At 34.0% G+C, this 121,896-nt stretch overlaps 6 protein-coding genes and 1 long non-coding RNA gene across 9 annotated transcripts; 3 read left to right on the top strand and 4 right to left on the bottom strand.

Annotated features, from left to right (window-relative positions):
* Positions 1 to 906: 906 nt before the first annotated feature.
* On the bottom strand, positions 907 to 14,078 carry bel (ATP-dependent RNA helicase bel). The gene is made up of 13 exons (XM_090119796.1): positions 13,856 to 14,078; positions 11,827 to 11,923; positions 11,327 to 11,500; positions 10,083 to 10,387; positions 8,547 to 8,690; positions 7,907 to 8,115; positions 7,431 to 7,556; positions 6,803 to 7,157; positions 6,321 to 6,447; positions 5,900 to 6,052; positions 4,921 to 5,116; positions 3,643 to 3,812; positions 907 to 2,488 (listed from the first exon to the last, which is right to left on the bottom strand). Exons 1-13 carry the CDS (start codon positions 13,898 to 13,900, stop codon positions 2,373 to 2,375), a joined length of 2,217 nt encoding a protein of 738 aa, XP_089975922.1. The 5' UTR covers positions 13,901 to 14,078; the 3' UTR covers positions 907 to 2,372.
* A 1,861-nt stretch (positions 14,079 to 15,939) lies between these two features.
* Positions 15,940 to 18,753, top strand: LOC149909726 (uncharacterized). Its single transcript, XM_090119819.1, has 6 exons — positions 15,940 to 16,328; positions 16,499 to 16,591; positions 16,928 to 16,993; positions 17,196 to 17,264; positions 18,020 to 18,094; positions 18,228 to 18,753. Exons 1-6 carry the CDS (start codon positions 16,235 to 16,237, stop codon positions 18,362 to 18,364), a joined length of 534 nt encoding a protein of 177 aa, XP_089975945.1. The 5' UTR covers positions 15,940 to 16,234; the 3' UTR covers positions 18,365 to 18,753.
* Positions 18,754 to 29,795: 11,042 nt separating this feature from the next.
* LOC149909725 (uncharacterized) lies at positions 29,796 to 32,436 on the top strand. The gene is made up of 2 exons (XR_016458598.1): positions 29,796 to 29,923; positions 30,265 to 32,436. It is a non-coding gene; the product is annotated as an uncharacterized LOC149909725 (long non-coding RNA).
* Positions 32,437 to 32,610: 174 nt separating this feature from the next.
* On the bottom strand, positions 32,611 to 35,817 carry LOC149909724 (uncharacterized). Of its 2 annotated transcripts, none has more exons than XM_090119813.1 (7): positions 35,730 to 35,817; positions 34,635 to 34,726; positions 34,040 to 34,217; positions 33,608 to 33,738; positions 33,367 to 33,430; positions 33,168 to 33,288; positions 32,611 to 32,859 (listed from the first exon to the last, which is right to left on the bottom strand). In XM_090119813.1, exons 2-7 carry the CDS (start codon positions 34,723 to 34,725, stop codon positions 32,656 to 32,658), a joined length of 789 nt encoding a protein of 262 aa, XP_089975939.1. In that variant the 5' UTR covers position 34,726; positions 35,730 to 35,817; the 3' UTR covers positions 32,611 to 32,655. The 2 variants fall into 2 exon arrangements, with proteins under 2 accessions (XP_089975939.1, XP_089975938.1); XM_090119812.1 differs by having other exon boundaries at positions 35,668 to 35,753.
* A 3,010-nt stretch (positions 35,818 to 38,827) lies between these two features.
* Positions 38,828 to 41,570, bottom strand: LOC149909723 (uncharacterized). 2 transcript variants are annotated; one of them, XM_090119816.1, is made up of 6 exons: positions 41,407 to 41,563; positions 41,082 to 41,253; positions 40,570 to 40,700; positions 40,178 to 40,241; positions 39,957 to 40,074; positions 38,828 to 39,063 (listed from the first exon to the last, which is right to left on the bottom strand). In XM_090119816.1, the coding sequence occupies exons 1-6, from the start codon at positions 41,453 to 41,455 to the stop codon at positions 38,881 to 38,883; spliced, it is 717 nt and encodes a 238-aa protein (XP_089975942.1). In that variant the 5' UTR covers positions 41,456 to 41,563; the 3' UTR covers positions 38,828 to 38,880. The 2 variants fall into 2 exon arrangements, with proteins under 2 accessions (XP_089975942.1, XP_089975943.1); XM_090119817.1 differs by lacking the exon at positions 39,957 to 40,074 and having other exon boundaries at positions 38,926 to 39,063; positions 41,407 to 41,570.
* A 1,777-nt stretch (positions 41,571 to 43,347) lies between these two features.
* On the top strand, positions 43,348 to 47,541 carry LOC149909722 (uncharacterized). The gene is made up of 3 exons (XM_090119821.1): positions 43,348 to 43,560; positions 45,289 to 45,474; positions 47,358 to 47,541. The coding sequence occupies exons 1-3, from the start codon at positions 43,479 to 43,481 to the stop codon at positions 47,513 to 47,515; spliced, it is 426 nt and encodes a 141-aa protein (XP_089975947.1). The 5' UTR covers positions 43,348 to 43,478; the 3' UTR covers positions 47,516 to 47,541.
* A 688-nt stretch (positions 47,542 to 48,229) lies between these two features.
* jbug (filamin-type immunoglobulin domains fbug) lies at positions 48,230 to 113,018 on the bottom strand. Its single transcript, XM_090119822.1, has 54 exons — positions 112,858 to 113,018; positions 102,382 to 102,683; positions 102,063 to 102,243; positions 101,889 to 101,988; positions 100,768 to 100,910; positions 99,809 to 100,032; positions 98,487 to 98,628; positions 97,745 to 97,908; positions 97,296 to 97,471; positions 96,577 to 96,689; positions 96,090 to 96,271; positions 95,095 to 95,337; positions 94,754 to 94,880; positions 94,112 to 94,520; positions 93,594 to 93,766; positions 93,277 to 93,376; positions 92,756 to 92,930; positions 92,086 to 92,255; positions 90,832 to 90,923; positions 89,946 to 90,122; positions 75,853 to 75,992; positions 74,090 to 74,215; positions 72,918 to 73,038; positions 72,554 to 72,627; positions 71,804 to 71,960; positions 70,855 to 71,063; positions 70,491 to 70,670; positions 70,020 to 70,094; positions 69,556 to 69,715; positions 68,457 to 68,605; positions 68,070 to 68,142; positions 66,952 to 67,119; positions 66,424 to 66,593; positions 66,131 to 66,223; positions 65,818 to 65,962; positions 65,614 to 65,699; positions 65,312 to 65,504; positions 64,424 to 64,645; positions 63,763 to 63,926; positions 63,154 to 63,304; positions 62,600 to 62,848; positions 62,028 to 62,248; positions 61,502 to 61,709; positions 61,119 to 61,247; positions 55,133 to 55,297; positions 54,743 to 54,900; positions 54,236 to 54,415; positions 53,831 to 53,975; positions 53,306 to 53,521; positions 52,801 to 52,974; positions 51,615 to 51,790; positions 51,036 to 51,197; positions 50,327 to 50,506; positions 48,230 to 49,137 (listed from the first exon to the last, which is right to left on the bottom strand). The coding sequence occupies exons 2-54, from the start codon at positions 102,595 to 102,597 to the stop codon at positions 49,000 to 49,002; spliced, it is 8,664 nt and encodes a 2,887-aa protein (XP_089975948.1). The 5' UTR covers positions 102,598 to 102,683; positions 112,858 to 113,018; the 3' UTR covers positions 48,230 to 48,999.
* Positions 113,019 to 121,896: the final 8,878 nt, after the last annotated feature.

The following is a 121,896-nucleotide window of genomic DNA, read 5'->3' as shown; positions in this document are numbered from 1 at the left end:
ATCGAAGAATCAAAATGGCTGCGCCTTTAATTTTTTACCTCAGCGTGGGCTTTATGCTAATGAAGCCCAAAAACAAACATTGTTACAAGCCGAATGTGTAACATACAATAAAAATAAATTAAATAATATAGGGAATCGTTAAAATGAAAGAAATGTCCGTAATTTATCCACGAGTCACCTTTTGAACATTCCGTGGATGCCTTCACGGCGGGGTCCCGCCCGCTCCAGACGCGATCTCCAAATAAAAAGGCGCCACAAAAAGATGTATTCAATAAGCCATTGGCCATTACGTATGTAATCGATGAGATAAATTAATAATAATGATATTTTAAAGACAAGCTTAGAAAAGCTTTTAGCGTTTTGTCCACCTACTTACCTACGGCTTACCAAATCTTCTTGATGGTAATCGTAAAAGTAGATGTTTTATATTTCTGTAGTATAATATAATACAATAAAGTCACGATGTGTACACATGAAACTCTTTCATTGTATTATTTTTTGTATGGTTATGTATGTACCCTAGATTGTTTATTATGTAGATACCTCATACCTATATTGATTATATTGGAAATAGTTTTTTTAGTACTCTGTATAGAATAGCTATATCGATATATGTACCTAGTTTTAAATTATTTTAGAAAATATCAATATTTTAATCAATCAACAAATAATACGCGAAACTGTTAAAAAATGTAGTTAATATTTGAACTTGTTAGCTATACTTATATTTATTTCCCTTAACATTTTATGCGTTATATTCTTGTATGTAAAATGCAGAATTATGGCCTACAAATCTAGCCTATTGGTAAACAGATATATAGAAATAACAGGTACAGAAATTGTCAATACATTCAAACGGTTTAACTATTTAAAGGGAAAAGGAAAGAAAAATAAAAAGGACTAATATTCAGTTTTATTTTTATTTGTAAATTCACATTCAAATTACAGACCACATTGGTGACAGATGTTACAATATGGAATCTCTACAGACAAAATTTAGATAACATTTACTATGATACTGTATCGGTACTCCAACTATCATCTACTGCATCGAATAGCTACATCGACTTAGGTGCGTAAATGCTTAAAATTGTCGAAAATCGTGAAGGAGACAGATCGGAAAAGACAAATCGAAATACAATATAGCATCAATACAATCCAGACGAATCCACGATACAGATGGAACATCAAAAAATCTATATTAATCGACTACTTCCACATAATTGTTACTGAAAAGAATAAATCGCGGATCGCGACCAGCACTGGTGCGATGGAAACTAAACGTAGCTTTTCCATTTGTCGCGCAATCAGTTGATCGCGATTCGCTTCCACGGGCTCGCGGGAAATGCCCGACACGACATCTATCTAAAATATTTTAAAAATATTGTTAAAACATTGTCCGCGATCGTTCGGCGCGCATGAGATTCAACGATCGCGACGCACGCACACGTACGCACCGCTCTGAATCACAATTACATTTAAAACTATACTTAAATAGTTCACGGGTAATTTAATCCGACGCGCGGAGGAAAATAATCGAATAATATTACAATAATGATTTATTTACTTAATTTTACGGTACACGAAAGTGCACGACGCCCAGTCGGATTGAATAGTTTTGAAACTTGTCGTTTGTATGAGCTATTTGTGAACTGGGATATTTTGCTTTGCCGTCTGAGTGTCGTGCTAGTTACACCGTCTATCTATAGGGAAAAATTCATATTGTGACGATCACATACAGATATGGTAAACTATAAAATGTTGATACATACATGGAGAACTTTGTACAAAATTAACTACATTGGGGCAGGATAAAACTAAACATAACTAAAGATTCAATTAATTTAAGATATATTTCACTTTTTAATTCGTTCCATAAAAGTTATTACAGAGTCTACTAGACACAATCTCCCAATACTGGGGCAAAATCGACTCCGTAACAACTCTATAGCAAAATTATAATGTTTACAATACTTTTTAATAAAATTTAAACTCACTATATTTCAGTGTACATTACCATTTTTATTTAAACTATTATTACACTCCTCGTTTTAACATAGACACAACATAATTGAAGATACAATTAATAAATAAATTTAACACAATGCGGCAAAACCGGTTTGATTAAATCATCTAATTAAGAAGTTATCCATGTATGTTAGTCAGGTAGTGAAGGGACGTCGTGTGTTGGGAGCGACGTCTACTGATGGTAGGGACGTCAAAGGATGGTATTGACGTCGACTGATGTTAAACGTCGTTTGATGGTAGCGACGTCGTTTGATGGTAGCGACGTCGTTTGATGGTAGCGACGTCGTTTGATGGTAGCGACGTCGTTTGATGGTAGCGACGTCGTTTGATGGTAGTGACGTCACCTAGGGTTCATTGCAGTTCTCCCACCAGTCGGTGCCACCGCCACCGCCACCGCCGCCACCGCCGCCGTACGAACCGCCGTAGTTGCCGCCGTACGAACCGCCGCCGTACCCGAAACCTGCGTAACCGACTGTTATAGGCAAAACCAAGAAGCTTATATCTAATACACTGGAGATTGCAGTATTACCATTAACTTGTAACAAGAAAATATGACGTGGAATGACGCCTGTATGTTTTTTTATCCCTTTCACACCTAACTTGGCAAGTTGGTGTGAAAGGCAAAACACGTGAATAGCGTTTGACTTTTTACAGTCCTACGGTATGCACTATGTTGCGGGTTAGAGAAATCATCACATTGCTAACATAATATACAGAGTGGAATGTTGTAATGTCATGCGTAGGTATAGTATTCAGTGGGATTTCACTCAAAGAAAATATACCATTATTTTGAAAAGAAATTAAATTTAAATTTTTCGGAAAATTTAGTCAAACCGACCAAAATCTGTTTAAATTACAGTCTGTAATTTTATAACATGGATCGTTCGAGTCAATTTTAAGTATTGAATCTATCTAAAGACGACAATTCAAATAAATTTAACCTTTAATAAGTTCAAAATTAAAATTTCCAAGTGTGGCAACATATATTACAACACGGTCGTTTTAAGCAAATTGAGATGCAAGGAATTTTACAATTCTGTATGTTTTAATATGAAACATAAATAGGATTGGCAATCGCCCAAATCACTAAAACCCAAAATATGTATCTTATTAACTAGTTTGATGAGTCACAGTATGTATGGATTCCATGTATAAAAATGGAATTAAATGTTAATGTTGGCCATTTAACCGAAATTTGCAAAAATAATTAGCTATTTTTATATTACATATACATTGTAACAATGAGAAAGGTCACAAAAATATTTATAAAAAATTACACTCAAAATTATGGCTTTGAAGGTATTTCTCTTTTATATTCTAAAGTTCGAAGTGGGTCGCATATCGAAATCACGAATTTTTTTCTTACAAACTTCTCTATTGAACCACGTAACAACAACGTATTTCCCAACCCCAGTCCCATCTATTAAATGCATATAAGTGTGACAACGTATCCTCTACAAACTCGTCCGCAACAACCGAAGGTAGCCACTCCATATAACTCATATAAGGCCCATTCAAACGGGAGAGTTATCCTCTACTGCCGTGGGTAGTGTATAACTCCGGTTTGAATAGGCCTTTACACGGGTGCAACCACCACATTATAATGTGCAGTACCATTGCCCATAGCGGAGGGTCCGGCGGAGCGCGGCTGCGTGCGCGACTGCGTACGGAAGTCGCGCGCCCCGAAGCCGCTGCCACCGAAGCGACTGCCGCCGCCCGAGCGACTGCCCGCGCGCCGCCCGCCGCCGCCCGCGCGACCGTCAGCCGCCGTGCTCGTCAACCAACTGCAATACACACGATTTAGTATTTAACTTTATCATAGGCAATACACACAATATAATACTGAACAAAATTATTCGATAAAGGGCGGTTTCACAACCACCTAATATTATGTTAACTTATCCGTCCAGTTACGGACAAACGATGAAAAATTTACAATATCATTATCGAAACGTGACAAACAGGCTATCAGGTACTTTATCAGTAAACTGGACTATATTTTATATACCTTGGCTACTTCTCTGTTCATTTCAATTTTGAATTTTCTATACACGTTTAGACAAAAATAATTAGAATTTCATTTTATCTTATTGATTTAAATAAATGCTGCTTCATTTATAACATTATGTTGTTCAGATTGATCAATCAACACATCAACACATTTTACTCAAAAAATTTGCAACATTGAAGGTTTATAAATTTGCTATAGATAATACAGATATTATAGTCGAACTATGCGACCCTACTATGCGTGCCAAATAAGAATAGGACTGTCAAGACGCCATATTGTTCAGTAATACGCGCTAACTTCATTACCAAAGCGTATGGTGTGCAAAAAAATCAATAAAGAAATTATATTCAGTTTAAATATTTAATGTACGCTTTGGTATTTCTGGTACTTCTAATGGTGGTATTTCTAATACATTTCACGCCAAATTTATTATGAATGAGTAGGATTTGAAAATAAAAGCACGTATATAAAAAAAACATATTATATAATATTATTTCAGTTTTTATCAATCGGATAATATTTCCTCTACACCACTTAACACAGCGTCATCGTCGTCGTATTCTGTATCTTCATTGCTATCGCTGTCACTGCTATCTCCGCATTAACTATGAAAATGTTAACTTTTTATGAATACTGTTTCCATACCTGTATAATTAATTTATCCATAATCCATCAGTGAAATTCAATAAATAGTATTTTTATTGAATTTCACTGATTTATAATCACGAACAATAAAAAATAATTATATGAAAATTCTTTTTCGCACATTTTCTTGCTGGCAGTACTAATTTGACAGTTTTCGTGTGAAGTTGGCAGCAAGCGCGTTCCTATTCTTAGTTGGCACGCATAGTACTACATTTCACTACTACATTACAACTCACTTTGGCACATCCTGCTTAGCCTCCACCAGCAGCTCGACCAGATCCCTCGCCAGGCCGCGGTTGGAGTCGTTGAAGAACGACGTGGCGACGCCGAGGTTGCCCATACGGCCGGTACGCCCGATACGATGCACGTACTCCTCCACGTCGGACGGCAGGTCGAAGTTGATCACGTGCCGCACGTGCGGGATGTCCAGACCTGGAGAGGGGAAGCGTAAAGTTGGCTGTTGGAACTTCTTTTGTGTACACATGTCATTTGTCTGTACTGTGATAGTAATATTCACAAGACTAGTGTAATTAACAAAAAATAGTGCGTGTGTAACTGTGTACACTGTACTTGACGTATATCAAATGAAGCATTACTAAATTTATTCCGAGGGGAAAAAATAAGATTGTGTGATGTCAGGTTATATTTGTATGTACATGTTTATTTTTTTACTTTATTTTTTTTTATTTGTGTTTATAATGTTATTTAAAAGCTGAATTAATTAGACTTCGAATAATTATTTAAGAAAACATAATCTCTGCCAATTCCTAAATTTACCTGCACTAGATCCCTTACCGAGTGCAACTCCCTGTGTGTGTATTGAAACTCTTACACTGAAATATAAACTTATTTTCTAAATTATTCTTGTTTATTTCCATATGCCTTTCTTTTAATCTTTGTATAGAATAAAATAAAGACGATTTTTTTTGTATGACCTAAATAATTTTCAGTAATTTTGATGTTTTGACATTTAATTTGTCTAATATAGCTTAATTTTGTGTTTTCAGATATTGTCGTATCTTTCCTTTTTATGTTTTGAAATTAGGAGTATTTATCTACCGGAATGGTTAATTTTAATCATAATATTGTTGTATTTAACAACAAATAAAAAAAAACAACAAGAATAATAAATACTTAGTCAGTTATTTTAAACTTGTGTTTGAAAATGGATTCTATCTAATCTATGTGTATATTGTGTGTGGAACAAGAAGCGACCTCTAGCGGCGACCGCAGTGGCCACCAATATCGGCGTCTGGCCAGATCTGAAGCGACGCAGGGCCTCCTCGCGTTCACGCTGCGACCGGTCTCCGTGGATAGATGTCACCGGGTACCCGTCGCGGTCCAGGAACTCTTCTAACTGGTCCGCACCTGGGTACAATTAAATTGGGTTAGTTTGGGTGACAGGTTGGTGCTTCGAGTATAGAAGTTCAGGTTCACCATGGCGCTAGACAACCTGTGGCTTTAAGACGGGATAACCCAATGGTTACTGTGTTTAAAATACGCATTTAAAACAATTTAATATTACACATAATATCATCAATCATGCATTTTTAAACAGTTTTGATAAAGATTTATTAATTCTGTATTATTTTTCTATGTAGGTTGTAAGTTTATAAGCATAAAAAATTTAATATACCTTTCTTTGTCTCGACGAAGACCAGAGTGAGTTGATCTTCCTCAGTGCGCGAACGTTGCAACAAATTGGAGGCATTCAATAAATCCAACAAAAATGATCGTTTGTCCTGTTCCTCTACCCATACAACCTATAAATAAAAGTAATAATATTTATTAGTTGTTTTGGATAATTTAAAAATATTTCATAATTGTATAATCCATACTAATATTATAAATGCGAAAGTAACTCTGTCTGTCTGTCTGTTACTCAATCACGCTTTAACTACTAAACCAATTTGCATGAAATTTGGTATAAAGATATTTTGATATCCGAGAAAGAACATAGGCTACTTTTTATCCCGGGAAATAGGATAGGTTTTATCCCGGAAATCCCACGGGAACGGGAACTATGCGGGTTTTTCTTTGACTGCGCGGGCGAAGCTGCGGTTGGAAAGCTAGTATATTATATATGCCTTGTAATTGAAAAAATTGCTAAAAGCTCACCTTCTGCGTAATATTCTCGGACGTGGAGCCAACCCGTCCGACAGCGAGGAACACGTAATTGTACAGAAAGTCCTGCGCGAGCACTTGAATCTGCTTGGGGAAGGTAGCGGAGAACATAAGCGTCTGCCGCTCGCCGGTCTTGGGCATAGTGTGGCACTCGACGATCTTGCGGATCTGCGGCTCGAAGCCCATGTCCAGCATGCGGTCCGCCTCGTCGAGCACGAGGTGGCGGCAGTGGTCGAGCGCCACGCGGCCGCGCGCCAGCATGTCCACCAGCCGCCCGGGCGTCGCCACCAGCAGGTGGCAGCCGCGCTCCAGCTCGCGGAACTGCTCGTGGATCGGGGACCCGCCGTATCTGTGCACGTCAATGTCAATTAGTATTGAAGATAGAATGAAAATGTTTTTGCAAAAAATTTAATTAAAATAGTCAATTAATATAATAATTAAAAAGCATTGATGATTTTGTAAATAATTAATGATATACAAAAAGTTACTCCAGCACAACAGCAAAGGGAGGGAAATCAATTGAAAACTCAAGATAATGAAAAAATATTTTTCCCTAGTATTTTTGACCGTTTGTAAATAAAAAGTCATGGCAAACTGTAAATGGAACAAGGAATATGCTTACACTACACAGGGTCGGACACGGGAGCGGTAGGCGAATTTTCTGGCTTCATCATAAATCTGTGTGGCGAGCTCGCGCGTCGGCGCCAACACGAGCCCCAGCGGGTATTGCTTGCGTCGCTGGAATGTCCTGGGATAACCAATATATATTTTAGCTATTTTGCAAAGAAATTTAGGTGTATTTTTTTCAATTTATTTTGTATAATATCATAGAAACCTGGCATGGTTTTCTAATCCTACTTTTATGTCGAATCGAATTAATAATAAAGTAACTTAGATAAGTTATAAATATATTTGCCTACCAACAATCAATCATTACAAAACAATTACCATAGATATGATGTAAAGTTTTATTCAGATAATACATAAGTGATAATGCATAAGTGTTAATTTATAAATAAAGAAGAAAAAAAAACAAAACTAAACTTAATCCATAAAAACGTATGTATCGACCAAAAAGAACACAATGAAAAGCCTCACCCCACGTTTTTGGGCCCAGCCTCATACATCTGGTTGAGTATGGGCACGAGGAAGGCGGCCGTCTTGCCGGAGCCGGTCTGCGCGCACGCCATCACGTCGCGGCGGCCGAGCACTATCGGGATCGCGTACTTCTGCACCGGCGTCGGCTTGTCATAGCGCGCGCTGGCGATGTTCGCCCGCATTATTTCTGTCAGGTTAACATCCTCAAACTGCAATAGAAAATGTAAGAGTTAATTATAATCCAAAATCACTTGAGCCATCATCAACAAACTTTAAATGGGGTTTTAAATAAATTTGTAAATATAAAATTTTAAACTACTACTTTTATCAGATAATTTTTTAGACCAAAATATAACAAAAATTATATTCTAACTAGCTTGCGCCCACGACTTTGTACGTGCATCCCCGTTTTTCCCCGTTCCCGCAAGAATTTCGGGAAATCCTTTCTTAGCGGATGCCTTCGTCCTAACATCTACCTGCATGCCAAATTTCAGCCCGATACGTCCAGTGGTTTGGGCTGTGCGTTGATAGATCACTATATCAGTCACCTTTGAGTTTTATATATATAGATAATAATGTAACAGCCAAAATCGTATTACATACATTCATTTACAAAAATAAATAAAAAGGATAAACTTACGCTTGTAATGAAGTCCGGTACGTTCTCGCCGCTGGCCTCAACCGGTATATCCTCGTATTTGGAGAAATTGATTCCTGTGTTGCCAGTGCCAAAGAGCTCCAACTCCTGCCGCTCGTCGCGAGGTAGCGGGACTGTCCAATCATTCTGTTGACAATTAAGTTAAAAATATTTATCTATTTAATAGTAATTTAACCTAAGACCCAAAACTCATTAGATGCAGCCTAGAATATAATGAAATTCTATATATTATATCATTACCTATCATGAAGGTTGATATTGAGATCTGTTATTAGATACTCCAATCATTAACTGCATTACAGTAAGTATAAACTAGATATGGAACTAATCTTTGTTACATAATATGTTTAAGTTCTATACATGTATCAGTTCTTAGTAATGAACTATCAGACTATCTATAACTGCCTATTACATATTAAATACCTGGGTTTATAATATGAAAGAGTAATTATTCACATATACTATAGAAGTATATACTGCAAATGTATAAGCACATTTTGCTATGAAACTTAAGGTTACATGACAAGTGTCAAGTGGTAACACTAAGTGACATATCACACTAGCGGATTGCGAGCGGTTTCAAAGCGGAGCGGGTGCGCAACGAATACGTTGCGGTTGCGCAGCGAATTCGTTGCGGACGCGTGGCAGATGCGCAACGTTTACGTCGCAGTCATGTACACTCATTAACAAAATGGAATCCGTGCTGGTTGTTACTTATAACTTGTGATAGTATAATAATTATGAGATCATTATTTTTTACGAGTTTCATAACATGTTAATGTTTAGGGTATTGTTTTATCTATTAAATCTTGGTCGAAATGCAATCAGATAACTTAATTGCTCATTAAGAAAGTTCATTAGTGAAATAAATGTTAAAGCTCCTTAACTAAAACAGGGCTATCTTATTATTAGATAAATAGCAGTGAATAGAAAATTTTATCAAGCAACCAGCAACTCACTATCACTTTGCTCATAATTAGGTTCACAAAATCTCTTTATAACATACGTTGCTATGGGAGAGATTATACTGGTCAGTCGTTACATACTTTTGGAATGTATGGTACATTCTAAAAGTCCTAGTAATTCAATTTTATAGCACCTTTTTTTAACAACTCCAGTTGTTATTACATCTTTAGTTAACTGTTAAGTAAGTGCATTTCCACAGTACGGTTAAAAAATTGAGTGCTACAGAAACGATGGAAATATTGAATGGAAGTTAGGCAAGGCGGAAGGGCTGGCTTTTGTGCGAGAGTATACAAAATGACGCGTCCGCAACGAATTCGCTGCGCAACCGCGGCGTGTTCGTTGCGCGCCCGCAACGTATTCGTTGCGCACCCGCTCCGCTTTGAAACCGCTCGCAATCCGCTAGTGTGATATGGCACTAATTCACCATACACATGACCATGCTACCCATATTGGCTCTTTTGACTTTTCCCCTCAGTGGCAAAGTAAAAAAAAATCAACCTGTTAAACCACAAGGTAAATCCTACGATATATTGTATGGAGGAGCAACATTACCTCGTCCCTACGCGATGAGGTGCGGCGCACGTCGTCCGACGGCCAGCGGGAGTTGGATCGCTCCTCCGCGCGGGGCTCCGGCTCCTTCCACCGGTCGTTCCGCGGCTGCGGCGGCTCGGTGTAGTCCTCGTCGCGGCGGATGTCGCGCGACTCTCCGCGCGGCTCGCGCACGTCGCGCGTCTCGCGAATGTCGCGCGACTCGCGTGCTCCGCCCCCCCCACCGCCGCCGCCGCCGCGCCCGCGGTCCGACCAGCGCTCTGACTCCCAGCGATCTGAATCGCCATTCTGACTTCCTGCTTCACGACCTGCGGCAGACACCTTCATTTAGAATCGTCATTTTGATAACGTAATGTCAGTGAGGCTCTCACATGAAGCAAAGACAACATACAGTATGTTCAATAAACTGATATCAGTAGATATGATCCAAACTGCATAGATATCTACTGATGTTGTAGCTAATAATACCTAAATCCAAAATTTTTTTGTACAACAATAAAACAAACCATCAAAAATATAAGATACGTAACACAAATACGTAAAACAAATATGCGTCATAATTATTCTTATAAAAAGTAGCGTCAATTTCCGCTATATTATAACGGTCAATTCGCAATGGTTCGCCAATGCTTGTAATGTAAAATGATGTCTGGAAATTTTTTCTTAACTACGTATTAAAATGACGTCATTCAACAATAAATCTCGGCGGTTTACGATCTTAATACAAGCAAAAACAAATTTTGGTATCACTATTCATAAGATCAAAATTAACTTTTACATTTGTACTATTTGTTACGGGTTTGACGCATTTGGTGCACTTCTCAACTTGTACACCATGCTCAAATGGTGAACTTAGCAACTGGTGCACTTCTCAAATGGTACACTTCGCAACTGGTGCACTTCTCAATTGGTGCACTTCGCAAAATGTGCACTTTTTATGATGAGTGGAGATTTGGAAAAATTGTTTAAAAATGAAAGAATCTTTTGTTTTGCGTAGGTTATTTTCTTTAAAAATATTATCATTTTTCCAAATCTCCACTCATCATAAAAAGTGCACATTTTGCGAAGTGCACCAATTGAGAAGTGCACCAGTTGCGAAGTGTACCATTTGAGAAGTGCACCAGTTGCTAAGTTCACCATTTGAGCATGGTGTACAAGTTGAGAAGTGCACCAAATGCGTCAAACCCTTTGTTACTTAAGACTACTGCAATACTTCGAGGTTAATTTAAGTTTGATGGTTTTCGTACCGCGGTTAGTGCGCGGGTATCGCTGATCGTAGCCGCGATCGTTTTCACGGTCGCGGTCACGGTCGCGGTCGTCGCGCCGACCACCACGGTCGTACGTTCTAGAGTTGCCTCCGTATGATGAACGGGTGTCCCGTCCCTCGTTGCTGTCTAAGCTTTGACGCTTAGACCCTTCGCCTGTGAAACAGTCTTTGTATTGATATCACTTCTTAGATGCTGCAATCACTTGGTTTGATTTTCTTTGTGTGTAATTAAAAAACATTGGACCAGTTCAGTAATAAAAAGAATGTGTCCAATTTTTTCATTGTTTTAATCCTAGTGATACCACCAAATGATAAAGCAGTGTACAATTATTTTATCTTTCATCCTGTATAACTAAATTCCTAAAAATGATGACACATTGTAAATTTTGTTTCTCAAATTCTTTATCACCTAAACTCACTTAGAACATTTTGAAGAGTCAGCGTAGTAATTTGATTAATGGTCTTAGTAAACAAACTTACCTTCAGCAGGTTTAGCCTCCAATTGCCTACGCAGATGCGGAGGGATGTAGCGGCCAGCACTTTTAGTAGCCTGAGGCTGCAAGTCCAGACCAGCAAGCTGTATAAAAAAAAATTATTACACATCTTTAGTAATAGCTATCATGAGACAAATAAAGAAAGAATTTAAGTATTTTATTTTAAGTCACTATACCACTTTCTAATATTAAAAAGTATATTATGCTAATTAGATCAGAAAGGAAAAATTTTGACATTCATAGTGATTCAAAGATTGTTTTTAATTATTACACACATAACATTAAAAAGAAATGTACTTTTTTAATTTAACAAGGGTTTTTCCTTGTTATGAAGACAGAAACACATTTCATTAGTGAAGTCAATAAAGATTTTATTTTATGACAGGCTAGTAGCTGTTCGCCTATGGCTCCGTCAGTCAATATTTTTGTTTAATTACTTTTGCAATTTTTAACTAGTTATTATACCTCATCCAAATAAAACATATACAACAAACCATAAATGATTTAAATCTATTCCTTCGTTATTGATTTATAAGCAGTGTTACAAACTGTAGGTATACAGATAATAAAATCAAATATTAAAAATAAGGTTCTAGAACTAAGAATTAGTTATCATTGAATTGGGAATGTCATTAAGTTAAGAAATCAAGAAAATGCATTTATTGAACACTTTCTACAAATAGATATTGCAGAACAAGGTCATTTTCGGCAAAGTTACAAGCCACCTTGTTGTGAATCACAACCACTAATTAATTATATAAAAAGGGTATACAAATATAAAGGACAAGAGTATGTTCTTCAAGATACTTGTGACTAATATTTTGTGAGTCAGATTCTTATTTTTTTTTTCTTAGATAATATAGTTACATCTATAACAAAATTTCACACAAACTTAAAATTTAAAATTGAATGGTACTCATTCATTTGTGATATTTAATGACCAGACGCAAAAGTGTGTCAAAGAACTGTAAATTACAAACAACAAGAGATAATGATTTATCTTTTTACTATTTCCTCAATTAATCACTGAATCTGATTCAATTTATATATAATAAACTTTAAAGTTTCTGTAATCACAAGTACATAATGTGATAACAATGTGAATATTTTTTGATTTAATGTGAATAAATTTTTAACAACTGCACACATTGATAATGTGAATGTATGTCACAGTGTAAAAGGAAAAAGAAAGAGAATATTCACATTGGTGGTCATTGAGTTTAATTAAAATGTATATAAAATCTTCTCAATACAATTAGATTAACAAAAAATTATATACAAGTTGCTTAATTATTTGTGAGAAGACTTAACTTGGATGAAAGTTAATGTACTAATCTTAACAGCTAAAAATTGTTAATAACAGAAAACATCTAATTGAGTTTATACCTGACCTTTTGCACAACATTTTGTAATCAAATCTCAGTAAACATTAGTGATTCATAAATTTATTAGTAGATGGAAATGCATGCAGTGTATTCTAGTGATATATGAAAAATTGATTTTGAAATAGATAGCAAAAACTGATCCATACTTTCTTTCTTTGTGCATCTGACCATAAGAAATTAATGGTGAACGAACATGATGTATTTATTTTATTCTTGCCCAATTGATTTTTTACTTTCTACCCTTGTGAAGCATTTAAGTAGTCTATTTGCAATTCTCGGGAATAATTATTATTGTCAGTATAACAGTATATTGTATGCTAATAACAACACACTAGTAATCGTAGATGATCGTAATAAATTGACATTATTGCTATTCCTAACCTAACAAAGTAGCTAATGGGCGAGTGAGGCTGTAACCCACCCCAATACTCGAGATACCTTAGAATTTAGACGCCATGTTGGTTATACTAAGACACGTAAAACTATTTCTACTGATGAATAGAGGATTTTGCTTTCCATACAAATTATTCATTTGATAAAAACGCATACAATTTATTATGAAATGATACATTTTTTATAGATTTTCATTCAATTTAAGAAAAATCAATACAAAGGACATGAGGTACCGACCTGCTGCTCTAGACCTGTTCCATTTTGGTTGGTAACATTACTCATATTACTACCAAGCGGTACGTTTTTTTGGGAACGTTGCTCCAAAAATATTTATTAAAACAAACACAGTCTACAATGAATTTTGCACAATCACAAATTCAGAAAATCACATGAAAAGGCTAAAATTTCTTTCCCACAAACACTTTTCATTCGCAGTTTTTGTTCTTTTTTACAGACTCAGTGTTGCCACTTGCCATTTAGTAAAATTATAAATTTCATTCGTTCACTTATTTCTTGTCTTACTCATATTATTTTGATCACAATAAAAATAGTGTTTAATTTATAAAAAAGGCAATGAATCGATTGTGTCTCTTCATTATTCATATCAGTAAAACTTTTTATGTTTAAATACAGGGTGAAACCTGCAGAAGAAAGATGTTCAAAATTAGGAAAAATATATAATAAAAATATATATTTTGTTAATTCTATATCTTCCTTCTAGCTTCCCTTGTAAACCTCGACCAGACCACCACCACACCACCACTAATACAAAACCTCAATTAATTATTAGTAGTTTATTCGACTGGCAACAATAATTAAGAAGTCGGTCATTCTTATTTGACAATTACTATCAAATTGACTTTAAGATTGCGACTGAAGGACTTGTATCCATGGTTATGAATAAATTATTTAAAAAAGTCGGTCATTCAAAATATGTCAAAACAATTCAAAGTGAATACCACAAAGCTCAAAGCAAGTCACAGAGCAAGTACAATAGGGCGTATTCAGAAAGAAAGCTTGAAAGATAAGCACTGATCGGCGCCGACAAGTTTGTTGAAACTTGTTGGAACTTGTCGGCGCCGATCAGCGCTTATCGGCGCATGTTCATATATTTTCCTGCGCGGGTTACCAGCGCTGATAAGCGCCGATAAGCGCTTATAAGTTTCAAGCTTTCTATCTGAATACGCCCATATAGTAGTGACTAGTGAATACGAATTACCAAGTTACGAATTGGTCTATGCACGGTCTATGAAATATGAATTCGCAATAGAGTAAGGCCGCGTTTCCACCTGCAAGTAGACTTGCAAATTACTGTCAGACAGACTGTAAATTTTCAGTAAATTTACCCCGGCAATTGTCGGAAAATAGAAATAATTCCGACTTTGTGGACCACCAATACTGCTTTTAATCCATTATTCCGCAACACCGTACAAAAATCATGCAGACAAGGGAAAAAAATCTCTACCTGTACTTTCGAATATTCTCATCTGCACTCAATTGGACAGCTTACAAGTGACGGCATAGTGCTGAATCTTATTATTTTATGCTCATAAATCGTTCTTGATAGGTCACCTGGTGGTTAAAATGACCCATAATTTTTTCAACATGGGCCTGTAGTCAATACTGGCCGTGAAATTTCATCCCGACGCGACGCCGCTAGTCCATGCAAAAACCTTTTGTAATAAAAAAAAGACGGGTTGCACTCCGGGAGTGCCGGCAGAAGTGAAAACTTGATTATTAACGTTGAGCATGTTTGATATCCATCCGTCTTACGCTTTTTTGATCAGGTCACGTGTCCTGACGCGAGTTTAAGATTTTATACCCATTTACAGATGCTCAACGCCGCTAAAGAAGTTTTCACTTCAATAACTTCATTCATTCATTTAAATCATTCATTGAATTAGGCTGTATACAGTAAAATCATTGCCGTTTAATATTATGGCAGTTTCAAACTTTCAACCTCTGTGGTTTCAACTTGTCATTTAGACGTTTACATGAACATGATTCATAATTTACGCTTTGATTTCGGAAATTAAGTCGTGTGATAATCTAATAAGACCGAAATTTCAATGTATCATTTTATTTAAATTCTGATGAGTCAATTGTCAAACTCAAACGATTCAATTCAAACTTGAAACTGTGATTCAAACCAGGGCCCTGACAGCCTAGTTTCAAAATGGCTAGTTGTGGCGCTGCATTACTTCCTGTACTTTTTTTTTTGTTTCTACTTGTTTCCGGCTACGGCGCCATTTTGAGAAGCCATTACTATATTACTTGCTCTGTGGAAGCCATGTTATGACAATTGACATCTAATTGAATGAAACGACCATTGTGTCTATAATTTAATTATTTTTTTCTCGATTTTCACAATATAATAGACTAGTGTTCTACTGTAAAGAAGTGCTAAATTTGCTATGGGACTATTAAAGTGCTGTGTCGGTGGTGGCACCGCAACCAATGCGACGAATCGGCTTTTTTGTTTTCCGCAGAATGATTATTTGAGGAACCTGTGGATGTCCTTTCTGGTGCCCACTAATTCCTCCCTCATCGGATTGTCGAAAGATCAACTTCGACACAAACGCGTTTGTGAGAAACACTTCGATAGATATCAGTTCGATGAAGAAGGCAAGAGGCTTAGGCATTCATACCCATGCCTATTTACGGATGACGAAATACGCGCACGGCGTGCCCCTGTCTTCCAGTGAAACTGGTGAGTTCTACCTGGAGCTATAAATAACATGATTAAAAATTATGTAAATAGCTGATATTTGGTAAGACAGGTTTCATGGCTCCAAACAAATACTTTGACATACTTTACATTCCTTCTATTTGTGTTTGAATTATATTTTTAAATGTTACATATGTATTTACTTGTTACAGTACAAAATGCTCTGAGTGATCACAATTATCACAAAATGGAATCAGATGAGAATGAAAATATTACAGATAATATGTTGGTCATTGGAAGGGCAGGTATGTATTATGCACTCAAATTTTTATTTAAGCTATCCTATAATATGGTATTATATTTAACATAAATTATAATATAGTAATCAGGATAGGATTTTATAAGTTACGAGCTGTGCTCCACGGTTTCACCTGCGTGGCTCCGCTCCTTTTGGTCTTAGCATGGTGATATATAGCCTATATCTTCCTCGATGAATGGGCTATCTAACACCGAAAGAATTTTTCAAATTGGACCAGTAGTTCCTGAGATTAGCGTGTTCAAACAAACAAACAAACTCTTTAGCTTTATAATATTAGTATAATAATATATAGTATAGATTTATATAAGTTCTTTGGTTTTAGGTGATGATTATCATGAACATCCATCATGCATTCCAGCTATTCCAGTTGTTACGAAAAGACCTACAGGTATGTGATTTATGATAGTTTATAGGTTGATAAATCCATGTTTGTAAATTTTAGTAAGTTTTTTATTCATGTTCTCAGATTTTACTTTAAAGCTGTTTTTAAGAGAATTCCATTAGCTGTTATTAGATTCAAAGTTTCATATGTATGTAATGTTTGTAGGTACTTTATATTTAAAAGTAATTGTTTTGTTACCGATTTACAGATATGGCAGACCAAACTTCATGTTCCTTAAGCAAAGAAATAGAATTTCATACTCTTTGTGAAGATGCAGGTTAGTATTTGGTTTTATTTACTGGTTAACTTTGATTTTATTAGTGCAGATTGCAAGAGACATGGGATTTAGAAAAAGGTTTTTTTTTAAGGTTGACAGATGCTAAAAAATGTGGTGTTCATAAATTATATACTAACACATGTAGGATCACACAATATGTATAGTGTGCACTTGCACTATCTTTAAGTTTGTGGTTATAGATTGTCTAATCTAAAAATGAACGCCCCTCCACTAAACTTAATTGTTTCAATGTGTGAGGACAAATAATTATTGAACCACTTTATATGTGTGCGCGCGTCGATTCTACTGCAAACTTTGACACTCGCGCACTGATTTGTCAATTAATCGGGCGATCAGTTCAGGTGCCTAGCATTGTATGGCGGGGAGAGCGCGCTATGTACGGAATGACACGTCCGTTCTGTCGTGCATCGCGTCATTTATGCACTAGTTGGCCAACTGGTCCTGTCGTTCGGGACGGGACGGGACTGGAGGACTGAACGACCAATGAGGCAGACCAATTTGTGTGTATTGCGTCTATACACGTACTTTGAATGTGAGCGTAAACACAGTGGAGGGGCGTTCATTTTTAGATTAGACAATCTTTACTTAGATATGTTTATTGTATGTGACTTATCAATCTCACAGTTAAACTGCCATTGTTTAAATCTGGGGCTTACAACATTTGAATAGTAACTGTGGAATTGTCTTTGTATGGATGAGCTCACTACAAATACTAAAATAACTTTTATTTTCAGGAAATATATTAACTGAACCCACAGTAGAAGAAAAAACTACTCATGAAAATAAGAGTATCATACAAAAGCGTAAAGGTAATTTATTATTAGTAATATAATGTACATTACAAGTGCTTTTCACATCTCTTTCAGTGATAAAATTATTATTATTAACCACACCACCACAATGAATCATCAAAATAAATTGTAACATAAATTTTGTTTTCAGATTTTATGAAAAAAAATTGCCCAAAGAAAAGAAAATTTATGAAGCAAATAACCAAAATAACTGCTGATAGTTTGGGTAAAACAACCACACAAAATCTTAAACAGGCTGCTGCCTATGGAAATAATGAAGTATTGTAACTAAATTACTATTTTAAAAAATAGTAATTTAGTTTATCCAAGTTCCAAACTTCTAGTGTTGTACAGGGAAGCAAGTTGTATAATACATAATTATTTAAACGATAACTGTATCCAAAACAAAATTGGGGCAAATATAAGAGAAAAAATTCAAGATTTGGAGTTTTCCTGGTTAGGGTGTCAGAAAACACACAATATGTGTTTAAAAAAAATGTTTTTAACATATATTGCTAGGGTTCATGTCCATAACTGGAGCAATATTATAAATAAAATTTTAAATAGAGGAGAGATATGTGCAAAAAATGGCAGGAATCCATAGAATTGCTTTAATGAAATATAAAACAAATAAATTAAGAAAAAGAGCATTAAATAAATAAACATTGAAAACGAAATCTGTTTTATTTTTAATACCTATTCGCAATAATAACGCTTGGAGCTTACTTAATATCTAGTACTTAATCTGTGCTAGTACGTAGTATTTTTATCGATACAATGGGCACCTCACTAAAGTATCGATAGTCAGATATAGATATCGAACTGGTAGGCAACACTACTTATTACTGTCAAAATTGATAAGGCTACAGCAGCGCCACAACTGGCCAACTGAAACTATGGAAAACATCACTGTCGCATCTGTTACGTAGTAACTAATACCATGTCTGGTGCACTACATACAAAAGTCGATTAATGCCATCCGTCTACCAATAGATGCCGCTAAGTGTATCATTTTAACCAGCAAAAAATAAAATTAGATTTAATTGCAATTTCATTGCTTTTTATAATTTTTTACATACTTTTGTAAATGGAACCTACCTATTTAATTTAATTTTCACTCGATTTTAACTAATTTTACAGAAAAGTTTATATTCAAAACAACGCCATCTCATGAAACTACTATAAACAAGTTATTCTCCTCCGATTTGGCGATGCTAAACGAATACTAGAGGGCACTACAGACGTTTTTACGTTACTTTTCACGTTTTTAACACAGACTAATAATAATATCACAGACCACAGACTAATAATAATATACTACGTTTTTAATACATAACCTCATTGCCTTTGCAGTACCTATAAAAAATATTGTAAATGGGTTAAAGCCGTTATTAATTATTACTAACTGCGTTCCTGTAGCGGCTTATATTTGGTAGGTACCTAGTGTATTGATCGTTTTCATACGAAAAATGAATTGTCGGAAAACTTGCGAGATTGTGTGAATATTTGATTGCAAGATCTCATTACAAAATAATATACATAATACAACCTATACTTAAACCGTAGTAAGTATATTATTTCTAGTCACATTTAATTATAAGTATATAAATTATAAATAAATATTAAAGGACAATATTACACAAATCGACCTAGTCCCACAGTAATCTCAATTAAGGCTTATGTTGTGGGTACTAGACGACGATAAATATAATTTAATATTTTATAAATACATATATAGATAACACCCAGACCCAAAAACAAATAATCAAGTTCATCACACAAATATTTGCCCTGACCGGGGATCGAACCCGGGACCGTCAGCTCAGTAGGCAGTTACTTTACCTCTGCGCCAACCGCGTCGTTAAGAATATCAAGAATTCATAATGAAAACATCATAATGATAATAAATCGAAACTAAAGTTAAATACCTACCTACGTCATCTTGTTTTATTTTCTAAATAATCCTATCAGATTACCTTTATAATTTATTTTTTCTTTATGCGCCTAAAATGAAATATTTCGACATCGATTCCCATAAGAATGAAGTAAGTATTTTCCCGTTATAAAAAGTAGCCTATGTTCATCAGGTAGGTATAATTTTTGCTTCGAATGGTGAAATAATTTTTCAAATCAATCCAGTAGTTTCGGATCCTATCCAATACAAACAAACAAACAATCAAATCATTTCTGTTTTGTAGATAAATACGAAAGTTACTCCGTCATAGTAGGACAAAATAGAAAATAGTGGGACCACAAGAAAATAGGTATTCCCGCACGCGTCTGAACCGATTTTGACGGAAATTTCGATATACATACACGGTACATACCTACGTTGAAAAAGGACATCTCAATTTTGTTGCATAAATAGGATTCAAGGTGTAGGAACAGGGATTGAATAAGGCACACGGTTGAAGCCGTAGAATGAAAGTTGGTAATTTATAAGATTAATTTATTGTAAAATAAACTACTTCATTTTACTTAAACATATTCTATTTATCATTCATTGACTTATCATAAACTTTTGAGTCTAGTTAGGTACTAGTACCTATTATGTGAAAATTTTGAAAAAAATGTTTTCTTTAGGAAATTATTAGCATTAATTACCTTGTCTTGTCATTAATTTATTTACCTACTTGGTAATAATCGGTCGAACACTTGTTTAAAGTTTATTTTCCTTGTCTTTTCCAGGTAATCTAAATTATTTAATTTTTGCAGTAGGTAATTAATTCATTTCGGCTTGAACAGACAAGGCCATTAGGTGAAGCGAGATTGCCAAATATGGGTGATCTGTAGATTGCCGTCCTGCTGTCGAGCGTTCGCGGTACGGACGCCGCGCTGTTGCCGCACTGTGCATTTTGTATGAAAACAAACGACCGGCCGTGCGCCGTACGACAAACGCACAGCTTCGGCACTGTAGCGACTAGCGGTCCGATACGAAACGCATAAATTGAAAGAGCCATAAGTGTTGGAACAACATTCCACCACCATTTAACCAGTTTGACAAATATTAATAATTTTCGTTTCCAATACCGGAGACATATTTTAAAATCCTGTTCTAACCCTGCATTTGTATCGAATTACAGTTTACACATAAACTTTAATTAAATATTTATTTTATTTACTGGTTATAATATAACATAACATTATATAGACCCTTATTTTCTGCCTATTTATCATTATAATTATAAACATTGTAAGTATATGTTAACGGAAATGTATGTAATCCGTCATTGTATAAAATTCCCAGGAAATGTATGTAATTCCTAAAATCGCATGGAAATGTGTGAAATAAATTATTTTATAGTACACATTTCCTAGGAAATCCATATATTACCTAACTAACAGTCGGAAATGTAAAACATCTAAGATATTGGAAGGTACGCGGGACGAGGGGTATGTATGTCGCAATCGGATTGTATAATCCGCCGAATTACAAACGGCCGGCATTTTGTAATATGCCGAAAATTCGTAATCAGAAATTTTTGGTTTGGATAAGGGGGTGGGTTAGGTTAGGTTCGTGTTTTTTAGAACTATACAGAAATAGGAGCCCCACGAAGTGGGGCTCCGTCGGCTCGCGACCGTCTTTTTGTAGAATGTTTGAAAAAGACGAATTTCGGCATATTACAAAATGCCGGCCGTTTGTAATACGGCGGATTATACAATCCAACTGCGACATGTACACGGGGACAGCAGGACGAGGGGACTGATTACCTTAAGGACGCTGTCACAAATCTGCGTTATAGTCCGGGATACATCGTCCATTTTTGCAAGTGATTACTATCAAGCTAATTTTTCGTGAGTAGCTTTATTTTGATGAGATGCCCAATAATTTCATGTACGAAACTCTTGTTTGTGGTAGCTACCAGAGGAAACAAGGATAAAATATTTTGATTTGATGGTTCTCAAATATTAATTACCAACTGAATGTTTTTTTTTGTTAAATCTCAAGATTATTATCTAAATTATTCGAAAAAATATTTGTCCTACAAAATCTATGGTTTGATCAAAGAGTCCCCCTTTCCAATGTGTATCGATAACGAAGTCATCATAAATGATTACTAACCAGCTGATTTTTTTATTTTCACTTATTTAATACTTGTATAATTCAACAGACATATTGTCCTACAAATTGCGTAATAAATATTTGGGTACCGTCAAATCAAAAATTTTTATCCTTGTTACCTCTGTAAGCTACCACAATCGAGAGTTTCGTACATGAAATTATTGGGCATCTCATCAAAATAAAGCTACTCACGAAAAATTAGCTTGATAGTAATCACTTGCAAAAATGGACGATGTATCCCGGACTATTACTCAAATTTAGGTATATTTAACGTCGCAACGTGGTTCGCGGGACATCACGCTCACGTAAACATAGCGCAATCCATTTTATAGACCATCTTCATACGTGATATTTTTTTTTTTTATATTTTTATTGAAATTGATTCCAGAAGATTACTGGGAACTTTAAAAAATTCATTTTGTTACTTTTATTAGTAGGTACGATCCTTATAAGTATTTTAGTGTATTCAACCAACTTAAAAAAGTGGGACTATTTTACAACAATTTGAATATGAATTGTATTATTGTATACAATATCGAAGCTTTTTAAGAAATGTATAAAATACTTTTTTAAGGACGCTGTCACAAATCTGCGCTACTCAAATTTAGGTATTTAACGTCGCAACGTGGTTCGCGGGACATCACGCTCACGTAAACATAGCGCATTCCATTTTATAAACCATATTCATACTTGATATTATTTTTTTTATATTTTTATTGAAATTGATTCCAGAAGATTACTGGGAACTTTAAAAATTCATTTTGTTACTTTTATTAGTAGGTACGATCCTTATGTGTATTTTAGTGAATTCAACCAACTTAAAAAAGTGTGACTATTTTACAACAATTTGAATATGAATTGTATTATTGTATATTGTGTACATATTATTCATAATATATCGAAGCTTTTTAAGAAATGTATCTATAAAATACTTTAAGAATTATTATCATACATAATATTATGTTACCGGCAATATATTAAACCCGGCATTGTATTTGTATGCAATTCTTAGTAAATGTATGTTATTCCGAGAAACAGTCGGAATGCAATAAATTAAATTCGTCACATTACCTATATCTTTAAATCTGAACTTTTCCTAAGTAGCAAACACATTTGCAAATTTGGGTGGTTTTTGGGGTAGCTATTAACCAATATGAGGTCAAAACTAAAATCCAAGATGGCGCCGACGAAAATTTGAAATCTTTTCGTCATGGGTGTCATTTTCAAGGAGTTGGAGTAGCTATTAATCAATATGAGGTCAAATTTAAAATCCAAAATGGCGCCGACGAAAATTTGACATCATTTCGTCATGGGTGTCATTTTCAAAGTTTTTGGGGTAGCTATTAACGAATATGAGGTCAAAACTGAAATCCAAGATGGCGCTGACGAAAATTGTACATCTTTTCGTCATGGGTGTCATTTTCACGGTTATTAGGGTATCTATTAACCAATATGAGGTCAAAACTAAAATCTAAGATGGCGCTGACGAAAATTTTACATCTTTTCGTCATGGGTGTCATTTTCATGGTAATTGGGGTATCTATTAACCAATATGAGGTCAAAACTAAAATCCAAGATGGCGCCGACGAAAATTTTACATCTTTTCGACACGGGTGTCATTTTCATGGTAGCTATTAACCAATATGAGGTCAAAACTAAAATCCAAGATGGCGTGGACGAAAATTTTACATATTTTCGTCATGGGTGTCATTTTCATGGTTTTTGGGGTAGCTATTAACGAATATGAGGTCAAAACTAAAATCCAAGATGGCGCCGACGAAAAATTTGACATATTTTCGTCATGGGTGTCATTTTCATGGTTTTTGGGGTAGCTATTAACAAATATGAGGTCAAAACTATAATCCAAGATGGCGCTGACGAAAATTTGACTTTTTTTCGTGATGGGTGTCATTTTCATGGTTTTTGGGGTAGCTATTAACGAATATGAGGTCAAAATTATAATCCAAGACGGCGCCGACGAAAATTTTACATATTTTCGTCATGGGTGTCATTTTCACGGTTATTAGGGTATCTATTAACCAATGTGAGGTCAAAACTAAAATCCAAGATGGCGCGGACGAAAATTTTACATATTTTCATCATGGGTGTCATTTTCACGGTTATTAGGGTATCTATTAACCAATATGAGGTCAAAACTAAAATCTAAGATGGCGCCGACGAAAATTTTACATCTTTTCGTCATGGGTGTCATTTTCATGGTAATTGGGGTATCTATTAATCAATATGAGGTCAAATTTAAAATCCAAAATGGCGCCGACGAAAATTTGACATCATTTCGTCATGAGTGTCATTTTCATGGTTTTTGGGGTAGCTATTAACGAATATGAGGTCAAAACTATAATCCAAGATGGCGCCGACAAAACTTTTACATCTTTTCGTCATGGGTGTCATTTTCATGGTTTTTGGGGTAGGTATTAACCAATGTGAGGTCAAAACAAAAATCCAATATGGTGCCGACGAAAATTTTACATCTTTTCGTTATGGGTGTCATTTTCATGGTTTTTGGGGTAGCTATTAACGAATGTGAGGTCAAAACTAAAATCCAAGATGGCGCCGACGAAAATTTTACATCTTTTAGACACGGGTGTCATTTTCATGGTTTTTGGGGTAGCTATGTAGGTATTATCAAATCCCCAATGTAACCGTCGATAAATAGGTATATTTTTCTTACTCCTTTAAAGTAAACTTAAATAAAATAACAAAAACGTAAACAACTACAGTTTTGTAGAAAGTCTTAAAAAAACAATTTTAAAGAACATTGAAATGCATATTTAGAATTTAGAAATGTAATATAAAACGCAACTCTGTGGCAATCATCATCTGTGTTTATATTCTGACAGATATTATTAACTTTAAATATATTCGCTAAACTATATTTAAAATATAGTTTATCTAAAACATTTAAACGAAGAGAATAAAATAAAAAAGAACGTGTGTGCCGAAAAAAGTGGCAGGAGTGAATTTTCTTTGGCGAGATTCATAGATACCAAAATCGCCGCCTTGCTCCATAACGCGACAGTATTACCATGACGCGATCTTGAAATTCGATGACCATCTTGGATTTTAGGTTTGGCCTCATATTCGTTAATAGCTACCCCAAAAACCATGAAAATGACACCCGTCACGAAAAAAGTCTAATTTTCGTCAGCGCCATCTTGGATTATAGTTTTGACCTTATATTCGTTAATAGCTTCTCCAAAAACCATGAAAATATGACACCCATGATGAAAAGATGTCAAACTTTTCGTCGGTGCCTTCTTGGATTTTAGTTTTGACCTCAAACGGGTTAATAGCTACCCCAAAAACCATGAAAATGACACCCATAACGAAAAGATATACAATTTTTTCAGTTTTGACCTCATATTGGTTAATAGCTAGTAGCTACCCCAAAAACCATGAAAATGACACCCATGACGAAAAGATGTAAAAGTTTTGTCGGCGCCATCTTGGATTATAGTTTTGACCTCATATTCGTTAATAGCTACCCCAAAAACCATGAAAATGACACCCATAACGAAAAGATGTAAAATTTTCGTCGGCACCATATTGGATTTTTGTTTTGACCTCACATTGGTTAATACCTACCCCAAAAACCATGAAAATGACACCCATGACGAAAAGATGTAAAAGTTTTGTCGGCGCCATCTTGGATTATAGTTTTGACCTCATATTCGTTAATAGCTACCCCAAAAACCATGAAAATGACACCCATAACGAAAAGATGTAAAATTTTCGTCGGCACCATATTGGTTTTTTGTTTTGACCTCACATTGGTTAATACCTACCCCAAAAACCATGAAAATGACACCCATGACGAAAAGATGTAAAATTTTCGTCGGCGCCGTCTTGGATTATAATTTTGACCTCATATTCGTTAATAGCTACCCCAAAAACCATGGAAATGACACCCATCACGAAAAAAAGTCAAATTTTCGTCAGCGCCATCTTGGATTATAGTTTTGACCTCATATTTGTTAATAGCTACCCCAAAAACCATGAAAATGACACCCATGACGAAAATATGTCAAATTTTTCGTCGGCGCCATCTTGGATTTTAGTTTTGACCTCATATTCGTTAATAGCTACCCCAAAAACCATGAAAATGACACCCATGACGAAAATATGTAAAAGTTTTCGTCGGCGCCATCTTGGATTTTAGTTTTGACCTCATGTTGGTTAATAGCTACCCCAAAAACCATGAAAATGACACCCATGACGAAAAGATGTACAATTTTCGTCGGCGCCATCTTGGATTTTAGTTTTGACCTCATATTCGTTAATAGCTACCCCAAAAACCATGAAAATGACACCCATGACGAAAAGATGTACAATTTTCGTCGGCGCCATCTTGGATTTTAGTTTTGACCTCATATTGGTTAATAGCTACCCCAAAAACCATTAAAATGACATGACACCCATGACGAAAAGATGTACAATTTTCGTCAGCGCCATCTTGGATTTCAGTTTTGACCTCATATTCGTTAATAGCTACCCCAAAAACTTTGAAAATGACACCCATCACGAAAAAAAAGTCAAATTTTCGTCGACGCCATCTTGAATTGTTTCACCCCACCAATCTATTCAACAACCCATAAAAAAGAGCATCTCAGGCAAGGTCATTTTTAAAACATAATTTAAAATTACAAATAATTGGAATATGAAAGATAAACAGTTTACTCTTATAAAGTATCAAATATTTCAAATCGCGAAAACGACAGTGCACGCACAGTAATCTTTTTCTAATTCGTTTTATTTTTGGGACGAGGAGCGATACACCCGTCCTTCCAAGAGCGCTTCTGAGCGCGGTCTGACGACCCGCGAGAGCAAAATGAATGAAGAAATCGACAAGTATTTTTAATTTAGCTAATAATTGAAATAAAATTTTGATTTAGATACAAAAAAATTATCAGAATCTATAAAGGACTATATGTATATCCCTCAATAATTTATAGGTAAGAAGATAGATTAGGCTTTTAATTTTCTTAAAATTGTACCGTTTTAGACCCCATTTTTTTGCATTTTATGCGATCATTGTGCTGGGAAAATCGTATTTCAGCGACAATTTTGTAAGACGTCGTACAATTTTTATAAGATGATCGTAGATCTGAATATATTATCTTTAAATTAAGATATTACTTTGTTCTCACGTGTAATTGCTTTGAGTTAAAATGGTACCGTAAAATAGCGTTTTTTGTTAAAAATCGGTAATAGCACCCTTAAATACTTAAATGAAAATTTGATTTGATTGAATATAAGTTGATTTAAGAAATGTTAATTAGTAAGATAATATGAACATATTATTATTATTTTACGGTAAGACTGTTACCCGATTGTCTCAATAAGTGCTATAATAAAAAAAATAACAACGTGTTTTATTACAGAAATCATTTACTTTATATACATTTCCTAATACGATATTGGGATTATATATAATTATATATAATTCCAAGGAAGATTATACATTTACTAGGATATGTATGCATTAAATAGTTTATTAAACAATATTTTATACATTTCCTAAGTGGCATTGACATTGTACACATTTCCTATTAGTTTGAGACCCATTCGTTAAAAAGTCTTCAAATAACGTTTGTTTTATTATCTCGAAACTGCAATTAATAAAAAATGAAAATATTTTTTTTTTAATAATTAATAAAAAATATCCTGTCCAGGATTTTTCCAGTCAAACCATTTTTAATACACTTAATTTATTATAAAATTGGTCTCATTCTATTATCACGCCGTTGCATTTCGACTTATATTCGGATCTTAGACCACTAGGATTTGTATACAATTCCTTGATTTCATACATTTCCGGTAACATATACATAATTTAATTTTATTTATTTACATTAAGTATATACATAATTACATACTGATATTATATCTACCTATACATAATATATATATGTATATATATGTATATCATGTTTTAACTGATGTATTTATTTATTAGTATTTATCATATTAATAGAAATATATCTTTCACATAATATACTCATGTTAAATTATCATTATATACAATTCTAGACTGAAACTCCAATAGTCACTTGGGGTCACTGAAAATCAGTGGTGGTGAGGTATTAATCACCTTGCCATCATATACTGAGTTGGCTCCATTTGTCAGGTCACTCACTGCCACATTACAGTTCTTAGGAATAAGATTATTTTTATTTAATTATTTTTCTTTTTATTTCTTTTTGTTTTTCCTTCGTTTATAAATGTATCTCGTGTTGTGATCTTGACAATATATGTGTTTTATTTATTTATTTAATGTCCCTTACTGCATGCTTTTCATGCAGTTGTCCGCACCATATGTATTGTGGTCTTTGTCCATACACACTTTCTCCAAAGCCCTGCTTTGGTCTTGTTTGATGTATAAGCTCCTGTATATTAGTAAAAGTTAATCAAATATTTAATTCTTATTTCTTGAAATTTGGTATAGTATTCTTTGTGTGATACAAATCAAAACCAACAGTCAGGTTAGGTAGACTACAATTTACAAAACTGGCAGGGTTGCCATGCAATGGTTGGTGGTTAATGAAACACTTGACTCGACTGTAAGCTTGTATTGAACTGCTTAAACTGTAGAACAACAGGACTATATATTCTAGACGCACACATACAATAGATTACACACTACACTGTAAACTGTAGAATTAATATTAAAGACATAGTTCACTATATATTTTGTAGTCTTTGATTATTTATACAACAGACTAGAAATAAATACTATGTATGCGATTATACCAGCTATTCTAGCCATCCATTTTAGTGTTCCTTAAAATTAAGTACATCTAAGTCAAAGGACAACTTATTGTGCCCTTGCCCGTAATGCACTCATAATAATTTTAAGTTGAATGTTTGTCATTCTTTATGTACCAAACACAGTCACGGCCACGGCGCTCATTCCATTTTACTGGTATTAAAACAGATGAAATCCTTCATGATCCCATATCCTTCTTAGTAGCAAATGTAGAAATCCCTTTCTTGTGTCTACAATGTTTTTGTGGAGAATCGTATTTACATTTAAAAATCCGAGTAGGTACAAAATATTATGTTGACAGTTGACGTTGACACTTGACGCCAAAGACTTGAAAATAAAAGGTACGTGTACATATATTTACATTAGTGCCATCTAGTGGCTCTGGAAGGAAAAGAACATCAAGTCTGTGTTTAACGTGCCATCTAGTGTGTTAAAAGCAAAAGACTAAGAGATATAATCGAACACGTAGTACGTTATTTCCCCACTGGCGCTTTAATTGCGTAAATTCATAGTGCAACTTTTTTTGTATGGAGTGCACCGTCTGTTGTATACGTAGTATATTATTATTAGTCTGTGCTAATACTTAATCTGTGATTCAAACGATCACAGGCTGGTTCACACTTTGATTAGTGCGAGTGCAGGTGATGAGTGCGAGTGCAGGTGTGTAGTGCGAGTAGTGTCCAATTGACTGCGAGTGCAGGTGATTAGTGCGAGTGCAGGTGTGTAGTGCGAGTAGTGTCCAATTGACTGCGAGTGCAGGTGATTAGTGCGAGTGCAGGTGAGTAGTGCGAGTAGTGTCCAATTGTTGTTTAGTGCTCTGTTTAGTTGGCCGTCGACCAGCAATACGTAGTAACTAATACTTAATCTGTGGATCACAGACACAGGTCACAGGCGACAGGCACAAAGTTGTATTGAAAAAAAGAACAATCAACACTACTGATTTCAATTAAAACTAAACCTATTATTTAAATTGATGTGAATATTTTTGAAATAAAAGGTAATTTTCCTAGGTAATATGTAAATACACGCCCATAACTAACGTTGAGATAACTTCAAATCAATAAAAGCCTCGTTTCTATGTAAACAAACATTTATCATTAGAAAACATTGCAGCAACATTTAATATTTTATACGTTACAATATATAGGTACTACTGTAATATTTAACTTCCTTAAATTATAGTGTTGGTTTTCTTTCTTATTGCAAACTCGCAATGATTTAATTTATACTTACCATTGTAAATTTCTGTATTAAAATATAACATATATTACAGAACTAAAGATTCTTCTCCCTATAACTGGAAAAACTGTAGAGTAAAGAAGCAGTGTTATTTTCCAGCATGAGTTCAAACATACAGCAACCGCCAGCGCCTCGTGAGCGTCACCCGCCACCGGAGCCCCGGCCGCGCCAGTCACCTCCCCAACCGCGGAAAACGAACGCCCAACTGCCTCCGCAGCCAAGGGAGAGGCAGCCTCCACCGCAACCCAGGGAACGCCAACAACCCCCCAAACCCAAGGAAAGGCAAATACCTAACTAAATATTATTGTCATATAATCATATTCATCATAAGTCGGAATTATTTTTATCTTTTCCTATTTCGTATATTGTGATATGAAAAATAAGATTAAATTATGAGTTTTAACTCAATTCTTATAAAGATTTACATATATTTGTGGCTATCTTTATTTAACATGATGCAAAAATTGCTACTTAAATATAACCATTAAGAAAAGTGGTCAAGTATACTATATACTTATTAAATTATAATAATTATACATATTAATTTTGAATTATGGACAGTTTCTATGGTAGGTACTTATTATAAATAAATAAAAAATTGTGAATGGATTGAGCGGATGGTTAAAAAAAGAAAAAAATATTCTGAAAATTTGGACAGTAGTATGTAGTGGTTTTAAAAGTGAGATCTTTTGGAAATTAATAATCTGAAGGGGAATTGTATGGCGGCTAATATTTATTTAATATAAATTAAATTTAAACAAAGTCTGTATGTATGTAGGATGTAGGTACATAATAGGCATTGGGAAATAAATGCATTACAGCACATTAAAGGTAAACAAGAAATAACTACCTACTTAATAATAATTTCTGGGATTTTTGTATTAGTAACTGTAAATTATTCTTTTAAATTTGAAAATATATTATGTTAATTTTATTTCAAAGTTTTATTAATGTTGGGTAGTCTTTAAAATATTAATGTACCTTTAGATATGTAGTTACCTATAATTGTGTCGAAGAAACATAATTGTTAAAAAATAGTTTATAAAAGTAACTTCTGCATTGATTATTAAACAGGCAACAACTGCCAAAACTGTGATAAAGATATTTTTTTTAAAACTGTTGCATCTTTTATAATATTTTATTAGAAAATGTTGGAGTAAATCACGTATACATAATTTCACAAAAATAATTATAAAAATTGAAATACGAAAATCATAGTATGTATTTTCTACTAATATATTAATTTATTTGTATGATATTCAATAATATTAATCTGCAAAACAATGTTACAAAATTTTAAGAATTTTTGCATTTAAACTGACTATTATTCTTACTCCAATGTGTTCTAATTCAACTTTACTACATTTTCAACTCTATACATGTTGATGTTGCATTGTATTTACCATAGCTGTAAGTTTTCTATTCCTTCTTTTTGTAATGCTGTAGTAGTTGAGTTTTTATTGACTTGGTAATAAACTATACCTAACTAAATTGAAAGATTATTAATTACTTCGAAACCCAAGGAAAATATACCTAACTTATGCAGAAGAATCAAAAAGAATCTGATAGAACTTCTATATTTTGTATGCACACTGTAGCATGAGTTTAATAGGAATGCGGGCTTTCCACCAGAGATGTGCTATGCAGCTATGCTGCGTGGATGAGAACTTAGGACAAAGGTCGAGTAAATGATAAATTTATTACAACTTAGACTTTGTTCTGTCTCGCAACAATGTTACTTGAATGCTTTATGAAGTCAGTGTTCAAAAATAAAATTACGTTGAAATCATACGTTACATTTTATTCGACAATGAACAATTGAAATAAAGGACTGATATCTGGATAAGTTAACGCGAATAAACACATGCGTGGGCTGAACGGATGTATATGCTTAACCTCGATAATGATGTGGCGATTTCTGCTTCCAAACATATGAGCAGTCACCGAGGATCTCTCGACCCCTTCATACTGTTGTGAGTCTCACCAAAATGTGGTCAAGAATATTATTAGCTGCAATAACATTGATCGTATTATGCAGTCCTGCACTATCTGCACTTATTCGAGGAGAACTCTATCAATATCCAGAAGTTGTACAGGAATATGATGTTATCATAAAGAATATCGATTTCGATGACTCGCCGGTTTACACCAATGATTGTCCACCAGGATCCCAATTGGACATATCTGGGATGTGCCGCGAAGTTTGGTGAAGTGTGATAAAAGTTCATTGTAAGTGTTTATTAAAGGCTTATTAAATCGGTGTTGAGCTTGTTCTGTGTTTTACTCATTTTAATGGTATTTGGTAGAATTGTTAAAAAAATCTAAAACACGGATTAAAAAATTGCATACGTTTTGCTTTTTATTTTCAAATTGTATGTTATAAATATAGAGCGAAGAAGGTTAAAATATATTATTTTACCTTTATTCAACTAACAAAAAAAAAACAAAGCATTAAATAATCAATTTATATTTAACAGCAAGATGTTCAAATTAGGGTCTTGGTAAAATGGCGGCGATCCATGGCCAAGAGTTGAGTTGGTTCAGGACCGGATTTAGAACGGAAAGTACGATGTTGCTGGCGAGCTTGGAGATGGCGCCCTGGAAGCGGTTCACGTAGTCGATGATCACCTCTTCGACGACGGAATTAACTATGCCGTCAATGTCTCCACCTCCGATGACTCCGGACAGCTTGGACTGGAAGACATAATGATTAAGAATTAAGATAGTGAAGTTTAAATAGTATCTAGGTAGGCAATGTTTAATGTTACATTTTTTAGTAATTCAATACAGTGTAAGATTTTAAGCATTTTAGGTAAATGTTTTTGTGCTTAATGGAGTAGATATCGTGCATTTTTCTCTAATAGATAGTCTTATCGGACAATACCACAAAAGTTTAGTTAGTGTCGTATTAAAAGTTTGTCGCCATATTGATTTGATTTCAATCGCGGTGTTTTGTTAGATAATTTTCATTATTTCTCAATATTGATACAGCAAGTACATACCTCGAAATGTGGCAGTTGGAAAGATAAATTTTCAATTCTGTCAATAACGGTAGCTTGGTCGTTGTCTGTAGACTGTTTCAAAAACAGCTTAGCTTGGAATCTGAATCCTTCAACGATGAACCTAAAAATAGTATTAAATTAAATAAAAGAAGCATAAAGCACCAAAAAGACTAAAGTAAAAATAAAAGTAATAACTTACTCAGCTTTTCCGTCTCCATATAAAGGAATAGCTGTTAGAAGATCACCGGTGAGATCATAGTGTCCTGTAAGTTAATTTATTCAATGGATAATATTGTTCCGAGTGTATTAAAAGTATCACAATATTCAATCAACCCTTTGTTAGCTTCATAGAAAAAAAAATACGAATGAAAATACGTAGACGTTACCACTTGACTTTTTTTAATACTAGAAACGATTAATTTATATGTAAAATAGCTTACCAGCTGAAATAGTTAGACGGGGAACTGAGATATCAATATCGAAAGAAAGGTCTGATAGTTTGAGATCAGACTTGTGAACAATGAAGCCTCCAAGACCAGTCACTAATACATCGGCTAATTGCAGGTCTAAGCTGCGAATAAACAATAATAATATATTAATTAGACTATACATTAAATATTATGTTATAAGAAGATACTGCAGAGTTCAGTAGGTAGTTAGTTACTAGTTTTAATATGTTACTAAATACACTAAACACCCAATAAATATTTCAAATCTGCAACTTATCCCAGGCCAATAATTACTTAAACTAAACTAAAACTATATAATATGTATTGTCTTCTTTTCCACTAACATATATTCACGATATTATATAGGTTTATTTAGTAAAAGTGCATAGTTATCATTCAAAAGTAGGTACATTTAATGCTTACTTTATAAGGCCAGCTGGCACATCTAAGTGAAGATTGTCTACAACGAGAGGGTCCAGGGGAGGAAGGCCGAGGAGGGCCGATCCATCTCTGATGAAAATACGGATGATGTTGATTATTTGGCGAATCAACTGGTTTATGAGGAAGTTGCGATTTTCTGGAGATGCGTTTGCAAACGCAGCTGTAAATAATAATAATATTCTATGAAAATAGTGGTAGTAATTATTTTCTATAAAAATTAGATCTAGGTAGATATATCTATTCTGACTGAGGCATAGTACCTACGGCCTACCATAAGCTATATATTATTAAGTACACATGTCTTTTACTTACTTAGCTCTTTCTCTTCTATTAGCTCTACGGTTTAAAAATAATTTTGGTAGTTAAAATAACATTGGTTAACATTTAACGTTTCTGACACACGCAGGTACATAGGTTCTACATAGGTCATAGGTATCTGCTATGCCTAAACTGTAGCAGTTTGTGAACTTATCAAATGCATCGTACCCATTACCAATGAAAATCTTGAAGTAATCAATGAAGGAAGAAAATGAGTTACTAAAAAAATAATATTTTAAGTATGTAGGTAACTACCCACCTACGTCAATATCGAAAACATCTTGCTTCACTTCCGTATTAGGCGCGGCCGTCGCTACAGCAGCTACCAACAATATAATTGCTATCTTCATCCTGAAAGTAATAACATTATATTAATTACATAACATAGGTATTTAATGTTTATTCATACATTTATCAAGTAGTCTTAAACGCAAACATACAAAAATATATACCATTTCCTATGACTATATTTTGTTTAACTATTGTAAAAAGCAATGTTATGTCAGATATCAAAACCTCGTTATTATATCGTCATTAACATAATACGGAAATAATGGGTGTACTGGAAATATAATGACCTACGTATACTCTTTGCATTCGCCTTTGCTCATCACTACATAGTATAAAACAAAGTCGTTTTCTCTGTCCCTATGTTCCTATGTATGCTAAATCTTTAAAACTACGCAACTGACTTTGATGCGATTTTTTTAATAAATAGAGTGATTCTTGAATTTCTTGAAAAGGACGGTTTTAGTACTTATCATTTATTAGGTTTTAGATAAAGCGGGCGAAGCCGCGGGCGGAAAACTAGTAGGTATTATATAAACTAGTGAGTAAACAGTAAAATAATAAATTTAAAAGTATCAGTTTGTTAAAAATTTAAAATGTAACACTAGGTATAATCTTAATATATATAAATCTCGTGTCACAATGTTTGTCCTCAATGGACTCCTAAACCACTTAACCGATTATAATAAAATTCGCACACCATGTGCATTTCGATCCAACTTGAGAGATAGGATAGTTTAAACATGTAGGTACCACGGGCGAAGCCGGGGCGGACCGCTAGTATTATATAGGTCATAATATTATATATACGTAAAGGGTGGGTAATATTTTTATAAAAAAATGATTGGCAATGAATATATTGACCCGGCCTGTACACGTATTTAACCACGGCGATGTAAAAGTAGGTAGAATAAGAAAATTTCGCGTTGAATTTTATAAAACACATATTTTATTAGGTACTTATTAATATTAGTATTTTTATATTGTAATTGAATCCTACTTACGTGTCACCAATTGGATGCTTATGAAAATGTATTAGGTGTTACAGAACTTGAGGAAAACCCACCTGTGTTTTGCTTGAGCCAAAAATCTACTGGTCGCTCATAAAAACAATTAATTAAAAAATCAGCGATCACCTGCGACAAATAAATCAGAGATAGGACAATAATCAACCTAATTACTTGATTAATCAATATTATCTAAAACAATAAAACTATTCATTGTTCAATCCTGTAAATTAAACTATTGTTATGGATAAACTGATTTTATCTTTACGCATTATTTAGGTAGGTATTGTAGGTACATATGGAAGAGACAAAGTAGGTATAGTATATTATTATAACTAGTTTTTATTGTTTAAAGATCATAAATACTCAATACATGTACATAATAATGTGGTTTTTAATTTTAATTATTACTTACTATTTTTACTAAAATTATGAACTACTCTATTTTTACTGCAGTATCTTACGTAAATTTTATTTATTTTCTTGCTAGACTCTACTTAAATATTTTAACTTAATAGTAACCTATACCCTTAGATTACTTAATGATCTGAGCCTATACCTGAGTTATAAGACCACCCTTAAAAAGGATAATGATATTATGTGACAGTTACTTTGAGAATTCCTACGATATACATTTCATATCTACTTTTGAATACTTGGTCCTATTACCTACAAGTACAAGTATGTAGGCAATTTAAATTATTTTTACCAATCAAACTTAAAATTATTAATTCTTGACCTGTGACTAGTTAATTATTGTCGTAGACCGTATGTTGAGTACATTTCTAGAGAGTATGTAGAGTTACTTCTTATTCTATGGTAGAGTTTTTCGTCTATATAGGTAGCAAAATTAAACCAAGCATTGATTGTATTTGTATCATCTTTATTCTATATCAAAGTTTCCTCCTTGGTACAGTGGTTGAACCGAGGTGTCCTGGGTTCGATTCCCGGTGGAGACGAAGAAATAAAATATGACGGTCTGGCAGGACACAGAAGGCTGATCACCGACTTATCCCATGAAACACATGTATGCAAAATGCATCTGCCCCGTACCCCACTAGGGAACACGGAACTTCGCACATCCTATTCATTGTCTGATCTATACATATATAATAAATCTGTAGAAGGTTCAATTCTGTACATTGAAAATATTAAAAAATAAATAGCAGAATAATAGTGTTACTGGATCGATACCAAACCCAAATATGTGATTAAAAATTTTTTTGTCTGTCTGTCTGTCTGTATGAAGACATCACGTGAAAACTAACGGTTCGATTTCGATGAAACTTGGTATAATTATACCTTATTATCCTGGGCGTAAAATAGGATACTTTTTATTCTGATAATAGGGTAATTCCGGGGTAGATGGCCATAAGGTAGAGATGGCCTATCGAAATATTTCAGTGACTCGCTCACTAACTGTTACTGTTTAGCGCTTAGTTCGCTGCTCGTCGTGCGTGAGGACAAAAGTACGGCAAAATATTAAGCGAAAAACAAAGAAAATATAAGTAAATCCTTTGTTTTTTGATTCAAATAGCTTGAATATTTTTTAGATGTCAACTATTTTACGGAATTGTGGTGTTGGTTTCTTAAAATAATGGTGATATTTGTCTTTGTTGTAAAGTATACGAGCAGTGCTACGTTATAACCTCAAAATAATTTGCTTCTAGTCATTACTTGTTTTAGTTTTTGTTGTGGCCATCTCTTCTGGAATATAAGGACAGATGGCCAATTCTAGTCGGTATATGATGGCCATAGTGTAATAGTATAAAAATCACGTTTTGTATTATAATTGATTTATTTTTAGATTTGTTTTAAATGCCTAATAGAAACAGGAGAAAGCCAGCGGCTGTAATAGGTCGGAAAAATCGCTAAAAGCAGCTGTTAATGCATAAACGTACCTACGCGTGGCAGGATTCTAGTACCAAATACCTAAACTTTTTTAGGCATTCATTAAAAAGAAGAATAAAGAAAAATAATTCCTTTAACGATGGATCACGTGAGCGAATAGCCAACGAATAAGCCGAACAGTTTAAATTATAGCATAAATTTAACCAACAAAATCAAAGCGGGATATGACTGGTAACAGATGTTCTAAAGCAGAAATAGTGATTACCCTTAGGAAGTCAAAAGGAGTTTTTTTGGCTAGAGCCTAGAGCCAACACTATGAACAGATCAGAAGTTAATGCATACTTTCAACTACTTGAATGCGTTCTTTATTCAAGACAATGAGATGTTACCCCCTAACTACTTATTTAACATGGATGAAGCTGAACTACAGCTTAACAGATGTCCGGGACACGTGATTGCTTAAAAATATTCTAAACCAGTCTCCAAAGTGACGTCAACTGAAAAGGTGGATACATTAACCAAAAAAAAAAACGTGGCGAAGAAGAGAAAAGAAGACTTCAAACTAAAAATTAGACTAAAAAGTAAGCCTTAGTTAGAATTGAGTTATGGCCATCTTACCTCTAGTGCCATGGCCATCACGCCCGGACACCTCGGGAGAGATTGCCAATTGTGATTTTTAAAAAACTTAAATTATTTAGGTGATATTATTAGAAATTGTTACTTTCATGTTTAGAATATCATAGTTGAATCTTCAAAGTTTAATAAAAAATAAATACAATCACAAAAACAAAAGTATTTCATTTCTAATAGAGCTTAGAAAAAACTATGGCCAACTACCCCGGACTTACCCTATTTAGAAAAAAAAATTAATCTTAATTTTTCAGTTTTATCCATAGACGTTGTTCTGTAGAACCGCGAACACACGTTGCGTATTATTATAGGTCTAGCCGTATTTGGGTCCAATAGATATTTATAAGATGTCATTGTCAGAGTTACTCAAAATGGAGACCATCCACGCGAAGACCGACATCCGCGCAGACGGAGTCGCGGGCGGAAGCTAGTGTAAACATAAATGATCAGTGTGCAATATACATACTACTATAAGTTTTCTCTTTTATTCGACATGCAATTACATAATAAGTATCGGCATGTATTACCACAGACTAATAATAATATACTACGTATACAAATTACTTAATTCACCATATTTTAAGAGCATTTAAGAGTGTATCAATAAGCACCATAGTCTAAGGAATAGAGATGAAATAAAAGCAGTGGATAGTAATATTCATTTATTAAAGCTTTGAAGTACATAATACATAACACATAATGTAGGTAGGTAAGTAGGCGGTATAATTATTACAAACTAGATATTATTCTCCATGAATCAAATTTATCTAAAAACGGGTTTAAAATCTTCTTTATCTGAGGACTGTATACTTTGGCTATGTATTTGTTGAATCTTGTAAAATAGGAAGCCAGAACATCTTTTAATATTTTATTAATTATGCAGTCCACGTTGTCCCCAAACTCCGTGTGAGACTGAAATAAGAAACACATTTGTACATATTATTATATAAACTCATTCGATCTAGGTTAATTTATATATTTTTATATAGTTACCTACTAGTTGCTCTAATTATATTGGAGATAAAAATACATAACAAAATACGCAATTTATATTTACACAAAGAAACAGAGCTATTCATGTATGGTAGAGTTGCATAATAATCAATTCATCAAAGAGACTCTACCTATATTTTCGGTCACTTGCAAAAAACATCTCCAGTTTTGAATTTTAGAATAAATAGGTTCATTCGTTTTTGTTGTGACAATTTATTTTCATAGCACTTTATTGCAATGCCTATAAAAGTTTACAATGAGGTCGTAAATAAGAGAGATTAAATATGATGCCTTCCTTTTTATATCAATAGTCAAATAGATCACATCGACCGTGAAGTAGGTAGGCAACAGTTCAGTGCATTTTATATTATATTCGTCATACAATTAATGAAACCAAATGAAAAATTTGTATCCTTCTGTATCTACTAAGAGCAAGTCTATAAGAAGGGCAAGTCTGGCATTTTGATTTTTTATCTGGTTGTAAATTTAGGATACACAATAATGTATATTTCAAAATACCTAAACAAAAGCCGAATCTAATAATAAATACTAGATAGTAAATTCCTCGCGGATCTTGATATAGGATACGAACAGTACCTACCTACTTGGTTAATGTCCTTTTATTCTTATTATTTTTGATAAACACAATTTATCAATTATTATTGATTCAATAAATAGATAATATAATTACCTTATCAGTATGCCCTTGATAATAATTTATAGATTATATCATCTGAATGGGCTATGTGCGAGTAATATAATCGAAATTAATAATGAGTTATTTTTCTGGAAACTATTAGGTACCTACTTACCGCAATTTCCTTCATGTCGAATCTGAAGTTTTCAAAATTATCAATTAAAGTCGATTTACTATTTTCAGACGGTCTTAAAAAAGCTTTGCATGATATTTCTAAATTTTTTATTTCGAACCTGAAAAAATGTTTTTCAAAGTTTCTTATGCATTCAAATTTTAAGGTCGACCTACTTAAAAATATACTATGTAATTAGATACATAAAAACATTAGTTACCAACCTTAGTTCCCCTTTGCCGAATAACGGCAACTTGTCAAATAAGAAACCATCCATTTCGTAATAATCTAAAACATATTTTAAATTGATTAGGTAAAGTTAAATAAGTTCCTATCTATCTACTTGTGTTATTATATCATTATGTTTATAAGTCAAGGTTGGATTTAGAGAATGATGCTGCTTTGAGTGGTGAAGATAAATAACGTCACCAATATTAGAATGAATAAAAAGAGAGCCGCTCTACAAATAGATTAACCTTTTACCTGCAACCTAGTCGTCGAAAAATGCCAATATTTCTAGCTCTAAAAACTAATAAAAAAAGTACCTATGCATGTACAACCCATAAGCTTCTTATTTCTTATAAGTATTTATTTTTTAACTGCGTGAATTTCTTACCTGATTCAATAGTTAACTTTGAAATGGTAAGTCCCATGACAATTGCGAGTTCATCACGATTAAATTCTATATGATTTAATTGATAATCTCCTAGGCCTCTTATAACACCATTTGTAAGATTTGCTCCCATACTGTTTATAAATAATTAGTAGGTAAGTCTTAATTATAAAGCATTCGTACATTACATAACAGTCATTCTTAATTATCATATTATGTAGAGTCGATATTATGTTTTTTCTTACTTTACTCTATCACCAGAATTAAATAGTTAAATCGACTCCCGATAAATTTTATCATAGAGATTGTTGAGGACCAGATTCGTACAAGATCGAATAAAAAAAATAATAATCCCATAATTGACAACATATTATTATTATCACGCTGTAAGGTATTCGAAATACGAAATCGGGGCGGGAAGTAGGTGCCTAGATTATATACTTAGATATTAATTATTTTTGTCAATAAACGCAAACATTCGATTACTATAATAGCCTGCAGGATATTTGCTTTACCTGATAAGTCTCGTCTGGATCGTTACTTCTTCTCTAAGAAATATCATTGGATCAAGGACGGGCACATTGTTTTCAGGGCTACCTTGTTTAATAGTTTGCCTCATTATTTCAAACAATTGACGTAGCATCGCATTTGGATTTAAGAATTTCTGCTCTGTTAACGGGATTAAGGCTAAAACAAAAAACCGTTCTCGACCTTTATCAATTGTTTTTAACTGTACGGTTTACGATTAATACCATGTAGGTATTACGGATGGTTTTAAATGGTGTAATGCTCAGACAAAATTCAATTAAGAAATCATATAAAAACGCAATTATCACATACCACTTGTGTTTATGGTTGCTGTGAGTACCGTCAGCAGAAGAATATTCATTGTAACAATTTTTTAAGTAACTATCTACTTATTTTTAAACAGTGGCCTGTTCTGGAAAGGCTTATGGATTATATATCGCGTAACACTGGCCATGAAATTTTGTTTAATTGATTAACTGGCTTCCATTATCATCTAGTTTCGAAACTAGGATTTCTTATCTGCACGTAGTTAAAATCTATTTAAGAATCTCACCGCTAAAGTGACAGCAATTCATATTTCGCTCGAAGAAAACTGAGTCTAATATAGGCTTTTATGTAAATATGTTTGGTCAATGTATATAGACGCCATTTAACCTTTGTATATTGTCAGAAACACAAATAAACTAAAATTCATGATACCTGATTTTCAGCTATTGAAATGTAGTCATAAATGCACATCTATCTAATTGAATTAATTTCCCATGATTATAAAGGACTACCAACAATATACCATTGGCCATGTATATTGTATCCTTGACACAATTTTTGATGCGGTGGATTAATTCTAACAGCATATCACCACTCCCATCTCACACTTCTGATAATAAAATTTACTTTGAATGGAAAAATGTTGGACGTATAAGAACATGCAGGCTTATTGTTTAAGTTTTGAAATAGTGGTAAAAGGCAAGATTTTCTATGATGTCCAAAGAGGCACTTTTTATTATGTATAAGATTCAGGTTACAGATTATTAAGTAAGGTGTAGGTACGAGTATTGTAATTTCTCCCGTCTTTATATTTCTTTAATACATAGGTACATATTTGCCTTTTCCATATCTTCTCTAGAAATACCTGACCTTTTGCCATATAATGTTTCCCGAGACCTATAAAAAACTTTCAAACCATGCCTCTCATTTCCTCAAAAGGTTAAGTGTTCGTTAACAAGTCTATCTTCGTCTGAAAAAACAAATACGTAAATGAATGAGTAGATTGGTTTTATGGTTTAATATAGGTCAATAGCTGATCACACAAATGGAGCGTGACGAAAGGAAACACCGGAATAATTAAGTGACGTCTGTATCGTAAGACATCAGTTTAAACTTTAAGCCAATGATTATTCGAACACATAATTCTTTGATCAGCCTTTTTTACGGATATCATTGTTAAAAAGTAGAAGTTAGAGCCTATAACAAGATATTAGTAGATATTTGTAGCGGATTCTTATATTCACTTGAATAGTTTAAACCGCTAAATAGTTTTTAAATTTGCTTTTTGCCACTCTGCTATTTAAAGATAAAGAAAAAGGTATATCACACAAAGCGATAAAAGATTTACATAGTTATTAATGCTACATAAAATATAACCTGTGTAATATTCAAAGAAGAGCAAAATAAATTCACAGGTATTTATTTGTAAATGTTTTCAATGTTTATTTAGTAATCGAAGTTCTAGTTAGCAATTGACATGAAAGGTTCATAAATTTATCCTCGCGCTACATCTGCTTTCGACCCGCCCTGCAAAATTCTTCAGCGGGTTATTGCCCTGATTAAGACGACGATAGTTTTTTCCTTGACTGGCTCTTGCTCTTTATTTCGCATTTAATTGCACACACATAAGAAATCTTTTTATGTTTAGGTATATGGGGTCAAGAAACAACTTAAGTCAACACTTAAGTCATATACCTTGTATTCTAAAATACTTGACGAAAAACTCTATACATAGAATTAAGTATTGATAGAAATTAAAGCGACTATACCTTATAATATTATAAGTACATAGGTACTTATCTAACATAGTTCAAAGATGAGATGTAAAGTAGCTTTAAATTTGATGTCAAATATGACTTCATCATTGAAGCACAGGTAGCGCATATAACATAATATTACCTACTATACTTAGCTATACTATACACGATTTCCGTAGTTCATCCAGCCGTTGCTATTTATTCCCCCAGATTTCATCTAGTTCAGTGATCACTTCGACGCGTCTTTAGCGGCAGGCACTTGTACATTCAAATATAATTCTAAAATTACGAAAATATAATATTTACAATGGTTTTGATTAAATAACTAAATATAATAAAGAGTTTTCTTAGATTTTGGAGATGTGGCATTTTGTTATGTTTTTGGTGTTTTTCACTTTCACTGTATTGACTCACGTGCTTCCCGGGCCTGCAAATCCTTATCGTAAGTACCCACTGAGGCTTAGATTTAAGATATGTGAATTCCTCTTATTAAAAACAAATTAAATGAAAATTATTTTCAAACGTTGAATTTTTCCATTTTCTAAAATATTTTCACTAGATGGCCATAGTCATGATATTTCTTTGTATAGGTATTTCATTCAAAGGTTTTTATTTATGGGTTTACATTAAATATGATGTAGTAGGTAATTCAGGTTAAGTTAGTATTTGTTTTTGTTCTTTTTTTCTAAATTATTTAATCCCATCTAGTTTTGTAGGTAAAACTATAAATAAGTAGATCTGTATCTCTAAATATAAAAATGAATATATAACTATTTCCCTTGGTCACGGCATCACGCGTGAACGGGTGGACCGATTTTGATAATTCTTTTTTTATAATATTCCTTGAAGTACAAGGATGGTTCTTATGGACAGAAAACGTAAACATGTACCACGGGCGAAGCCGGGACGGGCTGCTAGTAGGTACAGAATATGATACCTCAGTGTCAACCTGTGGTTCAGATTATTTTTTCATTAATACAAAGCACACGTAGTTTTGAACATGTACATTATAAATTATTTTTTTGTTATTCCTAATCATAAATAAATATTTGGTAGTCCGTATGACATTTCTTCCGGTAGTGATTTCACTGATAGGTATGTTTTGTGTACTTGCGTGAAGTACATAATATTAAAGTTTTTCATGGTTTATTCATATATAATGGACATTAGTTAGATACGAATAAAAAATCCTCAATTATTTGAGTGTTTTAAAATAAGACCAAGTCTTGCAAAAATTAATATTGATTGATCCAAGTGGTGTGGGTCTGCCAAATTTTAAATGGGGAAATGAGATATGTTCAATTGGGAAACAATAACGAAATAGAACTCGAGGTTATCTACACTTGCGTCTGCCGTCTGGATTTCAATAGACCCCCAGGCTTGTAACTGCCTGATAGCCTATTATCGAGTTTTTCCGATGAAAAATCGAATTTTCGTAAAAATAAGTTGTCACCTATACTTCAAAGAGGGCATTCTGATACCTACATATTTTCAACTTTATGTTTATGTTTGTTATACCTATCTTTGATAAATCAATAGCCCGGTTTACACGCACGCTCTATCGCGCGCGATTCGGCTTTCACGCGGGAAAGAGCGAGCATTTAAACGATGACAGAGAGAACGAGATTGCGCGTCCACTCCGCACACACTCCAACGCGCCACGCTTTCGTTCGTTCAATCGCGCGCGATTATCGTTTACACGCACAATCTTTCCTCTTTTCTCAAAGACGCACGAATAATCGCGCGCGAAAGAATAAGTGCATAAAAAAACGTGACAAAACAATCCCTCGCGATTGCGCGCGCGTGCTTTCCCGCGTTCAATCCCGCGCACTCAATCACGCGGTAAAGAGTGTGCGTGTAAACCGGGCTAATGATGATACATATTTCTTTTTTATTTGAAAGATTCATAATAATAGCTAGTTAGTTACCTGTAATATATTTCAAGAAATTAAATTTTGGTCCAATTCAAACGAGTAGTTTTTGAGTTAACTATCCTTTATTCGTATTATTATTTAATACCTAAGCTTCTACTGCAGTCTGCATGATGCATCCGAACTCACGAGGTACCTACCTACCTAAAGATTTTTCTTTTATCATTATTCGAGTATGCAGCACATTTTTGGTACCTAGTATTGCTAACGCCAGACTTAAGGTTATTATTTTATTTCAGAGCACGGCCCTCATTACACTATAAGTAACGACAATAAACAGCCCTACATAGAGGTGCGGAACGCTACATATCATGGTAGTGGACCTCGGGAAGAGGCGCGAGCCATGTGTTCTGTCAAAACACAAGAAGTTAACGCCACTGCAAATGCCACGATAACGAGAAGGCTACATGGCGTTGTTACATCAAGTGAGTTGTTCCCACATAAACATGAGGTATCTACTATCTAATAAGTAAGTATAAATAGTACCTAGGGCAAATCGAAGAATCGCATAGGATCTTACAGTACGGTCCGAAAGTCATGGTTTTGAAGATTTGAAATTGTAGGTACGTTTATACCTACAGAATATCAATAATCTATACATATAATAAATCTGTAGAAGGGTCAATTCTGTACATTGAAAATATTGAAAAAATAAATAGCAGGGGGTGTTACTGGATTGATACCAAACCCAAATATGTGATTTAAAAAATTTTTGTCTGTCTGTCTGTCTGTCTGTATGTGAAGACATCACGTGAAAACTAACGGTTCGATTTCGATGAAACTTGGTATAATTATACCTTATTATCCTGGGCGTAAAATAGGATACTTTTTATCCTGAAAAAATACGAAGAAAAAAAATAATCTTAATTTTTCAGTTTTATAGACGTTGTTGATATTTATAAGATGTTACTGTCAGAGTTACTCAAAATGGAGAAATAAACCATCCACGCGAAGACCGACATCCGCGCGGACGGAGTCGCGGGCGGAAGCTAGTTTTAAATAAGCATAGTAAGCTGTAGCAACTATTTAGTACCTAATCTGTGACCTATCGTAAATTTAAATGCTTTCGTTGTACAGGATATAACTTCTACACATATAAATTTGCAAATGCATATGCAGTTAAAAATATAATTAGATAAACTAACGCGTTATGCATCTTTCTCGTGATCTATTGCTTTATCCGTTTCCTGCTAGATAGCTTTCTAGTCTTAAATTAAGCTTTTCAGTAATAATAATTTATTTTTGATTTAACGGTTCATGTGAAAGGTATGTGAACCATAGTGTTCACCAGGCGACATATCTATACTAATATTATAAAGAGGAAAAGTTTGTAAGTATGTATGTATGTATGTATGTATGGTTTTCACGCAAAAACTACTGGACCGATTTCAAAAATTCTTTCACCATTAGAAAGCTGCATCTTTACTGAGCAACATAGGCTATATTGCATTTTCAAAAAAATTAGAGATCCTTACCAAAAATGCAATAATGTAACCCAAGGTGTAAAAAAATCCTCAATAAAAAATCTGTCATCGCGTGCGCTGCGGAATCTATTGAAGATAGAACAAAAAAATGTTCTACGGTATTATAGAATGGATCAATATCTACAAGAAAGTCCGCGATACCATATGTCCATCTTCAGTAGTTATGTTACTACAACAACTTTTTTACGTTTTCAAAGTAGATAGAAGTGCCGACAGTAATCAAACCATGTTATCGATACACATATATTAATCCTTATCCCATTAAATGATGTTTTATTATAGACTGTTTCAATACCAGCAAAATACTTTTTAAATGAAAAGAATTGGATATTCCATTCAAAAGATATAACGAATTTTTAAAAGTGTCAATCTACAGAAAATAGTAGGTATACTGTTCGAGCAAGCCGTAGTGCGGGGGTCATGGAGGAATTCTACCAATATGCGTCTTGACGGAACACAGTGGGGTTTTGGTCGGTAGGAATCCGACATAACCCACGGCCCCTCCCCCGGAGGCCGTGGGTATCTATGAAAGATTTCCCCACTAAAACAAAAAAAAAAGGCCGTAGTGCGGGACGGGGTAAAGGTGATTATCATGTGATTAAAAATTAAACCTATAGTCCGACCTATAGTAGACTTTTCACTGTAACGTTATCGCTATCTATGCGGATGAAACCGCAGGGCATTGCTAGTACTTAATATGCGAACTAACTATACCGCGCGGTTTTACCCGCCTTACCTACTCTGCTCCTATTGCTGTTAGCGAGATGATTATATACAGAAAGTATTATTATAGAACACTTGTAAAACGTAATCTTAATTTCCAGGAGAGCTACACAACGCAGTGCAGCGGCTAGAAGTAATTATTTTCGGTCAAATGCAACAGCTGTGGCAAAGTTTGGACGCGCTGCGTGCGCAGGTCGCTGGCGAATCTCGAGTTTCATATCCTGACCGTCGAAGCATCGCATTTAGATATAAACCATAGTTCTTAGTCCATAACCAAAGACATTTTTTTCTGATGGAAGTTAACGTAATAATGAATAGAGTTCAGGAAATTTCATTGTATGTTCGTGTTATAAATTAAATTTGTAGTTAACTAGTTACCTTTTTTTTATTCATTAAATTAAAATATTTTTAAAACATTGTTTATTTTAAGATCTTTTTGAGTTAGCTTATATGAATATTTCTGATAGGAATAATTATTATTAGGTACATTAACGATATTCTCTTTGAATATGCAATTATTACGGAAATATGACTATCATACGTGTGATGGCTTGAACTATTTTCGAAAATCTGCGACCACTGTTTATCAATTCGTAAATGTATAGGGAAGCCATTGTGTATGTGACGCAAGTCTGGCGTCAGTGACCTAGTTATTGATGGACAAATGCGATGTAATTAATTAGCGAGACGTGATTTTTATGTGTAAATGAGTGGTCAATGCAATTAAGATGTCTTTTTTACGAACAGTGTATCACGTTCATATTTCATACTAATTACTATGTTTGCTGTAAGAAGAAATATGTTAGGTACCTATATGTTTCTGTGAAATTGTAACATTAAAAATATTATTCCCTTTGTGAAATAGGGAATGAATGAACATTCATTTCAGTAAATGGATTTTTAAAGTAGATTTTTAATGTAGTTTAATTGGTAGCGGACTACTTAGCGGGATAAAATAATAAATAAAACCAGATAAATAATAAATTTTCAATTTATTAACAATTAGTAACCGCGGAAAAATTACATACTTACAAAGATATAAAGCTCGGACATACATGAGATTCGATAATTTAAATCAATTGATAGTGCAGTCCATTCCTTATAACTCAACAAGCAGGTAACAATAACAAAAAACAATTACAGAAGTTAGTTATGAAGTTAAACCTATATTCTGTATTAATAAATATTAACAAATAAAGAATTTTATTATGCCTTCTACTTTAATGTACTTTTAGAAGTAAGCTCATTTTATATTTATCCTAAAAACATCACCTATGTTACGATGGACGGATACAATCAGATTATCATAAGCTATATAATATATTATTATATAATACTAAATATTACTTGGAATGTAATGGCGATTCGAATAAGATTTATCCATTCAGTGCTTTATTTTATAATAACATAAAAATATGGCATATTGGCTGTTTCATGTAATGACTTGTAGGTACTCAATATTTTCGATTCAACACAAACCTAATTCTCTAGTAAAATTTATTACATTTTTATAATTGCATTCAATTTATTATTCTATCTTCAAAATTACAATCATGCTAAAAAATTCAACTTTCTTTAATAATCATCATAAAACCTTTATAAATCATTAGATAAAAACAAAGTAGAGTATCTTCATAAAACAATTTCCAAACTTGATCAATGAACTATTAAACAAGGTCACTTTATAACAACGAAATTAGGCATTTTAATACAAAGCATGGATTAAATTAAGTGATAAAAGTATCAAGCAGCAGTGGCTTGTAAATAACGGCGTAATTCTTCCTGCGTATCGAATATCATGACCGGGAACGGCGAGCCGGGAACATGGCGCCCGGCCCATCGCACCTCCACGCGGTAATCGCCTGGCTCGGTGGGCGAGAACTGGGGACAAAAACAATTAATTCAGTTTTTTAAATAAAAAAAAGTGTGCGTGTACTAGTATACACACGTAAGAAGTGAAACTTCTTTATAACCTTATTTTTCAAAAAATAATTTACTATATGCAACTTGACAGAAATAGGTCGAATCACGCGTGGTAGGGATAAGAACAAGATGGCGCGTAACGGAAAAATGTCACTCGTAACGAAAAAATGTTACACTATATTTTTTTCCAACCCCGATAAAGAAGTTTCACTTCAATAACAAAATCTAATTTAAGAGGTGTCAAGAGACTAGTTCTATTAGGAGAGAGAGACAGAGACAGACATAGAAACACGCGCACGCCGCACAACTATAGCAAAAGTTGTCATTACAACTTTTCGTCTTAATTTTTTCCGTCTAGCCCCCTTACGCAACGCGCGATAAGGAACTTTGTTCCAAAAATAATGTTAAATACTAAAAATTTAAAGCAAAAATGTTGTTTAATACAATATAAAGCAAAAAATGTTGTTATATACGATTTAAAACCAAATCTGGTCGGTCGATTTTAAAAACTTCGATAGAAAGCTACATTTTCAACAAGTAACAACATCGTTTTTAATGTCATGCGCCATTAAAAACGATGTTGTACCACCAAACTGAAATCAAGGTTTTAATTTATACAATTTGTGAACGTAATTGCTGTTGCTCGATACTATTTTGTTTGTAATTTATCAATTTCAAGGATCTGAAAGATGTTAATCGTCTTGATATGTTATTAGTTATTACGTAGCCTATCTATATCGCTACAAACAAATACATTTATTTATCTTTAATTTTTCCATCAATAATAATAGTTCAAGTAATATGATTGGTATAAATAAAAAAGAGCGTATGTGCCGAGCATACGTATCAGAAGTGTATGATAAAATCCATGATTTGATCTTGATTTTTTTGACGTGATAACGTTTTTAAAATCGTTTTAGTCGGGTGACATGATCAGAAACTTGTGTCACACCAAAACCTCACGAGCGCGATCGCAGGTATAACGAGAGAGAGACGGACCGATCTCCCGTCTCATCTCGAGCGCTGCCACCAATAAGACGTTATGACGTAAACATCTCGATCGTAAACCTACTTTACAAACAACCAATTTTTTTTCTCTCAACGTATCTTTTTTATTTCCCAGTCCGTGTACGTGTTCGCCACTCACCTTGCACAATATAGTCCTATCCTTCTGGCTTTCCCTCTGCATTTCCACTCGGAATGCGCCTTTTGGTCCTCTAACTCTTACAGTTAGTTGACCCGCGCCAGCTCCTCGTGTGTCACACACGAATCGAGATTGGAATGTCGCTAGTACACCCGCTTCTATACCCGGCCCGTATACTCGGACCTGTGAACAAATTTATTTATCAATATTAAATCTTAAATATATTTCTTTGGCATTTGAACACATTATTTTACGAAAACATTGGAAAAACGATGATCCTCCAGGAATATTTTACTAGTATTGGAATTATCTTTATATTTATGTATAATAGTCACATGCAATATGCAGCCTTTAAATTAGGTTCGTCGAATAGAAGATTTAATTTACATGGTAAATAACAAAGTGATTCATAAATATTTAAAATAACGAAAGACTACGTTTACTTTTGTACTATACCGAACAATATATATATTTACATCTACTATATAAAAATAAGTCGGGTTTTCCTTCCTGACGCTATAACTCCAGAACGCACGAACCGATTTCCACGGTTTTGCATTCGTTGGAAAGGTCTCGGGCTCCGTGAGGTTTATAGAAAAGAAAAGGTGTCTCTGGTGGCGAAACGGAGTTCCCCCGGTTTGCTAGTCATTTATATATTTCATCCGATAAGTTATTACATGAGACATGAATAAATTAACTAAAAATGAGATACCTTAGAAGGATCTGGAGCACCAGCTACTTTGAGTATGAACGGCGATCCAGGCACGTGTTCGCCCGCAAACTGCACGCTGAGCACGTGCCGACCCGCTTCAGCAGGTTTCACGTTCAGTGTGAACGTGCCGTCACCGTGCTCGTATAGTTCGCAGTATGCGACCTAGTGGGAGAATATTTTATTTAATGTCGTTTATGGATGTTCCTTATTAATAAACTATTGGAAAATTAATTAATGAAACGAATACATCAAAACACTCAATAAAGTTGATTCATTAAATTGATATGAGATTAAAACTATGTATGAACTACAACCTTACGTTGATTTATTTATTTATTCTTCATTGTATACAGAAGTAAATTAAGAATTATTCACTTATGTGATGGTCTTATTTTACTCAAATACTCATGGAAGATGACTTGAAACCTAAAGAAACATAATTATATTCGTCAATATCATCCAACAAGCAATCCATTTCAGCATAACTACACTTCCACACACATGCAACACATTGCTTCACACATACAACTTATTAACATACTTAATAACATTATAAAATACACATCCACATCTCCAGACCTTATTAGGTCCAGTACAATGCGCAGTGAGTTCCCCAGGGCCAGCTCTGCGCGTGTCTATCCAGGAGCGTATATCCCTCCCCACCACACCGCCCGCGAGCCCCGCCCCGGAGCACACTACTTTGGATGCGTCACCGCTTTCTGAGCCTGCACTCACTTTCACTGTGAGCGGGCAACCTGTGGAACGAGGATTATGAATAAATCGATTTATTATACACTATTATAAATGGGGAATAAAAATTGCATTTGGCAAGGGCAAATGGCGTATTGCCCATACATTTGTATAGGTTATTGAGTTTTATAAGAGAACAAAGCCAGGCGATGTAGGAGCTCAAAATCGTTTTTAAAAATTTGAATCTTACTGGTATTATAAAGTTTAATGGACCTTCAAGCGCTGTGAACAAACACACCTAAATCTATGCATCCACATGTCATTGCAATGAAACGCGCAATTTACGACAAATTATAACAGGCATATAAAATGTGATTTTTATAAAATTGATAAGGTTTTATTGTATGTATTTTACTAATAACATAACATTTAAATTATTATCAACTAGCGGTCCGCCCCGGCTTCGCCCGTGGTACATATTTACGTTTTCTCTACATAAGAACCATCCTCGTACTTCAAGGAATATAATAGAAAAGAATTATCGAAATCGGTTCAGCCGTTCACACGTGATGCCGTGACAACGCGAAACGGGTGCGGACCCGCCGCCTTTTTATAGCTCCCGCCGCGAAGCGCGTCGAACGCGGCAACTGATACACAAAAATAATCCTTATGGCATGTATTTCACGCGCGATGACTTATAGCGTATTTCATGTATAACTTTGGTGTTTCTACACCGATTTACATGATTCTTTTACTATAACCTGCCCAGGAGTATGAAGGATAATTGTGCCAAATTTCGTTAAAATCCGTCGTGTAGTTTTTGTTTCTATAACGAATATACAGACAGACAGACAGACAGACAGACAGACAGACAAAAATTTTACTGATTGCATTTTTGGCATCAGTAGCGATCCCTTATCACCCCTTCATAGTTTTTTTTAAATATATTTCATGTACAGAATTGGCCTCTCTACAGATTTATTATAAGTATAGATATCGTAGAGGCAACAATCCCAAAAACTTATGAACGTATGAGATGATGATGAAGATGATATTACTGTAAACAACGACTCACCTTTAACAAGTCGTCCAGCCCACAGCACCCTTAGATGATGGTCTCCCGCCCGTCGAGGTGTATAAGTAGCCCGCCATAGTCCAGGTCCAGCAGCTGTAAGCGCTACGGGTATTGTTTCACCGTCTGGCGACGATAGCGATGCTTCTGGAGCACCTGGTCCTGCTGCGCTACCATCTGATGAAAAAATGCACAATATTTAAAAAACGGAGCACGAATAATGCAATACAAATTGAGTGGATTTAGCAGCATATGTTTGTAAATCAATTTATTATTTGAAACCACATTAGTTTATTTTATAGCATAAAATAAAAATCCATGAACATGCGAAACTTATTATGTTTGTAAACATTTTAAGTAAATTTTTTAACCTCTGTGTGAGAGATTAATAAATGTTTTTTTTCTATCATTATTTCGAGTAATATATATATACTCAACACAACTACATCTATTTATTTAACAAAAAAAAGTAAACAATTTTAATCCAATAATTCTATTTATCACTCACCAACAGTAAAAACAGCCGGTGTGTGCGGTGCGGCATGCGCCAGGCCCCTGCCAGCTAACGTCACTCGATCAGCAGTGTTACCAGAGGCCACGAGGGCCCTCCGCGGGGCCCCGGCGACGAGGGCCCCGTTGTAAGTCAGCTCTAGTTCCTGTTCGCCGCTCACGCCCTCTGGCGCCGCTAGCGTTACTACCGCTCGACCTGATACTGTTTCTACACCTGTGGAAATGATACCTATTAAGTTGACACTCTCCAATGTAGCGTGAACTTTAACTTTTGAATGCAAAAATATTCTACACGATAACACTATTGTTTCTGGATGCATTTTATTGTGGGACGGGGCAAAATTTCTGTTCAAATGGTCAAAATACAAACTTGACTGTGAAAAAAATAGAACGAATATGAAATTAGTATATTTTCCAATTATGATTTAAGATATAAATGATCTTTACTGAACTATTTAACTAGATTTTAAGGGAGATGTTTTATAATATTGCTATTACTACAATAGAATAATTTAAAACTAACGTTGATGCCTTCCAGCGAGTAAACACTCCAATGTCCCGGGTCCTGCATTACTGGTGTCCAACACGAGTTTTGAAGGCGCTCGAACTCGCCCCGAATTGTCCGTACCCCATCCACCTACTGCTACTATGGCTGATGTGTCTATTACCTAAAAAATTAAAGGTTTTAATAAACACATTTTTTGACGGAAGGTAAAAATTTTACCAAATTAATCCGAACGATTAATTAAAAATAATATAAAAGAAAGTTTACTATCACATCTCAGTATTCACGCTCGGTTACTGTTCTTGACAAGTTTTAGAAGCTATTTTAAAATAGCATCTAAAACACCGATTGTACAGAAGGTATCATTACTAGAAGTTCTATTACGCATTCGTTTATCAGCGCTGTGTTATATTTATAACTTACTTTAACCGAAAACGGGCTTCCAGGCAGAGGTCCAGACGGCACAAATATCCTCACTTCATATTGTCCCACTACTAGCGGTATGTAGGCACACAACCATTCCTTTGGCGCGCCCGCTACCACGCGACATTCGAGTAGACCGTTATCAGAATCCTCTTCTTTACCATCGTTCAATCTTTCCACCTAAAAAAAGTTATTTTATATGTATGGTGCAAATCACTATTAAATATGACTATGCTTTTTATAAACGAAACATTGAATATTCAGACCATAACCAAAAGGAAACATATTCAGTTGATATATTATGTTTGTTCTTTCTTATATGTTTTTAAACAAAAAATAAAAATAAAAAATAATTTAAAAATATTAAACAGATAGATGGTAGATTTATTTTCTCTCTCAAAAATATACCAAACGTAATGGCCGAGTTACTTCTCGTAATACATTTTTCCTAAAAAGGAAAGTAATTTATTTTTCAACGGCGTCTCTCTAACGATTAGAATATCTTACCTGCACTGTGGGCGGCGTGTTATCCACACAGTGTATAGTGAAAGCGGCCTCTTTGCCGACGTGCGCATGCGCAAGTCCTGTACCCGCACAACGCGCTGCTATACTAGCCCGTGCGCTTAGTACACCCAGAGAAATAGGACTACCGGGAATGCTGGCTCCTGGTAAATATATCGAAAAAATTAGATATAAGACACATGTTGTGTTTTTTGGTAATAATGTTTGACGGGTAAAAGTTAATACAAGCAACTCAGAAAATGTGATGTTGGTGTGAAACTATTATAAAGACCAAAGAAAAAGTACTTCTTATGTTATTAATATTAATCTAATATTAATAAGTTGAAAATGTAAATTATATCATCAATCGATGTTATTAATATATTATAGTATTACCTCCATAAGTAACGTATATCCGGTAATGTGCGGGCATGGTGGGTCGCAAGCGCACTTTGTACAAGTGTCCGTCTTCTCGAATATCAACGGGTAAGCGCACACGCCGTTCGCCCATCGCTTCACAGAGTACGTCCAATTCACCCACACCGGCGTCTTTTGTGTCCACTGTGAAATATAAAAGATGTATATGTATAAGCTTACAGTAAACACGATAAAAATATATTTGGCTTAGGTTTTTTATTATCTGTATGAAACTAGAAAAATATCGTTTTTATTAAAAAACTTTACATGTTTTTTCTACGAGGTCCTAAACTAGATGTACAGCTCAGAACCCATACATAGGTAGGTATTTAAAAATTTACTATATTTTCTTATAACTAACTACATTTATGCAATGGAACAGATATGAAAAGTATCTGATTTAAGGGGATTACTATGGTCAAAACCGAAAAACACCTTATACATATTGAATTTTGTTGAGGAAACTGTTGGTACGATTGTCTTAAAAAAAATATATGTGATACTCAAGGATATAATTAACAAAGTGTATTGTTTACTTTTCAGTTTAGAACGGCCTAAACATAAAAAAAATACATACAAATCAACCCCTTTTTGAACATAAAACGCATTTTGTTAGGAAAACGGCTACATATTTATACATGAAATTTATACCAAAAAATATGTTATGATATTTGTAACAATTTGTATTGATTGTTTTTTCAATTTTCATTATTATCGTTAAATTATCAAGAAAAAACTCGAATTTATAATAAAACCCACATAAAACCTCACCTCTATTGCATATTTTCGACGAAATTTGACGGTGTCAGTTCGACTCGGACGGGGGACTGTACGTGCGGTTTTTTTTGCAAAATAACGCTAAAATTTACCAAATTGAATGTTTTGTTAAATTAAACCAGATTGTAATAGGTATTTACATGAGCAGTTCATGAAATGAAAGTTAAAAATAGGTATGTAAAGATATAAAAATCTGTTTGTAAATTAGTTTTGTTTTTGAAAGGCGTCATTGAATAATATCCAGTGTTGATAATTTTTGACAGTAAAATATTATCAGAAAACACATACCTATAAAACAGTAACCAGATTTTCCCTGTGCCTTGAATATTTTTTAAAAAAGATTAATTGCTGTTCTATCGTATATTTTAAGGGTCCAAAACAATCCAAAGCCGGGAGATACTGACACAAAATTTTGGGTCATTTGTGACCGGATGGCGGTTCTACAGTGGTCTTAGTACGCAATGACAAAAAGAAAAATCATGGTCAGAACAGTGGTACCGGCAGACTAGTCGCGTGGGCGTTAGTCGAACTCGTCGGATAAATAACGGAAGGCAAACGATTTGTAACACAAAAATTTTAGGATTTACCGATAGCCCATAAAAAAGAAGTAGGCGGTAGTGTCATGCCATACTTTTCCGGTGTAATTTACAGCCCACAATACCGACGTGAATGCGTTGATTTAAAAAAAAATTCAACCATTTGTACCAGGCTAATTTTTGCACAGGTAATCATAGTCCAGTAGCCATGTACGAAAATCGCCATGCCATACTTTTCAGACAGTTCCAAATGGTCGCCATACCGCCGAAAATCAGCAATTTTTTTTAATATTGTATAAAATCATTTAATTTTATATTATTGTATAAAATCGTAGGAAAGTCAAAACTGACATAAACGTATAGCAACATTTTTAGCCGACGCCATTATAGGACGAAATTCTCAATTCAACTGAATTTTTTGTTGGTTCCGTTACCTCCGCACTTTTAACTGGGTGAACCGATGATTTCTTCTACACTAATATTATAATATGGGATGTAAGGGAGCAAAATAACATCTTTGTGCTCCAAATGTCAACCTCACCTTCACGTGGTATATCCTGTTGAACAACGGACGAGGCTCTGACGACCGGATGATGGCGGTATAACCATCCAAAAAACGGCATAGCTAAATACAATAAGCCGGTAATGGGCAGCAGCATCACCGGTTGGAAAAAACTATGCTCTGCGGTCGCCAACCCGCATGCCCAGCGTGGCGACTATGGGCATTCACCTCTAATGGCAAGTCACATTCAACCACGGCCCCCAGTTCCCGGTAGTTCTACTATTCCCGGCTACGGCGGCGGTCGTGGTAACGGTAGAACAGGGGGTGCGAAGAATCCCCGGGCTACGGTAGGCCGCCAAACCCAAATGACCATTGCAACGTACAACGGACGCACGCTACGGCTTGACGAACATCTGGTTCAGCTTGAGGAAGAGTTAAGACACATTAAGTGGCATATTCTAGGGTTATGTGAAGTCCGAAGAGAGGGAGAGGATACCATAACTCTTGAATCGGGCCACATGATGTACTACAGGGAAGGAGAACGTCGTTCCGAGGGTGGAGTTGGGTTTTTGGTTAATAAAGTACTGCTTGACAATATTATAGAAATATCCAGTGTGTCACCTAGGGTGGCGTACCTGATACTTCGACTCACTAAGCGATATAGCCTTAAAGTTATACAGGTTTACGCACCGACATCGACATACCTGGACGAAGATGTTGAAATTTTCTACGAAGACATCGCAAAGGCCTTACATAACACCAAGAAGGCCCATTTTAATGTTGTGATGGGGGACTTTAACGCGAAAGTAGGAGTACAGAATTGCAACGAATCTGCGATTGGGCCGCATGGTTTTGGATCTAGGAACCAAAGGGGTCATATGCTGGTCAACTTTCTCGAAAAGGAGGGCCTATTCTTGATGAATTCTTTCTTCAAGAAAAAGACTCATAGGAAGTGGACATGGCGGAGCCCTGATGGTCAGACAAAAAATGAAATCGACTTCATCATAACAGACAAAAAGCGGATATTTAGGGATGTCTCCGTGATCACAAGGATTAAAACCGGTAGTGATCATAGGTATCTAAGAGGCTCTCTAAATATAAATTGCAACCTTGAACGCTCTCGTTTGATGAAGTCGACACTACGACCAAACAAAATTCAAACTGACGCGGAGCCCGAGTTCCAGTTAACATTGGAAAATCGCTTTGCAGCACTGGAAACCACAGACGACATTGACAAAAAACTTGAACAAATTCTTGATGTTCTTAGGCGTGAAGGAGCATCCTTCTACAAAAGAAAACGCACTGGCAGGAAATCAAAGCTCTCGGAGGGGACTTTGGAGTTGATGAAACAACGACGCGAAAACCCAGAGTTAACTTTGTCAGAACAACGGGCCCTTAATAAGAAAGTTAGCAAAATGGTACGATACGACCTCAGATGCTCCAATACCATTGCTATTAAAAAAGCAATCGAGGAAAATCGAGGTTCCAAAGTATTCGCTCGAAAACTAAATAGAAGCCACTTGACAAAGTTAACTACAACCATGGGGAGCGTCGTAACATCGAAGCCAGAGATTCTCTCTGAAGTTGAAAATTTCTATAGCCGATTATACGCGTCGCATGCACCTAAGCCTAGGTCCACCAGCCGAGATCCAAGAGCCACCTTGATACGGCACTACACGGAAGAGCTGCCTGATATAAGTCTTCACGAGATCGAGTTGGCCCTCAAACAACTAAAAAACGGAAAGGCCTCAGGAGAGGATGGGATAACAACAGAGCTTCTTAAAGCAGGTGGAGCTCCGATCCTTAAAGAGCTAATGGATCTTTTCAATTCCGTTCTCTTCACTGGGAGAACTCCGCAGGCGTGGAGCAAAAGTGTTGTCATACTGTTTTTCAAGAAGGGCAATAAAACGCTTTTGAAAAACTATAGACCCATATCGCTTTTGAGCCACGTCTATAAGTTGTTCTCTAGGGTAATCACCAACCGCCTTGCACGCCGCCTCGATGAATTTCAGCCCCCAGAACAGGCCGGGTTCCGAAGCGGTTATAGCACCATAGACCACATCCACACAGTGCGGCAGATTGTGCAGAAGACAGAGGAGTACAATCAGCCCCTGTGCATTGCTTTTGTGGACTATGAGAAGGCTTTTGACTGCATCGAGACCTGGTCTGTTTTGGAATCCTTGCAGCGATGTCAAGTCGACTGGCGATATATCCAAGTGTTGAGATCCCTCTATGATGCCGCTACGCTAACTGTCCAAATCCAAAATCAGCAAACTAACCATATCCCTCTACGGCGAGGAGTGAGGCAGGGTGATGTTATCTCACCGAAACTGTTCACTACCGCGTTAGAGGATATGTTTAAGACGCTAAACTGGACAGAACGGGGCATAAACATCAATGGCAATAAAATCTCACACTTGCGATTTGCTGATGATATCGTCATCATGGCTGAGTCGCTGCAAGAATTACAACTTATGCTGAATGACCTTGCTGAATCCTCCCAACGAATCGGTCTCCGCATGAACACCGATAAGACGAAGATTATGATCAACGATCACATTATACCGGAACCGATCACTACTCAGGGTGTCACTCTTGAAGTTGTTCCAGAATACGTATACCTAGGGCAAACGCTGCAACTAGGTAGGAACAACTTTGAGAAAGAAATCAGCAAGAGAATACAATTAGGGTGGGCAGCGTTTGGCAAACTACGTGAAGTCTTACTATCGTCAATTCCGCAATGCTTAAAGACAAAAGTCTTCAATCAGTGCGTCCTACCTGTCATGACCTACGGAGCCGAGACGTGGACACTCACAGTGCGGCTAGTCCACCAACTTAAAGTCGCTCAGCGTGCTATGGAGAGAGCTATGCTCGGTATTTCTCTGCGGGATCAAATCCGAAACGAAGTCATTCGCCAGAGAACGAAGGTTACCGACATAGCTCAGAGAATTAGTACGCTGAAGTGGCAGTGGGCTGGCCACATTTGTCGCCGAACGGATAACCGTTGGGGCAAACGCGTTGTAGAGTGGAGACCGCGACTCGGCAAACGTAGTGGCGCCCTGTAGCAAGGTGGAGCGACGATATACGCAGGGTTGCTGGTTCTCAATGGCGGCGAAAAGCTGAAGACCGAGCTCTATGGCGTGCCTTAGGAGAGGCCTATGTCCAGCAGTGGACGGAAAAAGGCTGAAGAGAGAGAGAGAGAGAATATTATAAAGAGAAAAACTTTGTTTGTTTGTTTGATTGTAATGAATAGGCTCATAAACTACTGGACCGATTTTAAAAATTCCGTTCACCATTCAAAAGCTACATTATCCACGAGTAATATAGGATAGGTTTTATCCCGGAAATTCCACGGGAACGGGAACTATGCGAGTTTTTCAAAAATTAACCCCGAACTGACTACAAAATACATAACAAGTCGAAATAACGTGATTTCTTGTCCGTTCCCCTATTTTTTTCGGTGTGTGTAGGTTGCATGCATATATTCCTACTAGGTATGAAGAGATATACAGAGAACGCTAAATACATTTGCCTGGTCACCATTACCATTCGATACACCATGACATGGTAGAGGCCGTTCTATAGAATTACGTCAAATAATGTACTCCATCTTTTATATCTCTGTAGGTGAGATGTTCTCCACCCTAGCCATCATCAGGTCTCCAGAATATAGTAGAGTCCGTGTTGAATAAAATTAATTTCTTAATCGGTGTTTTCTTAACTGTTCCCCACTCTAGAACTTATAATTACTTGCTTAGTCATCTTAAGGTCTCCAGAATGGGTCATGTAGTTGAGACTTTGCTTATAACGGTTAATGTTGAAAGATGAGTCTTCCTACATTTTACATTTACAACATACATAGTACACAATATTTACTATTCATAAATGTAATATGTTACTGCCTCTCAGAGAAAACATAAATTAGGTAGAAACCAACTAACACATTACGATACAATACGATACAGTATACAATTCCATAATCTTTGGTCACTTTTACTTCAATAATGATGTATATTATAGAGGGCGGTTAAAAAAACAAATTCAAATATAGTGACAGAATCAATAAGGTCGTTGAACCATGTAATTGCCTTAATGCAAACTAACACGAATTTAAATTCGACATTTTAATCACAAAACAATATTAACTTACCGGTAAAGTTGATAGGAGTATGAGCGATGAGATTTCCAGTTGGTAGACCAGAGAGTATTACTTTGTTCGGATCGAATGATTCACAAGTGTACGGGCTGCCTGTTATCGGTTTGGAAAGATGAAGTACCTCTGTAAATAAAAATAAATAATCAATAAAAATTACATTGATCACTGTATTATATTAGTGCTAAGTTGTTTATCTTATCTATGAGTTAAATGACAAAATATAATGTATGAAAATTAATAACAAAAAATGACAATAAGTCTATAAATTATTATAATTATCTGTAATGTGGGTTTTTTGTATCTATTCTTCTATACAATAACTTTGTCATTTCTAATAATTTTGTCATTTCCTCTACCAAAAGAAATTAAAACCTTACCAATAGTACTCTGTCCAACGTCAGTGATAGTGAACTCGGCTTGCAACAGCCCCGACTTGGTCTGATAGCAGCGTACTGGCAGTGCTCTAGCTCCAGGCCCCGATACCACGACATCAAACTCGCGCGCCGCTCGACCAAGCGTGTCGATACTGAACGAGGATACGCGGCTCACTTGCGCTTGGTACAGGCCAAGGCCTGATGCTGATACCTGAAGGAATAATATATTGTATAAGCGTAAAGTGTATAAAGCGAAAAAGATATTATGATACAAAATATATATAGTTACACGGTTAAAAGCCATACTGTTTACGATATCTGATCATTGTGCAAAGGTGCACTAATACATTAACTCAAGATAGGGGAGAGAATTTGGTCAAGGTCAATTTAAAGCGGTTGCAGTGTTTTAACTATAGTAAATCTCTTTGTATTATTTATTACGCTGCTTAGACACACACTTATTATACATAGACCTTCGATTAAACACCACAATAAAGCGTTTTTTAATTGCCCTATATCTTACAAGTACCTCTTGTCCATGATGAGCTGGCAGCACATCCACAACTAACGGCTCCCGTGCCACCGGAGTGCCGCTCCACAGTAGTGCAATCCTGTGAGGAGCAGCTCTCGCGGGATGCCACACGAGGTCCGTACGAGAACCACCCCGGCGCCGCACTGAATGCGGTACCGTGCGTCCTCCGCTTGATACTCGTGCTGAGAGACGACCGCCGCCAGCGCCGCTTGTGCTCACTGGATATAAGGTAGTATTTTACACAATTATAAGCTTAAATGAATAGTGTGTACAAAAATCAATATATCTGATGTATATTCATACATGTATGTGAACTAATCCTAAAAAAGCATGAACAAATTTCTTGCTGTTATAGTTATGTATACCCACCAATGCTAGTAAAATAATATGTAATTAAAATGTTGCTTCGTTTAATAAGTTATAGGGTTCTGGTTAATAAATTATTTTAACTTTTCTAAGTACTGTTCAAATTCCTTTAAAATTGCTTATTTTACAAAAAAACATGCACGTATAACCTTAATTCCATATTTTAGGTTATAAACAGGTCAAATGAACATCACATTCCATACCTGTGATTATAGCAGGTCTATGTGCAACTGCTTCCCCAATAGATAATACTTTAACTGCCGACGGATCTAGAGCCTCCACCTCAGCGACGGGTCCTCTGGCACTCCGTACCACATATCTGCCCACTCTGGTCACGGGGAAGGTTAATAGACCCATATCTTCCAAGTTAGCATCTGATACTCTTGTACCAGTTGGTGATAGCACTTCCACGTCTGATAGGTTCTCGTCAATTTCGATTGTGGCTGTAGTTCCTGCAGTAAAAAAAAAAGATGTAGAAAAAAAGTAATATTTATATGAGTTAATCTATCTTCGTATAAAATAATTTCACTTTGATAAACAGTGCTCTGCCTTTTCCAGTTTCAAGTTATTTTGAAAAAGTAACAATCATAATTATTTTTAACATTGATTAAAGTAAGAGATATTCTTATAAAACGTAGAACCGTAAACAACAATTTTCCTTTGTCATCAGCATACTGAAATTTTCCACCACTCCTTTGAAAAACAAAAAAAGCGATTATTTTAACTTTATGAGATTTATAAACACAAAGGAATATACCAATTTGCACATAAGTATGTGGTTCGTTAACTCTGCACACAAACGGGCTTCCAGGCACGGGCTGTTCGTTGAATGTGACTGAAACGCGATGAGCCTCCCGCGACACGGGTATAAATGTGACGTCATATAAACCGCGGGCTACTGCTACTACCTGAAATAATTAAAACTTCACTATAATACGAACTTTAATTAAAAAAAAAATTTTCTTTCTTTTTGAAGTGAAAACTTCTTTAGCGGCGTTGGGTATAAAATCTTAAACTCGCGTCAGGACACGTGACCTGATCGAAAAAGCGTAAGACGGATGGATATCAAACATGCTCAACGTTAATAATCAAGTTTTCACTTCTGCCGGCACTCCCGGAGTGCAACCCGTCTTTTTTTTCTATAGCGACTACAACCTACTGTGACTTCTCATTATACAGTTGTGGTAAAATTTATTTTCAATTCACATCGACATTCTTTAAGTTTAGTTAGTTAGTAAGAGTAATATTTCAAGGTCGCATCTTGGCAATACCGTCACGTCATGGAGTAAGGCGACGATTATGGTATCTTTGAATAACGTCTTACAATTATGCTCATCACACAGGATTTTTTTTTAATGTCACTTACCTCAGCTTTAACAGTGGTGGATGGAGTAGAAACCACTAGTTCAAGTGTTCCTTCACCAGCGCCAGCCGCATCAACACTGAAAGTGACCGGCTTCCCCACTTCCACTCCGCGTTCTTCGTCTGCGCTTTCATCTAGATTCAAACCTTCGAGCGTGCCTTCTAATTCTGTAAGATGTTAAGAATATTGTGAAATATTTCAAGCTTATATTTAACGTTTAGATTAGCTGGATTATTCTTTGTTTACATATATTTTAACTAATAATTAAAAAAATATGAGCTGAGAAGATTAACCCATTGAGCCCCGAACGGCCCGATCGGTCCACGACACAATAGATTTTCTATTGTGTCTGTGATTCCGGGGCCTGAGTTATTAATTAAAAATATCAACATAAAATGCATGTCTGATGCAATATTATAAAACCTATTTTACTTCTATTTTAATTCTTTCAATATTAGAAAGTTACAAAAATCTTGTTTGGCAGGCTATATTTTTTTAGCTAATTAAGTTAAGCAATTGTGCAGTTCTAACAAAACGAAATAATATATATTATTTTATGCCTGTAGTAACAAGGTTACGTTATTTAATTTTGTTAAACTGACAAATGTTGCCTATTAATATAACTCTACTATAATTTTCCGTCTACATGTTCGTTACAACTCACCTCCCGCACCCAGTCCGGTAACACGCACGCATCTCACATCATACACGTTGCACACAAACGGCGAGCCGGGCACGTGCCGGCCCGCGCACTGCACGTGCACGCTGTGCCGCCCCACCGCCTCGGGCGTGTACGTGCACGTGTAGCGACCCTCGCCTAGCGGCCGCGTGTTCGTACGCACACTGGTACCGCCCGGACCGGTCACGGATATTGTTGGCTCGCATGCTGTACATAAATGATTATAAACTTAAGAAAAAAACTTTTATAACATGAATTAAAAAAAATAATACGAAAAGACGTATACTCAAATACAACGCCAAATATAAAAGGAATTCATCTGTTTTTTAAGAACATTTCGTTAAAATTAAGTAAAGACTAAAGTATCATTTGAAAACATTGTTTAAAATAGCTTCTATGGTGCGTTAAAATTTATACTTGATACCTTCTGAAATACGCAGTTTAAAACTATTAACAGATTTAAATCCACTAATTATTTTGTGAATTCTCTCAGCCATAATACCAACTCAACTGCGGTATTCAACGAAATAAACTATTTGTAAACATAATCTGCTACAAACACCAATGAATTATTGTTTGTTGATTTAGTTTCTGGTAAATAAACGTAATATCTCGTTTGTAACCACATGGCACATACAACAGTATTACTGCAGCTACTGCAGAATGCTGTTAGCTTTATTTCTTTTAACTTTCGTTCAACATTAAAATTAAGTTTATAGAAACACTAAAATATTATGTTTCACATTTCATTCAATCATGATAAGAATTAAGAACTTTGATTGAATTTAATACAAATTTTAAATAATAATTTGATAAAAAAATTAGAAGTATCAGAATAATTTTAGCACACTTAAAGAACTGATCAGCACTTACAATGGAATCCCGTAAGGTTTATTTCCGCGGATTCTCCTCTAGCCGCAGAAGACAATCCTGGTCCAGTGGCTCGAGCATCAGGAGCGGCTGCTGGGGCTGATACCATGCAAGTGAAGGGTGAACCGGGTACTGCGTGTCCATTGAAACGAACTGATAATGTATGAGGAGCCGCTTCCGTTGGTTTGAAGTTTACCTGTAATTATTAGAACCTGATAGTGGGATAATTTGGACAAAAAAATAAAATAAAGATATGTTTGAGGAAATGAAAACTAGCATGTTCTGTAAGTAAATGTGTATCTTACTTTGAATCGAGCGTTTCCTTCACTCTGAACGTAATTGGGCACATTTCTGCCATTTACGGCTACAATGATTTCCAAATTTCCGGCCCCTGTAAAGAATAATATCATTACAAAAAATGCACAAATACTATAATCATTTTACATCATAAATAGTATAACCTCGCGCTTAGTTAAAGTATTTATATTGTATTTTTTCTATTTTCTTACCAGCATGAGATGCGTTTATCGTGAAGGAAACAGGTCGACCGACTACGCCAGGGGATATATCCGTAACGGATACTCGAGCTGCGCTGTATGCTTTCACCAAGAATGGACTGCCTTCAACGTGACCTCCCATGGCTCCTGCGCGAACCTAGAACAATATTTTCAGTCAATCCTTACTAAAATTTAAAAATTACTAATTTTTAAACTTTTGTTTGTTAGTAAGTTGGCAATGGATGTTACTAATTTTGTATTTCCAAAATTAGTAACATCACCATTTTTCTTGACTGAAATTGGTAAAAAATAAAAATTGAATTACCTCTATACTGTGATCCCCTACGTCAACTGGAATAAACGATATTGTATACCGTTTGCTTGCTTCGTTTTCGCCCACCGTTTCATCGGCAGATACCTGGAAAATATTAAAAAAATGCATTTTTATACAGGAATCTCTTTAGAAATAATGCTGTTTGTATGATTTTTAATTAACTTTATTTCTACCTTCGACTTCGTTCGATAGTTTTAAAAATGTCGGAGTTTCGTATACTCCTTTTTATTTCTACTTGAAAAAGATTTTTTTTTGTGTATAGGCTAGCTGTGAAGACCTTTTACCTGTACTGGTACTGGTCGTCTAGCCGGACCCAGCACTTCAACATGCGGTGATGTCGGCGAGTCTACACTGAAGGTATACGCGTCACCCACTGACACTTTATCTGGGGACTCCCCTGAACCTGCGCCGATTACACGCGCTGGCGCTGATACGTGGCAAACGAATGGACTTCCTGTGGGGATCGCAACAATATATTCATAAGTACATGATGATGATGATTTTATGCAATAGAGGAAATCGTTAAATGGTTTGAACAAGGATTTCATAGGGATAATATTGTCGATCAATAAATGGTCCAATCAATTAAGAATCATATCGACTTTTTTGATATGTTTCGTTTTAATTTCGTAACTATCACTATAAAAATACTTTCACGACACTACCCAAAGTAAAATCAAACCAATACCACTCATAATTACTACAATCTAAAAATTCCAAAAAATAATTTGACGCACATTGTCTCACTCTGTATTACAGTACATTACTTCAGTAAAAATTAACTTATAAATATAATATAAAACAAGTATTACCCGGCACATGGTCCCCATTAAACCTCAGCTCCACGGTATGCGGTCGCGGGTCCCGCGGCGTGAAGCTGATCGCGTACGTGTGCGCGCCCTGCGCCGCCGCTGCGGTGGGCACGCGGCCCCCGTTCACTGTCACTTCGAGGTTACCCGGCCCCGCGGCCATTGTTTCCACTGAAAATACGATTTTTTTGACGTGACAACGTCTTATAATTCGATAGAGCCGGCTGCACGCACGAAAAAACATGACTCATGCGGCGTTACCTCGCTCTGAGGCGTTCCATGTAAGGCTTGAAGTGCGAGCGAGAGCGCGGAACGAGCGACAAAGAAGCATAATCGGACGTTGTCACGTTCAACTATCGTCAGTAAACCGACTTTACAGACAATCAATTTTTTTTTATATAGGAGAATTGACAGAGAATATGGATCGCCTGGTGGTAAACAATTCCACACATGATAGGCATCTACAGATGTGTCCGAAGATGTGTCTGATTTTTTAAGGTGAAGATTTGGTATCGGTATATAGCTCATTAATTGACTGGATGGTATTTTTAATTCAAGAGGAGGCAACTAAACTCGAGTTACCTCACTGTTAAAAAGTCATTTGTTAGTGTTGAGTAGAACAGTTTGATTTCGAAATATTGAAAGACTGCTTGTTCATTTTGAATTGAACGCGCTAATGAGAAAGCAACCAAATATGGACAACTAAAAGCAATTGTAAAGTTAATTAAATCTTATTCGGAATTTTGAAATCCGTTTCAAAATAATTTATAGAAATATTTCATTTCATTTACGACACTAATCATAAACGGTACTATTAAATAACACTATGTTCTTATATGTATTTAACATTTGCGAGATTTACAGCTTAACAGATCCAGTTCGCTTCACCGGGGCGATCGTCCGATGATGTAAGCTATAAGGATTCTTGCACTTCCAGCCGTAATCGCATAAGCGCATTAAAGTATTGTACTATGCAAGTTGAAATGGGAAATACAAGTAATACTTTATATTTCACACTTTTAATTTTATTTACAGGTAGTAAAAAAAGTAACACATTGCAATTTCAAAAATTTTACGCATACAAATATATTTGAAAAATGTTAAATTTTTGTAAAACTTACCCAAAAACGTAACGGGCTTTCCAACTGTTCCGTGGGCAACATCTTTAACTCTTATAGCCGTCACATCGTACACCTATAAACAAAAAAAAAATATTATGTATATTAATTATTGTCTTAAATGCTTAAAAAAACGGATTGAAATGATGCTATGACAACTTTCCGGGCGTTTAATTTGCAACAAATAATGAGAGCGATTCTACCCAGGAATATTTAAATCTCAACATTTATTTATTCGCAATTAATTGTTTTTACTGTAATAAAAGAGTCTACATGACCTTGAGATTTAAAAATTGAAAAAAGAGTACACACAAGAATATTCACTTATTCACAATTAATTACATTTAAACAATTTAATTAAAAAACACCACATCACAAAAAGCACCGTACCTTCAAATGAAACGGGCTAGCGGGTATAGGCTGCGAATCGACTAGCACGTTCAAGCGGTGCTCCCCCACCGCCCGCGGCACGAACTCCGCGCGGAACGTGCCCGCGCCCGCCGCCGACACCGCGGCCGGGACCGACGCGCCGTTCGGACCTACGCGCCAACATCGCTCAGCTCACCGCTACGCCCTAACTCGCCCTAACCCTAACCCTACTCTAATATATACCCTATTCTTACATGCGATACCTAACTCTATGCGCTGTCATGCGTTAGAATGATACAAGCATGACTCACTGATAGCTACCATATTCCCAATAACTTCCTAATGATGTTATATATACTTTTTTTTTTTAAATAATTCATATGATTGTTAGAAGTTAGGGCGAAGCGGATGAGCTTTTGTAACGTGAATGTTATACATATTGTTATGTCGTATCACGAACGTAACTTAAATCTTGGATATAATTTTTATAGTACCATTAAAACGCTATAAGTTTTATAATAAACCAATTACCTTAGTCTATGTTAGTATAGGATAGCTTATATACTAATAATATATGAAAATATCATTATAATTGTAGGAAAATTCAGAAGATTCGTGAGACTTGTTAGTAGCAAAGCTGCTATTTTTACACCTATATCAAAACGTTCTAGCTTTCTACTTTCGTCCCCTTTAGACCACATTCTTTTCATCGGATTTGATTCATTCAATGCATTCAACAACTTTCATTCATTTTTTCCACCCTGCAAGGAAATATTGTTTGTTTTATGTTATAATACTTTACTCTTCATAAATACCTATTACATAGCTTTACTTTGAATGAAGAATAAGTGTAGATCATGTTATCTATTAATTCTATTAATTATGTCCTCTATTAATTTAAGTTCAATATTTTTTATAACTCACATCTATGTAGAGCCAAAATTGCATGTTAAACAAAAATCCATTGATTTAACAGGCCATCCCTTTATATCAATTATTTGGAACATTCAAATATTTAACCTTTTAGTACAATTCAGAAAAATATATGATAATCTAGATCTTTAATTCATTGTATCAACATTGATATTTTTTCTTAAGAGAGTATCACAAATCTACTCACCCTCAACATTGACTTCAATTTGTTCCAACGTAGCGGTAGAGTGATGTAGCGTGAGGAAAGTTGGTTGGTGCAGTGGAACAGGACCAGGCAGGGTCACTCTCGCACCACTCACACCGCCCTCTGATACATCTATGACTAGAGGACAGCCTGGCACTCTCATCTAGGAAAATATATTGAAGATGTTTATAATTATATCAATGATATATAGAACTTACAAATAATTATATTATATAATAGAAAGGAAATAGGCATATTTTCGCAAAAACACGTCAAACACCTATTTTGTGTGAAAACAGGGTTAATCATGTAGTTGGTCTAGGTACGTCATTAAAGATTTTTTATAACCGAATTGAATAAACTGGCATTTCTATACAGAGCTTACATAAAATAAGAAATAAAAAAATCTCTATATTATGTCAGATTGGATTTAAAAAAGTATTAATCAGAGTAATAGTATTACTTACTTTGTTAAATGATACATTGACAACATGTTCACAGGCTTCAGTTGGTGTAAATGATACTGTGAACCTTGCATTGCCCTGAAATAAAATAAAAGAGATTTAATTCAATGTCACTGTATAAACCTATAATCTATATAAATGAGATGTATGTAGTAATCTTTATATTATGTATAGAATTTGTGTTTATGAAAAGTAAATATTATGTTATATTTTGTACATGTGTTTGCAGAGCCAGATAAATGGGCTTACAAAGTATTTTTTTATATGCTTTTATTGTTTAGGCAAGTTTGTGAAATCTTGCCCCCAAGATCATTGTAATTAACAATTATTGCAGTACCTTCATAGAAAACACACAGGAACATATGTGTTCTAAACATGCAATTGATTGACTACCATCTACCCTACCATATACCAAAACATTCTTTATTTGCAAATTTAATTTATATTATGCACAAAATCATAATATAACATTACCTGTGGATGTACTTGAGTAGGAATATTCAGTCCTCTCGCTGCTACTGTGATTTCCAAATTCCCTTCTCCTGCCTGAGCTGCGTCCACTGCAAGTTGTACTGGTACTCCCACTTGAGCCAATGAACCTCCCGTTACACTCACTAGTTTACTGTCATATGCTTTACATATGAAAGGTGTTCCCTGCAAATTGTTAATCTCTTTAATTTATTTAGAATGTTAAAAGAGTAATGGCAAAAAAATTATGCTGCACAACGAATAATATTAATAAATAAAAATTTGATTGAATTATTTAGATTAGTTAAAAATGAGCATAAACTTCAATATTAAATGCAACCAAATTTATCAACTATGTTATAAGACTCACCGGTACAGGCTGATTGTTATAATGAGCCGTGAGTGTGTGTGGTCCAACATTTTTAGCTGTGAAGCTAGCTACTAGTCCAGACACTACATCTCCAGTAAGACGAACTGGCACCTCGCCTCGTGGTCCTCGCACGGTAACTGTTAGTTCACCACCGCCAGATCCTTCCACGCGAACTGAGCATGATACTAACTCGCCAACCGGTATCAGCTCTGTAAAATGTTAAATTATTTAAATCTTCCTCAGTCAGTACAGTACAGTTCAATCAGTAAAGTTCATCTTTTATAATTTTTGTCAAGCAAGACTAGCTGCTAGTCATAATTAAGGAACATAAACTTTATTTTCTAATTTAATTTCTTTGTTTACAAAATATAAATCCACTGACATTTGACAAGGGTCAAGGAGTCAATTATTGACATTTGACATAACTAAATATTAAATAATATATTTTATCGATGGCAACTTCAAAAACTTTTTTTTATTATTAATAAATGGATGCACATTATTGTGAATTTAAATTCTTGACAATGACGATTAATTATTAATTTAGATTATTATCATCAAATTTAAAAGTTCTTATTAGATTTGTTACTTGAAAATTTAGTGCGCCATCTGTGATATTTCATATGTACTATGTAGTACAGGTAAAATGTACTAGATGGTACTTACATATAAAATTCAAATAACCAGTATTTTGGTTATTAATTGTATTATGTACTCAATTTGTACCTGTCCTTTATAATTATGATTAATTATAATAATATAATATTTCAATGTTCAAATTAAAATAAATATTAAATTTTATTTAATTCATATTAGCTTAGAGTATATTATATGTATTACAGTAGCATATTAAATAGAAGAGGGGCCTGAAAATTTGACGAGACATAAACATTATTTATCTACTTACCTATATCTGCCTACATCATAATATTTCAAAGATATACCTTACCTATTTGTGACGTATCAATAGAGACTCTTTGCGCAGGTGCTACGTGAAAAACAAAAGGCGACGAAGGCACTGGTTCTCCATTAAACTTTATGTCAACACGGTGTGGCGTTGGGGTTTCAGGCCTCCAAAAAACAAGGCAACGTCCACCGCCCACAACCTGTATCAAAATAATAATTTACTTTCACGAAATGTATTTTCCAAATAGTACTAATGGAAACGTCCATTTGTTAAACTTCGTGGAATTATTTAGATTCTTTATTTTAGAACCAGGGAATATACATATAACCAATTCATTGAATAACGGATCAATAATCATCATAGTTTAGTAATCCAATAAACAAAGTTTATTGGATTAAGTATTGATGATGATTTTGATTTTTTTTTTTGTTTACATCGCAAAGCTAATAATAATTAATTCTAATATGATAAATCTGGAACTAACGCTTTGTCAGTAAAATTGTACCTACAGACCTTTGATTAGTATATAATCAAAGCTAGACTTAGGTGCGGGGGCGGAATGTTAGCGTTCTGTATTTGGCCTCGAAGCCTTTATTCAACACTGTGTTCAACACCTACATTTTTTATGTGATCTTCAATGATTTAAATTATTTTAAATTCAAAATTAGCATAAGTATTTTTATATGCACATAACTATCAACTACATATTGTTTAGTTTAGCATATAGTTTTAAACTAATAGGTATGTTTTAAAAATATTAGATACAGTTGTGATAAATTTTAAATTCCTTACCTGTACATGATTAGGAACTTCACCTTCGTTGATTGAAATTTCTAACTGTCCTTCACCAGCAGCGCTCGCATCCACTACAAAAATTGAACACTTCAATAAGAGATAGGTATTATCATGGTATTATTTTAAAACATTTCTTAAAAATACTAGGTATTCGTAGGCACCTTAATATAATATGATTAGGTACCTACAGATAATTGATAATAATAATTGTAACATTGAATTAGCGGAAACAATAATGGAACATGGCAGAGAAACCAACAAAGTTTATAACAATAGAAAACGTTATGTTATCTCAGATAAATTTTACTTTTGAGTTGACATTAGTACGATAATTATCTTTAAAATCATTGTGGGAACACACCTCTAAATTGGCTTTGTTGTCCAACTATAGCATTACCCACGTCAGTCACTTTGATGAGACTTGCGTCATATACTTTAGCGACGAGCGGTCCAGCGGCTAATTTTTCTTCTCCAATCGACACCTATAGTTCAATAAAAAAATATTTATTATACATAGGTATATCCTACTTATTTTATAAAATATAATCGAACATGGAAATAAGAAAGTTTATCCCTATGGTTTATCCGAATATATGGAATATATAGATATTTAGGCAAATTATTACCTACAGTATGAAATTTGGTACAGAGATAGATTATTTCTGGATAAAATGTAGTTCCTCTAAGGCTTTAATACCTATTATTTATAGGTTAATGTACCTACCTAAATGTTGTTATATACCTTTAAATATTTAATTTTGTGATTGACGGCTGTTTAAAATATAGAAATTGGCAGGTAAATTAGAAAATCATCGAATGGATCAAACCGGTATGTATAGGTAGATACCCGTATTAAACTGAATAATAATTCAGCTACGTTATCATTACGCGAACTCATGGTGAAATCCTACAGTAAAAGATTTCGTGCCATATACTGATTTAGCTATAGCAATTTACCTGAAAGCTTTTCGTTTTTGTGTTACAACTAGGTACGTCACAAAATTACTTTTACGATCCGGGTGTAAAATGAATCTGTACGGTTGCCCTTTAGGTTTTCCGATATTTTCGATGGTGAAGGTCACGAAACTCCCCCAGTTTGACATTTATGAATACATACCTATATTTGATACGGTTCTCGTACAGGTAGGTACTTAGGGTAGGTAATAAATAGACAAAATTATCATTAGGTAATTTCAATGCGTATCTATGCAAATGGCAGCCGTGTCTCGACTTTATGATTCCCTTTTGGGTAATAGGAACCTTTTATAATTAGTAATTATATTTATCACTTGAAAAGTCGCGTAAGTGTAGATAATCCTATATGTATTTTCTACACCCACAATCCACATGTTGGTTTAAGGTAATAACAGAATATCTTTTAAACTCAGTCATTTTAATTTATTCATTATAATATGTATTCCTCCTTATTTCCTAGACAAACTTGTAGATAAAACCACAAGATAAAAATAGAGCAAATTTATTAAGAAAGCGATAAAAATATTATAACGTTATGTTTCAGTTCACAAAACTTACATCGATGAGATGTGTGCCAACTTCTTCAGGTGTGAATTCGATTCGGTAGACGCCAGGTCTCTCTGCCACATCCAACACTCGAGCTGTAACCTGTCTTCGTGACGGGGCTGTGACGGTCACACCAACCTGAATTATTCATAACTATTTTTATAGCACCTAGGTATGTATTTAAACTGGTTAAATCAAATATCAACGTTCACGTCTCTTAAACTATAGCCTTTATTAACTAAATGATGTATCTGTCGTGGCCATATCGTAGATTTGCTCATTTCATGATATGATCGATCATTTCACGAAATGGTCGCATTTCATGAAATGGCCAACATAGTTTGATCAGTTTGATCAGTGGGCGTACTGACTCTATTAGAAAATAATAATTATTGAAAAAACAAAGAACCGGGCCGTATGACTGGGTATTAAAAAAATTACAAAGTCCTCCGCCGCGTCTGTATGTCCATTTACGACTAATGGATAGCGAGGCTCTCAAGGAAGGTTCTGAAGGCAATATATGTATAAATAATATAATAACGCAGACGAAACCACAAGAGAAATTTGTTTGTATACCCATAATCTATTTTATTATATTACCTATATATTTTAATATACCTATGTATATCAGTAAAATTAGCCAACCTAATTTTACATAATATTATTTGCACTATTTTACATAATATTATTATTGTGTTGAAAATTCTATTTTTGCACTGAAGAAAAAAAAAGAAAAACCCTTTATAAATATTTTCAAAGGAACATAACAAACGTAATACCTACACTTGTACTCTATTGGTCAAGACAAAATGTTAAAAGAAAATAGAAATCCTACTTCTTTTACTTTCTTTGTTTAACGATGTAAAACTAAGTATACAATCTAGTTTGCTTTGAAAATATTATGTGAAAAATATATAAAAGCCTTTGTTTGCCCTTTACACTTCACTTCCTCCACTTTTTCAGAAAATATGTATTATGTTGTTACTTTCACGAAGTTTATTTAATCTTTATTTGTAAAAATATTTTAACAGATAGACTATATATAAAAATGAATCGCAAAATGTGTTGGTAAGCGCATAACTCGAGAACGGCTGAACCGATTTCGATAATTCTTTTTTTATTATATTCCTTGAAGTACGAGGATGGTTATTATGTAGAGAAAACGTAAATATGTACCACGGGCGAAGCCGGGGCGGACCGCTAGTACTATATAAAATTAAATGTCATCCATACAGACTTGTACCTACGTGGTACCTATTTCACAATATTAATAATATGTTTGTTTATCAGGCTTCTAAAAATTAAATCCACTAATGGAATTTCCATGTGTGTAAAATATGTACCTGCCTTCTAGGATATACTTTAAGTTTTTTTTCTAATATTCAGTAATTCGGCTGATTATTTTTATTTCGTTCTACACATAAGTTACACATTAGATTTATTATTATAAATGATGGTATAAAACCGACCTTTTTACACAATGCCGTTATTACGCTTTTATAGCCAGTATGTTAAACGATGTCATATTTTACCGATCATAAGTTAAAGAATATGATATGAGAACCTAAAACCACGTATAACCGTCGAACCGTCAACATACTTTTTAATAGTAGGTATAAAAAGTATCGAATTTATTAGGTAAGTGAAATTTTAAATGTAATATTAACCCTGGGTTCTTTTTATTCATTGCTATTCGTTGACATTTAAGCTATAACGTTAGATTCCTATCTACACATTTGAGACTTCGTAACATGCCGTTCGTAAAAACCTTTTACCTCGTTTTTGCTAAAACTGGATGCGCCAGGTGATGTGGAGATCTCAAAGACGGCAGGCACCCGTGCGGGGATCAGCCTGGTCGGCTCCCCTCCGCCGCCGCCCGCCGGCCCTGCCATAACCTCGACTTGCCACGGAGATCCTGCAAACGTAACGATATCAAATTAAATAAATGTATTATGTGGACATATCGGATGTAACAATATACCCATTCAATTTAGGGTGTGTACCAATAAGAATTAGTAATATACCTAAAAATTTAATAATTCTCAATAGAGTCACAATAATAAAAAAAGGCAACCCGCAACGGTACTATAATACATATGTGGTCGAGTCCAAATGTATTTCAAAGGAAATTGTTCGTTTCTTATTACTTGTAAGTTATTTTAGAAATGGTTCAAAAGAGGATTCCACGATTTATTTAACACTAGCGGTCCGCCCCGGCTTCGCCCGTGGTACATATTTACGTTTTCTCTACATAAAAACCATCCTCGTACTTCAAGGAATAGAATAGAAAAGAATTATCGAAATCGGTTCAGCCGTTCACACGTGATGCCATGACAACGAACGCGAAACGGGTGCAGACCCGCCGCCTTTTTATAGCTCCCGCCGCGAAGCGCGTCGAACGCGGCAACTGACACACAAAAATAATCCTTATGGCATGATTCTGTATTCACGCGCGATGACTTATAGCGTATTTCATGTATAACTTTGGTGTTTCTACACCGATTTACATGATTCTTTTACTATAACCTGCCCAGGAGTATGAAGAATAATTGTGCCAAATTTGGTTAAAATCCGTCGTGTAGTTTTTGTTTCTATAACGAATATACAGACAGACAGACAGACAGACAGACAGACAGACAAAAATTTTACTGATTGCATTTTTGGCATCAGTAGCGATCCCTTATCACCCCTTCATAGTTTTTTTTTAAATATATTTCATGTACAGAATTGGCCTCTCTACAGATTTATTATAAGTATAGATTGTGAATATTTAATAAATCTCATGTTGTTAATTAAATTCCTTCAAATCACGTTTGAATTGCTACGTGGGGAGATTTAATATTACGAATGATATAAATACAGAAAAAACAATATTGTACCTCTATAATAGCGTAACAATCGCTATGAAGCAAACAAAAGGGCGATCAATCATTTTGTCAAATTATTTGTAGCGGCTGAAGTAGGTAGTAGGTAAGTGAGGAAACGAGGAATTTATGCAAATAGAACGCTCAAATATTACCTTACTTTGACGGAAGAATAGGTACTTCAAATTTTGAATATTAATGGATGCTAGTATGAAAATTTGTAGAGCGCTATTTGACTATGTATTGCATATTTATACGTCAATAATACGTAATTATAACTTAGGTCATGATTTAATGCTCTAAGAATTATAATGGTAAATCCTACAATATTATAATAAATGCAAAAGTGTATGTTTGTTTGTTACTCCTTCACGCAAAAACTGCTGAATCGATTTTCATGAAATTTGGCACACAGAAAGAGAGTAACTTAGATAAACACAGGATAGTAATTATTATCTCGAAAATCCCGAACATAACAACCGAACGTGTTATTGTCATTTGTTTTGATTTTGTTGCTATTCGTCTTTTTAATCATAGCTGTCACGTTTCGTTGTAAAGCCCTCAGTATTAAAACAAGACGCGAAGCAAAAGTAATTAACATTAGAAACATTTAGGAATGGAATCTAATTATAAATTGCGATGAGAATACTGCTCGTATAATCTCTTTGAACATTTGATTTATTTTAGACTGCAGTATTATTCCCCAATACATATAGACGTTCCTATTTATTTATTTGTATCACTAGATTTAGGTACCTTGTATTTAAAACAAAATCATTTTCTCTCTCGTCTGTCCCTATGTATGCTTTAAAACTACGAAACTGATTTTGATGCGAGTTTTTTAATAGATAGCTATTCAAGAGAAAGTCTTTTTTGGATATACAACATGCATAATTGCACCCGTGCCAAATCAGGGTAGGTCGTTAGTTTAATTTTGCAGATTAATTTGTGCCTTTTCAACTTTAAATAAAATGTATTTTGAAACTCATCTTATAACATTGCTACCATATTTCACAAATTTTAATTAATGGTAAGTTAAGCTTTGTATTCGCATGAGTTGAACATGTAATAATTTCATATTTAGATTATTTAACTAGATTGTCATCAACACGGTAATTGAATACGTTTTAACATATCTGATTTTGCATAATATTATGTTAACTTGATTTTACCCGTTACTGTCCTAGAATTTTCGCTACACCAAACTTAACGGTTCACAGGTTTGCATGCCCTTGCTAATTAGTAGGGTAACACGTAGCCTGGCTACATAAATAATAATTACAAATTAGTGTATTTTAACATATTTGTAACTAGCTTTCCACCCGCGGCTTCGCCCGCGCAGTCAAAGAAAAACCCGCATAATTCCCGTTCCCGTGGGATTTCCGGGATAAAACCTATCCTATGCCCCGGGGTAAAAAGTAGCCTATGTCCTTTCTCGGGTATCAAAATATCTCTATACCAAATTTCATGCAAATTGGTTCAGTAGTTAAGGCGTGATTGAGTAACAGACAGACAGACAGAGTTACTTTCGCATTTATAATATTAGTATGGATTGCAAAGCAATGCAGCAGATAAGTTTGTTTTACTACTGGTAAGAGACGCATTTCGAAAAGTAATTAGGTAGGTTAGTATTTAAGAAAAACGCAATTAGTATACAATTTTAACACATTAGATTCGAAAAGGAATACGAAAGATTTTATTTCTGACGTTTCAAAAACTATTTCAATTCGAAGTTTTATTCCACAACATGTTTAGAAAGGGCCATAATAGTGGATTTCCTTTTTTCTCAGAAGATCCACGTTAACTTTCTATATGATCAACGTTAATTTCACAGCCATACATACTATAGAAGTTAATCAAGCTTGATAACCAAGTTATTAGATATGTTTACTTGAAAATGAGTTGAAAACAAACTCAGATGTAATTTGTAAACGAGAAGAGAGTATTGAGCAAAATAAAAAAAAGTTCGTGAAAAAGCTTCTGAATATACAGTTTCGTATCGTACCTACGTATTAAATCAGGATATATTTTTTCCGTATTTCGTATGTAATAAAAGGCACATAGATACTTTTTTAGCAGGATTCGGTTTGTGCCTCTTTTGGTGCAAACAATTTGGAGCGAAACCCGGCGTCCATTTGTTGATGGAATATGGATTAATGGTCAAAAGCAAAACCTAAGAGGCTTATCAAATACAAACGACTGCAAATTGGGCTATGAGCCTCGTGCTATCTTTGACGATGTTTTTGAATCTGTACCAGTCTAATTTTGACGAGCTAAAACATGTATACAGCAATCGTGTGGTAATGAAGATAAATATAGTAGATATTTTTATACATATTATAATGACATTGTAACTGCGCAATTAGAACATTCTCACGTTGGTGTGTCCACACCTACATACATAGCTTACATACAAAAGCTATTACGTACCAAGATAAACAGGAAAACCAGACATGGGTTTAGAAATCAAACGCGTGTTTAATATTAAGCTACGTATACATCTGACCATTTACATAAATAGAGTGAATAATTCAGCATCCCGTGAACAGCCATTAGTGGCAAGACAGCGTGAATGATCATTTATTGCCTTTTGTGAGAAACATTGGTAAATGTTATTTCATAATGAATGACTAATGATCTCTTTCCGATATTTTACCGGAGATTATTTGAGTAATCGAAGTGATTGGATCCGCTGTGATATAATTATAAACACACACAGTTGACTGATTTCGTAACGGCTTTGGTCACTAGTTAAGTAAACAAATCGACAATGTTATGAAGTTAGGAAGCACGTGTAGATAAACACATTTTAAAGAAATTCGAGGCGGAAAATTTACATTCGTATCCAATAATACACAAATATAGGTTTTGGGTCGAATTAAAGTAGGAAATTTATTTTTGAAATCACTGTTTCCGTATTTATATACAAAAACAATTTTAATAACTGTCCAACCGTTTAAGTTTTCGCTATGCAAGCATAAAGCAATTCTTTGTATAAAAAGTCGCTGCAAGCGGCAGTCATTTACCTCTGATAAATGTTTTTTCTTTTCAGTAAAATTCTATTTCCGCATCATCGGTTTTTTCTAGAAAAGGATTAAAAGATCGTACTCGGTACACTTTTATTATAACAATATTTATGAGGATAGAAATAATGTAAATGCATATTATCCGCTAAACGACTACTTCTTATAATAATGAAAATTGCGACGATGTACCTGAGCTCAGCTCTCTAGCTCGCTATGACTCTAGCAGAAATCTATTATGTTTTAGTATTGAATATTTATGAAACCAATTGCTGGGATAATCGAGTAATTACTACCTAATCAGCAAAATGTTAAAGAAACGAGAAACCGGATGGCTACTAAGGCTTCTCCGTTTGCATTACAAGGTGATTACGACACACGATTATTCCATATTACGTTAGTGAGAAGCAATATATCACCTAATCGTTGTGAGCTAATGTAAATATAATGAGCGATTTCCTTCCAAAGTGAATATTATTGAAATACTGTTATATAAGCCGACGCATGATCTGCAAACGTAGGCTGTAAACAGACTGATGAATTTAATAGTAGAGGATTTAATCAGTATTAAATACATATATTATGCAACACAAATACGGTTATATAAATTAATTAAATATAAAGTAAATGTTAATTAAATTCGCCACTAGAAACTACATTCTGAAAACGTTATTGGCTACGAAGAATACGATTCAAAGGATATTTTTGTCGTGTAACTAAAATTTTAATAGCTTTCATAAATTGAACGGGTCTGTAGTTGACGGACTAGAGTAATTGACTTTTATTATAATCAAACTTTATGTTTTCCAACGCAAAGTTTAAAATGACTATTATTATTTATGATTTATCAGATTACCAACGACCCTGGTTTAAATGAAGATGAGTCTTCTGCTAAGCGCATAGCAAAATTACATAAATGAATGAATGAATGAAAAATACTTTATTGCACACTCAATACAGGATTATAAACTAAGAACCATACAACTAACAACATGTACAGAGGGCGGTCTTATCGCTATAAGCGATTTCTGCCAGACAACCCGAAAATTTAAAAGGATTATATTTATGGTGGTGGTGCATTACAAACTTAAAATTTTGATTTGAACTAAAATAGAATTATAATAAATAAATGTAAAATATAATTATAACCTAAATAATAAATATACATAAATAATAAATCTATAAATAAATACATCATAATATTAATATATTATAATATATAAATATATACATACAAATATATACATACATACATACATGTGAAACTATAAAAATTATGGGCAAGGAATAAATTGAATTAATTAAAATAGGTAGTTATAATATATAAGATTACAATTCAGATAAATATTGCTTTAATGCATTTTTGAATGCAGTTAATGACTGAGCACGTCTTATCGATTCTGGAATAGAGTTCCAAAGGTTGATTGCAGACACAGTGAAGGAAGAATGGAAGAAATTGGATCTGTGGGTAGGGATGCTTAAGGTAAGTAGATTAGAGGAACGAAGGGTAAGGCTATTTTCACCGAGGAATTTAAAATTTTCTTTAAGGTAACATGGGGTTTTAGGATCAAATAAAACTTTGTACAACAAATGCAGGATATGAGCATTCCGGCGGATGCGGATAGGAGGCCACTTGAGCTTGGCTCGGAATTCGGACACATGATCATATTTGCGTAGTCCAAATATGTAGCGTATGCATACGTTTTGGAGTCGCTCAAGGGAGTCAAGTTGCTGTTCGGAAAGGTCAGGATAGGAAATGTCAGCATAATCTAGGATAGGAAGGAGTAAAGTCTCAGCAAGCGATACTCTTGTAGGAATGGGCAGAAAATTGCGCAATCGACGAATGGAACCTACAGCGCCATACATTTTTTTCCGTAGCGTCTCTATTTGCACATTCCAAGACAAGTTCATATCAAGATGGAGCCCAAGATTTTTAACAGACTCACTAAAAGGAATATGTGATCCACCAAGAATTAGCTTTGGTAAGCTGTTCCAATCTAGCTTGGCTGTCATTTTGCGGCTACCAATTATGATGGCTTGAGTCTTAGCCGGGTTAACAGTCAGACCGTAATTGTGTGACCAGGTAGCTATAGTATTTAAATCAGCATTTGTACGTTGTATAGCTTCTGAAATTTCGGAAATGGCTGTATGCGAGTAAATTTGCAAATCATCTGCATACATATGGTAGGGAGAAGTTAAATTATAGGAAATTGAGTCAATAAATATTGAGAAAAGGATTGGTGACAACACGCTACCTTGAGGGACACCGACACTTAAGTCACACCACGACGATAGAACGTCATCAACTTTAATACGTTGCCGGCGCCCCTGAAAAAAGCTACGGAACCATTCAATGGCTGCCGATGAAATATTAAGAGAAGCAAGCAGACCCAGCATAATATCATGATCGACTGAGTTAAATGCGTTACTAAAATCTAATAACGTGAGAATTGTGAGCTGCTTGTTGTCCATTGCTTGGCGAATATCGTCGGTGACTTTAACGAGTGCAGTGGTCGTGCTATGGCCTGGACGGAATCCGGATTGGAAGGGATTGTATAAGTTCTGTTTATTTAAAAATGAACACAACTGTTGTTGAACAAGTCGTTCCAGGACCATTACATAATACGTATCCTAAATCTAAATGTCTAATAATATCGCAATATAAATAATATATTCATTGTAATTATTTAAATTACTGAAAGAAAATTATTTGAAAAAATTGTCAGCTGGTAGCTGGATGGCTGTGGTTTCAGGACAATCGGGAATAAGTTCAGGAATATTGATATAATTCCAATGAGTAATATTTCATTTTTTGATTTATTCCATTCTAATACCAAAAACTAATACCACTGGTATTTGTTTCAACTCATATTTTTTTCTATTCCGAACGGATACCACTTTTTAAATACATAATTTAATTTAATGTACGAACGAATACCAACAACTTGAATTTGGTACAGTCAGCGCAGTCAAACCTAATCAAAGTAAATTTGTTTTTCAATATTTTTATGTAATCGTAATATAATGCTTAAAACTTTCCAAATTCACTTCACTCCAATATTTTTACAAAGGTTAGCATAGGTAAGAGTAGTTTTAGTGAATCATCTTGCTATTTTTTTTACCTGCGAGAAAGGGTGAGTTTGCTCTATTGTTCCAAAATTCGCAACAACCAATCAGAGTCAAGTGTGACTGGAATGTTGTGCTTTGACTCGGAGAGAAATTGATATTTTATAATTGTTAGATTTAAAGTGAATTTTTCATATTAGATATTATTGCAAAAAAAATGCTGATTCATTGCTATGTAGGTGATGAATGACTGATTAGATTATACAAAAATTTGATTTTCTGTGATATTTTACAATTGTTAGATAAAAAGTGATTTATTTTTGTTAAAAATTTACCTGACATAGTTGTTATGAGATAGGTAGACGTGAATAATTACGTACCTGTCTAATAATAACTATGTCAGATAAATTTCAATATAAATTAAGAGTTAATTTTTTGAGATATTTTGTAATTTTTAGATTGTAAGTAAATTCTTCCTGTTTGATGTTTTTACTTTTTGCAAAAAAAATATTATACAGGTATAGAGAGGAACTAAAATTATATTAAAGTTGATTATTTAAGTGATATTTTATCATTGAACAAGACGTTTGCTAACAAAATTTGATTTTTTTGGAGTTATCTGTTTTTTTTTTCAATTAAAGGTCTTATATTTACATACAAAGCATTTTTACTGACTGTACCTTACATCTTTGAACTTGTTTTGGTATTAGTTTAAACAATGGTATCGGTTCGGAATAGAAAAAAAAATATGAGTTGAAACAAATACCAGTGGTATTAGAATGGAATAAATCTATTTTTTTAAATAGGTCAATATAAACATCAATGTATTCAAGCTTGATTTTATATCAATGAAATACAATTTTAAAAATGTTATTTCTATGGTCCCTCAAAACTATTTAGATTTACGTTTAAATTAGCATTAGTTAAGTAATTCTGTTTTAATTAAACAAATACAAGCATTCGTTTAATTAAAACCGAATTACCCGTCAAAATCTGCTTCTGTTTGGTGAATAATGTGTTTTTCTGATAAGAAAAGGAAAAGTTTAATAACCATCAGCATAACAGTGTTCTCAAGTGCATGACCGCTGGCCTCGTTTAGCACGCCACGGTGCGCTCCTTATCAGTTGCGAAGCGTGCAAGTAGATTAGCCGCGGAACCACAAAACGTTGTAGTTTCACTATTGTTTCACTTCAGTCGACGGAAACGCTCGCGGGACACAATTCTGACAGATTGTTTGCATGTCGCATTCGTTTCACAATGGATACTGGGGCGGAATGCGAGAGAGAAAAAAATTAAAACGTCTACACACTTGAATATAAGTGTACGCCTAATGAAAACTATTCAACGTCGGGTTTAATAAATTGAACGTTTTAATATGAAAATGAAATTGATGCATTTGCATTTATATTAGAAATTATTGTTTTTAATATCGTGCCGCTATATAGTAGTTTTTGGACAGTTATCACGTCAAGCCCCGTTGTCAACGGAACGTGACTGGACCGGGCGTCCTCCATTACCTTGGACAAGACTTGTTTGTAGGTATTTTAAGCGCCAAGAAGTGCCTTTGGAAGCAACCTTTAAGCCTATTTATACATAGTCTATTATCTGGTAGCTACCTAGTATATTGAATTATGCATATTAGTCTACTACCACAGATTAGAGAATAGTTACTTCGTAACTACTACTTCTATCAGTTACATAATCAATATGATTTGTGTTATGAAAAAATAAGAGATTAAAAATGTTCGGTGTGCACAAAAATTAATTTCCTTTCCATTATTGATTGAAAATATTTCGCAAAAATATAAAAAGGTCAAATTTACCTTTTAAAATTATTTCATAATATAGGTACCTATTTAAACAACTTTTTAATTCATTTTAAAGAATACATATTTAAGAGATAAAGTGAAAAATGTGAGTTCCGAAACTTGTTCAACTACGTTTTTACTTTTTTACATTAACTGACGCAATGCAGCTTACTTGTTCCAGGCAGGCTTTTACTTTACACTTTTGTTTCCTAGTTGTGCAAAAACACTAATAAAAGTGATGCATTTTGCATTATTTTGGTCTATTGACGCATATTTTTATATTTCACAACAAAATAATATTGTCATGTATGCAAATTCATTCAAATGAGACATTAAAATGTTAATTAAATAGATTTTTAGCAAATGTCGTATGAACACGCATTATTGTAGTGTTAAGTTATTTGATAACTTTGCGGTTGCAACGTGATATCATCTGTAATTCAAGACTCGCGAGATTTACATTTTTTAACATTGCCTAACACGCAGTTTATCATTGAAGTGTTGGCTTGTATTGTTGTCTACAATCATTTATCACAATAGTTTTGTACCTATGTGTTAAACTCTAAAATATTGTTTTAACAGTAGTATAATTCTAATAATTTAAAATGTATTTATGTGCTGTCTTTGCTATAAAGAAGCGTCGCACCTTTATGGCTCGTTAGTCTTTACTCGTGTTTAAACACCATCAACTTACGTAAAAAGAAAGTGCCAGTTTTCACATGGCGTGGTTAAATATTTCACTTTTTTACGTCCCACGTCTTTACTCGTTATGCATTCAAGTTTATTTGCTATCCATTAATTGCTTTAGGTACTCTAATTAAAACTAGCCAAACTATTAAATTCCGCTTGCATCAAACTTTGGGCGTATGTATGATATAATCAATTTCTTATTTCTTTTAATATAAATAAATAACATTGATTTATAATATACGAAAATTAAAGCATTAGTATGTTTTATAATGGGTACATAAATGATTCAATTAGTTATAGGTTGTATAATAAGTCTAATTAATACCATATAAATAATTAATGCAAATTAATTTGTTATAGGTCCTTTCCTAGTATGTAATTATAATAATTAATAGATTGACTATTTGTGAAACCCTTACTTATTGTATTATTTTGATACCTTTTTTAGTTGTACAGACAAGCGTTCATGACAGTTATGTATAGACATAGTACACTGTACCTTAGATGACCATAAAACTAGTGAAAGAAAGAAAATATGCGTGTAATCGATTGCTTCTTATATAATACTGCTCTAATTACATTTATTGCAAATCATAAGTGTATAATATATCAGTACAAGTCCGGCCGACACGTTATTAGTTACGATACGGCTTAGCACGATATTTTTCTCCAAGTCACGCAACATTAAGCCAAGGCTTTGAAAGGAATCACTCGAAATGTAAAAAGCATACATCCGTATGCATACAATCGGATATAGGCCATTAACCTACATAAATACAGGGGTGTTTTTTGTGTATTTCAATTGATAAAAGGGTGCGGTAAGCATTCCCTATAAAAGAGTTCAACGCTCGTGTTCTTTGTCTGTATGCGGTGATGCGAAACAGAAGACGAAGGATATCCTCCTCGCTGCATAATAATTATAATCACAGAGATTATAATGGCTTTGTTATCATATAATAACTGACATATCGTGGACAATTTATGAATATACATTATAATCGACCATTGTTTTAGCTTTTGTGCACTTTGAGATATCTAATGTTTTCAATTTGATGTTGTAATAAAAAAATAGATTTTGTTTATAGTCAACTTTATTGCACGTAGAGTGAGATTCTACACTTTCTAGAAATTACGTAAATGTCAATCATGTAATTGCAATTTCTCGGATCCGTATTTAATGTAACTTTTGCATAACTTAATGAGCTTCTATTTTAATTTCCTTTGAATCACTTTCTATTTCTAATTTAATAGTGTGAATTTACTACACATTTAAATATATTATGAAACAGATTATGTTATTTTTATAAAATGGAAAAGTAGAGATAAGACTTTTTTAAATGATTACCAACTTGTAATAACGATGTTTTCGAATAGGATAATTTGAAAAAAAGGTTTAACAGCGGCAATGACGTGTCTCACCCACGTACATTATGGATGAGTGTGGAGGCTTCCGAGTGTTCTGTAGGTATATGCAAATAGACTCACTTATCGAGGCCGGAGAGACCTTTGAGACACGGAAACACTCCCTCGGTGACAGCTATCTAGGGCACTGCACGAAAGAAATCACAACACTTAAGCGGAATCAATACACACGTACAAGCCAGGTACACTGAATAACTCAACTGTTCTTGTACAAAAGATCAGAGAGGTACTGTTACGTTTTAGTATTTATTAACACATATGGTTAGATATGTACGACGAAAATGCATTTTGTTCGAGAGGCGAAGCCTCGTTCGAATGCGTCTGTGGGCCGAATGTGAATTGTGAAGTGCGGTGCGCAAGCGGCTCCGGCTCGCCCGCGCCCAGCCGCGTGACGTCACTCAGGTATTCAAAATGGCGCCGGGGAATTCGAGAGCCTACATTCAGTCGGTAATCGTAATTCTAGACTAGAGTTCACTTTTACCAAACATGTAAGTACTACTTCAAGGTGTATTTTAAGTTAATTTGTATGGTAGACTGTTTGCCTTACCAGCTTTGACATTAGAATTAGTAGACGATTTATTGAATTACCCAGTAGATATACATAATAATAGCTTGATTAGAAATTACTTATATCGTATGCGGTATGACTGGTTCTTTTGTAATCCTATGTCTCGTTAAGTTTTGTATTTCATTAGATTTTTTAATGAACTTGTAATTTATATGATCATAAATCGTAATTACCTGCATAGGTATTAAGTGACGTGTGAAATAATTGGCCGTGACCGCGAAACAATTAAAAGGTCGAGATGTGCAGTCAATAGAAAAAGATAAATACCTACATACCTATAGCGTATTTATTAATATATATTTTAATCTTCTCTTATGTTTTATTTTTACGTGATATAATAACAATACCTACTAACCATTATGAATAGGTACCGTGCTAAATAAATACCTACGTACAATAAATATATACGTGCCTACCTATTAAGATTGTCGGTGTTTAGAATTAGAGAAAAAAAAAACTAAGCATCAAGGAAACTAAATAAATTAATAAAATCAAAATTATTTACTAAGATTCTTTCCAAAGATAAGAAAAATAGGTTCAAAAGTGAACTTGTAAAGGATTTATGCTGTACAGTCACGAGCAATAATATATGCCTAGGGGGCGATGTGCAAAAATATCTGTCACTAGAACTAATTCAATAATATCTGTCTGCCCGTATACAGCAAAAATATCTGACATTAGTAGGCAGCATAATAAAGTGGCATCAAAATTATGTGACGAAAATGTTACAGCAAATAATTGTGACAACCTCTCACGGCATAAATATGTGACATCAACTAGGAAGCAATAATATCTGACACAATTTCATATTTCTGTATTTTGCATAGATTCCTCATACAAATCTATAGTAATATTATAAAGAGGAACGGTTTGTATGTATGTATGTATGTATTGTTTTCACGCATAAACTACTGGACCGATTTTGATGAAATTTGGCACAGATAATCTTTAGACCTTGAGAAAGACCTACCTTTTATTTCGAAATATGTACCACGGGCGAAGCCGGGGCGGACCGCTAGTCATAAATATGTGACATCAACTAGGTGGCAATAATATCTGACATAATTTCATATTTCTATATTTTGCATAGATTCCTCACAAAAAGCATAAATATGTGACATCAACTAGGAAGCAATAATATCTGACACAATTTCATATTTCTATATTTTGCATCGATTCCTCACAAAAAGCATAAATATGTGACATCAACTAGGAAGCAATAATATCTGACACAATTTCATATTTCTGTATTTTGCATCGATTCCTCACACAAAGCATAAATATGTGACACCGACTAGGTGGCAATAATATCTGACACAATTTCATATTTCTGTATTTTGCATAGATTCCTCACAAAAAGCATAAATATGTGACATCAACTAGGAAGCAATAATATCTGACACAATTTCATATTTCTATATTTTGCATCGATTCCTCACAAAAAGCATAAATATGTGACATCAACTAGGAAGCAATAATATCTGACACAATTTTATATTTCTGTATTTTGCGTTGATTTATGCTTTTAGGTGAGTTACGTACTCAAATGCAAAACATAGAAAGAGCATCCATTCTTATTGAAACTGTGTTTGAATTAAAAATAATATGTGATATCCTCATCATTTACATACAGGATATATTTATTGCCATCTTATGCAACACATTATTATGGTGAATGGATCTAATCTTTTAAAAATAAATCTCTGCCAGGTAACCCAATATTAGGTAATATACAGACAGTATTACATAATTTTTAGGAAGCTAAAAAACTAAGTCAATCCTCTACAAAAATATATACCAAATACCATACAATATACCACAGCAGATAAAAGACACATAATATTATCGTAGGACAAGGTATTGAATTTTCATTTTCGATAACAAGTCACAAATCCAAACTGTACATGTGACTTTAAAGAAAACCGATTAAAGTAAAAATCGTCTACCTACCACTGCCCTTTAGCTTCTTAGGGCCTCGGTCGTCCCTTATTATATTTTAATAGGTAGGTAAGTGGGCTCATCCCTTCATAACCTTACCCGAAAATAAATTATACTTTGTCTCTGTTGCGGTGGAGATAAGAGTATAGCGAAGAGGATCTAGGCAAAATCGTAAATCGGGCAAAGTTGCAACCACATTATTGTGAACGTTTATTTTTATTATCGGAAGTTAGAGATATCAGCGAATTTTAAACCTTATTTATTAATATAAATGAACTTAAAAAGGATGCAACTTTCGATTCATTATTAACACTAGAAGTGATATCACTTTTATAATGTATATCAATATTTATTCAAAAATAAAATTCACACGCGTTGCCGTTCACAAAGTTAAACAATTATTTTAAAACTGGCCACTTTTTTCTGCGCGTAAATAAAATACAAAGCAAAACAATTTAGCGAAGCTTGTCTATAATAAAGAAGCCTTACCTGGTACGTGTTCATTGTTAAAAGTGACCCGCACAGAATGCGGCCGTAACACCCGAGGGGTGAACGCGGCGATGTATCTGTGTGCGCCGAGCGACCGCACCGAACTCGCTACCAGCGCTCCGTTACCGCCGGACACTTCTAGCTCTAGCTGGCCTGGGCCTGCTGTGCTGGCATCCACTGGTCAAATTAAAGATACGAAAGTGTATGAGAAAAGATATGACTGCGATGTGTGACCACTAGCAAAATTAATCAAAGAAAAAATGTACAAAAAAGTTGATCGATGTAATGTTTGAAATTGCGATCTAAATATTTATAAATTGCCTCTGAAAGTCATAATATATTTTATTAATTAATAATAGTATATTATACAAAAGATTTGCTATATACATTAACAAAATTACTATTTTGTAATTTCATTTTAGAGACCCTAAATCATTAATTTGAACCTGATATGAAAAAACATTGAAATGTTAAGTAGAACTCATTATATTTCCTTAATTAGTCATTTATTAAATGAATACAAGAGTTCAAATTTTTAAAATAAGCTTTCATTTGGTTTGAATTAAATTTAGAGCAAGAAGCAGAGCAAGAGCTTAATTACAACGATATTGTTTAGAAAGGAAAAGGAAAAGTTTTACCATTTTTTTATAAATAAAATACTGACGATCGCTAGATATGTACCTACTGTACTGAATGAAAAAAAAAATTGAGAAAATATTTCAACAAATAAAATAAATTTTCGGAAAATGGTCTCATAATTAAAATATACATTGACAAAATTTCCTTAACCTAACTCTGGGAAAAACATGCGATTTCCGAGAAGTTTTCCGTTAATTAAAAGAGCGAATTTATTTAACAAAAACAGATTGTTGGACCTTGTAATTACCTATAAACTCAACAGGTTGCCCTACAACTCCTTTGTAAGTTGGTTTTATTACTATTCCTTTGGCACCTCTATTGTTATCCCTTTGAATGGGTCTGCAACAAATAAAGTTTTCATTAAATTAGTCAAATAACGGTTACATGAGAAGCACTTCTACTTCCAAGGACAAGATTACGACAATTAGTATATTTATTATTAATTTATGATATAAAGACAGAGGCAAAACAGAAATATTTTAATCATAAAATACCTGAAAAAAAAAAGTTCATTCGATTAGAATGGCAATGCATAGATTATAAACTTTTTTCCACTAAGAATAATATTAAATTAATGAGTGCTATACTATTTGTATTTATTATCTGTAGTAACAGAATATATAAATGAAATTCCGAATCACCAGGGGGCTGCAAGAAGGCCGTTACTACGGATTCCAAAATTTATTGCGCTGAGAACGCATTTCCGTTTAAAGGCTTTATATTTTCTTTATAGACTACTTATTTCGTTCTTGGCGGTCGTTTCTATCGATACACCTGCACCTATTTATTTTGTGGAAAGACACATTATTCTATTATTAACGAATTTATTTATTAATAATATTCTTTGTGATTTTTAGCCAATCAAAAATGAAGGCTTCAAATTGCCCATTTCTTAAAAAACTATTCTGATTTCTGTGTATACCTTCATAGCAATGCAGTATTTATTTAATGGAGCACAATATCCATAACTTAACAGCAACTATACCTATTATAAAATAATTTTATCATAAATAGTAGAACATAGATGAAATAGATTGCAAATATGTATAAAACCACGCAAAATAATAGGGAAAAAGATAGGTACATCTAGGTAGGTAGAGTACGGATCACGAAATAAATTGCACATTCGGTTCAATTTTTACATGCGAATTTTTGTATTCCGGACACAAAATTACTTGTCCGTCCTTTTTATGTATTCGTGTTGCGATCCTTTGACAAGATATTAAAGTGTAACAATACATAAAAGAATATAAAATCAGCGGTTTAATACAATGCTTCAATGAATTTGATATAATTCTATTTGGGTACGAGTAACATTTGAAATTAGACATTGTGGTTGTTTGTTTATCCTTCTACATGTCGATGAGGTACTTGTTTTACTTGATTTTGCACAAATACAGAGACAAATTTAACATCAAATGAAACATAGTTTTATCAATCCTGTCAGAGCCACACACAATATTTGTATAGCAAAGCAAATCAGATTACAGAGGAAAGTTACCTGAAACGGGCATGAGCTGCGTCCGTCTCAGTGGGGGCCCCCCCGGTCGGGTCGCGGGGGGGCCTATTGGATAAAAAAGACTGATGCTGTTGGCGCTTCTCCTCCACACTGCTGTAAGAGGAGTCGCGGACGACGTACGAGCTCTCGTGTACTTCCCGCTTGAACTCTTGCTACATAGAAAATATCTCTTATTAGTGGGATTATTGGGTTCAGATATTTCGTAACTTTAAGTTTAGTACCGACAATAATTAGTTTGTTTCGAAAATATATTGACGATCATATCAACTTATTGATTCATTTCATTACATCAATATCTACAAAAAAGGTTATAGCTAATAATACTACCCATATATTTTTATATCTTATAACACTGATTAATTTTTTAAATCACAAGTATAGATTACATTACAATAATACAATAATTAACAGTTATCTGTATAGATCGCACTAGCATAATGTCACTTCAACTATATGCACATCTGCATTGAAATGCTCATAAATTAAGTAACACGAATAGCGTGCAAAACATAAAATTTCACGTTCATTGGGCTACCTATTACCACTTTAAATTAACCAAAACATCTATATTATGGACAAACTAATTTCCACCTGAGCATACACGCCGGCCACAGTTGAGTACAATTTCATCAAACACGTAGAATTTACTTACACGGCTGGTGTAAGTGTCGGATTCGTGCTCGTCGGCCAACCGGTCGAGCTGGCGGTTGAACGAGTCGCGCGACAAATCGCTAAACTTGTTGAGCTGCTTGTTGAGCTGCGTGTTGCGCTGCGTCTCCCGCTCGAGTGTGCTCTGTCCGTACCGCTCTGTATTGCTTGGCTCCAAGCTATTTGGACAACATTAATTTACCATTTGTGATTGATTTCAAACATCAATTCATTAGAAATTTACCGTGAACACAGAACACTTCACGTGGGTACTGTGCTTTGAATAGACGTCTCTGTGAGAATACAACCTGATAAACTACATTTGCAGCGTTTCGTTTTTTGGAATTTATACCCCAAATATATTCATATATATTCATAATTGAGATTGAAACATTTTTTTTATTGTCCTTGACGAATGGAAATTGTTTCTTATACAAAAAGTCTTAACTAAAGTTTTAATTACAAAACAAATTGTTTACTTAACGAACCGTAATAATTATCTCATAATCAAAATTTTATTCTCACCTATTATTACTGAGCATTTGCCTTGTTTTCTCAACTGAATCCCATGAATCTTTTCTTGTGCTGGGTGCTCTCCCTCCCGGATCCCCACCTTCTCCTATCCCTTTTTGAAATAAATGAAGTTTACTAGGTATACCAAAAATCTTGCGTGTTATATTTATTTTTAATAAATCAAACATGAATCTTGCTAAATATATTACATATTTTAGTTGTGGATATTTGGTTATTTGATCTATTTTTAATTTTATAATAACGTAACTATATTAATTATAGTGCCATCTATGTTTTTACTTTTCATATTATCTTTAAATATAAAGTACCTGGACTTCCATATCTCCTGGCACGTTCATTTTCCAATGATGATAATGGACTGCTCTGATCAAGATTATCTTGAGAGCCACTGTATGAACTGTACATTTTGTAATTGGATCGTTTTTCTACTACGCGTTTCGTAGTTGTAACGGGACTGTAGCGTTCCGTCGGACTATTAACTCTGGAACAAAAGGAATAGTACATTTTGTTACTTATTGCACTTGATATCTATGCCAGCTTCCATTTTTAGTTTTATTTTCCGAGCACAATTGAAACATTTACATAAATTAAAACTATTCCAGTTGCAGACTGCAGTCTTTGTGTTTAGCCGAGGCTCTTAAAGTATCAGACTGCATCCTATTCACAAATTGCGTTAGAGCAATCTCATTAACCTTAAAGTAGGTGCAATTAATTCTGTTTGAGGGGTTGTATTACAGGACCGACATCGATGGTTCATTCAATCACAAACACGAACCAATCATTCTAGAGCTACGTAGATATATTGTATCTTGGCTATCACACGTACCGGTTAATTGGACTAGCCGTCCTATTCAAAGGACTGTCTTTCCTGGTTAGCGGGCTTGTCCGGCCGACTGGACTTGTCGCTCTGTATGGGCTGCTCGCTCTGTACGGACTATTTGACCTGTTAATGTCTAATCTCGACCCATTTCCCAAATATTTCGATGTTATCGGACTAGCTGTTCTATTCCGTGGACTTTCAGGTTCGTATTTATAAGTTTCTTTTTTATTCACCCTAGACGTATACGAATCGGTAACATCGAAAGATTTTTCTTTGACATCTGATCCATGTTTATAATAATCGCTCGAATCTCGCCGCTCTTCCCGTCGATCTATTGAGCTCGTGTTATATTTTGTAGCATTCGAATCGTATAAATTGTATGGATTGTGAGGACTTTCAGATCTTAAGCGGGTAACTGAAAAAAACACAAAAACGTTGCATCAAAATTTTTATTCGGCAGTTACAGTGGTATTTTTGGTTTAAAGAATTATGTACCTATGTAGAACGTTTTAAAGAGCTGATTATTTTTGTAATCTTATATGAGAACTTAAATATTACTAGTTCTTGAAAATAAGAATACCTTAAGAATAATAAATTATAAACAGTACTGATTTTTTTACTAAATGTTCTGTTCTTTTTTATAAATACCTGGACTTGACATTCTGGCATACGCAGGCGATGGGCTCGCGCTATCTCTGGGTTTTTTAGAGCGTGACCCTACTCTAAACACATGCGGCGATCCGTGAACATCATAACCGTTGAAATATATGTACAACTGCAAATATAATATTACGTTAAAAATATGTGTGAATATGTATTGAAAGGTAACATTTAAGTGTAATTATTATTCACTATTATACTACATACTAGATACTGTTTTAATGGATTAAATGTATTCGTGGAACTGAAGAGATAATATATCTGGACATTCATGTGAATCAAAATACATCCTGAACTGCATGTGTAACACATATATAAGTTGAATTTACCCGATGCTTTCCCGGTGCCTTTGGCATGAATGTCGCTCGATATTTAGTTGGCGACAACTTCTCTAGAGCACACATTACGCTTCGTTTATCATGAACGATGTCTAGCTGCAGGTCGCCCTTGACGCCGCAGCCGCTGGTGTCCAACTCGAAGGAGTGCGGTTTGAGTGGCTCGGCCCCTTCGAGCGCGCCCGGGCTGAGCCGCACGCCCGCTGGCTCGAAAACTTCGCACGTGAACGGACCACCCTGTAATTATTTACGTAATGAAGATGCATCGCATGTTTGGTCGATGAATTATTTGTGGAGCTCTATTCGATTTTAGGATGCACTGCACTCAAATTGGAATTGGAACATGTAGCGCTTATATAAGTGTAACTCTTTGTAGATCAATTATTTAATAAAACTATAAAATTTAAAAAAATATTATAGTTTTATTACAATGGGTAAAATCGTTCACAAAGAAAACATGTTACATTTTAAATTGTATTGTAATTGATTTTTGTTTAGTCTACACGAGCTACATAATCCGAGATCTATTTTTCTAACTGAATAGGAGTTTAAATAAACATTTCCACTGTTTCCCTTTTTTTATAAAAAGTGGATTATAAAAATTAATTCAATAATGTTAAGCTAGCATTTAGCGCTTTGAGAATTCTAGGAAACAGTGATTTGATTAATGCGAGTCCATTAAGAATATACACAACTTCTGCTTCATTAATTAAAAGCAAAACCTTTCTCCAACATAGATATGTTTAAATATTATCGTTGATAGATACCTATGTTGTTTTTTTTTTTATTATATTACTTTATTTTACATAGATACATAAAAATAAAAAAGTCAGTAACTATATTGTTTTACTTTTATCGCACCTTTTCAAGTAAAACATGTCGACAAAAAAAATTAATACTGTATACAAATTCAAAACTTCGTATAAAAATGGGAATTTTAAAAATAAGTACAAACTGTCATTGTGTTATGAAAAGAAGTACTTATCAACCTGTATATGTTCTCCCTTGTACGTGATCGCGATAGTCCAAGTGCCCGCTTCGTCCGGTTGGAAGGTAGCGCTGGACGCGGTGGTGCCTGGCGCTGACGGTGGCGGGTGCCGCGCCTCTAGTGGTACCGCTCGACCGCTTGGTGAATGCGCTGTTACGTCTATGTCTTCGCGGCGTGGTGCACCTGTTTGTTATAATTGTTTAGATAGGTTTTAGGCGGCTTTACAGTACTTTTTTTCGGAGTAAGTTATCTTAGAAATTGTATTATAAAAATTCTTTAATGGTTTTTCTTATTTGTTTAAATACGAGGCTTGTGTAAATTTTATTGTAAATATGGTATAAATAAATTATAAAAGAGTAACAATGTAAAATATGTTAACATGCGTTGCATATAATAAGGTCCATCATAATATTCTTATAAAAACACTGTATTTTTTTGAATAAGGAAATTTAGTTTAGTCGACTAATCAAATATTAATTATACAATACCTGTTGCACTAACTAATACTTCCACAAGACTACCAGCTGCACAAGGCGCCATGCCAGGTGGAGGTACCGACACCAGTCTTGGCAACACTCGGAAAAAGTATCTGCCATCAACCCTGTATAAAATAAATTATGTAAGTATGTATTCTACTACATACATTTTAAAGGTCAATGACCTATCCTAAATCAAAGATTTTAGCCCGCAAGTTGTTAGGCGTATGCACGGCGTATGCAATAGCAATCAATACCTACACGGCTTTTAAAATCCCTGACATAAAAGCTGTCGTTGTTTTTCTACGAACAAAGATACGAATATTTTGATGACTAGCAGCTATCTATTATTTCAAATGTTCGCCACTATTGTGTGTTTTATGTGAAGTTACTAATATACCTACTGCGTGCATTACTTGGATTCATATATTTTAATATTTCACTTTTCACACTCTTTATTACTATGCCAAAATAGTTCATTTCGGAGTAAAAATTCATTGAACACTGTATTTTATGAAAAACCTTTATAAAAATACTTTTTTAATATTACAAATTACAATTATTTACCATGCGCTCATCGAATTTTAACAAAAATCCAGAAATATATATAATATGAAAACAGCAGAGCATTCAGTTTCCTTTGTTTTAATTAAAGCTTGTTAAAATTTTATAGCGAGATCGTAAATGCTTATAATAAAAGAGTGAAGTCAATAAAGTATCAATAAAGTTACCTGATATCGTCGACGACGAGAACAATTTCGTGCATACCAGCGTGTTCCGGTACAAATTCCCCGGAACCTCTCGAATCCAGCTTGAGCCTCGATTCCTGCTCTAATGGATTCACTATGTATACTTTCACTTCAGATATTGAAAGATCCCTCGATATGCTTTCCACTTTAATATATGTCTGCAAAAATGAGAATTTCCAATAAAATTTCATGAAATTAAAACATTTCTCAATTCTGCTTATGCTACTGAGTTATTTTTAATTAAAGATGTTCCGTAAAAACCTATATCTAAACATGTAAAGCTTTGTGTGAAACAGGAAAGAACAACAAAAAATCTGCAATAAATAATGAGTTAATTTCCAAGATTAGCTTCGTCTCGCTCGAGAGCACACCCAGTCGCGTTACGTAATATTAATGTTCTTTTTCCTTAAAATAAATCCCGAGGCACTTACAGGCTCTCCTACCCTCCCCGAAGTGGAATCGAGTGCGACTCGCAACATGTCGTGTACGGGCGGACGCGGCGGGATGTTTCGGAACTGGGTAGCCCATGCCATTACCCCTAAGTGTTCTACGTCACTAGAGCTCATGTCCTTGGCTGATAATACTGGCTGGACTCCTGCAATGAGAAGTCATTTAAATTCATTATTGTTACAATGTAATGTCCCTTCTACGAAAGATGCTCAATGCACACATTGTTTATAAAGCATGTAAAGCTATTACGTCCTTCCGCTATGCCATATATTTTATTGTAACGAATGTTATTTTGTAATGTGTAATAATAAAACAAGATCAAAGTATATAATTTGATGACAAGATTCGAGTTTCGACTATGAATAGCCAACTTTATATGAACATGTTATACCTTTATAGATAATATAATCATTATATTTTAAATAATTTATTCATAAGTGGTTCTTTAATAACCTCACATGTTGAATTAGAGATATTTTGCAGACAGTTTGGATCATTCGGCAGTTTTCCCAACTGAATACCACTGCGGCAGATCAAAGGTAGGTAATTTCGGAGCAGAATATTAGGTATGTAGGAGAATTTCGCAATTTGTTGAAGCAACAAAACAGTTGCAATTAATTGATACACGAATTGGAACACAAATTACGCATCGGGGACTTGTAAACGTTGTTAATTAAAGAAAAACGAATGTATTGGTGGGTGGAGTATATAATAATAACACACCTAGTTTTTTGGCTGCGTCAATTGCTTGTTGATTGTTTTCTTCCCATCGTGCGGGATCCCTTCTCAGTCGGCTGGGTGGAGGAGCTGGTCCCCCCATCGACCTTACCAGTTCATTTGCTACTCGACCGTCGTTCCAGTCAGTCTAAAAATTTAAATATTAGTGTGAGTTACAACATTTTCGTTTCAGTTTCGTTTCGTAGATACCATTCATAATGCGAATCTACATTATCTTGTTTGAAAACAAACTATTAATCTTATAATGAATTACGCTAAAACTCACTAAGTGGTTTGCTATTATTTATGACGCGAAAATCTTGGGGTGTTATAAAAACAAAGTGAAAGCAGACGAAAGTATGTAGGTATATTATCATTCGATACCAGAACAAACATATTGGTGTACAACACAATTTTGGCCTGTTTATGTCCCTCAATGGCATTAGCTCGCCCTTTTCATTTTCCTGTTTGTTTACTCGTCGGAACTGGAATTCCCTTTTGGCCTGTTCTAATCACACGAAAATTGAACTCTCCGTGAAAATGCTTCACACCTTTTGCTCATATTTCAACTTGTGCAAAATTAACATGATTAACCACTTGATCTCACATTTCGAAATAATATTTTGTTCCACGTGCTTAAAACGAGGTTATTTATTCAAGAGTATAAATGCGAAATTAAAAAGGACGTCGTAAGAAATAATTCTAAAAATAGTATTTTTTTAAATATGACTTAAATATCTCTTCCTTTAAAACTACATTATACTCATTGTTGTAAATTAAAATTATTTATTATTAAAAAAAATCGTTCATTCCGTATACCTAGTGAAATATTCATTATTATAAAATAATAAATTAAGCTACGCAGCTATAAGCGAAACGGACTAGAAAAACACCAATTTTCACGTTCTAAAAAATTTGAATATGAGCCCAAGAACAAATATTTTATTAATTAAAAGCATAACAATACATTTTATTTATTTTCTTCGGTTATTCCGATGAAAAGCAGATTGTTCACCTCGGGGAAAATCACAAATTTCCATATTGAATTTTCACTTTGAATACACGACCCTGAGCCCTTGATTAACAATCTTCTATTATAAAATTGAATTGACGTGTATCTAATATCATGGGTAAGTATATTATTATATATATGTAAGTATATTTTACCATCCAAGAGGCTCATCCATCCATCTTCCCCTTATTTAAATTTATCCAAAAATTTAAATGAAATAAAAAAGATATTAAACCTAAAATGATAACCACGCAGTATAGTTTGACTAAGCGTTATACGTGATAATTATCCAAATGTTAAACACTAAATAAATTACCGTGAAATTAGAAATAGGTCTCTCTAGACGTGAGTTGACCCAGTCCAACGTAGCTTTCACTCCAGCAGCGTCCGGCTTCATGAAGTAAGATAGATACGTCATGCCGGACAGTTCATCCAGCCATGGCGAGGCCAAATATTCTGGCTCCAGAACCATGGGCACTTGTAATTCACGATGCGCCAATTTCATTGCCCTTCTACAATTCTCTACAGCCTCGTGACGATCTAAATAAGACATAAATAGTGTTAAAAGTATTCAAAGGGGTGGAATGGGTGGACTATTTCATGTTGTTACAGATGTTGTAAACATTATTAACATTTATAAACCAAAAATTGATTATAAGATACTAATAGCTTATAGTTTCAATATTATGAAGCCGGAAGGTGAGTTAAGAAACATTTTTATCTCCGTCTTGAATCAGGATTGAGTCACATATTAAATAAATAAAAGCAAAACTTATTTATTTACTTCCTGTGACTATTGGATTTCTTTGATCGTCGTATGTTTTAGTAATACAATTTAACATACAGGAAACAAAAAAAAATATTCTATTGAGTAATCCGAATTTGGGATTGTCTTGGAATCCTTTCTTGTGTAATGAGGAAAATAATAGAAATGAGTTTTGTTAGGTCTTTGTCTACGACAAAAAAAGAGTAGTTCAAGACGATTGGTAATAAAATAATATACATATTTGTAAATAGACCTTAACCACATTAATTTATATATAGAAACTTCTAAGTCATACCATTTAAAGTAATCAACTCTATGATCAAATTCAGACCATGTTTATCTTTTGTCATTATAATATCGAATTGCAACCAAGACAAAGAAAAATACCTATAAGAAATTATGTAACATGGAGACCCATATTATATAATTTCTTATATGTACTTTTCAACGACGCATGAAATTTGATCCTCAGCAACATACAGACAAATTAAAACATTCCAAGAGCGTACTTAGTTCTCTCCAGTGCGGGAATGTGCCAGGCTTGCAGTAGTCTAGAAGCGCCGATAGAAGCACACCACTATTCCAGTCAGTCGTAAGATTGCTGACTCGACACTCTGGCAGGGTCGATTGCAGCCAAGATAGCATCAACTTTCTGCAATTTTAGGTAATGAGAACTGACGATTCACTGCAGATAGACTCGTAAAAGCCAAGAATTTACTGCAAATACACCTAACGTGTGGATAGCTTAGCGTTGCTTTTAAATTTTTGGTAAGAATTTTATGATAGGTGTAGAATGTAGGAATGTAAATACAAAAGGATAAGGTTAGACCTTAAAAATTTTAAAGCGTTTTGGTATGCACCTACATTTAATAACCCTAATTAAGCTTTAAATAACTAATTGCACACATACAATGTTTTCTGTTTAATATGATAAAGAAACCCAACTTTGATAATTTATTTGTATGAGTAAGTAATTAATATACGAATTCTAAATAAAAAATCTGACGACAAAGCAGACAGTATATTTGTTCGATAATTTATTAGAAAGAAGCATGATCAATTTTTATAGAGAAACTAGTATTTCCTAACATCAGGTTGTTGTAAGTCGAATAGTTTAGGTGGGATGTCGCGCAATCGCATTTTATCTGTATTTACGCCGCGCCTTATAGTGCTAATTGCTTCGTCTATTACGTAGTTAGTCCGCATGTGTAGGTTACAATGTGTTCTAGCGCTGTAATAATCGCTAGCCCTAGAGAGATAAATGTAGAGCTTACTTTTTTCAATACTCTTTTTATAGTGGAGTCGTAAATATTAAAGGAATTGTATTGCAATGAATAGAAAGAGAAAAAAGTTAACCTTCATTTATTTAATTTTAATTTTTTGGACAAAAAAGTCACAATAATTGAGAGGTAGCTTCAATTGTAGAGTTATTTAATGATGCGCTTTTTAGCTTTTATTTCTGCGCCCGAAACCTTCTGGATACGAAAATTCGATCGACAAACGTTAACGGTGTAAGTAACTATTAAATTCTAATTATTAGTGAAGACCGGAAAATATATCCTGTATTGCTACATAGCTTTATTAATAAATGACTGTGTTTAATATGTTAAAGCTAGCTCAATTTTCTTACCTTGGTGGGAATTTACTTCTTCCAATTTGATATCGGACGATAAGTGACCAAATTAATCCTAATATTAATTTAAGATTTCCATTAACTATGTCCACATTACCTGTATAAAATACAAAGAAGATTTAATTATACCAATAAATGAATATGTAAAAAGTTTGTAAATTAACTAATTACCTATATTAACTAATTTAACTCCGTCGTCTTCAATGGCTTGCAAGGCGGTGGTAACGTTTTCCAACTTATGGTGTTGGTTACTAGGCTTTCGACTCCAACCTTTTAACTTACGCCCCTGTAAAGCTTCCACTAACGAACAAAGAATTGTTCCATCTCGTAAATCCTCTACTAAGTCGATTACCTGAGAAAAATAATAGATTGGAACAATTATCTTCCACGTACTTCGATATTACTCGTATTGTATTGTGCCTACCACACTTATTGATTTTTGAGAGCATTCTGAATTATTTTGAAAGAAAAACTAGAAAATATATTTTACCTTTATGTTCATGGGTTTAAGGGTTTCATTAATCCAGTTTCTAAAGGTATTCGCCTGGATTTCCACCCACAGATCTTCATGGCCCTTGATAGCCATGGCTTTGGCGGCAGTGCCTTCAGGACTTCGGGCTGCAAGGCCGGCCTGGGTGATACGACCAGCCGAGCCTTCGGGCGTGTGCGCCTTCAAGCCTTGATGGGTAACCCTCACACCCTCCATTGTGCTTCCTTTATCAGTTACAATCGAATCTATGAATATTTCTCATATATCATATGCACCAATACTGCTCGAAGTATTGCTGTCATCTAAAATTAAAACAAGTACACAATACAAATTAAAAATTCAAATATTCGGTAATTATTGACTATGAGTTTCATGATGAATATGAAATTAAATACAAAAATTCTGAGATTGCATTTCTGTAATCTTTTAGTCTTTAGTCCGCATGAAATGTTAATCAGTTAAATATGGATTTCATGAATTGCCTTTCAATATTATTTTCATTTTATAGGCCAGTTTATGATTTAATTGATATGTTGGTTTTATAATTCGATACATTAGCAATTAGTTTAATTGTACGTTATAAAAAATATATCATAATTTTGTTATAGCGATGCTAAGTGAACTCTTTCCGATTCTAATAATAGATGAAGATATTTATATGCAGGATGTATCATCTATGTTTTATGTAGTCGCTACTCGGGAAGTCTTCGCAGCAAACATTCTAGAACTCATAAACCTCAGCTATAATTAGCTTGAAGTGCAAAGAATAATACAAGACGAAAATATTGAAAATTTCGCTTCTCTACAAATTTCGGTTTATTTATGATATCCTTTTGAAGTATTTGGCTTTAACTAACTTCAAGGGTATCCGTGTTAATTGCTGTAGAGCAGGGCGTTTGGTAGGTTATGACTTATGTGTGACCCGGAACAAAGCGCACGGTTTTTGTGCCATAGCCCAAATTCTGCCAAAGTTTCGTACTATCATGGTTTTCGTCAATGTCAACAGAGAAGCCGCTAAGAGTTTTGAGCAGATTGATGACGTATTGTCACTTGAGGCTGTGATTGATGATGCTTTCAGAGCGCTCGATAGCACCACAAGCAACGGCTGATTTCGTTTACTGTCAATGTATCGATACCTTCAATCAGCTATATGCATATTTGTTAATACTTAATCATTTGTGTTTTCATATTGGAAGAATGTCAGTCTGTTCCAAAACGATACTTCTCATATATGTTAATTTCTAATGTATAACAGTATACATAAATAAAAAAATGCAAAACACGAATTTATAAAAAAAAAACATCAATTAAATAAGGCTGCACAATTTTTTATTAATCGCAACATTAAATTAATAAAATGGAAAACGCATCATGAGAACTACGTTTATTTTTTGTATGTAAAATACTTTGTAGCAAAACAACAACATAGGTACCTTTCCTGGTTTCGTTTCACCATGGGTAATTTTGTACTCGAAAAGAGCATTGCGTGCAAACACGGCAATTACTTACAATAAAAGATGTGTACCAAAGCACATGGGCCGGTGCACACTGTAATTAGTCTACAGGAATAAAAGGGAGTTTTATGACCAGAAGCTTTACGAGCTAGAGTTCACCATTATATTCTATAATTTTTCTAAGCTTTATTAAAGCGTATGTGATTCGGTTCTATTATGCAAATTTTCATTAATTAATATTACCTACGGAGAATCTTTTTAATTTGTCATGGTCAGTAAACTCGATTTTATGAACGTGCTATCTAAAAAATGTACGCTTTATACATTTAGCAAACGTTTTAAGCCAGGCTTAAAATATTCCGTTTAAGTGTAGGTCACGAAAATAAGGAGAGATGTATAAAATAAGGGCGGAGGCTATAAAACCTTACATAAAACCTTCAGTCTAAGAGCAGGTGGCTGCGCACTCTTTAAATTACATCTTTCATACCTTCTCACCAAAATCAATTTTATTTCGAAGCTTTTCCTCTAACTTCATCTGATTTAAAGATGGAAGTCATAGGAAATAACATAAGGCATTTATTTGAAAAGGTTTTTTTCAACTTCCAAAGATTACTGCAGAAATGTAATTACTACAGAGATTTTTTGCGGATATAAGGTTTCAACGAATGTGCTTTTCATTTCAATATCCGCTTGATTACGTTTCAGAGTGCTTTATCATCATGTAATATTTTTTGTTGTTTTTACTCAGCAGTCCGAACTAATTAAGGGAGTTTGTTGTCGTATATTTCTGTTTATGAGTCAGAGTTTGCAATGTGGATAATTAATGTTGTAATTATTGGACCTTAATATGTAATGCTAAAAACGACGTGGGCTATATCGAGTTTAAATTAGTCTGCCGATAAATATTAATATGAATACACAATCGTTCGTGGGTCGTGTGTTTGCGACGACATCGTCATCTGACGTAGCGTCATCTCTATTTTAGGTCGATCATGATCTTGAGGTATCGTAATGTTATTCATAACTTGATTATGGATTATTTGCTGGACGTATTAGCATATAATTAGACAACTTGGTTTTTGTTTATTTTAAATGAGCTTTTAGTACCAATGGTTGGAAATTAAAAGTTCAGTAAAAGTACAGTATGTATCTTTTTATGTACCCGTTACAAAGTTTTCCCGAAGTTTAAATTAGCGGGAAACAATGGAATACAATGTAAATAAGCGTATTATATATAGATTAACGCATAACAAGTGAATATATAGGAATGTTAAAGAGCCCCCAGGCCTTGTTTACATTTTACCTGTGTGTCGGAGGTGCGTCGTTAATTATTTATATAATTAACTACCTGCATGTTCTTCGTAAACAAATGAGTTTTTATATTGTAAATATTTCAAGTACATAGTGCAATGAATTACATACTGCGCCAATATAATAATAAAACCAGTAAAACCTTCCACATAATTCCTTTAATTTATTTTTTGATAAACCTTTAAAAAACATAACACCTATAAGCAAAGTAGGTACGGTACATATAGGTACATATATATATACGAAAATTTATTTATAATATGTAAGTTATATCGGAAATTTAGATAACACTTTTCACTGTCTCGATATTAAATGGTTATTAACTGAGTGTATTGTTGGTATAAAAACTTGTTAAATAACACCGTATAGAGAAAATAGTACCTACTTCAACGTAGTAGTTTATTTGTATGTGTGTAAATAGTTAGTGTTTATTTATATAGAATGTGATAGCGAGCGGGACTTAACTATTACCTCGTTAGTCTCTGTTGACATGCCGCTAATCGCTTGTTCAAGTTTCTGCATCACTTCACGTAAACCGTATATATGTAATCAATTCGTTGGGCCAGTTTATTTGCAGTCTGACAGCCAACGCAATATCAATAAATATCTAGTACGATATTGAACCAGTTAAATATTTGTATTGCGATATAGCTTTTCTGGTATATTTTGCTCTGCTGGAAACCGAACTGTCATACTGCATCCATTTCAAATTAAAGGCTTATTTCGATATGTGAATAATTGGATTAAAATCTTGGAAATTCACAGAATTCAGGCTTCATTTTACAAAGACAATTTTCCGTTTAGTACATGAAATTTATTTTCCTCTACCGTTAACAGTTAAAAAAGAGAGAATATTCAGAATATCCATTAGTTAAATAATGGAATAGATTTACCGTATACACAATATATCCAATAATATTACTTTAAACTTTTAGCAACAATTTAAATGTACAGACTGTCATACAATAGGTACAATGATTTATTACGTACCACCAAAGCCAGTGCTAATCATATTTTTGTAAGTGGGCCGTGCTATTGCGTGACAATGAGTCGGACGCCCACTTAGAAATCAATTTATGGAAAACTATCGGCATTGCAATTGATTTTATTCGTATTCGGTTGTTAAAATTTTATAGTTAAATCATATAAACGAAATGTTTAATAGTATAGGTAGCGCTTGAATGAGACGTTTTACGATAGATTTTGTTACCATTTTGATTTATTGGAGTTTAAATAAAGTGATGTATTACCTACCACGTATTACGTTCTAGCAATTTTTATTATTATTTTGAATTAGTTGTAATAAAATATATGTAAATACAAATAGTGACAGTGAGGTGGGTACCATATACCTATTACACAATTTCTTTTAAAATGTCTTGATTTCCATTTGTGTTACATAATATTATGTCATAGAAAATATCTTCAAGGTATTCGGCTTTAAATACCTATACAACTCTTTCCATTTCCAATTATGTATTAGGCATGTAGGTATTAGGTATTCGGAAACTTAAGTGATATACATATTTTTTTACAGATTAATGATTAAATTCAATGTAATTGAATTATTCAAACGAAATATTTCATATTTGGATAGTTTTTTAAATATTTCAACGATATTATGATAAAAAAGTAAGATAAAAGATATAAAATAACTCTAATTCCAAAATAATTTGGAAAATCCAAAAGTGCACGCCTCATAATTTTTTTTTAATAAATATTTATTAATTATTATTTTTGTTTATTTAATAACAATTAAACCACATCGAATCAGACCCTGAAAAATGAAAGGGTTCTATTCCTGAGCATACTCAAGCGTAAGAGAAAAAAAAGACTCGATTAGTAAAGTATTTCGGTCGCTATCGTGTTAACAAGAAAAAGGATCCGCACATACAGACACACGGACGTCCAAGACAGAACTTTTTTAAACTGTTTTTTAACTAGTTTAAATAACAAAAATGACATCAAAAATATCATGAACGTTAAAAATAGTGTTTTTTCTTAATATGTGTGTGTATGTATTATCTTACAAGTGCAATGTATGATACATAAAGACATTTTAAGTTTGAAAAATCAGATGTTTTGCGCGAAGAGACAGTAGTACCCACCTCAACGCTTCGCTTATGAGGCGTGCAATAGACATAGGTATGTATTTCCTTTGTATTTCTTTCTTATTTTTCCACCAGTTATCCGAAGGTAAAATCCAAATGCTATAATATTTTTAATATAATGCACATTTATTGGGATGCTAAGATACATCGTTCGTATATCTTGGTAAAATTTATATTTTGTCTCAAATAAAATGCTAGTAGCGCAATCAAAACGTATAAAATCGCTGACTCAAAGCACCAGTATGTCTTTTTCATTGCAAAAGTCTTCTGAGATTCGTTAGTAGCTATCGCTCATACAATTTCTTTGTTCAGAGAAACTCCGACGGTTGCAATATTGAAGCAATTTAATCAACATTAAGGGAGGTGAGTGGAAAACTAGTTGGAACTTGGGCTGCTTAGAGATGAGACTTTGTAATATAAAAGAACTCATAATATTGGTCGACTCTTAGCATGAACTGGGATATTCTACATCATTGTATTTTAAACTATTAGGGAATACAATGAAATAGTAATTTTGTAAATGAGAAGAGAACATTACTCATACCAAAATGTAGTAATAAAAACACACAATGAGCTTTGAAGTAAATTTGAAAGGCAATAAAAATAATCTGAAAGGTTTCACAGCATTAAAAAGATCGCGGACTCATCACTTAGTTATTAAAGCGAAAACTCATTGTTTCTTTCCCCAAAACAACAGTGCTGACCGGCACTTTTGGTTGTGTTTTTTTTAATTGCTTGCCGTCTTTCCTTGGTATAACTCGCGAAACAGGATTTTAAATACAAAACCAGTTTGTTTATTTATAGCTGACGAATCCCTTAGAACCAAATATTTAATTGGTTCGAATAAAATTCTGAAAATTTTGCAAAGGAACGATATAGATATCTACCTTTAACATGTTTAATGTTTATACCTTGTACCTATTGGCTTTTCAAAGTTTTAATATATTAAACCCACTTTCATGTAAAGAGGTATATATGTATGTACATATTTACATACATTTTGAAGAATACACATGTTTTCGTTTTTAATATTAAACATCTCATTGTAAATAAATATTCTTTCAAGCTCGATAAACTAAAGTACTACTTTGGGTATCGATAAAAACTTTAGTAATATTCATGATGTTATCTCAAGTCTAGACAATGGATAATAATCAGAGCTACGTGTGAATGCGATTTCGTAACAGAAGCAAGGGACAGCTTGTATTTGTTATCATGGGATAATATTATATATATTCGTTCTTTTGAATTTAAATATATTTTATTGGACCGACTCTAGGGATTGTCATCCTTTTTTTTTTTAATTTTCTCAAAAATATTGTTAATAATGTTCGGGTCAAATAAACTTCGAAGATAATTTTGCCAATAATGACTCAAAGTATTTTCCAATATCATGTTGTAAGCCATGCTTTGTCATGAGTTCAATTTCCAATAAGTCGAAAAAAGAGACAACATAAAAGTTGTCATTTGAATAAATGTCAAATATCCCTAGGGTATTCAACTTCTTTACTTCCGCTTGACACAATTTCATGCACGTACCTACATCGAAGGGCTTTCGTGTAAAAAGCTTCAGACATAGATAGAGAAATATATAATTCAACACAAAACAACGTAACAAAACTCTCGCAAGTATAACAAACAAGAGTGAATGATATTATAGGTAAATGTAATTCATGTGAGTTGATATATTTTACACAAAGACAATATTAACATAATAATAAATTTAATTGCATTGAGTTATGTTGTTGTCTTTAGATGCATTGTGACTGTGTTTGTAGTTCCATGCATCTGAATACATCTGCAACCTACGCAAAAACAATTGTTTTGATTTGATAACTATTGTAAGGTGATCATTAAATGTCTTGCTAGACATCACCACATTGTATTCAATGAATTTGTTATAAAATAAAACGATTAATAATTTCCTGTCTTCTTTTATAATAAGTACCTGGAAAATATGGTTTTTATGCTGATATTATTCTTAGAAATTTAATGCTAAACGGAAAGAAGGTTATATAATAGGTTCAGATTAATAGATTTATAATCCGTTTATATTTTTATACTTATTTTATTAGTATCGGCACGTCCGCGTCGTTGACCGGTGTACATTTAATATACCTAATTTCATAATATTATTATGTAAAAATATGAAAAAATGGATGCCTTTTGTAATTGTTTTGTTAACATTTCTGATCCTGATTTGATGATACTACATTAATGTAACAGTACGTTATATATCAAAAAGCAATGATGTTATCATTTCCATGGGCACTCATTAGCGGGGAACAAGAAAAATGAATAATGTGAAATCGCGTCTAAAATAATTGTGCGATGTTATTTTAAACGAGCGGCTGCCTAACGACGCTTCGTGCTTCGCTGCCTCCAATAATGTGCGAAGCTATCGGCGTAGAAACATCCATGTATCTAAACTTTACACCCATGTCATTATACTTCTGAAACATCTTTGTAATGCTGAGTGCGCATTAAGTGTACAAAACAAACTAGAACGAGCAAACGTCCCTTCATAAAGACTGCTGTAAAACTCATTAACCCTAATTGAGTATTTAATAAAATTGTAATTACATTTATTTAGGTCAAACAATTAATTAAGACCGAAGAACTGTCGAATGGAAAATAAACAGAAATAATAAACACATGTACCTACATGAGAGAGGCATAATCTAGGTTTAAATGTTGTTGTGTTTAATTTTAAATATTGAACTCATATTAATGACTGAATTAAAATCATCGATATTAAATATTATTCAATTTTATTATTAAAACAAACTCTGTCCGTCTGTGTGCTTGAAAATGAGTTTTACATAGCTCTTATTTTTTAACTCCTAACTAACGACTAACGAATAAAAAATGGCATATATTATGTATTATGTATTTGTAAAAATTACAGAATTTCTAATTATTTTCTTTAATTGAATTTAACTGACCATACACCACAATAATACCGTTCAATGAAGAATGTTGAAAAATATTTGTCTTTGTTCCGGTTTCTGGTCACAGGAGAAAATATATTCGATGCACGTATTTCTTACATTTTCAAAATTCCTTTTATATTTGTAAAGAAGTATATTATGAAGTGTCTATAATGTATTAAATATAATTAAATTAATTCTTAAAGGAACGGACATTCCGAATAATTTTTAATAGACAATCTTAAAATTTCGTTCGTAATAAGAGCAACACGAAAGATCATCGGATACATTTTTAAGATCCAAAGTTCTTTACCTAATGTTATTTCATACTGTTAACATATAACATATTATTATCTATGCACTTTTATTAATGCTACAAGTTATTTTTATATCACTTGTATGTAATTTTTACAAAATATATGCGTTACAATTAGGGCGAACGAAGCATGTTCTCTACTACACACTCACAATCTATGCATTATGTGTTATGCTGAGAAAATGTCATATTGTCAGGAATTTCAGGTTTAATTCATATTGTTTATCAGTGCTTAACTTCTTACTAGAATCTCTACATCTGATTGTAGCGCTCTACCTCCCAAAATAATAAACTTGAGTGCGAACTTGTATGCTATATTTTATGGATGTAGAGCACTCGTCTCGAAGTTATCAAGTACTAAGAAGATCAATAGTTGAAGAAAAATCAATATAATGGTGGCGGTATGTTAAATTTTATAACACTCATTTACAAAATTACACTCAAACTAACACGCAGTATTTTCTATAACACTTTACATTGCTTCATTCAAAGCTTACAATGTGTACTGTACTAATAATGTGTAATAATTTCGATTAGATTATACGGTTCGTTAAATCATTTATTATAGCCATATATAGTAATGTGTCAGAGCATGAATCAAAGAAGTCAAAGTATATATTAGTCATGCGGAATTTTCATTAGACATGAGGCGGAGATAAGTACATGAATAGAGTTGAATAATTAATATAGAGGAAGATGTGTTTGCGGAAATCTAAAAGAACATTATTGCACTATTAATTTGCATGAGGAATTCATACAAATGTATTGTAAATAAAGAATTTTCTATTGTTTTATTTATAGTTGTCTCAATAGTATACGAACGTATTATGTTACTCTAGCAGATCAATTGTTATAATAGATAAGTTTTGTTATAAATACAACTATAAATTTTAATAATTAACTTACTTTAAACGAACATTTTGTTAATAATAACAGACCTTGGCACTGTAACTTATGACCGAATGATGACTTTTTGCAAGCGTTAAAAGTAAAATCCTCAACCTAGTTAGAGAAGTATTACAGTTACAGTAAGAACTTCTAATTTTTTTAATTAGAAGTTCTTAGATTTATCTAAAAAATACATCGCAAAGATGATGTGCTTTAAAAATTAAAAATAACAGTCAATAACAAACTGTAAGTCTGTGGAACACATGTTTCTGGCACAATATATTTTTTATATTTCCTGAGTAATGTAGGTTTACTTATCGACATTTCCCAATGTCCACATTTTCGAATGTCGCGGGACGTTTGTAGCAGTTTGAGTGAGGTCCCTCATTTATTGGCACGAGGTATATAATGTAAGGCGGTGTTGAAATGACATATCTTTAGTCGGAAATTCATTTCTGAAAAGGATTTATAAATCTTTTTTCACATAATCGAATCTTTTTAAAAACGTATTCGATTATGTGAAAAAATTCGTCCATTTAGTTTTTAAATGTAATACTAATTGTGGTTACTTACTTTAAATATTATACCTATATTTAACTTCCAACAAAATATTATTATAATTAATGCCGTTTTTAATTTTAATATAGGTTCAAGATTTTAGATCTTACGTTACAGTTACTTTTTATGTTAAAGTCACTAACCGTGAAATATTCTTTATTATCTCTCTACATTTATTTTACAGCTACATATAATGTATCGTGTACCTCACTATACATTTTGCTAGTTAGGTGGATAATATTGTTATACTACAAAGGCCCGTGTAAAATTTAATAAAGCTATCATTTTGTAATGAATATAAGTCGTTATTGGACATATTCTTTGTTATTTTATACTTCCTATATTTTATGCAAATATTAATATACATAAATATTTTACTAATAGATTTGTTACCAATTTTAAAATAATGAAATATACAATTGGCTGTTCCGAAATAATTAATTTTAATCGAATAATAAAAAAATCGATCATAATTATTATTAAACCCAACGCGATTATGAATTTTCACACTTCGTATAACCTTAAGACACGTGTACTGTGGGCGGTGTGTGAACTGTGAACATATCGGGATGATGTCATTATCTCAGCACTTCACAATCTTTGTCACCCTTAATACTCGAAAAGGCTCTCCGCTCTACCAAGGCACCGTTGACACACTACTCTATTTTGGTTCTGTTATGCAAGCAGAAACCGGTCGTACACGCTCCTAGTCATTCACAAATCAGATGCACCTGTATCTGCATATACTCGTACGTTACTATAAACGGCATCAATTCGATTGTTTTGACAATAGTAATTTGAATAACACGACGACGATAACTGTTATGACTTCGCTGCACCGACTCGCAAATGCCCTTGCTAAGTTTATTGGCGTATTAATGACGTATCACATAAAATTATCGAATTACCTTGTGATTTAAAGTCTATGAGAGCATCACTTAAATTTGTCTGTCACTTCATGTTTACACTATCGTATCCAGTGTCGACTAAGTAACGCGTTAAATGTTGGAACGGAGCGCGATGGTTCGCTCTGCGCGCGGCGAGCGAGGTACTATCTGTGCGAACGGAGGTCGGAGGCGCAGGTTGCGCGGGAGTGCCGCCCCCCTCTGCCGCACACCACGGCCCGTGCGCAAGGCTGCCCCGACGCAATGGCATTCCATCTGTGATGACAATGTGCCCATTTATGTCTTTGGACATGGTTGACGGCCGTAGCGGCCATATGGTGCCTTGCACAGTGATTACGTTTTTCTCGAGTAAACTCTTTGATGATGCTAAGTACCGACGTGGGAAGTTATGTTCTCTATATAGATTCGTTCCACCGGAAGAAGTACATTCCACTAATATTATACTGCGTTTTTTAACGAACTGAACGTTAAAAAACGCGCTCTTGTTATGGCATACAATATGGTATGCCATAACAAGAGTCATGTTTATTTTGTAATATTTGAAGGATGGAAGGTTTAATTTATGATTTTTTTTTATTTAAATTTATCTTAAACTCTATCATTATCAAAATAAACGAATGATGGAAAAAAAAACATTCTTCAGTTAAAATATTTATTTTGTTTCCTATTTACAATAAATTTTATCTTTTTTCGTAAACAGATATTATGTTGGTACCTTGGAAGGAACTCTAAAACATATTTATTTTTCCATAGATTCGGCGTTGAAGCCTTATTCAATATATTTGTTAGTTACGAGTACATAAAATAAAACGCTGCAGCATAGAGAAAAAATACGTTGCACATTTTTACTTTAGGTACCTCATTAGATTAACTTTGTTACATACCCGTATTTTTTTATTATGTTACCATTATAAAACAGTTAACTGTGAATTTTAAATGTTTAAAATCAATTAGTTTTTCAAGGATTATCTGCTCTTTATACTATGTTATCTGCCTATAAAATAATTATTATCAAAGTGATTTTTAATTGTTATGTATTTTCGAGAATTTCTCTGTGATCTCCTTTGGGTATGTCATGATAAAATTATGTTATCTATAATAACGACTATTAAGTCGTTATATAAAGTGTTATAAATTTAAATTGAATTATTTAAGTAAAATGACAAAAATTAGGTACTTATTGTAATATTTCATATATAGATTATGCCTCACTTCTCATATTTTAAAAATACTCTACCTTTACCTTCATACTAGTTTCAGCTCTAAGTGTGCGTTAGAACCAAGTAGACCGGGAGATACTGACAGAAAATTTCGAGTCATTTGTAACAGGATGGCGGTTCTACAGGGGTCTTAGTACGCAATGACAAAAAGAAAAACGATGGTGTGAACACTGGTACCGGCGGTTTAGTCGCGTGGGCGTTAGTCGAACTCGTCGTAAAAATAGCGAAAGTCAAACGATTTGTAACACAAAAATTTTAGAATTTACCGATAGCCCATAAAAAAGAAGTAGGCGGTACTGTCATGCCATACTTTTCCGGTGTGACTTACAGCCCGCCATACCGACGCAAATGTGTTGATTTAAAAAAAAACAATTCAACCATTTGTACCAGGCTAACTTTTGCACAGGTAACCATCGTCGTCTAGCCATTTACGAAAATCACCATACCATACTTTTCGGACGATTCCAAATGGTCGCCATACCGCCGAAAATCTGCAAAAATTTTTTTTTTCGCCAAACTTTTTGTACCAGTATTGCATTTAGATTTTTGGAGAGTATTTGATAAAATGTGACCATTATTATATTTGCCATACTTCTTGTAGGGGGAAAAAGTGCTGCCATACTTCATAAATAAATTTATTATTAATTTATAGAAGTGAAGATTTCTACCACCTAGATCTTTGAAATTTTGTATTTATATTTGTTGAACCTCAAACTTATAGGAAAGATTAATGCCATACTGTTACAAATCGTTCAAAATACGAATAAAATCATACAATAAAAAAAAATCTTATACACATTCACCACCTCCCACAGGTATGGCATTATCACACTTCTATTTATAATCATTCAGGAGTTGTTGAAAAAAAAATTTAGGGTGTTACAAATGGTTCGGCGAAAAAAAAAATTTGCAGATTTTCGGCGGTATGGCGACCATTTGGAATCGTCCGAAAAGTATGGCATGGCGATTTTCGTAAATGGCTGCACGACGATGGTTACCTGTGCAAAAGTTAGCCTGGTACAAATGGTTGAATTGTTTTTTTTTTAAATCAACACATTCGCGTCGGTATGGCGGGCTGTAAGTCACACCGGAAAAGTATGGCATGACACTACCGCCTACTTCTTTTTTATGGGCTATCGGTAAATTCTAAAATTTTTGTGTTACAAATCGTTTGACTTCGCTATTTTTCCGACGAGTTCGACTAACGCCCACGCGACTAAGCCGCCGGTACCAGCATTCACACCATCGTTTTTCTTTTTGTCATTGCGTACTAAGACCCCTGTAGAACCGCCATCCTGTTACAAATGACTCGAAATTTTCTGTCAGTATCTCCCGGTCTAAAGCGTATCTCAAGAAATGTTGTTCTAAATGTGAAGTTCCAATTGTTTCTTTCAGTTAATTTAATAGGTATAAATCTCTATAATATATCATATGTGCAGCGGTGCATTTACACCAAACGGGCGAATGATCATTCTAACCCCACTATTTCAAATTATTTTAGTGTAAATAGGCGTAGAGCTTTCTTTCGTTGTACTTAGTGCGTTCGAAAAGATTCTATGCAATGTTCTAATACCTACTGAACAACACTAAAAGATCACGAAAGAATGCTCTTGCTCTAAAGTCTAAGCTCTAGCTCTATGTTCGTTAGATGTAAATACATTATTATTATTATTAATTATTACGTTCACGATGTTATAGGAAAAATCATTTCCAATAACAACGAATGCGCAGGTCGAAAAATCATGAAGTATGAAGCCGGGTTCCCTTAACTCGTGAATAAATTTGAATGCTTGAATGGAGACCGCAGTGACATTTGGCCTACGGGCCACAGATGCTGCCGACTCTAGCTTGTCATAAAATTGGAATATCTATTCCAAGAATGATAGAATTCAGATTATTGTATTAAAATATCATGACATTTGATCAGTATGCAGTAACATCATCTAAGAACATAATATGTATTATATTTATTAATAAAAATCAGTACATAGGTATATTTTTAAATAATATTAGTTTAATAGATCCAACAAAAATGATTTCCTAGATGATATCTGTATTGATCTGTAGTTATTTTATCGAAAATTTACTGATCGTTTCCGGAAATTTAAAATATTTAACTACAATTAAGAATTGACAGGCGCGTACCGAGTAGAGTTCATTTAAATGTCAATTAATTTTCATCGTTTTTAATTACCAACATCTACCTACATCAACAAAGAATCTGTATTAGATTTTCAATTATTGATGGATATATACTAAGAAACTATGAAATTAGGAAATGGAATATGTAAATAGATTGAAGATTGCGTCTATACTATTGTATCAGGAATTAAGAAAGGTATGTGGTTGTAATTAAATATACTTGAATGCGTAGTTTAAGAATCGATTAACATTGATTATAACGTACGTTACGTAACATTGATTATAAGTACAATATGGGGGTCTTCAAGCGAAGAGTAAACCGGTACCTACTAGGGAAGCGCGTACCATCTTAGACCGCATCTTAGCTTTCCATCAGGCGAGATTGTGGGCAAGCGCTTCCCTATCTTAAGAAAAAAAAAATCAAAGATAATAAGACCGTATGCGAATTTTATTAATATTATAAAAATGATTTTAGATCTGCATATAATCTTGCGAGTTTTTATTTAATTATAGTAATAAATTATTCTAATTTACTGATACGTGCATTTGTTATCAAAGTATTTCAGGTGGAGTTTTAAACTTGATGAGCTTTAAATGTCAGTTTAATTTATGGGCATTCGTTTTATTTGGCCCGAGGATAATCCCGCAATCTGGATATGCGAATGTAAATGCGCTCGGATTTGTAAACATATTATGTAGATATGTACATTGTATAATTTTACATTGAATTCGGAGAGCCCAGGTTGAAATTGGATTTTCGCTAGTGGGCGCAGGTGAAACATTTACAGGAAAATTTTCAATAAATGAAAAATGGAACGTTTGCTCTAGAGAGACGAATACACACGGACAAGTCGAGAAAGTGCTGAAGTATGCAACTGCGATATGCATATCGTAAGGTAACTAAATTGAATATTTATTGCTACACTTATTCGCTCGAACATTTTAAATGTGCGCTGCGTTTTGAAAGGGGAATACGAGAAATATTTTACCTGATAGTGACCAAGAAATGAGCTATATCATAAAGCATCAAGAAAATCCCAAGGTGCACGCTTCAGCATCTTATTTTTCTAACAATTTGTAATAGCAAATACGATTCAACTATATAGAATTAGAACGTGATTTTTTAAATTATAATTTTTTTGTTTTTTTGATATTTTTGGATGATACTGAACTCTGAAGCATATAGAGAATGGACTACGCCACTTTCCATTCCTACTTTCCTCCATACGTAGACGTAGATATTATATCTAATTTTTAAAACACTAAATTTAGTTATTGTAATGATTCTCTATATTTACATGTAAATATTATTCTACAAGTGCGAAAGAAACTAAAAAGAGATACTTGAAGTTCCAAAAATCACTTATTTTTCGTGGTAGAGCGGTAGAGCATTAGTATCTCGTTTCGGTTATGAGGCGTGCAAAAAGTCGAGCACATATAGTGGTATCCTCCCTCTTGAGTAAGGCTTATACCGCAATATGACTCAATCGTTACCTTGGGAAATTTTGTCTAAGTTACGGAACATCGACGTTAGAAGTAGTTTAATTATCTCAGTTGTGTTCAATTAAACAGCACAACCTTACGCTGTTGACACAAAGTTTAAAACCAATTTGCAAATCCCTTTACTTAAATATGCAAAGGGCGGACCGAGCTTCGCCGACAATTTACACCCTTAATGGCGATCAAGTGAAACCTATGTCAAAGAGAAGGCCATATATTACTCTCTGGGAATTCGATGTTTTGTCCGTCGATGAAATTGAAATATAGCTTAGTTAGTATGAGAAGACAATTGGGTCGCCGGATCCTCACTGCGGCTCATTACCGTACCCGTGTTAGGTTACAGAATTGCAATTTATTGCTTCTCCTTGTTTTTTATAATTTATAAGATTAGAGGAGTCACCGCAGTCGCAGCCCCTTTTTAATTTCTAATAAGCGTGATTTATTGTGGCTTAAAATTCAAAGGGTTGTGGTTTGTTTTCCTATTGGCGGTTAATTTTAGAATACATATTGTTGTTGTGTTATTTTGATGCCCTGTTATGATTAGGCATAACGTTACCATAATAAATGTACTATAATTACTATCTATACATTTTATATAATTTAAAAATTCCTCATTACAATTTGTCATAAGTAAGTATTTTTTTTTAATTTTCATCCAAGATCTCAATTATTTGTAGTTTCTGTTCAAATTTTCTACAATCTCCAGGAACTATTGGAAATAACTGTAGATGTAGTCAAAATTATGTAGTCAAAATTATGTGGAAAAAGGTAACGCCGCGCCGCTCATAATGATACTGACTTTCATGGCTCTCAGTTTATTAATATTAGTTTTGAATTAAAGCAAAAGTACCTTATCTACAATACCTACTTACTCAGTTTCTACAGAGTATTTTGTGTATCCATATATTTTTACTCCAACATTTTAACCATCTCAACGAATCGACAATATAATGAACACATTTCTAAGCGCTACCAGCGCTGCATACCTATAATAAATTAATTGAATAAATAACTCAATACTGTAAATACCCAAGAACTATATTTTCTCAAAGTTTATTTAAAATATGAACCATAAAATGTATTTGTACTTACCTCTAGAATCATACAGGGTTGTCTTTTCGTGGCTCCTTATACATTCAGAGGACACCGCACTCGTCCACTCGATGCTACGTGATTCGAGTAAAGAAATCCTTGATCTACTCATGGGGAGAACAGGCCATCGATGCGACAACAAATTGAACATCGATGTACCATTTACAAATAGTTTTTAGTTTTTGAAATGCGAAATAAGGGTTACAATTTTAAACATGCTAAAAATCGTAGATGAGTTACGTACCTTATTTTTTAGGGCTATTGAAAAAGTATACGTGTAATGAATATTAAATATGTAATGTATATGAGTAACGTGGCCCTATATTTATATAAAAAACTTATATATCTGTAATCAAATTTTAAAAATAGCGCTAACATTTTCAATCACAATATTTCAAGGGTGTGTAACTGTGTAGTGATTATAATATTTATAATATATAGGGTGTCCCACTGTTGGTAGACTAAGCTCAAAGGAGGTTATAGTTTTGCATACGCTGAGTACGTAAAAAATACAGATAAAAATCCAGAGGTATCATTGTATGTATTTTTAAATTTTTCTCATTCACATAAAACTATATCTAAAATAGATAATTGTTTTATAGCTAAGCGCCTTTTGCATTATTATTTTTTTAATTATTACTTAGTTCATAAGAAAAGTTAATTAATATCTTTCAAATGAAATCTTGTTAAGTTATCGCTGCAAATGAGTTTGTAATTACTTTTAGATTGGCAGCCAAATGGCAATTTTGGTGAAGTGCTGAAATAACAAAAAGCTGTTCATAGTAATGAATTTCGGCCCTTACGATTCATTCTTATAAATGAAACTTTACGAAATATCTTCAATATTATTAAAATGATGAGGAAATAAAAGTACTAAGTATTCAGATAATAATAAATCGGTAAAACTAAAAATGAAATGTTACCGACTTCGAAGATTTGTAACAAATTTTGTATTCTTCTAGAAATATAATTTTCGAAGTTACTTAACGATTTAAAACTAGTTTGCGTCAATTATGTGCAGCAAAAATTATTTAAAATGATGTTAATATTTTCAAGTTTATGAAATTCTTGCAGCTGAGAGTGCTTAAATATTTACTTAATTTATGAGGATCAAAGGGCAGCCCAGTTGTTTGCAGTGACGCTTTGCGACAACCGACCTTTCGCATTTCGTGGTTAACTAACTTTAAATATCTTCATAACAGATCTAGAACACTGTAAAATATTTTTACGTAGCTTTACATTTAGCATCTTAAAATTTATTAAACCTTGTTCTATAACAAATGTTTTTCATTTATATTTTAAACCGACATTAATACTCCAACGTTAAGCTCATTCTTATTTAATTACATCCCTTGTAGATGACTGTCCATCAAAAGCCTTAGAAGGGTTTCTTGGAACGCAATTACGTATAAATTTCAGTTAAAATATTCGATATTAATGAAGTAATGGCCCGTTATCCTTAACAATATTCAATAGACTATTCTAGTTTACTTCGGAAAAATATTATTAAAGTGCCTTGCCGACGATGTAGCCAGGCCATTTCAGATGGCGTGAACGGAGTACAGGAAAGCTGAAAATAGCTTGACAGCTCATCCGTATTACAAAGCGAGGGTGGAAGCGTTGGACCCTCCCTGCCGCGCGATTCACTGCTTTACTTACGTACCTCTTCACTTTATTATTTGTGCAAGTACTGTGACCGCTGTCATTTTATATTACCTTCTTCTTGGAACTTGCTGTTTCTGAATAAAACAATGAATGCCTCTTAATGCAAGTAGTTATTAAAATGCTGAAAGCCGTTGTATGCTTTTAGTTTGTAGGTATATTATTTATTTTCACTCGCACTAAATTATCATGCATCATATTATTATCATACTAAATTATACATTTAGGTGATTCATAGTTCATACGTAGATGTATACATTTATGTGAACTTCCTTGTGTGATGTTTCTAAATTAACATAAATTAATAAACATGCATACAGACTCTTGCTGATAGGATTTCTTATTTTGTAGTATTGTCATGCTAGTCTTATTTGGTTTCCATGGGTGATCGCAGAGTAGAGATTGAAATCAAATACAAATCTTCTATCTCAGAGCTCACTCAGGCATAATTTACACCAATAGAGCGATTTATGAACATGTTTCTTTATAAAACGTATAGATCAAAGACTCAACATACCGATACGGTACTTATTTGGATTGCGATAAATCTTAGATGAACTAAGTAATTAATATTTATCTAGTATTGAACCAGCGCATACCGCGGGCACACAGTTTAAGACTTATAAGTAGGAAACCACTGAACTGTTTTGTTCTATTGAATGCACAATATTGTCTGCTATTTTCAGGCTGAAATAGCATGCAGGTACTCAAAGCGAACACAGTTTCTCCTTGCCTTTGACATCTTAAGGGCGCGTATAAAGTCAAATCACCAATCCACTTTTAGTTGATACGTGTAGTATTCAAGACCAAATATAAAAAATAAAATATATGTAAAACTTGATGATATTTTCGATTATATTGTCAGATCAAAAACATAAAATATTGAAATTGACTCGATAGAAAAAATTCACGAAGTTACCTCTAAATTTCACACTTTTACGTTTTTTACTGGACATGGTAATACTTATTATGATTTTTTTTTCATAAACAATTATATTAAAACATTTGCAAGATATTTGTCAGAGCATTTTGTGTAATTACTTTTAGTTTTGGTTTAATCACGATAAAACACTTTTGGCGCTTACTATATTTTTAATTACGCAAGAAATCATCTTCCATCGCACGTTCCGGGAGCTAAAAACATAATTCTATTTCATACATCAGACGCTATCGCTCCGTTGAGACGAGTAGACCACGCTAAAATTGCTGCGCCGTGTTTTATAATTACGCCGAATATTGATTTGTTGAAAATGGTAAACAACAAAATGAAAAGACTTAAGAAACGAGAACTAAAGAAGATTCAAATTGAAAAGATAACTAAATGTCGAAGGTAATAATGTATATAATGTATAATATAATAGTATTGTTATAATATTAATAAATAATAATTATAATATAAAAAGATAAGTCTTGATTTACCTATTTG

Source organism: Colias eurytheme, chromosome 3 (assembly GCF_061535395.1).
Source record: "Colias eurytheme isolate Ceu_HAF_F1 chromosome 3, ilColEury1 Martin Lab GWU primary, whole genome shotgun sequence".
Classification (NCBI taxonomy): Eukaryota; Metazoa; Arthropoda; class Insecta; order Lepidoptera; family Pieridae; genus Colias; species Colias eurytheme.
This window is presented reverse-complemented; position numbering and strand designations above follow the sequence as displayed.

What these genes read in the sequence shown, in the direction of transcription:
- bel (XM_090119796.1), bottom strand. Translation starts at nt 13,900, where the DNA reads ATGAGTAATGTTACCAACCAAAATGGAACAGGTCTAGAGCAGCAG. An exon ending in CGTGTCCGACCCTGTGTAGT is followed by an intron (nt 7,158 to 7,430) that starts GTAAGCATATTC and finishes TGACGTGCACAG; the next exon opens with ATACGGCGGGTCCCCGATCC. An exon ending in ACCCTCCGCTATGGGCAATG is followed by an intron (nt 2,489 to 3,642) that starts GTACTGCACATT and finishes TCGGTTACGCAG; the next exon opens with GTTTCGGGTACGGCGGCGGT.
- LOC149909726 (XM_090119819.1), top strand. Translation starts at nt 16,235, where the DNA reads ATGAAGAAGGCAAGAGGCTTAGGCATTCATACCCATGCCTATTTACGG. An exon ending in GTTGGTCATTGGAAGGGCAG is followed by an intron (nt 16,592 to 16,927) that starts GTATGTATTATG and finishes CTTTGGTTTTAG; the next exon opens with GTGATGATTATCATGAACAT. An exon ending in TATCATACAAAAGCGTAAAG is followed by an intron (nt 18,095 to 18,227) that starts GTAATTTATTAT and finishes TTTTGTTTTCAG; the next exon opens with ATTTTATGAAAAAAAATTGC.
- LOC149909724 (XM_090119813.1), bottom strand. Translation starts at nt 34,725, where the DNA reads ATGAAGATAGCAATTATATTGTTGGTAGCTGCTGTAGCGACGGCCGCG. An exon ending in TGTTTTCGATATTGACGTAG is followed by an intron (nt 34,218 to 34,634) that starts GTGGGTAGTTAC and finishes TATTATTTACAG; the next exon opens with CTGCGTTTGCAAACGCATCT. An exon ending in CCGTCTAACTATTTCAGCTG is followed by an intron (nt 33,431 to 33,607) that starts GTAAGCTATTTT and finishes ATTAACTTACAG; the next exon opens with GACACTATGATCTCACCGGT.
- LOC149909723 (XM_090119816.1), bottom strand. Translation starts at nt 41,455, where the DNA reads ATGAATATTCTTCTGCTGACGGTACTCACAGCAACCATAAACACAAGT. An exon ending in AGCAACCATAAACACAAGTG is followed by an intron (nt 41,254 to 41,406) that starts GTATGTGATAAT and finishes TTTTTGTTTTAG; the next exon opens with CCTTAATCCCGTTAACAGAG. An exon ending in AAAGTTAACTATTGAATCAG is followed by an intron (nt 40,242 to 40,569) that starts GTAAGAAATTCA and finishes AATATGTTTTAG; the next exon opens with ATTATTACGAAATGGATGGT.
- LOC149909722 (XM_090119821.1), top strand. Translation starts at nt 43,479, where the DNA reads ATGTGGCATTTTGTTATGTTTTTGGTGTTTTTCACTTTCACTGTATTG. An exon ending in CGGGCCTGCAAATCCTTATC is followed by an intron (nt 43,561 to 45,288) that starts GTAAGTACCCAC and finishes ATTTTATTTCAG; the next exon opens with AGCACGGCCCTCATTACACT. An exon ending in ACATGGCGTTGTTACATCAA is followed by an intron (nt 45,475 to 47,357) that starts GTGAGTTGTTCC and finishes CTTAATTTCCAG; the next exon opens with GAGAGCTACACAACGCAGTG.
- jbug (XM_090119822.1), bottom strand. Translation starts at nt 102,597, where the DNA reads ATGGAGGGTGTGAGGGTTACCCATCAAGGCTTGAAGGCGCACACGCCC. An exon ending in TAGGGGATCACAGTATAGAG is followed by an intron (nt 65,963 to 66,130) that starts GTAATTCAATTT and finishes ATATTGTTCTAG; the next exon opens with GTTCGCGCAGGAGCCATGGG. An exon ending in AAGGAAACGCTCGATTCAAA is followed by an intron (nt 65,505 to 65,613) that starts GTAAGATACACA and finishes TAATAATTACAG; the next exon opens with GTAAACTTCAAACCAACGGA.